Raw genomic sequence first — 144,179 nt, 5'->3', positions numbered from 1 at the left:
ATGCATTGATGACATCATGTTGATGTCAACAAATTACGCCATTAAAATTGATGTCTTGGAGACCGTCGCAGCAAAAAAGATACCATGTGGTAGGCACTGACATGGCAGGGGTGATGTGGCAGGTCCACATGGCAAGGTGTCATGTGGTACCCAGGCCATGTGTCACCCCCGTGCTGGCTGCTGGTGCTGACTGTAAATGCTGATGCAACAGCTGAGTTGGCAGGCAGAGGTTGGGAGGAGGAGGAGTTGTAGATTGGTGGTGACCACCGATGGAGCAGAGTAATGAGGGGGTGCCTCCTGTATGCAGTGGCCCACTGGCGGAGGCCTGGTAGTGGTGTCACCACAGTAGCCTTGATGGGTACACCCGGGCGGGGCTGCGATGGCATGGCGGTGGCAGACTAGCAGCGACACTACTTATTTTTTAAAAAAATTGCAATAAATGCCCAAAAATTGTCTGTACGACCATATGAAATGCCTTGGAATGAAAAAATTTGCCTCCTGAAGCCCTGTCTCCAAAATTGACCAATTTTATATGGATCCTAACTAAAAAGTGCCTTCTGAATCCAATGGCAGCATCTGTTTGGGTCCAAAGTGCTCCAAAAATTTGATGATCCCCTGATTTGAAGAAAAATGCACAAACAAACTAGGGTTTGTGACTTCAAATCATGGCTTCAAAAAACCTTCAACAAAGCAGCAGTAGGGAGGCTCTAATACCATGTTGGAGTTGATGAAATCCAACTTCAAAGATGCCCAAGATCACCTACATGTGAAAACCTTTCAAAGAGAAGCCAAGGAGAGAAGAGCATGGAGCAAGGAAAAAACCCTAAATGAACATGAGAGAGAAAATATGCAAACACAAGAAAATATGTATTTACAATGAGAATGTGATATGAGTTGTGAAATACAATGAGGGAGCCCGAATATAAAGAGCTCCAGGAATCTCCTAGAAGAAGCTAGAAGACACTAGGAGATAAGTGTGAAAAATAAGCATACATCCACATAAGGTGGAAAGTCCTCAAACAAGGTGAGAGGATAAGTATGACTTAGGAGAGAACAAACTCTCATATTGTCAACAACTTATAACTAACTCCTAGACTACAACTAATAAATGAATGCATTTACCTAAGTAAGCTTAAGTAAATAGAATAAATAATTAGTAAATTAATTAATTATTTACTCTAACAAGTTCTTTTACCTTAATTCCTTTCTTGGCCTTTGGCTCCTCGTCACTTTCTTCTAAGCTCTCATCCTCCTTAGAGCTGCTCCCCTCAACTTTTTTTGTCGGTTGCTGCATTTTAGTGACCTAAAAATATGAAACACCACAGTAATTATCAGGATTATGAAACATACAAGAATATATTACATGCAAATTAATCAACTGCACAATGAGATTTTTTAGACTGCACTAAATGTAAGACCACAACTGTAATATACCCAAATTCAAGACTGACAAATCCATGTATGATATTACAAGTTTTAATTAAAGATTTGAAATTTGTATGATCTTCAAGAGGAGCCCAATCTTTATATTCCAATATCCCAAGGAGGTCCTCTTACTCCATGCGATTATTTAAGCCAACAGGTACAAAGACCATATGAAGACATAGAATTCTAACCAAACATTTTCTAAGCAAATGGATAAAGATCATAATGACATGTCAATAGCGAGATATCCTAATCCCTATAAAAGCATTTTTCAAATATAAGGTAACCAATATATCGTATGAATTGGTCAAACACAAAGTGGCGAATTCTAAAAGCCATGTATAAAGATGATATCCCCATCGGATCATTATGGCGACAAAAGCTAATATTATTACTCAAATTCAAGAAGACAATGATGATACCAAGTATTGAGGACCAATGATCTATACACTACTTGATGGTCAACTAGCACATTGATCCCAATAAGTTTTTTAATCAAATATTAATCCCCTTGACCCCTTAATCAATGGATAGAATAATCAAAATTACACAACCAGAAGTTGATAGTGAACAACAAACATAAACCAATTAGACACGATGCTAGGCCATTGACCAACAAGTCCAAATTGGAAGATTGATTGATATCTAAAGAGACATGTCTAGACAATGATTTATTGTCTTTAGTCAACAACAATATACAAGAAGAAATAAATGGTACTTATTATGAACAAACCAATTTGAATCATAAGAGAAGTGATTAGAGATTATTATGAAAGGGTGCAACTGAGAAGAGATATAACTCATGTCATTTACAACATGACTAATCATTTCTAATGCAAGCTATAAAAAGGTAGTTCTATCATTCAACTCAAGATGATTTGAAGAACTTATTATATTTTATATCTCACAATGATTGCTCTGTAAGAGAGCATATTGCCTTTGGCACCCATTCAATGCAGACATATAAAGTCTGCCATCAGAAATGACATCATCTTTGAGTATATTTATATTGTCATATCAGATAGCTTATCACAATATTTAGAGCATAAATATAAAGTTATATCAGAGAAAGCCTGCATATTTGCAAATTCTTACTTGTTTATCAGACACAACGAACAATACAAATATAATACGAACTTAGCAAGCCTTAACATATAAGAACAAATGTTGTTGAAAAATTTTTATTGGCCAATCATCTAATGAGATTTAATTTGATGAACATCAATTTCAAATATCATAGAAAAGAAATTGCAAGATATTTATAGTAATTCTACATACCATTTGTTGCAATCCTATCTGCTCCTACAACTATAGCATCTACACGATCTGACTTCTACAATGTCGCTACTACAGAATCCGCTATAAGGACTGCAAGTATGTGATCATGGACCAATTCATATGTGGTGAGACTTGATCCCTGAAAGAAATGCAACAAATCTTCAAGTCAATATAAATCTTGATATTGAAATCATACGCGATAAATTTTTTCAGATATGGAATTTCAATAAAATGCAGAGTTGGATCAAAATGTTCAGCACTTTTCATGTTTCATCAACTTTGAGGGATAGAATAGGGAAGTTTCTCGAGAAAAATGCTAATCAAAAACTTGTGTTGCTTTCGAAAACCAAAAATAGTAGCACAACCAGGACTAGCTGAAATAAAATATTATGAAAATTTCTACCTAATCTCTTCAATAATCAGTAAGCCTATGAAATTATCAACCATCAATACACTCTCTATGTTTAGAGAGGACCCTTGATCAAATAATAACCAGAACAGTCTCTTGACATCAAACAAACAATTAGTTGGCGAGTGGAAATCACTACATACGCTAAAGTAGATGACTTTTTAAATTGAAATAATCTATGATAACTTTGCGAGTCAAAATTTTTTATGATAATTTTTCAAGTTACATTAATTATTAGAGTCTAGATACAAACTACACTGAACAATTTTCTTGAAGTAATTTGACATGAAGTGAATTCTTATAGACTAAAATATAGAGTTCAATCACAGAAATTAACAAAGAACCATCCACAGTACCTGGTTGAATGGTCTCATCTCTATGAAAAAAGAAATCTCTAATACTCCCTTAGAATGAAGTACACGAATCACACCAAGAGCAGTATCATATCCAATTGTTGCAAGACTGACCAAATACATCACTAAGTTATGTTAGAATCATGCAGAGTTCACAAAGAAATGGATACATCAAACATATTATTGAAGTTCTGTCATACCTTCCAGTGTTACAATGAGTCAAAACATTAAGGTTCTAAGTTCTGTTGGTTTGGCATAGAATAAATTTAGCCCCATGTAAATCGATTGCTTTGTTAGAATTGACATCATCTATCAACATTCCTTCAGCAGCTCCAATATAGGCTTGTAATCAAGAAATTTAAAAATGCCATTAGAAATTTAGAAGTATATATATACAAAATGATTTGACTTGAGTATACATAGATGATTAGACCTCAGCAATACTTCATATCGTTACTAACTCAAAGTGCCTTCTTCATATTCCCCACCAAGTCCTCTGCTGATCTATCACAACCATTAGTCTCTACATTAAAAATAAACCAGTTACTAGTTCCCTCTTTGATCAACAAAGATGGATTTTATACCAATGAATTATTCAGATTCATGTGAGGAAATAACCCCTACCAGCCATCAATGTACAAAATCAGGAAAACAAGACTAACAGATGTAGTATAGGGTACTAGATATAAAACAAAGTGAAACAGAAGATAAAATCTAAATGTCATGTGGGTCCTTTCAGAGTTGGAAAAAGATTCCCCAAAAAAAAATGAAGTTTACAAAGAATGAAAAAGTCACATCAAATTTAACAATCTGGAGAGCTAGAATGTGATTTCAAAATTGCAACACAAAGAAAAAGAATCTCTTTCCTACAATTCACACACACCAAATACTAAGATCACTACCAAGTTGAAAATTAACATCATGTAGGTTAATAAGTTCCTCCTAGAACATATGACCAAAGAAGACGACAAAAACCATGAATTTCCTAACATGAAAGGTGATGCTCAGGAAATAGAAACACAAGGTGTACACCCATTAGAACATCATCTTTACAATAAAATTTTGGTAATTTCACTTGTTAAGAACCAGCTGCTTTAGCGTTGCTATTTATAAAAGTAGTCTTGCAAAACTCTAATGTGAGGGCATCACTCCAAAGCTACAAATTGAAGGGATGTTATCTCCATATTGCACAATATCTCCTGAATGCTACTGTTAGAATACAGCTTCTTCAATTCCTTCTACCAAATTAATTTCTAGTAATGGCAGTTCAATACATGATTGGGGGTAGGAAATAATTGGAAGCCATCATAGTAGAGGGTGTACAGTTAGCTTTGTCTCATTATTATTAGTTAGATGCAACAAATGTAATTGAAGAGCTGCAAAACGAAATAAGGATCTTGCATGCTTATTGTGGAGATGCTAAAATTCTAGTTAGCTTGCATGTTCATCACCATTGAGGACATCTAGAAATTAGATGTGATTACATCATGTCATTTTATCTGGCCCTTCCATCCACAGATCAAGATGCTAGAGGGAGAGATGTTATAGTGTGTGTTTCACATCTTTGACAGGGAATTGAAGGGGAAGGTCAGTCAATGAAATGAGCCTGGAGTCACATTGATGTAGAGAGAAAGAGCATAAAAAATGCAAATTAAAATGATTGTAATGCTAGACAAGGATTTCATTTATAAGATTTTTAGATGCCCAAACATCAATGAGTATTTTTTTATCATCATATAGTTAGCATAAGATTATAATGCAAGCACTCTATGAAATGTAGGAAGAATATAAACATGAGCTGGCTTAGGACATCCAAGCCTGCCATTGCAAGGTGGCCAAAGACTCCCCCATACTGAATTCCAACAAGAGGTCAATGATTTGATAACCCTTCTTAGTAGGGTTAAATGTCTTCCTAAATCTTAATTTTTTCACTAATGAATGTATCAATACATTCACACTGTTAGAATGGAAATCATAAAATCTTTTGGGTAAAGCAGATTGGTGATGCAATTTGTGATTATCTTTCAAAGGTGTCAAATAGCTTGAAGTTCTACATGACCTCCTACTCAGTGTATAATGTCGCATCAATGAGACATTTTGCAGGTGTGAATTTATAGAGTGACACAAGCTAAGTCTTGGTGTATGAGTATTATTCCTAAACTCTATAAAAGTATGAACACTTGAGGACAATTAATGAAGTTTCTTAACTAGTTTGGTTGCACTGTCATCATGCTTTAATTTATTCAAGTAGGGTGGCCACATTTGTGAAGGATTCTTGTTTTGAGCTTTCATTCTCATGGTGGATGACAGTGTTTTAGCTATTGTTTAGTGCATGTGTTCAGTTAAATGTTTCTCTATTTAGTGTTGATATTCCATTGGTTGTTCCAAATGGTTGGAATGGTCCAAAGCTGTAAGAAGGCTCCTAGGAACCATTTCTCTTTGTTCAATCTTAGTCATTTCCTTAAAGAAACTTTTGATGGCTAGTACCTAGCAACTCTAGAAAAAGTAGTGTTGGGAGTGAAGGGAGTGTAGGATATTTGGTGAAAGGAGTAAGCATACAAATAGAGTAGATTTCTTGGCTTAGTTGAGTTTCAAGATATCAAACAAAGCCTTACAAAAAGTGGATTTATTGATGCCAAAAGAGTTTTTTTGATGTCTCGTGTGGTCACCATAAATATGGAGAAGAAGGTTTGTATGCATAAAGCATGATTATAATGCTAGGAGGAAATGAAAGCAGTCCTAAAAAAGAAATATGTGCAAGAAATAGGTACACCACAAACCTCAAAAAGGTTTTCTCTCAAAGTTTGTGAATATTAGGTCAATGAGGTAGGTGACCCTGCATGAGGATAAAGCCCCAATTTCACCTTCTAAATCAAGATGAATAATTAAAATTTACACTCGGGCTTGCATATGACAATAGCCAATCACAAGTGCTGATAAAAAATTGTGAACTCCAATAGATTACATAGTATATATCTGCATCTTCTCTATTTTCTTTGCATATACAGATATTGACTTGCACTTCTAACAATATGTGTATAGATGATAAAAGTGCATATATTCAAGTTTCCATGTGATATGAGTCTACAAGAAGGAAATTGGAAAGTTCAGAAGTTCTATTTGGTAGTTGCTATGTTTCCTCCAGTGCTGAAGAAGTTCTTTAGGATGTCTGCAATTTGTTAAAAGATTGTATTCTACTTGTAGCCTCGCGATCAAACTTAGGATTGAATTGACCAATTCAATAAGTAAAACAATAATCAACTAAAATAGGTTCAGCAAAAATCAACTACAAGTTTTACATTATCCAAAAAACACTCTTCAAAGATCAACTTTCTCACTTTAACTCCAATTTCAAGATGATGATCATCCCCAAGATGCATGGATCACTAATTTGAGTTGATTAAACTATTCTCTATTGCACTTGGTTCATTAAAGATATCATATGGGCTTGTATTCCTTTATTCAAGAGTTAACATAGGAGAGTCATTCATGTCAACTCACAAGTTTTATGGCTCTCTAACCACATCATCTTTGTATAAATAGTTGCTCCTACAAGATAGTCTCAAGCATCGTTGTAGTAAACGCAATCACCATCACCACACAAGAACAACATTAGAGAAGCCAACAAATGTCATGAACATTTTTTCTTAAACTTTTGAATATTACAAGTGGATATCATTGTCCTGGCCCACCTGCCACTTTACTTATGCCTCCTCCAAAGCCTTAGTTTCCATTTAAAGAGTTCAATAGACAATTTGCAGCTCCAAATATTTCTCACTAAAATTGGCCAATACTTGCATCTTCCTATGCTTATGAACCTATTGTAGTCAAATTGTGCACAGTAGTCATTTGTGCTTCCCGCCAATGTATTTTATCTATTCTCTAAGTGCTTATTAGTTCAAAATCGCATTTATAACTATTTATTTAATTTTGAAATGGTATTGAAGGGGCATTTTAAAGAAGGATGAAAGAAAGGCTGCACTGAATTGAGAAATGCTTCTTTGAAAGGTCTGCTAGTCAAGAAGGCAAGATAATAAGAAAAATCAAGTATTAGACTTTAAACATAATAGGTAGATTATGTATTTATCCAAGAAAATATACAGTTTTAGATAATATTCACAAGCATCTCTTCTGGGAAATGCCATTGGTTTTTTTGGGGGATTATAGACATGTAACATTTCATATCCAATCAAAAAATGGCTGAATGGACCCAACCAATACTAACCTAGAATTGTTTCATTTCGAGGAAGATAAGTCAGATGATGATTGATGTTGGATGCTCTATGTCATGTTTGGAGGAAGAAAAAATAAATAATAATCAATGCTAAATGTGCAAGCAACCATGTACAAATTCTTGTGGAAGTTCTAATGATCTAAAATGTCAACTAATACTACATTAAACCATAGCATGATCATTGAAGCTAGATATTTTACTTTAAATTGTATAGACACATAGCTAACACTAATTTACTATCCTACAACATGTGAGAGATTGTTCATTGGTTCCTATGAAAAATCTAGTAGGTAGAACTAGAAAAAAAGGAATTAAATAAAGATTCAAAACCCTAAGAAATGATTTGTTCCATGAAGGGAAATTTTTCACAAAAGTTAACTTCATGCTTCAAAGTGATAAGCAAGCTTTTGGAAGTATCAAATATCTAGAAAAAGCTACTAGCATCTAGATATCATGTCGACCATTGCTTATTTATAACCAAGTTTTTTGCTACTTAAATGATGCAATTGAAATAGTGATCCATCAACAAATGAAATCCTTCATAACTACTTTGAGAAAATTAAAAATATGAGTAGCTATCATAAATGATTAATTTGGGTATTATCAACCATAGAGAAGTGGCTCGTCAATATAAATTTAATCAATTGCATAGCATCCATGTTATTGCACAAGGGCTTGAGATTGTCACTCAATTATCAAGACATGGATGAGACTTGAGAGTATATTACTTAAATGGCCATATTATTACATGACTTATCTGATATACTTCAATAGCATGACCTCTTACACAATTGCTCCTACAAGTAAAATATGTACAACTTGAATTTCCCAACATTGCATTGAAGTGTGCTTATTTGTAGGGGAAGTGAATATTTTTATTTTTCTCTATAAGTATTTTAAAAACATATCAATGCAAACTGCAAAGTCAAACTATTGAATACCAATACAAACAAAGCAATAATCACACTCTACTAGAGAGGCAATATTAACATTCTATTTGGGATAAAGATACTAAGACTTTACCTTGTTTCGTTTTAAAGCACACTGCCTCTTCCAGAAGAGTCCTTGACATTTAGAAAAAATAAGAGTGCATATTATAGCCAATTCTATTTGCTTGTCTCAATATCATACTTGAATCAAAAATTACAATCTCTGTTGATAATTCATATGATCAAATGGCTAAATGCTTGAAATAAATCCACAAATTTAGCTTATCCTAAGTATATCTCAAAATTCAAAAAAGTGTGAGGTTGTGGAACAAAGTATGACATAAGAAACTAAAATACAAAGCAATATATCAAACCTTTGGTAATTGCTTAGCTAATAGGCTGCACTTGCCCCTCATTTCAGTTGGATTATTACATGATTGGACCTTTATCTAGAAAAAAAATTCAAATGATTAATATGTACCATTCATGCATGGTGCATAACAAAATGTTTTAAAAAAAATCTAGGAATGTGTCAATATGGATGTAAAGAGATGTAAAATATGTCTACATCAAGATGAAGAAGCTTTCATCATGTTTCTAAAGAAACATATCAACAATATGTCAAATTGGATAGACATTAAGCATTCACTTGCCATTGGAAGAAGAATCTTTCTTTTTAGATCAACATTGCACTTCAAATATTCAATGGCCTAATTAACCATATCAATTACAAAGACTCCACAACCTAGCAACTTCAAAGTCCACATCACCTCCACCTTTGAACTAGCCATCTCTCCCCACCCTAAAAAATCACCCCTAGGCTGATTGGAGCAAAGATCTGCCTCGTCAAAGAAGTAGGATGGTCTCCTCACAAAGCACTCCAAACAAAACCAAATTGCAATTTCAAATTACCTGTATCAAATAATATAGAAAATATTTGCATGGACAATTTGCTACAATTCATTCTGCTACAAATTGACAAGAAGATTATCAAGGCTTCTTTCCCTACCAAATAGGAAATGGAATTAACTAATAATATAAGCCATGACAAAGGTGAAACTTTCCATGAATGAACGCAAAGTAGTCTTTGACCACTCAAGGAAAATTTCATACCTAGAAATTCATAGGAGGCTTTCCAAGGTCTTTGAAAGTATGGGTGTCATAATACTAGAAATCTTTATTGATTTATAAAAATTCTTGTAGTTGGAAAGAAAGCTTCATGAATATCTTCTCCATCGAAAGGGAAAATGAATTAATTCCTAAAGAGGCCCACGGTTTGTGAAAAAAATAGGTTTATTAATCAAGTATAGATTTCCTGCCTTAAATATAACAGATCTTTTGAGCACAGTTTTAGTGTGAGTCAAGTCACACTTGCTTCCATATGAAGTTATGAACATTAGCAAGAATATACTCAAAAGAAAACATTAAGTAATAAGGAAGTACATGACCGCTGCCTAATCCAATAAAGATCCTCCAGTATTCCTAATTATGCAAGGATCTATGTTAGCATTGCTAGATGTGTCATTGCCCAACCATTGTATCATAGATGTGCAAGGGATTAAATTGGAGTAGTTAATAGGCTATAATAGTATAACATTTTCCCATAGTTTTTCTTGAATAAGGCCATCCAACTAGGATTTGTTCTACTCCACAACCATACAAACATATGAACATAGCTACTAGCCAAAGAAGTTAGTAGCCACATCCTCTCCAAAATTTTAACAAAAATCAGTTACCCTTCCCAAAAAATATGTCAGATTAAAAATGAAAACCCTCACAAATTAAGGACAACTTCCAAAGGGCATATATATGCGAAGGACAACCTCCACAAACCTAGAGAAAATAACTCAAAAAAAAATTTCATACTTTGGCCTCAGAGGGACACAATGAAGTCAAAATCAAATAGATGAAGAAACAAAGGCCACCAGAGATGAACTTGGGATCAAAGAAAACATTTCCATTTTAAACTATTATCTCCCTACACCAAATTCCAACTAAATGCTTCTTACAATGCCTATGCTTCACAAACAATAACAAGATATATAATTTTCAAAGTAAAGACAATGGCTTAATCTAAATTTCAAAAGCCAACATCATGGGTTATGAAAAAATCCTCTTGAGGGAAGCACTAGAATATTTTAAGGGCATTGTGTCAGAAATAAATTATGTATTTTACAATTCTCATCTACAATTCTGCACTCATTTTGGCACTTCACCTAGTCTTATTGTAGAATCAGTTAGAAGATTTTTCAAGCCTAATTACCTACCACAAATAGCATAAATGGAATGAAAATTATTAGAACCCTCCCCTCTAACTATCACTTGAATCTGGAGCTATGTTCTTCTAAGGACACCAATGCCACTGATACTCATGTCTATGTTCAAATTTAAATTTTGGTCCCAACAACTATTTTAACCCTGACTTCTACTACATTTTCTAATAAAAATTCATACAAAATCCACATATAAACCTAATTTTGACTATCATTTGAATCTCTCACACTCTTGATCATCTTTCTTAATGCATGTTTTGATTCATATTAATTTTTTAAAAGGAGATACCATGGTTACAAGATAGTAAGCTTCAACATTACAGATTTTAGGAGTGAAGCTCTCTTTATCATTTGGACTCAATCCATAGCATCTTTAGATGGATTCTTCCTCTCTCCTCATTCCATCTCCATAGCTCTCCACTTCCTTTCCATTTTCCATAGTTTTCTTCCATTATAGATCCTTCATTGATGCCATAGTTTCCAAAATCCTTTCCCATCCTCTTTACAATGTAAAAATGAAGGTTTTTTTGTTCTCTTCAACTACTCCCTGCATATTTTGTGAAATTCTATCTCCCTCTTGATCTTTGTTCAGTCACACACATTGTCCCCATACAAAACTTTTAGAAGTGTCAAACTTAAAGCTAATATCTATTGTTTTCCCAAGTGCAACTCATGATATCCCTTGTGATTCTACAAGGAGGCCACAAGGGTCTTGCAAACATCATGAAGTTCCTTGTGCCCTATAGAAACTATAAAAGAATTGTAGACAATTGATTTTGGTACAAGATTGGCAACTAAGATGGTTTATATTCTAGCCATCCAATGGGATCTCATAGAGTGAAAGAAGAGACAAATCAATTTCCTAGCTAAGGTAGGTAAGAAAAAGCTCTCATGCTTCGAATGTTCTCTCTTGATGTGCATGGTAGTGGGCACCAAGGGCACGGTCAATTAATAGCAGCTGCAAGATGTTTCTGGGGAATGAGAGACGATGTTATAATGGATGGAAATCTCAATGCTACTGTGAGTGATCCATCTGCTACAAAAAGAGAAGCAGGTCCTTCTTCCCCACTAATGACTAGTTCCCTGACTTCATTTTTAGTTTGATCATTCATTAAAAGTGGATCAAACTTGCAAGTAGTTGAAACAAGGCTCGATACAATGAATCTAGATTAATCTAAATCATTTTTCTTCTAATTGAAGAGACAATGAAAACCTACAAACATAGGGAAAATGAACAAAGACTCTCCAATGAATAAAATGATGTTAAACATACCAGAAGGGATATTTCTCACCCTAAACTGCTGGTGTCAATGCTAGAAGAATGAGCTCATAGTTGTAGATAGTGGAGGGGGTTGGAAGCCATAAAATGTTTTAGAGAAGCATTCTCTAGTTTTTATCGCATCATCCAAGCAGAGGTAATAATTTATTTTGATGGCATATGAAACAATTTGTGTGCAATCTACAAGAGAATCTCCAAGAAGTTGAAGAACCTAAAACCATGCCCAGACTTAGCGTATGCAGTCGGATCTACACAAAGCCAAAATGAGAAAATCCCACTTGATGCGCGAATGAATACCAATTTTGTTGCTTCCCACTCATACCTTTATTACTCACAAATGAATGAATTTTTTTCTATTTTACTTGGGAATGAATGAAACATTTTCTTTTTTTGTTATAACATTGAGTTGGTCAAAATTCAATTTGGGAAAATATAGGTTGGTCAAAATTTTGACAAAATCAGGCAAAAAAAATTTATATTTTTGACCAATGCGGGAATGAAAACCAAAAAAAAGAAGGAATCATAGGTTTGGTCAAAAATTTTGGTCGAAAAATAAGTGCAAATGTACTAGTGAGTGAACAAACATTAGGAATTGCTTTCCCAATACTCTATCTCTGAAATGCTCTTTGTAAATTAGGTAAAAAATTTGAACGTCTTTAACTTAGACTCTATGCACTTGACTACATCATTAGGACACTATGTCAAACATATCCATAACTATGCATCACCAAAAAATCAAACCATTATTTGTACCATTAAGATCTATGTCTACTACTCAACCACTCTTTACAGAAACCATGCTATGTTGACATCAATAACAAACACAGTCATGAACGCAACTTGTCAATACTCTCCAATGCTTAGGATACTCCCCCAAAGTAGTATCATCAGAATTCATGCTAATAATCTCCCCCTTTTGCATTGATGGAAACATAGATGAAAAACCATCCAAGTTCCAAGAATACCAAACAATGTTTTGTTATTTTGGTTGACCAGCATCAAATGTCCACACGCTAAAGAGGTCTCAATACAACAAGTGCATATTTTGGCTTCTAAGACATCAATTATTTACTCCAAACTAAACAATTCACAATACATCAGGTGCATATTCTTGCTTCCTTTCATGAATCTTTCTAAATATATCTAAAGAGATATCTCTCCTTCATGCATATTCTCTCCCCCATACTTAGGAGTTTTTCTCTCCCCCATACTTAGGAGATGTTTTTCATGCATATTCTCCCTCATTGGCATCAATTTCAAAGGCCTTGATCTCAATGTTACAACATACCAATTGTTAAATACCAATCGCTAATATGTTGCTCCAAGTCTTCAACCAACTTGAGTGTCCAAAGGCACTATTCAAAACCAAATACCAAGAGTTCTTAATAACTCTTCTCATCATAGATACTCCCCCATATAGGAAGCATCAACATTCAGTCTAGGCTATCAATAGTTCTATGTACCATTGGATCGATACACTCTTTGCATCATCTACTCAAAAATAGGAAGTGGCATAACCCCAAGCATACCTCTCAAGTACTCAAATGTATCTTTAGGAAAAGGCTTCGTAAAGATATTTACTATCTAATTTTTAGTACTCACATAATCCAATATGATCTCTTTTTCTATTTCTTTCTCTTTGAGCACATGATACTTAATAGATATATGCTTAGTCTTAAAATGTAATACAAGATTCTTAGACATACTCATTGTTCTTATGTTATCACAATAAATGATAACAGGTTCTTCAAACTCAATTATGATATCCTTCAGCATCTGCTTCATCCACATAACTTGATTATAGTTATTTTTTGCTGCAACATACTCTACCTTAAATGTACTTTGAGAAATGCAATCTTGCTTTTTTCTTAGCAAAGAAACCAATCTTCCTCCAAGAAAGAATGCTCCACCACTGGTGCTCTTTCTTCCATCCATATTTCCTTCCCAATCCACATCAGTATATGTACATAGAGTGAAATCACTTGATCTATCATACCAAATTCCATAGTCAAATGTTCCTTTCAAATATTTGAATATTCTCTTTACTTTTGCAAAATGATACTCCTTAGGATTAGCTTGAAATATAACTACAATCCCAATGGCATTTTCTATATCTAGTCTAGTGTGAGTTAGATACTGCAAACCTCCAATCATGGATCTGTACTTCTTCTTCTCTACTACAAGTGTCTCATCTTTGCTAGATAACTTGTGACTAGTTATCATAGGTGTACCAATAGATTTACAACTTTCTAGACCAAACATTTTCAACAAGTCATTCAGGTATTTAGTTTGTGAAATAAAAATACCATCACTATTCTATACAATTTTCAATTCTAGGAAAAAATTCATTTCTCCTATCATGCTCATTTCAAACTCATTCTTCATCTCTTCAACAAACTTATCACTTGCTTCATCATTACCTCCAAAAATGATGTCATCAACAAATATTACTATTATAAGCAAATCATTCTCAAGTTCTTTCGAATACAAGTTACTATCTATTGTACCTTTAGCAAATCCAAGATTTTCCAAATAACTATCCATCCTTGCATACCATGTTCTAGGTGCTTGCTTCGGACCACATAAAACTTTCTTTAATCTGCATACTATTAGGATTTGATAGATCTAAAAAAATATATGAATAAATAGTTAAATGTAGAAACAAAAGAAGAAAACCATAAGAACATAGATAACACACAAATTTAATGGGGTTCACCCAAAACTTGGGCTAGATCCACCTACACAGCCATCCAACCTTTCTTATTATCCAATGATTACAGTACAAACCCTTACAACTCAATATCGTTGTAAGAACAACCTATCTCATTATACATCGCATTCAGACAATCCCTAACCCTAAGCTATCTTATATAATATATCTCCACTTTAGGGTTACAATATCTCTATCTTATATAATATATTCCTTCTTTAGGGTTACAATATGCCTATAATATGTTCCCAAAGAATTATGAAGTATGTATAGTACTTCTCTGATTAGTCACCACAAACTAACACATACCATGTCTTTTTCTTCAGATAAAGGAAAACCTTCAAGTGTCTCAATATATACCTCTTATTCAAGTTCTCCATTCAGGAAGGTTGATTTAATACCCATCTAATAAACATTGAACTTCTTATTTGTTGCATAGGCCAAGAACATCCTTACTGCTTCCATTCTAGCTACAGGTTCATATGTTTCCTCATATTCTATGCCTTCTTGTTGTGAATATCCCTTGCATACAAGTCTAGCCTTGTTCCTCACAACTTCACCTTGCCTATTCATCTTGTTTCTAAATACCCATTTGGTTCCTATAACATTATTTTCTTTAGGTCTAGGAACTAGCTCCCATGTATCATTCTTCACAATTTGATCTAATCCTTATTTCATTACTTGAATCCAATGACCATCTTTACATGCGTCATCTATACTCTTAGGTTCAACTTGGATATCAAACATATCTCCTCATTTATTTTGTTTGTTGTCATCCCACCTTTGTCTTTGCTTCCAATTTTCTTCTCAGGAGGGTGATTCTTTGCAAGATTCCTATTAGAGGTAGGAGTTGACATCTCAACTCCTATCTCTTTTCTAGGTTCATATCTATGCTCTCCTTTTTTCTCAACAATTAGCACATCATTCTGCAAATCATTGTCAGTCTCAAAGAAAACTTTAGCATTTTGTCTATCCATTCTAGAATTATCTTCTTCTTCATCTAAAATATAATCTACCATCTTTTCCTTAGTTCTAAAATTTTCATCAGTCCTTACATTTGTGCATTCAACTATTGTCTTAGTTCTATAGTTAAAACATTTATATGCCTTTCTTTTCAATGAATAACCAAGAAGTATACCTTCATCACTTCTTTGATCAAACTTACCAATGTCATCATCTCTCTTAGTATAACATTTTCTCCCAAATATTCTGAAATACTTAACTAATGGTGAATGACCAATCCATAGTTCATAAGGTATCTTGTTCATACCTTTTTTGATCTGTACTCTATTCAAAGTGTATATTGTTGTATTTACTACTTCTCTCCAAAATGTCTTAGGAACATCATTCTCAAACAACACTTCTCTTATTGCTTCTGCTACTAAGTTATTCCTTCTTTCAGATTTTCCATTCTACTCAGGTGTTCTCGGTGAAGATAGTTGTCTTTTGATTCCATTTTCTTCACAAAATATATTAAACTCTCTAGAAGTGAATTCTCCTCCTCCATCAAATCTTAAACACTTTATCTTAACACCATATTCATTTTGAACTCTATTCTCAGATATCTTAAACTTCTCAAAAGCTTTAGATTTCTCTTTGAGAAATGCTACCCACATCATTCTATTGAAATCATCAACAAAAATCATAAAGAACCTTTCACCATAGAATCCTCTTGTTCTAAAAGGACCACTTAGATCTATGTGAATGATCTCCAGCTTCTATGTGGTAGTGAATTTCTTGCTAGGAAATGATACTTTCTTCTATTTAGCCAAAATACATTCTTTACACACAACATTAGTAAGCTTTGTAATATTAAGTCTCTAATTTCAAATGTGCTACTAACCTTCACAATATTATCAAATCTTATGTGATGAAATATTTTATGCCACAACAATCTTTTGTCCACTTTAGCTACCAACATGTCATTTCAGTAGGATTCAACAGAAATATACTACCTCTAGATCTTGTGCCTGTTCCAATTATCTTACCATCTCTGTCTTTGATAATGTGGGTCTTCTCAGTGAATTGCAACTAATAACCCTTGTCCACCAACTGTCGAACACTCAACAAGTTATGATTCAGTCCATCAACAAAATAAACATCATCAGTCTTAGTTTTACCATCAAGAGTAATGGATCCAATTCCTGTTATATGATAGGTTGCATCATTACCAACTCTAACAATACCTCCATCATGATTCTTGAACTTAAAAAACTTATTCATATCACTAGTCATGTGATGTGAACAACCATTATCAATTATCCAATCATATTTCTTTTCCACTTTGGAAATTAGAGCTCTTTCTTCTCTAATTTCTCTATCAAGATCATCTTCCTTGATAGCCACAAATCCTAATTCATCATCACTTTCACTTTGACCTTTCTCATCAGATTCTTCATATTCATTTGCATACAAATAATTTCTATCTCTATCTCTTCTAGGCTTAAACTTTCCCTTCTATTTTTTTCTCTCTTTTAAGACATTTAGATGCATGATGACCAAAATCATAACAACTCCAACATTTAAAGAATCTCTTACCATCTTTTCCTCTTCTCACAAGAAGGGATATTCCTTCCTCAATCTTCTTGTCTTCATTGAATATATTGTTACCAAAAAAATCTCCACGTGTGCTTGTACTCTTTGTCAGATTGGGTCAAATGTTCAAAGCACTGAAAGTTGTTTTGACTCTAGCTAGATCTCCAGACTATCTCATTTCTACTTCTACATATTTTAATCTTCCAAGAAACATTTCCTTTGTGAAATCATTAGTGCAAGGTGTATATGAGAAAATGTTAGTATGCTAATAGAAACCAAATTTAAATAAAGCTTCTACAAACTAAACAAAATTCATAAACTTCAAGATAGACTAAGATGAGCTCTTAATTGAGAATATGAGCCATTAATGGGCTCTCTCAATAAGAAGCTCTCTTGTTGAGTAGCTTTGTCTAAATAGATAGGATGTATGCTCAAGATTTATGCTTCAAAAAGGGCTTCAATGGATGGTTGTGGATTTTTGGTGTGGATAGATGGCTTTAATATGGATTTGGCTCTCAAAATAACATTATAACTTTACTTCATGGATTGTGTTATTTTGCAAAGGGGAAGGATCCAATTTATAGGCAAGAGGCTTGAGGGATTGAGGGCTAAGATGGAAGGATGAGAAAAAGCTTATGGAGGGCTCAGATTGCATGAGAGGAGAGCACATGGATTGTGCTTCCTTATAGCCAATCAAGGAGTGACACATGTCACATGGTGAGAGGATGAAGGAAAGGGGAAGGATGAGTCAACAAAAGAGGCTCAAGGGATAAAATCTTCATAAAGACCCTCATAATGACTTGTAAGAGCAATAAAAGGGCTTGTAAGAGTCATTTATGACCTAGTGGACTTCATAAAGTTTTATGGTTGAGATATTTTGAGGGTGATGAGAGCAAATTCGACTTGGACTTGATTAGGAAGGTTTTAAGCTTGCTTAGGCTTGTGCAAATGATTAGAGGATGGATTAGGATGGTTTAGGATTAGCTTAGGGATAGGCAAGTGGATTGCATTTAATGAGGGTGGGTGAAGGAGTAGATATTTGTTAACTTTGGCTTGGGTTAGGAAGTTTTAACTCATGTTTAGGGAATGTGACAAGGTTAGGAGGGGATTAGGATTAGGTTTAAAGACATCTTCTAGAAGAGTCTTGATTTTAGATGAGGATAAAGACTTTCTAGAATAGTCTAGAATTTCCTAGGATGAGGATGAAGACTTTCTAGAAGAGTCTAGAACTTCTTAGGATGAGGATAAATTAGATTTTTAGGAAATAAATAAAGTTTTATTTATTTCAAGGGTTTGGGTTGAGGAGATATTTATTAAAACTTTTTTAATAAACATGAGGATTAATATTTAATTTTAAATTAAATATTTTGAGTTGGGGTTAGGGGTAGGAAATGATGAGATTAGCCTTTAATCGAAATTAAAGAAGGATTAGAATATTTTGGAAGAGGTTATTGGTCATAAGGAAATTGGCCAAGTTTTGGGCAAAAAATAAATTTTTTATTTATTTTAGGATTTTTGGTCAATTTATTAATTAAATAATTAATAAATAAGGAAATAATGTTTAAATAAGATTTAAACATTTTTGGGAGGGATTCCTTAATTAAATATTTTTAATTAAGATAAAGGGATTTAATGGCATAAAAATAAATTAATTAATTAAATAATTAATTAATTAATAAATGATGATGTCATCGGGACTTTTTCGGAAAATAAAAATATTTTATTTTCTAAAGGATTTTTAGGTGTCTACATTTTGCTCCTCTTTGATGTGATGCCGCAAGTGGCATGGCATCAAAGATAAGAAAAATAAGATGCCCAAGGCTAGAGCAGAAGAGGAGAGAATGGACTGTGAGATGCCCCCTCAAGAAGGCAGCGGGGAGAGAAAGCGAGGCTCGGTGGCTTCTTGAAAAGTACAAGAATCTGAGATGAGCAAGGAGACTCAGATTGGCAAATAGAAGGGGCTGAATTAGCTCAAACTCTCACTATAGGAGAATGATAAAGGAGAATCAGATGCACAAGAGGAAGCAAGCTTAAGACCTTAGGGAAGGTGGAGGATGAAGGAGCAGAGCGCTATAAAAAGGAATCTAGGATAGGGAGATGGATGAGGGGATTATAAAGCTGATGCAACAGGATTTCAAAGAGTTAGATTGGCGGAAGATGGGTTTCGGAGATCCCTAGGACTAGGATTGTGGATCTCGAAAGATGAGGCTTGGTGGGTTGATTTGGATTGGTGGATCCCTAAGACTAGGATTGTGGATCCCTAAAGCTAAGGGTGATAAGTGATTCAAAGAGATATTGATGCATCAGCTGGGGTAGGAGAGACGGATGCTGGATATGGATGGGGGATAATGGAGATGAAGGAAACCCATTGAAGCTTTTTGAGCGGGGGGATACTTCAAAGAGAAGTACCACCATGTAGTTGAGCACTAGATTTGCTATAGGACTATTGGTTAATTACCAAGGTTACCAAGAACATCAAGGCCTTTTCACCAACCATCCAGAGGACTAAAAAACTAACCCAAAAAAAACACACAAGGATTGCCCCAGCATCACACATGAATCCTAGAGGAAGCAGCGTGGAAACGACACTAGAGAACCCACAAGCAGAAAAGAAAAACAAATGAAAGACTTGATCAAGACCTTACGCTCTAATTGCCCCATTCGCAGCATACCATGATATGGAAGATCGTGGCAACCTTGAGGAGGGAACAAGGAGATTGCTTGGAAAAGATACTTCAAGACCCAAAAGGGAAGATCCCAAATCAAAAGAAAGTGAAAATCCAAAAGAGAGCCGTTTGCCAACAAGATGGGTAGGACAAGGTACTAACAGACCAAGATCAGACATGAGGAAAGCTATATCCTACAAGGACCTATCAGAGAGCACCGAAGCTGGTGGATTTGGATGAGTGATGCGTCTGGCAAGCTGAACTAAGAAAGATATCACTTTGGTGATAGGAAATCTAGCTAAAGGATGCATTGGAATAGCTAACCAAGATGTGTGATGGGTGCAAGATGCTGATCAAGGATGAACTGACACGAACGCTGGATAGATACAATGGTACTAAGCTAAAGAGGATGTACAAGATGATGGACCAAGATATGTTACAAATGTACAATTTTGTTCATGTTTTGGTTTTTGTGAGATGGAAATGTTTGTGAAGGATGGAATGTTTATAATAGGTGATAGGTGGATAGGTAGATGGTTTGTGAAAAGCTTAAGTGAAAATGGGGTTTTGTGTGTGCACGTGATAGTATACAAGCTAGGATACAAGATTATTTATAGGCTAGAATATGGTACAAACCTTGGACAAGATTCGGATAGACAAGGTATGGTACAAGATTTACAAAGTATAATACAAGCTTTGGTACAAGATTTACAAGCTGTACAGGAGGTATTTACAAGCTTTATCAGATTTTGGATATTTGGTTGGAACACCAAGGGAACAAGCAAGTGTGTCTTATGGGATGGTGGGTAAATGGATGAGGGATAGGATAGTGATAGATAATGGATTAGTCTTTAGTACACAAGGCGCCTGAATTACCAGGTTTTCACCAAGGTACCTATCCAAGGTGCTTGAATTGCCAAGTTTTCACCATTGGATGCTTATTTCTCTTTACTATTTTCTTTTTTCTTTTGTATTTTTCAAAAGCTTGGTATACCAAGGATCTTCAAGCATAGAACTTCTTGAGATGAATGATGTTAGTAGGATCATTCAAGAGTTCTCCTTCTGGTGTAGATAGCTGATAAGCTCCAGAGCCAAAGGAAGCAGTGACAACATAAGGACCAAGCCATGTAGGTTCAAACTTGCCTTTCTTTTCTCGATCTACTTGGACTTTCATGTTTTCTTTGAGGACCATGTCACCTGGCTGAAAGTGTCGTGGAAGCACCTTCTTGTTGAAATTTCTTTTGAGATGAGTTTGCTAGACTGTGAGATGATCATAGGCTTGTTGCCACTTCTCGTCTAAGAGATCTAGCTGGGTGAGTCGAGCTACTCTATATTCTTCATCTGATATTTGCCCTTGCAAAGATATGCGCAAGGAGGGAAGTTCAACCTCTATAGGTAGTACCGCTTCGGCACCATAGACTAGGGAGTATGGAGTTGTGCCTGTGGATGTACGAAAGGAAGTTCGATAGGCCCATAGGGCTGGATTTATTTGTAGGTTCCAATCACGGCCAGAATCATTGACAATTTTCTTTAGAATTTTGAGAAGGGTTTTGTTAGTTGCCTCGGCCTGGCCGTTACCTTGTGGGAAATATGGGCTAGAAAAGTGGTGATGGATGCGGAGGGAAGTGCATAATTCTTCCATGTTGAAATTTTCAAAGTTACCTCCGTGGTCGGTGAAGATGGTGGATGGGATGCCGAAGCGGCAAACAATGTGGTACAAGATGAACTTGGAGACCTGAACTCCTGTAGCTGAGACTAGGGGGACTGCTTCCACCCATTTAGTGAAATAATCTGTAGCTGTTATTATCCATTTATGTCCATCAGATGAGAGGGGTGTGATAGTTCCAACTAGATCAAGGCCCCAACAAGCGAAAGGCCAAGGTGGTGCAATAGGCTGTAGATCCTGTGCTGGAGCGTGCACAAGATTTGCATGCTGCTGACATGGGAGACACTTTCTAACAAAGTCACAGGAGTCTTCTTCAATGGTAGGCCAATAGTAGCCTGCTCTAAGGATTTGTCATGCTAGGACAATACCACTCGTGTGGGCACCGCAAAGTCCAGAGTGTACTTCCTTTAACACCATCGCGGCCTCATTTTGGTCTAAACATCGAGAGAGAGTATCGTGATAACCCCGACGATATAGGTTATTGGTTATGATAACATAGCAGGATGATTTTTGGATGAGGTTTTGGCGTTGGGTACGTGTGAGGTGAGGGGATATGATACCATCGTTAAGGTAAGCGTGAATCTCATGGTACCAAGGGGATTGGGGACCAACCAAGATACAAACACGGTTTGAATCCTCATTCGCATAGGCGGGTGTGAGGAGCTGCTCCACTAAAAACTCATACTGTGTAGCTGCTTGGGGAATTTCCAAGAGCGAGCCTATAGTAGCCATAGCATCTGCTGCTTTGTTCTGTATTCGAGGCACTTGTGTAAACTGAAGCTTTGTAAAATGTTGGGTTAGCTGATCAACTAGCTCTTTGTAGGGTAATAGCTTTTCATCTTTGGTTTGATATTCATTTAGGGCTTGCTTGATGATGAGCTGAGAATCGCCAAAGATTTGTAGCTCAACAATGTTCCATTCTGCAGTTATCTTTAATCCTGCTATGAGGGCCTCATATTCAGCTATATTGTTGGTGCTAGGGAATTGTAGCTTGAAGGCTTTTGGAATGTAATCTCCTTGAGGTGTGACCAACAATATTCCTGCCCCTGATCCATGAGATGTGTATGAGCCATCAAAATAAAGTTTCCATGGGGGTTGTTCTTCAATTAGATAGATATGCTCATCTGGAAATTCTATGATCAATGGATAAGCATCTATTAGAGGTGCATCAGCTAGGTGATCTGCTATAGCTTGCCCTTTGATTGCCTTTCTATCCACATACTGGATGTCAAATTCACTAAGGAGCATAACCCATTTGGCCAAACGGCCTGTAAGTGCTGTTCTAGAGAGCATATACTTGAGAGGGTCAATCTTGGAGACTAGTTGGATGGTATGACTTAGCATGTAATGGCGAAGCTTTTGAGTTGAGAAAACAACTGCCAAACAAGCTTTTTCCATAGGAGTGTAATTGAGTTCATAACCAACTAGGGTTCTACTGATGTAGTAGATGGCTCTTTCTCTGTTGTAGTCATCAAGCTATGCTAGAAGTACCCCTAGAGCAGTAGGTGTTGCTGATATGTACAAAATTAGGGGACGACCAGGAACTGGTGGAACCAAGATAGGGGGATTGATGAGATACTGCTTGAGATGGTCGAAGCTGCGCTGACATAAAGGATCCCACTTGAAGTTCTCATCCTTCTTCAGTAAATGTGAAAATGGTGTACACTTATCTGCAAGCTGGGAGATGAAGCGCCGAATAGATTGGAGCTTTCCTTGAAGAGAGAAAAGCTGTCGCAGTGTCTGGGGAGGAGGCATGTCTAAGATAGCCTTGACCTTCTTGGGGTCGATCTCTATACCTCGTTTAGAAACTATGAAACCTAGAAGCTTGCCAGATGTGACCCCAAAGACACATTTCTTGGGATTCAACATGAGATGATATTTGGCTAACCTATCAAAGACTTTCTCCAGGTTAGCAAGATGATCCATGAAGGTATGAGACTTGACCAAGATATCATCCACATAATCCTCCAAAATGCTATGGATGAGATCATGAAAAATGGCTGTCATAGCTCTTTGATAGGTAGCCCGAGCATTCTTTAGGCCAAAAGGCATCATGTTGTAGCAAAAGGTTCCCCAAGGGGTAGTGAATGTTGTCTTATGCTGATCCTCTTCTGCAATCTTGATTTGATTATACCCAGAAAATCCATCCATGAGGGACAAAATTTCATGTCCAGCTGTAAGATCTACAATCATATCTATGTTGGGCAAGGGAAAATCATCTTTTGGACAAGCTTTGTTAAGATCTCTAAAATCAGTGCAGATTCTGATGTCACCGGAAGGTTTAGTGACAGGGACCATGTTGGAGATCCACTCTGAGTAGTCGATAGGTCGGATAACCTTAGCAGCTAACATTCTTTCTAATTCAGCTTTGACCAATAATGCCACCTTGGGGTGCATTTTTCTAAGCTTTTGTCTGACGGGCTTGATCTTTGGATCAACTGCAAGATGATGAACTACAAGCTTTGGATCAAGTCCTGGCATGTCCTGATATGACCATGCAAATCGGCCAATGTTCTCTCTTAAGACCTCAAAGAGGAGGTCAGCTTGGTCTTGTGATAGGGATGCAGTAATGTGAACAAGTCTGGGGATCTCTAATGAACCAATGTAGACTTCTCGAGTATCCTCAATTAGAATAGAAGACACCTCTGGTTGATTATCTTGAGGAGACAATGCTAAATCCTCATGTTCTTCTAGATTTTCTTGCTGAGGGGTTCTCTTCATTGCCTTAGCTAGTCTTAGATTCACCTTAGTTCCAGTTTTGGGTGTATCGGAACTAGGTTGGGGATTTTCTCCAAAATACCCCTTGGGATCTAGCTTGTAGATATAGGCAGAATCTGGCTTTGTTTTCTTGTGAGGAGTTTCAGCTCCCATGAATCTTAGAAGTGCCTCCTCTGATGTGAACTCATCGATGTGTATGACACTTGGTTGGTCCCAATCTATGAGTTGTGGATGGGCGAGTGTTAGGTCAATGAGGTGGATGGATAGTTCTTGGAGAACAGAGTCTCCGAGGGAGATTTGGTCTAGGATATCATCGTAGGCTCTCTTTTCAACTTCCTCAGGAATGTCTTTGATTTCGACGAGGTTTTGGTGAATGTTTAAAAAAGTGTGACCATTCTCATTGGTGCCCCCAATTGTGGGTATGCCAAAGCCAAGACCTGACTTCGATTCCCACTTGTGTGCGTCGATGGGGCACTGCATGCCTCTTTCTTCTGGTCCTAGACCACCACCTTGATAGTTCCATTTGTCAGTGATGAGCTTATGTTCTTGGGGATACTTTTGGCTGAAGTGATCAAGGCGTGCTTGATTTCTTTGAGGTGCATCCTTATGTAACCATTTGTTGATATCTGGAGTGAGCTCCTCATGAAGAGGGATTTTTGAGGATACAAAGGTTGTTGGGCCAAACTGTTTGTATCGAGGAGGTGGAACCTCCTTAGCTTTGTGATATGTCGGTCTTCCATGGGCATGTGGATCAAGTGGGAGTGCCCCGACAGCAAATGCATCTGACAGACTATACTCTCCACAACCTTTGTTATTGATCTTCATGTTAGACAGGGTAGAGGCGAGGATGGTTTCTGGGTCATTATAAGTGTGGGATGAGCTGGCGATGGATGTGTTGATATCAATTCCAGGGCAATGGTTTGTATATGAAGCTTCAACTACATTGCAGTAAGCAAAGGGTTCTGGATCGGCATGGAATGGTTACCTCAGTGCCTTGATGCAGAAATTTGATGCACTGATGGTAAGTGGATGGAACGGCTTTCATGGCATGAATCCATGGGCGACCGAGGAGGATGTTAAATGGTAGGTTTAGATCAATAACATGGCAGAGTGTCTCTTGGATGACTGGCCCAACCTTGATTGGCAGCAAAATAGTTCCTTCTGTGGTTCTTTCCAAGTTGTCATAAGCTTTGATGGTGATAACCTCACTGATGATATCTGCCTCAGTATACCCAGCTTGTTTTATGAATTTTAGGGTGCAAATATTCAAGGCTGATCCATTATCTATCATTACTCTTTTTACAGCAAAGTTGGATACCATGATGGCTATGCGAAGCGGAAGGGTGTGATCTAGCTCGACCACGGGTATGTCGGTGGGTTTGAATGATAGGGCACATGAGGATGAGAGGTGTCCAACAAGATTACGAAAATCAGTAGCATTGATATCAGAAGGGACACGAGATTCTATGAGAGCACTGTCAAGGATGTTCTTGTACACAGGACTAGTGCGAAGAAGGTCTAAAATGGAGATTTGGGCTGGCATGTTCCCAAGGTGTTCCAAGATATTGTACTGGCTTTTTGATGGAGCTGATGGTGTTGGTGTAACAGGTGGGCCTACGATGTTAAATCGCGCTCTTCGAGTGGTGACTGCACACTCATTGTTTGGTCCTTAGATATTGATAACATTGACGGAAGGCTCTTTCTCGGATATACAACCTATAAGGCTACCATAGTCTATATAGGATGAAGTGTGGTCATTGTTCTTCCCATGCTGTTGGTTTGGCTGACGGTTGTTGGTGTTGTTGTTGTTGGTTTGGATAGGTGCTTTTCCAGGATTTTGGTTGTGGTGTGGAGGAAAAGCATTTTGATAGATCTGTAAGCCTGCATTGGGAGAGGTTTGGGCACCAATAGTGATTTCCTTCCGATCAATGAGGTCCTGCACATAGTCTTTTAGTTTCATGCATCTGAGGGTAGTGTGACCTTTTACCCTATGAAATTTGCAGTACTCATTATCTTTGTACCATGCAGCTTTGGATTGGCTTGGGTCAATTTTCTGGGTAGGAGGAAATTTGATGAGGTTTTCTTTGACTAATTTCTCAAAAATGACATCCAATGGTTCACCAAGGGGTGTATAGTTTCTAGGTGTAGGTTGGAATCTAGGCTTTTGTCCTGCAGCTACATTGATGGCATTAGCTTGATTGCTAGACCCTTGGAAGTTGGGTCTTGGATTGTGGTTTTGATAGCTTTGGTTATTCTGTTGTTGGTAGTTGATAGCTTGTTGATTTTTTGGTTGATATGGTGGGTTGGACTGGTTGTGAGAAGGACCAACAATATTCACATGTCTGGTGTCAGTGACACCATCTGTTGCAACGTGCTTGTTTTTGTTCCAATACCTAGACTTGTCATTGGAATGTGATTGATTTTGGTTGGCTTCCTTGTAAAGCTTGACCACACCATCTTTAATGAGTCCTTGCTCAAGGATCATTCCTTTCTCTTTGATATCTTTGTAGGTTTGCAAACAGTTCATGGTCATGTGGTGAGCCAAGCTAGGATGGGCATTATCAATAAACATTTTCACCACATGGCATTCTGGCAAGGTGCAGGATATGCGGGTGGTAAGGGTTTTCCATCTTTGCAGGTATTCGGCAAGGCTTTCTCCACCTTTTTGCTTGGTGTGGACAAGATCAACTATTGATAGCTCTGTTTCAACAAGATGGGCATATTGGGCTAAAAATGCCTCAGATAATTCAGCAAAGTTTTTAATTGTGCCATAGGGGATTCTATAAAACCATTCAAGAGCTGGTCCAGCTAAGCTTTTGGGAAAAAGGCGCAAGAGGAAGACATAATTGTATGCTACGTCCTGGCAGTGCATGTAAAATTCTTTGATATGTGTGACAGGGTCTCCTTTTCCTCTGAATTTGTCAAATTTGGGTACCTCAAAGTGTTTGGGAAATGGTGTCATGGTAATGGCTCTATCAAATGGGTAAGGACACACATTCTCAAACTTGAATGTCTTCGGATCATTCCCTTCTTGGATGGCTTTCAGAGCTATCTTCATTTGCTCCCATTCTGAATTGATAGGTGATGGCTGGGGTGCCCCCAATGTAGGAGTGCCTTGTGGTAGGTATGTGTTGGATGGGGCCACTGAATATGGATGGCTATGAGGGATTTGCTGATAGGGATTGTACATTGTTTGGGCAGCTGCATGGTGGATGACAGGTTGCTGAGGGGGAGGTGGCGCATATTGCTGCATATGCTGCGAGGCTTGCTGTTGATATGGGATTTGAGGTTGGGATTGAGGAACATAAGCTGGCTATGGGATAAATGGATTGCTTTGTGGAGGTAAGGTATAAGATGGTTGAGAGGCTTGGGGAAAGGATCGGGGGGCTTGTGGGGTTTGACCAATATATGTGGGTTGTGCCCCCATTTGGGATGGTATCTGCAAATAATTGGTGGTTGGCTGGGGTGGTGGATTACCTCCTAGAAGTGGAATTGAAAAGTAGTTGGTAATTGGAGGTAATGGATTAGTTGGTGGTGGAGGTGGTGGGAATTGAAAGCTTGGGAATGGAACTAATGGGGTTTGATAGCTTTGTGGTTGGATTTGGAAGCTTGGTAGAGTGGTGGCAGGGGCTGGGGTCACTTGGGAGTTTGGTAGAAAATTGGTAGTAGCTTGTGGGATTTGATAGCTTTTTGGAGTGAGGGTAGTAGCTTGTAGATTTGTGGCTAATGGTATTGAGCTCCCAAGACCTAATGGAAATGATGGGATTGTGCTTTGGGCTGCAGTGAACAAGCTGGGGGTGATGAAAGGTTGATTACTTGGCCCCATGGGTGGCATCCCTGTTGTATATTGCTGAGGTTGGCCAAAGATGCTAGCACTGATTTGGGATATGGGTGGATTTGGAAGGTTGGGTTGGGGAGCAGCAGCAGCAATAGTAAAGGGGGTGAACGGTGAGCTGTTTTGGGTAAAGGGGGTTTGGAGCGGAGAGGTATGAACCAAGGATGGAGTGGTGGTGGATGGGTTGGCTTGAGGCATGGATATTTCAACTTGGGTGGATGATGGTATGTTTGGGTCTGTTGGATCATATGGATTGGCTGGAGGCTCTTCTTTTGGCATATATTGAGGATAATTTGGATCATAAGAGCCTATGGGTGGTGGTAGCTGCCCAAAAAATGGGTGAGATGGATCTGATAATGGAGGGGGTCTTCCAAAGTCAAAGGTTCCTACATTTTCCCTTCGAAAATTAGCCATGATTGTCTCTTTGTTCTTGTCTATAATGGCATTTACCATTACTGCATTTCCTGGTTGGTTTATGAAAGCTTCAATGTCAGTACATGATGGCATAGCTTTCTCTGGGCTGAACGATGGCTGAGTGCTCAAGGGGGGTGAGGTTGTTCGATCCAAATGATAGGGCTCCATTGTTTCTTTCTTCTTGGCTAAGCGAGTGACGGGTGGCATGAAAAATGCTCCTAGGGATGAGATGCAATAATGCTGATGGATGCAAAAGGGGGAAGGCTTCTCTATGCAAATTATTTCCTAGGTTAAGGCAAAGCTATATGACAAAACCTAAGGAGGATTGGGTTGGAGATTCTAACTTCAAAGATATGTTGCCAAAGCACGAAAGGTCTGCTTTCCCATGTGCAAGCTTGGTGGTGATTGTGTCAACTTAAGGATAGACTGATGATCCTTTAGGAAGAACACGAGATTGACCACTTGTGGATCCCAACCTTTAGCTCAAGGTGATGAGGGATAACAAGTGAAAAAGCTATATTACCCTAGACAAAGCTCTGTCAAAGGGATAACCTTGGTGAGATTGATGGATTTGGAAGATTTTAGGAGTGGCAAACTTTAGGCAAAAGTGACAACAATTTTGAAGGCTTGGATGTGAGGTTTTGATTGCTGGCTAGATGGTTTGATTCTAAATGAGATGGATGAGCTAATAATGCTTAAGGGGATAACCTAAGATGGCTGGCTTTTCTACAAATATGACTCTAAAGTGAAGCTAATCCAAGAAGATGTGGAGAAACAAAGGTGTCTAATAATAGAAATCATGCCTAGTTGGTAAGGCATAAGCAGGATTAACTCCTGGATGTTGGCTAAATTTGATGGTGCGCTCTAACCAGGCCTCTTGAAGTGCTTCGTTGGTAGCTTTTTCCTCTACTTTGTGGAGTTTGGCAATTCGTGGGCTTGGTGTTATTTCTTTTCTCTTGGCTGAAAGTTCTTGGTATGCTAGAGATGGTTTGAGTTTAACTTTGTGGAACTTTTGTTTGGGTTTGGGTTGCTCTGACATCAATTTCTGAATCTGCTTGGCTTTGAGAGATCTTGGTTGTTTTGCTTCAACTCATTCAACTTCTGGAATAGGCAGTGACTATGCTAAGCATGCCCTAAGCTAGGATTGACCAAGTTTGGCAAACATTCATTCAACAAATAAAAGATCAAGCAATAGATAGAAACAACCAGATAGAAGTTTTTGATTCTCAGAAAGTGATACTTGCGCCAAGGAGTGTGTATGTTCTACAAATGTTTCGATCAGTCACCTCAAACACATTAACATCCTAGATGGTTGTCTACAAGGTTGACAGTTGGTTTAGCTAAGGAGTCCTCGATATACTCAAGGTACGTGAGGCCCAAATCCGTAGATGAGACCAAAAAGATGTCACACAGCTGAGAGGAGCGGTAAGCCACTTCTCCTCTTTCACTTCTCAAGGGTATAAAGTTCCTTGAGGCTTAGCCCGAGTGACAAAATCTTGATCCCAAGAGAGGTGTCTTTCGATTCACCTCCCAATTCTTATACTCTGCCAGAACGCTGGAGTTGAGGTCGTCCAAGGGGTGATAAAATTCCCAAGTAGGCCTCCTAAAAAGAAACAAGGTTTTGGATCCTAATCTTATGCACCCAAGATGGCCTCGAAAGATGACAAGGGGAGAGAAGACTTGGATGACCTTGGGCTAAAAAACACGCTTGTTCTTTTACCAACTGACTCTTATGTGTGCTAATCTAGACTTTGCAAGCACTCATGTTTAAGAGACAATGTTCAATTCTAACTTGAAGTGCCAACAAAAGTAAATCGATCAAAGAATGCAAACAATAAGAAGAGTTAGGGTCAACAAAAGCAAACTCGTGTGCCCAGAGGCCCTCCACGTCAAGTATCGATTAATTTTCTTTAAGGCATTCAAGATTGAGTGTGAGTTTGTTTTAAGCCCAAAACAAAAGTGTGTGAGATTCGATTTTCAAGCGCGCGCCCGGAGGCTCTCCACGTCAGTTGTTGTTCAATTTTAGTGCCCAAACTTGAAGTGTGATCGATTTAATCTAGAGTTTTGATCATTTAAGAATTTTGATAAAGTTAAAGCAAACATTCAAAAACCAAGTGAGTGAGTTAGATTGTGGAACATTTAACACCTTTTTCAAGTAGACCCATCCCTATAAATGGCGCTGAGATTGCAACCAATGGTTAATATTTGATGGGTGATTAGAAAAGAGGTGAGTCCAAGTAACTACTCAAATTGATTTTTGTAAATTTATATTTTAACTTAACAAGGTTTCTTAAATGTCCAAAAATCAAACTTTACCTAGATTGCATGTGGAAAAGAGATTTGTTTTGTTCAATTTTTAGAAGCTCCAAATGAAGTGTTTGATATTGAAATGGTTAATTGATCCTTAGAATTCAAGATTGGATTTGTTGTTTTAATCATGCATTCAAGGAAAATTTGATTTTAATCCATGGCATTCAAGAGTGATTTTAGCAACATGCATTCAAAGAAAAGTGGTTAAACATTCAAGTGTTTTCTTTTGAGCATTCAAGATTGAGATTTTGTGTGTTGTTTTAAGAACTTTGAAGTGCTTTGTTTTAACCTTAGATCATTCAAGATTGTTTTGGACTCAAAAGTGAAAATGACTCTTTGGACTTTGGTTTTCATTCAAGATTTTGTGTTCTAGTTTGCATATTTTAAGCCCAAAAATGATATTCCTAGATTGTTTTGATGCATGAAAATCCTAAGAAACATTCAAGATTTTGCAATAAGACATTTGTTTGGAACAAATAAGAAAGCTTTTAGGACAATTTTTGGCAACCATTTAGGACTCTTAGTTTTCATGAGATTTTTTAAAAGAACTTTAGTGTGCACTTAGTGTTGATTTTGAACCTTTTGAAATGGAAACTTGAAGTTCTTTTTAAATTTCCAAAAATGAAGTGTTCCTAATTTTGCATGAATGCATCTAAAACCTTGATGTTGCAAGGATGGAAATGATTAGATTGGTTTAGTTTCACTTGTTAAAAGATTTTTTCTTTCTTGCAAATTTTTAATTTTTCAATGGATTTAAGTATGATTTGGGGGTTCATTTTAAGCACTAAAAAGAAGTGTGTATGATTTTGCTTCCTTAAAAAAAAATGGCCAAGATCTCCCACAAGAAGAAGAAGAAGAAGTAGATGGAATAAGAAGAATATAGACAAGAAGAGGAAGAAGAATTTCAAGTTCTTTGTCCACCTATAAGCTTGAAAAATCTGCAAACACTATGAGATAGATTATGAGTTCCTTTGTCTTCTTCATGCTCATGTGGACCTACAAAACCAATTTATACAATCCTACCAATCACAAAAACAAGAAAAATTAGCCAAAATCAGCAAATAACATACAAAACTTGACTAAAAAAGCTAATGAAGATGACCCATGCGGGGTCCCACCGGGCGTGCCAAAATGTATATGAGAAAATGTTAGTATGCTAATAGAAACCAAATTTAAATAAAGCTTCTACAAACTAAACAAAATTCATAAACTTCAAGATAGACTAAGATGAGCTCTTAATTGAGAATATGAGCCATTAATGGGCTCTCTCAATAAAAAGCTCTCTTGTTGAGTAGCTTTGTCTAAATAGATAGGATGTATGCTCAAGATTTATGCTTCAAAAAGGGCTTCAATGGATGATTGTGGATTTTTGGTGTGGATAGATGGCTTTAGTATGGATTTGGCTCTCAAAATAACATTATAACTTTACTTCATGGATTGTGTTATTTTGCAAAGGGGAAGGATCCAATTTATAGGCAAGAGGCTTGAGGGATTGAGGGCTAAGATGGAAGGATGAGAAAAAGCTTATGGAGGGCTCAGATTGCATGAGAGGAGAGCACATGGATTGTGCTTCCTTATAGCCAATCAAGGAGTGACACATGTCACATGGTGAGAGGATGAAGGAAAGGGGAAGGATGAGTCAACAAAAGAGGCTCAAGGGATAAAATCTTCATAAAGACCCTCATAATGACTTGTAAGAGCAATAAAAGGGCTTGTAAGTGTCATTTATGACCTAGTGGACTTCATAAAGTTTTATGGTTGAGATATTTTGAGGGTGATGAGAGAAAATTCGACTTGGACTTGATTAGGAAGGTTTTAAGCTTGCTTAGGCTTGTGCAAATGATTAGAGGATGGATTAGGATGGTTTAGGATTAGCTTAGGGATAGGCAAGTGGATGGCATTTAATGAGGGTGGGTGAAGGAGTAGATATTTGTTAACTTTGGCTTGGGTTAGGAAGTTTTAACTCATGTTTAGGGAATGTGACAAGGTTAGGAGGGGATTAGGATTAGGTTTAAAGACATCTTCTAGAAGAGTCTTGATTTTAGATGAGGATAAAGACTTTCTAGAATAGTCTAGAATTTTCTAGGATGAGGATGAAGACTTTCTAGAAGAGTCTAGAACTTCTTAGGATGAGGATAAATTAGATTTTTAGGAAATAAATAAAATTTTATTTATTTCAAGGGTTTGGGTTGAGGAGATATTTATTAAAACTTTTTTAATAAACATGAGGATTAATATTTAATTTTAAATTAAATATTTTGAGTTGGGGTTAGGGGTAGGAAATGATGAGATTAGCCTTTAATCGAAATTAAAGAAGGATTAGAAGATTTTGGAAGAGGTTATTGGTCATAAGGAAATTGGCCAAGTTTTGGGCAAAAAATAAATTTTTTATTTATTTTAGGATTTTTGGTCAATTTATTAATTAAATAATTAATAAATAAGGAAATAATGTTTAAATAAGATTTAAACATTTTTGGGAGGGATTCCTTAATTAAATATTTTTAATTAAGATAAAGGGATTTAATGGCATAAAAATAAATTAATTAATTAAATAATTAATTAATTAATAAATGATGATGTCATCAGGACTTTTTCGGAAAATAAAAATATTTTATTTTCTAAAGGATTTTTAGGTGTCTACACAAGGCATTACTAGTTGAATCATCTAAGCTACTTGCTTAAATGGTGTCATCAAGCTTTTCAAGATCTTCCATATTACTTCATCTTCTTCCTTGGTTCCACCATGAGACCAAATTCTTGTAACAATTTATAATATTCTACCAATATAACTTCTTACAGATTCATCTTCCATCATCTTAGCATCTTGAAATGCACATATCAAATTTTGCAATCTCATTCTCTTTGCATGTGTATCACCTTCAAAAGTAGATTATAATTCTTTTCAAATTTCATAAGATGCTTCAAGTGACTTTACCTGACTATATGCATTCTCTAGAAGAGCCAATAATAGAGCTTCTCTTACTCTCATGTTACACATGAATAAATCTCTCTCATCTTCACTACATCCTTCAAGCTTTTCTTCTTCAACAATTTTCTTCTTACTCTTTGTAAAGATCTAATATCTCAGACCCATGCACAATAGATGAATCTTCATCTTCTCCTTCCAACTATCATAGTTGGCCCTATCAAATCTAGGAGTATCCTTTCTAAAATGATTCACCATTGATCTCTCAAAGTTGTTAAGCTTATCCTTCAAGGACCTGATGCTCTGATACCAATTGTTAGAATATATACTCCACTGATATAACTGAGAGGGGGGGCCATTAGAATGTCACCTGGTTAAAGGATTTACAAATGACTATTAGTTTAACCTTAATTCAAAGGATTTTATCCACACTAGTATAGTTATTAGAAAGTAACAATAGCACTTGATCTTATAAAAACTTACAACTCACTTTTAGATTACAGATCTCTATTCTAGTCCTCCATTCTACTTTTCATTCATACTCTTTAGTTGTGATAGCCTATTTACCCTTCAAACATTCATCCCCTTAAGTCTTCTTGCTTTGTATGCCAATTGTAGTCTCTTCTATTTGTCCACTAGATGAAACAATACCCTAGACTCCTTGTCTTCCTTAGGTTCTCACACATGACAACCTTTTCTTCTAACCAACTATCTCTATAAATAGATCATTTAGATCTTTTTATGCTTAACCATAATCATACATTTTAGGGTTAGGTAGGATTCAATGAATCTATCCAGTTTTCCATTTTTTTTCTCTACAAACTTTCTCTACAATATTCCTTGAATTCACCTCAAAATGATTTACCTTGAATTCTATGCCACCAACTCATCATATTTATCTTCCACATGCTTCACATAATTCAAGGAATCAAATTAGTTGGCTCAAATTCATCAAATCTTTGATTTAACACTATTTGTTATCACTCGACATTTATATTGTTCTATCACTCGACCAACACTAGTTCACTCAGCAAACACTAATGTTTACTGATGCTCGGCACCAACTAAACTTTACTCAAGAATACTAACATTCACTCAGCTTGCACTATTTTTCTTCTTTGCTCGAAACCTATTGGCTTTCACTCGGCTTCTATTGATTTATGCTTGGTTTGCACTAATTTCTTGGTAAGACTTGGCAAACACTTTTCTTACTTGATCTTCTTCCAGTATTAACTTGAGTAATCTTTCATTTCAAACTTTAAGTAGATAAACAATACACTATAGTATCAATGTCTTACTTTTTCTAAGTGCTTCTTTTATATACCAAATAACTCAACCTTTCTCTAGGTTCTTTTGTTATCTCCTCTTTTCAAATCCTCTTCATCAATCAACTAAATGATAGGTTTTAGACCAAAAAAAAATTATCTCACCATCAAGTAGCAGGTTTGACATCATTGACAAAATAATGATTAGTCCATTACAGGTTATTCACTTTAAAATAATCTCTTTTCAACAATATTGTACTACAACACAAGTAGCATGCTTCATATCAAGATAAAATAGATTACCTCTATTATGGTCTCCACTTCCAATTAGTTTTCCTTCAGTGTCATAGATCTTAGCTTTTTTGTTATCAAATTCAACTTTACAACCTAAATTGTTCAATTGTGACACACTTAACACATTATAGTTAAGTCCTTCCACATAGTAAGAATCGTCACACATGATCTTATTTGTCAATATTATTGATTATTTTCCTTTAATTAGATAGGGTGCATCATTACCAAATCTAAAACTATCTCCATTGTAATAGTCAAGGGTAATGAACTTACTTTTGTCTCCAGTTGTTTGATGTGAACATCCACTGTCAATGATCCATCTATCACTTTTTTTTCATATAATATATCAATGCAATTGCCTCATCTTCATCAAAATCATCCTTCATAGCATCATAGACAATTTCATCATTTGATTCTTCTTCAACAACGTAACAAGTCTTCTTTGCCTTTTCCTTGTGGCCTTTATTACTATCATTTTTTCTACCTCTGAATTTATCTTCATTCTTGTTGTTTGACCTATCAGGACATCTTTTTGCAATATGACCAACCTCATGACAATTGAAGCATATGATAGGTAAGTTACCTTTGTATTTTCCTTTGCCTCTTTGAAACTTCCTAGTCAGCAATGCTTCCATTTCTTCTAGATCTTCATCATCTGTATCACTATCACTTGCAGTAGATATGGCATTTTTTATTTTCTTATCTTTAGGCTCTTTTAGTGTCAGCTTAGCTTTAGAGGCAGATTCAACATTTTCAAATTTGAAATTATCAAAATTTTAAAAGTTCAAAAGTAGTGAGTCTATGAACCAGTCCTTCAAGGGTCAAATGGCTACTATGGATACACCTCAGTTCTTGTATAACAGAGTCTCTAATAGCATAGATAGGTAGCAAGGTTCTCAATACTTTGTTGATCATAGTCTCATCTTCAATCTTTACATCAAATCCTTGAATAGCATTAACAATATCCTTACACAATATTGGACTATAGTCTAACCCTCTTGCATTCTCATTTCATCAAATTTTCCTCTAAGGCTTTCATCTTTGGCTCTCAGCACATTCTTGTATCCCCCATAGATCACTTGTAGGGCATCCCACATCTTCTTAGCAGTATCATATTCTTTGATTTCATCAAACTCTGAGTAGCTTAGGGCAAATGCAATCTCTAACACTATCTAATTGTGTTCTTTCTTTTGTTTCAATTTATTAGCAGTTGGGACTTCAACTAGATTAGCATGCTTAGTAGTGATAGTTGACTATGCATAATCTCCAAGACCTCCTAGGTGTAGCTTCATCAAGCTTTGCCATGTAGGAAAGATTTCCTTGTTTAACTTGGGCCCCTCCTTTCTATACATCTTGATCTTTGGCTTTAAGTACCTTCAAACTTTCTCTTCACAAGAACTCGGTGCTCTGTTACCAATTGTTGGAATACTTTAGAATAATAGAGAGGGGGGCAGGGGGTGAATCAGTTATCGAAGGTCCAAATGTACAGATAAAACTTTTTAATACTACAACTTATTCTTATGCATGCATTGACCATTCAATATATTAAACATATGCATATTGTTGTCCTATGTCAAAATAACTTTGCAGAAATGTAAACATGCAAAACCACAAAATCAATCACATATTTTGACACAAGGATTTTATGTGGAAACCTAATTTGGGAAAAACCACCAGTAACATGCTACCGACTTTCACTCTTCTGAAGTAAGCTCTATGAAGAGCCAACCTTGTTAAAGATTACAATAAACACTATTAAATGTGACCTAGTTAAAGAATTTCAATCACCCTATTAGAAGTGAGCCTTGTTAAAGGACTTAAAAACATTCCATTAGGATGTCACCCTATTAAAGGACTTACTAATGACTGTTAGGTCAACCTTAATCCAGAGGATTTATTCAGACTAATACAATGATTAGAAAGTAGCAGTAGGACTTGATCTAATAATAAAACACAACTCACTTACAGATTATAGATCTATGGTTCAATCCTTTATTCTACTTGGCATCCATACCCTTTGTTGGCCCTCAAAATATCATTCTCATTTTAAGTGTCCATTCCAAATTTTGAGTTACTTTGAGCCCCCTATGAATGCTCTTCATGCATATGTAACTAGTTGTCATTTTAAGGCCTATAAGGTGTTTTATGTTTCTAACACCCTGCATTCAGCCTGTGCATGTGTTTTCGTTTTGACCTAGTGTCATATTTCACAATTCTGCCCGTGTGTCAAAAAGTGATAGGAGGGCATGTTTGCATTTGAATGTCTGATACCCAGTTAAGATTCATGACTTGTCACTTTGAGGATGTTTAGTATGAATACCAAAGAACCTATCTTCCAAGTTTCAAGTCGTTTCGACATGTTTTGACTATGTTTTGAATGTCTCAAAGTTGGTCAGTTTCCTCTGTTATAAATCTGCATATTGTTCATATTTTTGGGTAGCCCTATTTGACAAGTTATAACTTTTGACCAATTGACCCAAATAATAAATTTCCTTTTGCATTATTTTCTAGGGGTCAGAGATTTTCTATGCTCCATATTTGACCTTATGATGAATCTATTTGTTCAATTTTCAAACACGATTCCAAATGCAATTTATAACTTTTTACTGGTAATCAAAGATGCAGATTGGTCGGTACTCCTGTTTGGGATGTTATAACTTTGAGTTTGTGATTGGTGGGACCAAATGGATTGTACCACTATGTTCCATACTGAAAATACTATAAGTGTGCCAGTTTGTAAACCTTGAAGAATTTGTTTGCACACTTTTCCATGGCCATTCCATTTGCAAAAAAAACATTTTTTTACTGATGCTTCTTGTCTTGCATTTCTGAGTAGCCATCTTCGCACGCTTGCCAAATGTGTCTCGTGATTCATCATGAGTCCAAATCACATAATTATATTCCCCTCATGGCAATGAACAAATTCCCCAATTTTTGTCTTGTCAAGTAATCGTTAGCCCAGTTTTCAAAGCTAAAACTGAACCCAATTTATTGTTTCTAACATGTTTGATTTGCTAGATAATTTGAAGTAGGCATGTTCGGATGTTGATATTTGTTGACTCCAATGATGTCATGAGCTACAATTTGGTGAACTGGTTAAGTATGTCAGAGAGAATAGAAGTGCATTGTTTCAGAGCCTAGCCAATTGTTTATGTCAATTTTTAAAGCTAGCCAATAGGCCCTGTTAGCACAAAAACATAGTTTGCAAACAAATAAAAAATTAGTTCTAAATAATGGTTTAATGGTTGAATTTGAATCCAGCTAATACCTGATGTACATCAAATCAATTTTGAGGTATCAGGTGTTTTACTTCAAAAAGAAATTAGTCGGACCCACTTTGGGGGGTCCAACTGATTGCTTCAAATTGATGAAACTATGTATGGATTGAGGATGCTCAGGTTGCAATTGGTGAACACAAGGGATTTCCATTTTCATAATTATAAATATGGACATTATTTTCATTGCTTCTCCATCATGTCAGATGTAGTGGTTTTTCCTCAAAATAAATGTCTTTCTTTCTTATTTCAAAATTGGCAATGTGTTGGGGTTCCATTGAATAAAAGGGACTTAGCATAAGCATATTCAATGAAGCAAAATGAAAATTTTATTTTTGGATTGTCATGAGATTATACAAAGGTGTAGACTCAACATGAATATGGACTTCTTTATAAGTAAGTCTGACATATGTTATTAATGTGGAGACTTATGGATTAAGTTCGAAAAAGCCACCATTTTTTGCCTGTACTTGCCTTGTTGTTGCACCAATTTTTGGCTGCCCCATTCAACATGAGAAAGATGTGTATCTTTAGATGGGCGCGGGAGCACTCTGTGGATCCCCAATGTAGCATGAAAGTGTAAAAGGAAACAGGGGTGCTAGAGAAGCAATCATAGGCTCCATTCACATCCAAAGCTTTCCACAACTGAGGCAACATCTACACCTCAAAAAATGGTAGCAGAACAGTGCACAACATGAAGGAAGGTTTGAATTTTTTCTTCTTCATGCATTGCATTTAACAAAGACCACCATAGCACTCCACGTCCAAAGCATGAGAGAAGCCACAGCAAGGAATGGGGGCCCACATTTTGAAATAGCCACAGTATAAAGGGCAGAAGCACCACTGTAGGAAGAAGTGAAGCCACTCACACATTAAGGGGAAAACAGACAAAGCCCAAACCTATAGGAAAAGAGGTAGAACATTCATGGCATCAAGCGGCAGTATGAAAGGAAGCCACTGCATAAATGTAGAGAAAACCCATGTGAAAAGGATTGGCTGGGGCAAAATACAAGACCATTGCATACAGAGGAAATCAAAGCAAAGGGCTTCATGTGTATGGAAAAGGAAGTTTCCCATAGCCGCAGCAAGGGGATGGACATGAAGACTTTTTATCCCATATCCATCCAAGGATGAGTATCTTTTGTGTTTAAAAACAAAAGCACTTAATATGTTATGTGTCTAAAGACACGAGCTCTTATTGAGCCAGCCATAATTGCTTGTATGTGGAGGGGCCCATTCGGCCGATGTCAATACTATTTGGACCATCTAGGAAGAAGGTGGAAGAGTGATTTAGCAGAGACACATGGCAACCCCTCGTGTGGTCAAGAGGTGGATTCCATGGGGCTCCGATGTTACGAATGGCATAGGATCGAAGGAGGGAGAGAAGGGCCCAAGACCTTATGAATTTCATAAGGTTGACAGAAGGTGGAAGAGTGATTTAGCGGAGACACGTGGCAACCCGTCGTGTGGTCAAGAGGTGGATTCCATGGGGCTCCAATGTTATGAATGGCATAGGATCGAAGGAGGGAGAGAAGAGCCCAAGACCTTATGAATTTCATAAGGTCGGGGGTTTAAATCTGGAGGCCCATGATCTTATGAAATTTGTAAGGTCGTGGGAGTAAAAACTTTGAGATACAATGCTATGATGAAGCTCATTTGTCGTGAGATCAGGGAGGGAAAAATTTGAAGGAAAGATGCTACGAGGGAAGTTTAAAAGATGCTATGAGGGAAGTTTAAATGGTTAATAAATTAAAAAGATTAACAAATTAATATAGTTTGGCATGAGATCATGGAAGAAAAATTTCTTTCAAATTTTTCAATTGAAATACAGTTCATAGTTTGGGAGCCAGAATTTTGAACTCACCTTAGGGGCATGATTTATATCTGAAATGTACAGTGTAGCATACTGTTGGAATTAGAAAAGAATGAATTTTCCATTTCTATAGTCCATTTTTGTATAGGTATTAACCAGAAGTAGCTACAGGAAGATTTGTGTTTCTGGGGGCTTCTCAGTGAAAAATGTAGATTTGTTGTTGCGGATGAAATTGTAATTAGATATAGCCAGAATTTCATCAAATTTGATTTCATTGGAAACTTTAAGGGAGATTTGATGGTTTTAAATACAGTTGGTTGCAAATGATGTTTTTGGCAACAATACATTTAAATTTCATGACAAAGGCAGAAGTGACATGCCCGGATCAAATTTCAATCTTCATCACAAATTTGATGTGTATCTGATATTTTCTTCAAGAGGATATTTTGCTAATTGTTTTAATGAGATATACCAAATATTTGTGTTACATCATTTATGGTTTTTGGTTAAAGGAAGATGAAAGAAGTTTAGTTTCAACAACATCAAATTGAAGACATTTTCAGTGGGACACATGTCAATTTTAGTTTCCAAATCTTGAAATATCTTCTCTTCTATATATTCTTCCTCTCTGCTCATTGTAATGGTTCCAATTTTTTGGAGATTTTATGAGGTTTGTGAGACCAGATAGGTTCTAGAGTTGGAGAATTTCCTGATAGTTGTGATACCCTTTTTCTTAGTTTTCTTATGTTATGAATAGCATTAGTGTAGTTTTCTTTTGAAGCATTCATATTATACAGTCATTCATTTTGTATTTAATGAATTTTGACATACAGATGATGTATTTTTTTCAAGGAAATTAATGCAAGAGCTTCATTTCTTTTAGTTTCATTTTGATTCTCATCTCCTGCTTCTATTATTTGCAATCTTTTGTGTTCAAGAACAAAGAGCTTAAACTCAATTTCAATCCCTTAAGGTTGTATGTCTGGATAAATTTTCTAGTGGAACAAAGATCCAGGTAAATGCTTGTTTACATTGATAGGGTTGTAGGTTACACCAAGAGGATATTACCATAAGTATAAGAGTTTTTATGAAGATAAATGTCTATTTGCAAGTCAGATAAATAGATCAGATGTCTGAGTGTATGAGTATATTAAGATGTCCATATGTATGTGAAGATTTAGTTGATGCCTAATGGATAAGAGATTGGTTAGCTTGGAGGTTACATTTTCTCTATTGTTGCATACTCGGGTTATGCTAAGATCCAAATTTTATTTGAATATCAATTTCCCTTTTTATGTATTGAAGAGCTAGAAGTGTTGATCATAGCTTATTTGTTGTTGTTTTCTTTAGTTGTAATTGGCTATTGCAGTTGAGAAGTTTGTTAGCAAATTATAGAAGAATATTGACCATTTCTGTTGTAGGGGATAGTCTTGTAGAGAATAATATCAAGTTAATAAGATAAACCCCTTAGGTTTGCCTGCCTTAGCTTAGCAAAGCCTAAAGTGAAGTGAGCCCTAATGACTCTATTAATGTTGGCCCAAAACTCAGATTTAGCCTTGTTGAATATAGGATTTAGCTCATCCTTAAGCTTGTCCATGTCTTTGTTTCCTGGTATTAGGTTTAAATTCACTTGATATGTTCCTTACAAGAAAGAACTCCAACACCCTTCATCTCCAATTGCTTGTTCACCCTTCAAGCCTTCAATTCCTTAAGCCTTCTTGCTCAATATGCCAATTGCAGATTCTTCTATTTAGCCACCATATGAAGCAACACCCTAGAATTATTTTCTTCCTTAGGTTCTCACATATGAGAACCTATAAATAGAGAATTTAGTTCTTTTTTCGCTTAACCACAATGATGCATTCTAGGTTTAGGTAAAATTCAATGAATCTACCCACTTTCCATTTTAGTCCCTTCTAGAAACTTCTTCTACAATCCTCTTTGAATTTTCCTCAAAACATTTATCTTGAATTATGTGTCACCATCTCATCATAGAAATCTTCCACATTCTTCACACAATTCAAGAAATCAACTTTGTCAGCTCAGATTCATAAAATCTTTTATCTAACACATTTTACTAGCACTTGGCAATAACACTATATTTACTCAAAAAATACTAGGTTTCTTGACATTCACTGGGTCTTTTACTAGTGTTCAATGCATACTAACTGTCTTAACTCGGAACCAACTAGATTTATCTTGCTCGGCTCATACTAACTTTCTTCACTTGACACATATTGAACTTTGTTGCTCAGCTTCAATTGGTTTCTGTTCATCCTAGACTAACTTTGCTCAGCTTGCACTATTTTCTTGGTTAGGCTTGGCAGACACTTTTCTTTACTTAGCCTCCTTCTAGCTTTTTCTTAGTTATACTTTCATTATAGACTTAAGTAGATAAACAATAAACTATATCATCAATGTCTTACTTGGTCTTAATGCTCCTTTTATACACCGAATAACTTAACCTTTCTATAGGTTCTCTTGTTACACTTTCTTTTCAAATCCTCTTCAGCAATCAAACAAATGATAGAATTTAGACCAAAGTAAATAATTATCTCACCAACAAGTAGTAGCTTTGACATCAGCGAAAAAATAATGATTGTTCCATGATAGTTTCATCCATCTTCTTCACTTCAGCAATCCCATTTCAACATAACATTGCTCATTGTATCATAAATGATCAAACTATGTAAATTAGCCACTGTGTCTTCTTGCATTCTATTGTCTTCTTCAATATCCCTTAGTCTTCATTCCTCTAATTTCCCAAATATGTGGTCAGGATTACTTCTTTGGAGTTCTGCAACATTCTTCTTAAACTTTAACAAATATGTTATAATGGAATATTCAATTAGTCAATGTTGGTCCTTATCATATCTCTAATAAAATTTGTGTACTTGATATAAATTACCATCATGCTCATTTCTAGTGGTTACCTCCTTCAAATCAAGTTCCCATTTCTTCCTTTCAACTTATAAATCCATCTCTTTCAAATTAGGTTCTTCTACAGCTTGTTTCTCTGTCTCTGGTTTTGCATCTTCTTTATTTTTCTCTCTTTCCCTTTTCTTATCCTTTGACCCTTTATTCTTAATAGTAATCTTAGGTTACTTAAAACTGGGGCCATGAGCCTTGGCCTTTTGCCTACTAGTCTTCTTTGGTTCTTCTTGAGCCTTCTCCGTTGACTTTCCAGCTTGTCTAGTATACCTTTTAGGTTCTCTCTTAGGTTGATCCTCCTCCTTGACTGCAGGAGAAGATCTTGTAGATCTTTTAGGTGTATTAATCTATGGAATGACTTGTAACTTCATGATCTCAAATTCATCATCAATCTTTAGGTCTTCTTCTACTTCTTGTGTGCTAGTACCTTCTTTCGTAGGTTCCTTAATATGCTCAATACACTTGATGCTTCAATGTTTTCCTTGGCATGAATTTCAATAGCCATTTTCTTTACCTCTTTCCATTCTTCCCTTGTCATACTTTGACCTTTAGCTGTGGTTTCCATAAATTTCTCAACTTCTATTTTCTTTGTTCCACTATACAATTGTTCTCTCACTGCACTAGATTTTTCTTTATAAGTACCCCATCTTTCACAAGTTGGGTCTCTATCTGATTCTAGCAATACTTTTGAATATCCTTCAAGAATTTATTGTGTTACCTCATATCCCATCAGATGAATATAAATCTTCCATGTTCTATTGTCTCCATACATGTGTAACCTATTTCAACCATAAAGAAAATAGTTTTTTCATACTTTTCAAAAACTAATATTGTTGTCCTTATCCTCTATTTCATCTCCATTTGGAATCCTTTCACCATGACAAAGATGTTTTTTGTGATCATTGACTTGTTTTCTCAAGATATAATAATAAGTAATAAATTTCATTATGCATTAGTCAGTTGTCCATGCTAAATGTGACATATTAGGAAACTTGAGGAAAATATGAAAAAACAAGTACATAATTAGTGACCTATATCTGAAAGTTTGATGCTTATCATGCTTAATCCTCTAAATATTTTCAAGTAGTTTTTGCCTTAATATCTCATATATATTGAATTGTTCTCTTTCAATTACCGCTTTGTATGTGGTATGAATAAAGCCTGCTACAACAGAATTGTGCCCAAAAATGTGATTCATTTTGTACCTAATATTTTTGCTTATGAGACTCACATATATCTGTCTAATGTCAGATAGCTAAGCTCATTTCTCTCCTATCCCACTTTTCTCCTGTGAGCTTCTTAACTTCCTTCTTTACAAGCTTGGTTCTAACTAGAATAGTAACAATGTTGCTCAAACTAGTCACATTATGTATCAACTCATTAGTAATCATGGTAGGTTGATCTTCTATCCGAATCATATCATCATGTACCCTACTTAAGACTATCATTTTCCATTCTTTCTCATCAAAGTTCCTCATATTCAATGAGTTATAATATTTTTAGGTTTCCTAAATGTTCAAGCCCTAGTTTGAAAGTCTTTACTATCATGGTAAACTTGATCAAGGTTTATACTAAGGTCTCCATCTCCAGTTGTCTCAAATTTACAATGAATATGTTGCTCTTGTGTCTTCTACGTGCAAAAAAACCTTAGGGGTTTGTAAAAATGCATCGGTAGGGTCATCTCCAATGGAAATAAAGGGATTCCTTTTTAATTGATAACGGTTCTCTCATTGATATTACAAACTTGTGGGTTTTCCATTGTATCTATTCCTTTCAAATTACTCAAATTCAAGACTTAATATAATGTCACAAGATGATAGATAACTTGAATCATTCTTTATTAGGGCATCAACTAATTCATTGTCAAACACTTCAATTTAACTTCAAATCTCTCTACTAGCTCCTTGCTCAATCACTTTGCTCAACTGGATCTAATCTTTACCCTTGAATCCTTTCCAAAATACTTCTCCATTAAATTCATCCAATAAAGTACCAAAAAGATTATAAATACTTACAAAAACCTTAAATTCTTCAGTAGCCATCCAATCCATTAAATTTGATTCTACAAACTAAGATTTAGAGTCTATGATACATGATAATGCTATATATAATCTCACATAATTTACCTCAATCATTCAAGGGTATAGTGATTTACTAGTGAAGTTTTCTCCTTTAGGCTAAAAGTGGTAATTCATGATAAAGTAGAAGATGTTTTGTTGGACACTGCTGCTATTGTGTTCTCTATGTTATCTTCTAACATTTCCTTCCATACTTGAGCATTTGTTGATGATCCTTCCCTCAAAAATGTCTTATCAATTCTTTCTACCTATGTTTTGTTCATATTATCATTTCTTCCTCTATTATTGATATTCTTTCTTATATTAGGTTTCTACATGTTATTATTGAATCTTAAAAATCTTGTTCTATGTCTTAAGTTATTGCAAATGTGACATGAAATAAGTTCATTCCCTTAACTTGGTCCAAACTTATTAATTTTCAATTTGCAATACCTAGCAATATGTGCAAAATTATTGCATTTGTAGCACATAACTCCATTATTGATAATGTTATTCATTCCCAGAGGTCTTCTAGATCCCATCATGTTAGTCCTTTCTTTCATCCTCGTACTTGATCTCTAATTGGAATTTTTGTATTCATGTGATTTATATCCATTTAGAAAGCAATTGTTACAATATCTAGTATAAGGTTTAGCATTCATGTTACCTCTACAATCCTTCTTCATATGTCCAAACATGTTGCATACAAAGCATATTCCTCTTAATGGTATCCTTTGAAGTCTAGGTTGCTCAAATTATTTTGTAGTCTAATTGATCTAATCTAATGGTTGATTAGTTTCTTGTTCAATTCCATATAGAATTGTGATCTTTGATTCCTTGGATGATTCTCCTTCAATGTAACCAATCCTTGTCATATCTCCTTTAGCTTTTTGTGCCATCGGTTGTTCATTAAGTTTTCTCGTTCTTGAATACAATTTCTTAGTTGATTTGCACAAATAATCCTTTCACTATGCTATTGTACTTCTCAAGTTCAAAAAAATTTAATTTACTATCCTTGAGTTCAGATGTTGACTTGGTAAGTTGTGATTTCATATTTGTATTTTTAGTCTTTAGGTCTTCTTTAGTTTTTTTCTTATGTGTCATTAGACTCATCTTTAGTGTTGTGATTTCATGTTCATGCTTTTTTATTTCATGTTCCTTCTTGAACTTGACAATTGAATCTAATTCCTTGATTTGTTCAACTAGCTCCTTCCTTTTCGATCTTGAATTATCAATCTAATATTTCAGCTTTTGAATGAAATCTTGTGCATCTCTAATCTTGATCTTTAACCTATTTCTACCTGATCTAATTCTTCAAGAGCTACCGCAAGGTTCTTTTACAAATATTTTGAATCCATAGTGATCTTCCTCAAATTGTTAGGGTCCTTATAAGTGTTCTCTAATACCAATTGTTATAAATAAGGGAATATTAAGATGGGGTGAATTAGTATTCTACAACGTTTTTCCAAAATATGGATATTAGAAATTAACCTTAAACTTGCACAAATGAACAAATTGAATAGTAACAACAGTGTTAGCATGCATCCTACAAAGAAACTCATAATACCATTTTTTTAAACTAAGGAAACCTTGGCCAAGGTGAAACCCAGGTGGGAATGGTATCCACAAAATGGATCTGCTAATAAAACAACCTCACAAAAGATTTTGACCCTGTTAGGAGTCTATTACATACATATAGTGTATATATCTTTGTTAGATGCCTCAACCCTATTAGGAGTTGTATTACAAAATTGTAAGCCCACTTCTATCTTACAATAATATACAACTTTACAAATAGTATAGAGAAATACCAAAACTTTTATTGTGTTGATATCCCAAATATCTAATCAGTCCTTTGTTATCCTTTGCATCTGACCATGCATATAAATCTATGTTTTTCTTTGGTCATGAATATAGCACCTAACCAACATCAATGAAGTCCACAAAACATAATTTTATCATATCATTATCATTGGCATCTTCGCTAAACCAAAAGTCTTCCTTCTTACACTTTTCTTTGTCCAATTGGTCTTGCATCATATCATACATTAATAAAACCAATTATTAAATTTCCTATAGCTAAGAGTTAATATTTAGTATGTCGTCCCTACCTTATCAAGTTCTTGATTTGACAAGTCAAATTAATTCCATGACCAAACATATCATACTGTACCATATACTTTGTACTTATGATTGAAAACTATTAATAGCATTTTCTTCCAAAACTAAAGCAAATCACACAATTAAGATAAGAAACCTTAGATATAACATGTACGCTACATATATTTACATCTCCCAAAATTATTTACATCTCCCATATTTACAATAGCATTTTCCTCCAATAAAGCTCATTGAGACAAACAATCCATTTGTACACCCTTTTTGAGTGACACTTAGACAATTTTCTCCATAAGCATATACCAAATTTAATGGATGTCTTAAGTGGCCTTACTTTTACATAATGTTGTCATTTAAGAAAATACATATTAACCTACTTCAACCAACTTTCCAACAAGGAGGAGGAGGAGAAAAGATAAAAAGAAGAAGACATAGGATTAAAAGACAAAGTTAATGTAGAAGATGATGTAAATTTTAATGATTTAGGATATACCTTCTATTGACATAATCATTGCACCTCCATTAGGTGCAAGTGCTAGTATTAATAAATTGAGAGGAAACTATCATTATATATTCCATCAGACAATTCAAGTCATAATGGTGAGGGGAGAAATGAAAAAATTAGAGACGACAAGAAAAAATAATCAAATTGACATTTAATACATTTTGCATATATAGGTTTGAAGGAAGGAATAATCTAAGAGAGAAAAATGATAGGTTCCAAACAATGAAAAATAATAAAATGATGTACCAACAACAAGAAAAAACCTTATAATATCCATTGAATATTTTAATAAATTTTATGTTATATAACAACTTATGTATAAATGGAATTTCATTATCTTGAAGTGTACATTCTAGGCGGAAAGTGGTTAAGTGAAGTATGGGTTATTACTTATATAAAAAGAGGTAATTAACTAATATGGGTCCTAGTCCATAATGAGGAAATATATACAACAGATACATGCAAGGTACATATACAATAATAATTTCAAGAACCAATCAACTCAATCAAGGAAAAATAAAAAAAAACTAAGTAAAGTATCGTCCATTGTGGGGCTATATATATATATATATATATATATATATATATATATATATATAGATATAAACTCTTTTCATGAATTTATGTATATAGATAATTTATACATATACATATATGCATATGTATATGTAAAGGTGGATTTCTAAATAAATAATTCACATGATTAATGATTTGATATCGATAGAGTCCCTTTCAGGGGAAAAAAGAGTAATCTTAATAAGAAATTACCTCATTTATGTCAATAAGAGAGGTTAGTCTTCGTCTTCTTGGCATGAGTGAGAATGATACAATCTTAATCGCCAAACAATTCCATTGATGTCAACATATGCAAAGGTAATAAGGGTCCTAGATAGAGGTTACCTTTTTCAAGAAGAACTTTAGAGGGGGCACTCTAGACAAGACACAAAAGTAACATAGGATGGTACTAAAATCGATGATATTTCATTCACGACTTGGAGCTCCTCACGAGGGTTAGTAATCTTGGTCTAGAGACATCTTTAAGATTTGGGGTTAAGATTGAGGGTGCAATAGTATATCTACACTTGTTATTATCTAATTCTGACATTTATTTTATAGGAAATATTTTCCCCAAGATAACCCTAATAGTCAGGACGTAATAGTGGTATCAAAGCACAATCTTGTCATCTGATATGGTCAAAAGATAAAAACGTAAAACCATTATAATAAATCTAAATATATGTGTACTTAAATTATCAATAAGAATAAATTTATAGATTATCATTATACAAACATGGGGTTGGGAAAACTAACTAATCACCATTAGGTAATGGTCTATAGATTATTTCTATAAAGATGAGAATAAATATGTATTAAGTTCAATTAACCATTCTATTAAGCACGAAGAGAATATTTGCTTGAGGAAAAGAAAATTTGGGAGGGGTGTACTATCAAGTCCCCCATAAAAGACCTTAATGATAGTATCACCATCTAATATAAGACTTAACAAGAATTTTTTTTTAAAAAAATTGATACTATTAAATATTATAAATAACTAATACATAATTTACTTATAATATAAATGCAAAGACCTTAATAATAATATTGTCATCCAACATAAGACTTAATAAGAATCAAAAATATAAATTTTGATAATATTAGATATTATAAATAATTAATACATAATTTAATTATAATATAAATGCCTTTTAATTGATTTTGTATACTATTATTTAATCTCATATTACAATTTAAATATCTGAACTAGTAATATAACTATGTTAATATTAATAACTAATAATTAAAATGAATTTGACTACAAATAAATTTAGAGATTGCATTGACCTAATATTCCCTAATTTTAAGAGTTATAGATAGTGATTATATAAGTTTTCAAAGTAGTGAAATTAATAATTCAATAATAGTATCAACTAAATAATGTTTATAGCTATGTTGGATAGTTGACATTCCCAAAAGAGAACTCTATGATAAATCGATATGCTATGAAACATAATTTGTGACAACAAACTATTAAACATATTGTTCAAAATAATGCAAGACACCAACAAAAGAATGATTCATTATATTTCCCAAAGCCAGTGTAATAAACATTAAGATAACTATTTAAATTATTAAGATTTCATCGACCTATTTAATGGTCATCTTGGACAACATAAAAAATAATGACTGATTGTTAATCTTGGCACTACTAGTTGTTCTGAAAGGTGGAAATGATTATTAAAGGGACCCAACCTATTGTTGGTTTACAATATATAAGGATACACTTTATATCATTATGGGGGAAACATTCAAATTACGTTAATATTAATAAGTCGAGAGGGAATGACCATTGTATTTAACATCGAAAAATTATGACTTAAAGTAGTAAGAGGGGGAACAAACAAATTGGAGAGGACAAGTGAAAATAATCAAATCAAAATTTAATATAATTCTCATTTATAAGTTTCAATGAAGGAATAATTTATGAGAAATGAAATATTATAATGTTCATAAAATATTTTAGAAAAATTGATATTACATAACAAATTATACATAAATGGACTCTAATTACCTTGGATTGGATTTTATTCTAGGTAGTAAACCATTTAAGTGAGGTATGGATAATTAATTACAAAAAAGAGGTAGTTAACTATTATGGATTGTAGTACATAAGGAGGAAATATATACAAAAGATGTAAGGAAAGTACAAAGACAATAAGCATTTCAAAAACCAATCAAATCCTTCTTAGCAGAAGTGATACAACACAATGAAGTAATGTATAGTCCATTGCAGGTCTGACTATGGGATTCACCATTTGTATCGAGAAAAGGTCAAGGTAAGGAAGGTAGGAATATTTATTTATTTATGTATATTAACTCTTTCCACGAATCTATGTTTATAGATAATTTACACATATACATATATGCATATGTATATGTGTTTATGTGAAGGTGGATTTCTATGTAAATAATACACATTGATTAATGGTTTAAGATCGAGAGAGTCCCTCTCAAGGGCAGACAGTGATCCTAATATGACATCACCTCCTTACTGTTGGTATGCAAAGTTAGTCTCCATATAATTGACATTAGTGAGCATGATACAACATTCATGGCCAAAATATTATGTTGATGTTAACATATGCATATATGACAAGGGCCCTTGACAAAGGTCATGTCTTCCAAGAATAACTTATGCAAATAAGCATGAACTAGGACAAGGCAAAGTCCAACTTCGTCTTGGTGAGCTTTCAAAGGCTAAAGTCAACCTTCACAATGGATCTAAAAACAAGGTAAATAGGTTATGGATACTTCACAATTCACCAAATATGACAAATCCCCTTGTTCCTACTCCCATACTCACAACTCAACCCAACTCCAATTGACTCCTTAGCTTGCCTTCAGCCTTTACAAGCACCCCTAGGATATTTCAACACCCATGACTACAAGGGATCCAAAGAACATTTTAGTAGAATTAGGAAAATCTTATAAAATGTTTTTAACTATTCCCAAAGTTTCAATCTTGAATTCCAATACCCATAGCATGAATGAGCACTTAGGCCTAAACCGGACCTAAAACAATTAGGCCTCAATATCCAATTTGTGGTTAATATCTCCAAACTTCTCCAAAACAACCCAAAATATAATTTGGTATTCGGGTACCTATTTGGAAGGTCTCTCAAATTCCAAAGATTTATATTCTCAAATTGTTTCTAAGGTACAAAACCATGAATTACCTAAGAAACGAGGGTTTGAAACCTATACAATTAGGGCTTACACAAACTCAATATTTAAATGGTAATCCAATTGAAATAACTTCACAAGTACATAGGGGAAACTTCAACAATCCTCCAAACACCTTCCATACAATTTTACACTTCATCAGACAACTTCTTCTACATGTTGTCATGCTTACTAGGTTAGTCACATGGACATGCCTAACCTTAAAAATATGAGTTTAGCCAAGAAACAATGAGTGAAAAACAAAATGATAGCATGATCCCAATATACACGAGGCTACCTCTCCTTATCATGGAAAATATCCATTTTGCAACAGTGACAACTAGGGGAAATAACACATAGTTGATGAAACCATAGGTTCAGTCTAGAACAAGACCAGTGAGCAATAAAATTTAGTTTTAAACCTTAAGTCCCACTACCACTAACAATAAAAAGAATACAGAGAAAAATTAATAGCATATATCGCGTCCTCAATACATTTGCAAAGATAAATTTCAATAGATACTGGAAATTGCAATCAAAATCAACACTTATTGGTTATTGCAATCATGAAATGTCTCACCAAATCCAAGCAATACTTCATTAAACTTGTCAAAATGTTGTCAATCCATCTTATACTATAATGTAATTTGGCCTTATAGATTCTCCAATGAATTATCATTACCAAAAATCTAAATTACTCTTTAGCTTCTACATAAGATAGATAAGAGAAGATAAATTTATTAATGTCCAATTAAAGACCACAATGTGGGTCTATGGGACTGGAAGCTTACAACAAGGAAAAAGCAGACAAAAGGAGCACCAAACGATGTCCAAAAAAAAAGAACAAGCACAACAAAAGAAGAAGAAAGCAGGAAACATCACGAAAAAGATTAGGTATCTGTCTTCACAAGGAAAAAGTCCAACAGTGACTGATCTGTGTGGCTACCAAAAGCCCTATGATGAAGCTGAGTGCCACAAGAGGAGCGTCGCTAGCAAAAAGGTCCCCTACAGGATCTCACCGATCTGGAACAGCCCGTGTTAGGGAAATTGTACGGTCGCTTCACACCCCGAGCTAGAGTTAAGGGCGAGAAGAAGGTCGTAATAAGTTGTGCCTGGGTTTGACTCCTGGGAAATGAAAGCTATAAAGTATGGTCACGAAGCTGTAAGGACTCGCTAATCGGTGTACCTGAAAAAAATCTAAGAGGGATCTGCAATCTCTAAACAGACAGTAAAATCTCCCTCTAATCTCGTAGTATATGGGGCATCTGAAAAGAAAATGAATCTCAGACTCTGCCTCTGCTAAGATACAAAGTGTACACACTCGATCCTCTCTAGCAATATGGTGATCGACCTGAATCTAGAGTTTGTGCGAGCCCACCCTAAAGGAGCCAAGGGAGATATGCAGGACGTGAGTCTAGTATCTATGTAAGTACTCAGGGCGTACAATAATCCCATCTCAGATAACTAAGAAGTGCTCAGCATAGAAAGCCATCCTTGGACGTAGTCCCCCTGGAGGATCCACCCAGGTCCGTGTGATATACTTCTTGTAAATGTCAAGTCTGACATGCCCATTCAACTCCTACCGAGAAGGGAGTAGATGAGCAGGGGCATCCAATGAGAATTGGTAGGGAGGAAGATGATCAATGTCGATCCCCACTGAACTCAGTAGGATAGTAGCCTAAGCATACCAACCATGGGCTCTAGTGGCAGGATTGACGTCAGCAATAGCAACTAAGGAGCAGTAGGCTAAATAAGGGTATCTGTGTTGGCCTTCCTTCGAGTCAGCAAAGCCATGAAGATGGTGGAGAAACCAGATCAAGTCAAAAATGACTGCAAGTTTGAATGGGTGAGCACCGAACTTGGCCAAAATAATATTGTGGGGGGTAGAACCATGACATCTGATAATCCGACGGAGGAGAATAATCTGGGTATGCTCGATCATGGCCCAATCCAAGTTTAAAAGAGGACCCCAAACCACTGAACCATAGAGCATTGTGGATCTTACTAAGGAATCCAGGAGGGATAGCTTAGACGATGTATCCTGAAAGTGGTGTCTGAAGCACTGTCTCTCAAGCATGGCAAGGGAACCCAACCCTTTATTGATCCGAGGCTGAATAGCTGATCTCAAGCTGAAACGAGATCCAAAAAACTTAACCCCAAGGTATGTGTAAGATGATGTAATCTCAACTTCCCGACCCTGGAAGTGAAAATGGAGATGTGAAGTCTTCAGACCGTTGAAGACCATAACCCGAGTCTTCTCAAGGTTCACAACCAGCTGTCTCATATCACAAAAAGATGCAAGTCTATCTAAAAGCCTCTAAAGACCCTCAGGAGAGGAAGCACGAAGAACCACATCATCAGAAAAGAGAAGGATGGAGATCAATACCTGGTGTAGATGACAACCATCACCTGGAAGCGAGGAGTCACTAAGAAAAGCCTCGAGTTCATCAATGTAGATCCCAAACAAGGTGGGCGAGAGAGGGCAGCCCTGCTTCACCCCAATGGTGCTCTGGATAGGATCAGAGAGGCCCTATGTGGTCCTGAGTCTACCAATCACAATCTCATATAACCTCATAATAGCTTTCAATAAGATCTCAGAAATACCAATATCTCTCAGTCTCTGAAAAAGGGTTGCTCTGGGGATGGAATCAAAAGCCTTACGAAAATCCACAAAACAACTGTAGACTTTCTTCGAGTGATGTTGAGCCTCCTCGATAATAGCTCGTAGTGTAAAGATATGATCTATGGTCTGGTAATCTGTCTTGAATCCTGCTTGACCCTTAGCCCTGCAATTCCTCCTATCAAGCTCACTGGATAAAATAGTATTCAAAGTTGTAGCATAAAGTTTGGCAAATGTATGCCCAATCATGATGGTCCTATAGTTTCTGGGATCAGAGGTCAGCCCAGACTTATGAATCGAGTGAATAATGTGTCTCGACCAAGAGTCCGAAAAACCAAAACAAACCACTCTATTAAAGAGTGTAGAGAGATAAGGGCCCAAGATCGTGGTACCGAGTTTGAAGAGCTACACCTAAAAACCCTCCTCATCAGCTGCCCTGCTGCATCTCATAAGTCTGATGGCCTTGTAAATGCTGGAGGTGGAGAATAAGTGACAATGGGGGAGCGGGGTAGGAAGGGGGGTGAGCTAACCCAGGATGTCATACAACGTGGAGATATGGGAAGCAAGGAGATGAAGGTCGGGGGTGGACTGGGGTTGGCTACGCCTGGGGAACATGATGCACCAAAACAACTTGGGATACTGAATAAGCGTGTCTCGGAGGGATCTGCCCTGTGAAGCAATAAATAATCACTTCTTATGGCGAAGAAAGCGTTTGTAAGAGAGTCATAAATTGGTGAAAGCGGGGGAATGAGTATCAAAATCCAAGCACAAGGAGTGGTGGAAAGTTTTACAGTCATCATCAAACCACTGATTCATGGGACAAGTATTTCGTCGAGCCGATCTGTGAGTGCTGGAAATGGAGCGGTGAGGGATAAAGAGGAGACCCGACTCCCAAATCATGATAGCTAGTGCGTGAAACATGGTGGACACCTGACTGTGATTCGTGAAGCTAGTTGGGCAGAGGAATCTTCTCAAATGGAAAATGAAGAGGTCTTGATCACTATCCTCGAAACAGAAACGAGTGCAGGGGCGGAACCGAGCAGGGTGAGTAGAGATGAGTGATAAAGGGTGGGAAGAAACACGAACCGAAAGGCTAAGAAGGGCATGATCAGCCAAGGGAAGATGGGAGATAGTAAAATTTTGGATGGAGGGGAGGAAGGAAGAACAACAAGGATGTAATCCACCACGCTCGCACCCCCACTATGAGGCCAACACGTAAAAAGCTCAGAACCCGAGAAAAAAGAGAGGCCATTCAGAATCACCAAGTTGGAGGACTCACAGAGCTGGAGAAGGTGGCAACCATAACAAGTTAGAGGTCCACTGTGATCCTTGGATAAACGCTGAAGCCCCATACTAGTAAGATCCCTCTCAGTAGTACAAATCAAATCAGACTCACGGTCATATTGGGGGGTCTAGAGATCTTTAGTCTGTGCATTAAAATCTCCTAAGATGATGATGTCGCCCATAGCCCCAAACTTGGAGATGCTCTCGAATAGGTCTGAAAAAGGGTTCCCATCCTCAATACTATGAATGGCGTAAGGTGAGGTAGTCGGTGGGAAGTAACAAATAGCAATGAAGATATCTTTCTAACGGTGACTGGTACCTCCAACTTGGATCCACATAAATCTGGCATAAGTGTCAGAAAGAACCAATGTGGTAGTACTGAACAGATCATCTCTAATCAAACAGATAACTCCATTGGAACCATGCACACCACCCAAAGCTCGGACCTCCTCTCTGCAAACTGAAAGCCACTAATACCCTACGTAACCTAGAAGCGGCCAAGCAGGACTCTCATGAGTCTCAGTAACAGCTAACAAATCAGCATCCCTAACTACATCATGAAGTAAGCCTGGCAAAGACCATAGGGAACCATTGCCATTCCAACAGTTGACAAGCAAAGAGCCAATGGAGGGCTTAGACTTGCCAAACTGTTGGTGCTCAGATTGTCATTTGGCTTGGGAATGTCTCTCATCCCAACCCTTGGGAGGTGAGTCGCGAATAACTGCCTTTAGATTCCTTATAACTGCCCATTTCTTGTTACTCCTTACTTCTACCACAAGACTCCTAGAGTGCTTTAGTTTAGCTACCTGTGATTTTGTGAGGTCCTCATCAAGAAATATCTTTTTGGGAAGAAGGAAGAGCTTCTTCTTTTCCCTGAGAGCTTGTAGTCGATCAGCTAGTGAGAGAAACCTAAGACAAAGGGTGCCATCGTGTCCAAACCATGGTCTATCTAATGTAATATCTGAAATACCTAGTTGCGTGTTAAGAAATGAGTAGCCTGTGGGGAGAGGATCAATGGAGGACGAAGGAAGACCTCTAACCTGAAGGTTGAGTTCCCTGAAGCACCTAACTCGGTCTTCTGCCAACTTCTCTTGGACAATTTTTTCAACCACTGGCAGAGGCGTACTGCTGGAGTTTTTGCAAGTAGAGGCCCAAGTTTAGAGATGATTGTTTTTTAACAAGCTCGGTCTGCTTATCCTTGAGGTTTCCAATGTCTCTGAAGTCTTCAATAATGGAGTTGATATCTTTTGTAATACCTACCATTTGTGCGATAAAAGTTTTAGAAAGGTACTGGATGCATGAAGAATTAGCTACAACCTGCTGGTTCAAGTCATTTAATGATTGAAATAGGGAGTGAATAGTATCCTGGAGAGTTTGATTCACTAATTCGAACTTCTGGAGTTGCACTAAGAGACCTTGGGAAACTGCTGAGAGAGAAAGAGTTGTGACTTTCAGAGCTACATTATCCTTCTCTAATAATTCCAAGCGGTCAACTATCTGTTGTAATGTTGCTAGATTGGGTGGGGGGTCCATGATTCAAAACAATACTAAACAATATATGAATAAACAATACTAAGTCATATTTGAATAAAACAAAGCAGAAACGGTACCGTACATTCTGTCAAACAAATCATGTACGAACTGTCTTGTGGGTCATAATCTGTCTTGTGGTGTAGGTGCGGACTGATTATGACTTCTCCATACTTTACTTGCACGTTCACTACAGGGGGATGATTACTTCATGAATAACTTCACGGCAGGGCATCTACAGTCAAGAGCCTCAAACGTTAGGGCATCAGCAATCAAACGTTAGGGCCAGGCAGGGATCACAACGTCAGGTCACTGCACAGGATTAGAGGGCACGGGATGGAACCTATCTACAAAAATGCAAAAGTTGAACTTTGCAACATTTCTTGCGAAATTGAAACTTTTTGACATTTTCCAACCAAACCAACTCATGGCTAAGACTAACATGTCCAAATGGCCACAAAACATGCCAATACCATATTTATTACATCACATGCCAAAAATCACCTTTGACTAACCCTTTGACCAATGTTGACTTATGTTGACCAATGAGCAAACAATGCAATATTGATGCAAGAACATGCTCAAATGACTCCAACCTACTTAAAATACTGAAAAGACAACTATCTAATGACCACACACCAAAATTTGAAGGAAGATGGTTAGGATCATTCGTTGTGCTCCTGCACGATACTCCCCATAACTTGAAAGCTCAAATCCCTTGAGTTGCCAACTCATGTAAAGTGGATCCATGCTTGATTATATCAACCTCTAACATCCATGCACTTGCTACCTCTAGAAGACCTTACCATCTAGCCAAGTACTCTTTATAGGTTCCCTTCCAATCTGCCTAACCACCTTGGTGTCAAGTATAAACTCCAACTTCATTGGTCTACTTGGTGGAAAATCCTTGACCCATTCCACATCATTTGTTGTGTCTTCGGTCCTTTTTTATCATTGATAATGTTGTCCCCTTTGTACAAAGTTAGATAGATGCAATATTAAAAATGGACAATATCCCAATGTCAGGTGGAAGCTCTATTTCATATGCATTATCACCATATTTGTGAAGAAACCTACAAGGTCTAATTTTCTTCATCAGGAGCTTACTGTTTTGGCCTTTAAGAAGCCTCTCCTTCCTCAATTATGTCATTAATAAGTCACCAATTTTGAAGTGTATATCCTCCTTTTTTAAATTTTCCTTCTCTTTGTATTTTTCCATTGATTTCTCCAACAAAGATTTCACCTCCCCATGAGAAGACTTGATAGCATCTGCAAAGCTTTCCCCCATAGCACTTTTGCCTGCATGTCATGAATGTCCCTGAGCTCCATTGGACCTCTAGGATGGAATCTATAAACTACCTCAAATGGGATTTTCCTTGTTTACTTGTTTATTGGATCATTGTATGCATACTCTGTCTGGCTCAAAACCTAATCCCAAACTGCTCCACGTTGCTTTGTCAAACACCTTAGAAGGTTGCCAAGTATCCTATTAACTTCTATTTGGCCATTTTTTTGTGGATGGTAGGCTGAAGAGAATGAGATTTGAGTGCCCAATTTCTTCCAAAAGTGACCTACAAACTCGGTATCCTTATTAGTCACTATATATGGATAGTAGAAATCCATGGATCCTAACTATTTCCTTGAAAAACAAGCTTGTAATTTGAGAGGCATCATGGTTGATTGATTCAATTAATATTGTGGTGTGGGAGAGCCCATCCACAAACCTCCTTCTTGAGCAAACAAGTTTCATTGGGTGCACTTGTTGAGCTGCTCCAAGGTTGTGTGACGAAGTTTTATTGTTTGATTTTATTGTTCATTCAAACTTAAGTTTTTGTATAGTGGAATCTTCATTGAATTTTGATATACGTGTTTGTTCAATTAACTTTGTGTTTGAGTTTGATCCCAACAAGTTACTTTTTCACATATACAATACTTTACTAGGATTAACTCGACAATGGTGAATGTTGATAATCTAGGTTTTTGCCATATGTTTATGCAAGTTATTATTATGGTGTTAGCTCTAAACATCTTTTTGTGGCCAACACACAAGTTATGACTTCGTTGTTTTTGGTACTAAGTAGTTGCATGTCTATCTGTTAGTTGTTGTCAATATGCGAACAATGGTTCGTCACTCTTTCTCCACTTTTAGGCATAGTACTTAAGGGTCAACCCCTCGTTTTTGCTTCTTTAATATCAAAAACATTTTAATATTTTACATCAATTGAATCTGACCTTTTCTTCAAACGTCTTTACTTCTGTAAATCATGTCCATCTTTTGTAGGCTCTTTCTAATATAAGACTTAATTAAGATTTATGCGAAAGCTATGACTTGTCCTAATGTGTTATTATAGATTCAAATGAAGTAGCATTCAAGTGACTCGTGTACATGAGTTGTTCAACTCCCAACTCCACAAGGGTAGTCTCCCACTCGAGGGCATCACCACGGGTGTAGTTATTTCGTTTGAGGCCATGAGATGATCACTTTCAGACGACTCCTGCAAGAAGTGATTGTGCTAAGTGACGCTGGTTACAACCTATTAAGCACTCTGCCTCCAGCTAGTCAACAAAACTTTGGCTGGGTCCCATAAATTTATTAAATATTAGATTTTTAATCATGTGATTTCCATCTCAACCTAGACAAATCTAGCAACACCCTTTACAATGAGCAACAATTTGATCATTACTTGCACCAAATGCATAAAAACCATTATGAATGACAATTGAGTACATTATTTTATCAACACAACGTGCACAAGTAGAAAAATCGGAAAGCCTGCTTGCTCAGAACTTTTCATTTGTCCAAAAACTATTATATTTATAACTGCCTTTAAACAAGGCTTTGTGAACCAAAGCGTGTTCGTTTGGATTATTAGATGTGTTATCTATACAATTCCCATTTCAAACGAGACAACCTAGCAATACCTTTTTATAATGAATAACAATTTGATCATTATACGTACTCAATGCATAGAATAAATGGTATGAATTTGAACATTAAAGCATTAGCCTGCCAAGTAGAAAAAAGAAAGAGACTAGTTTGTTGACAACTTTTTCCATTTCACCATGGTGACCATGTCCGCAAAAGCATCTTCCTTTGTATTATTATTTGTGTTTTCTCCGTGTACGATTCCCATCTCAAACAAAACAATACTACATACCTTTTTCTAATGAATAACAATTTGGTCATTATGGGTAGTCAATGCATAAAATAAATGTTGTGAATTTTTAACATTAAAGCATAAGCCGGCCAAGTTGAATAAAGAAAGAGGCTAATTTTTTTAAAACTTTTTCATTTCACCATAATTACCATATATATAACCGACTTAAATAAAACTTCGCAAAACCAAAAGCATTTTTCCTTGAGGTTATTAATTTGGACATGATAGTTGCCAAATAATCCTTGGATGCCTATAAATTTCCATTAGTGTCATTTCATTGAGCACAGAAGCACCATGGTTAGGTATGGTACAAGATGGTACTCCATTTCTGCACCCTCTTGCATTACTTGAATTGTCACATTATTATAACAAATAGCAAAATTGAAATTCTTGTTTAATACTTTATTCTTAGCTGAGAGGAGTCTGAAATGTTGTGGAATGAAAATTGAGATCTGCAATATTGTTGGCACAAGTTCAAGCAGTTTATCCCAAAAAATACCCACAACTTCCAGATTATAAAATGTGCCATATGTTCTAGGGACGAAGTCTAGAAATAGTTAAAACTCATCTTCCCATTAATCTAGAATTGTTAGATATAAGTTTCTCCCTGACTGGGCCAACATGAGAGGAGGAAAGTTCTCCATGCTTCAAGTCTATTGGTTCCAACTGACAAAATTGTTCCTTCATCCATCTCTTAAGATTTAATGTATCCCACATAACCTCCAGAGCTAGATCCATTACAATGAGAATTTCTTCCATGGATGTCGAGAAGTAGAAATCAGGCTATAGATGCCACAACAATTTAGGAGGGAAAAGAATTAGAGATGAATGATAAAAGTCAAGGATGATGGCTTGACATATGAAAATTATAAATGAAAGCGTACAGATAAAAGCAACAGTTTTTTGCCTTGTCCATACATCCAACCATGTGAATTAAAGTAAATGTAGGTGATTTTTACCAACTCCAGAATATCAGGAGAAGTTGAATGAATCGTATATTATAGAGATGATAGAAATACTGTACAAAGAAGATCAATCTCATCAATAGGATTGAAATTACATCAATGATGAAAAATTAAGGTATCTGAATTAATCTGCTATTCCATTGGTCTATCATAATCAATGCCACAGCTTGGTACAAAATCCATTGTTGAATTGTGGCTTCTTACTGGAAATAATTTCCAAGAAAGTGTCAACCAACTGTTCAGCCAAACTAGTTGGATCATCCAGCAAAGTGTTAATAAAAGCATAGATTATCCTCCGCTCCTGAGCTGTAGACCGCAAGCTGAACCATGTAAGTAATTTCTTTCGGAATTCTTCCTTAATATGACCTTCACATTCAAGCCAGCGAATGACTTTTACACTAGATTCAAAATCCTTTTCCAGGCAATCAGGTGGATCTGATGATGGTATTCGACTGCCATTTTGCAAAACCCCATCATAAGCATGCAAATTGTCATAAGCATTCAGACACCTTTTCCTGGAGAAACCAGTTTGTGACTCTATGGCAGGGGCTTCCATGATTGGTTGTACAGCCCAGTTTACTGGTTCACTTCCATTTGAATTTGCATAAGGATTTCTAAACCTTCCTGCTCTTGGATACTCTGTTTTGCATTTGTTATTAGGGAAAACAGGATATGAACAATCCAAAGGTACAAGGTCCATCTCTTGTAGTGCCAATTGCTTATGTTCACTATTTATAGATTTCTGTGAAGTAACCTTAGAAAGGTTTTCACGTTTCCTCTTCGATGATTTGTTTACCAAACATCCATTTTTTAGCTTTTTCAAATCTTTTGTCGATCCTTGGCGATCATGTGACATCTTCACTAAACCTATTCCTGCCATCAACCTTTCATCATCTAAAACAGAAACTGCTTCCTGGTCATCTTCAGGTTCTGCAACTTGAACCAAGTTACAGCCAATTTGGTCATCTCTGGATACCTCCAAAGGTGATGTTGGACTACCATTTCTCTTACTATCGTCAGAGGCAAATTGTTTATCTGAATCACAAGCCTCATCTTTTTCATCAAAACCAAACTGGTCAGCATGAATATTCCTCTCAGATGAATCAAATGCATCATTAGCCTCACATTCCTGGGCCCAAGCTGTACGCCAAATCTTGCCAAGGTCCCTGACCCTGAAACTGGATGCATCTACATTTGACTGGTGTTCACATGCACCTTTAGCACTGATAGAAGTGAAATCCTCTGCCCCCAAATTTCCACATTTCTTAGAGACTCCTTTAATCATACTTGATTCACGATTCCTGCGGAACACCTCCACACTTTTGGTGAAGCATTTAGTCTCGCTTTGGCCTATGTCTCCTTTATCTGTAAAAGCAACAATCCTAAAAGCATATTCTGTACAAGGCTGAAGATCTGAAATTAGAGCACGCATTTGAGTTCTAGGCAAAATACAAGTAAGATCCCTGGGAAAGTTCAATTCTCTACTCTTACGGTGCCACAATTTATATAAAACACCTTCTGATAAATTCAAATCAATTTCCTTCAATGACACTACAAGAGATGTTGGTGTAACATCTTCAAAATGCACTCTGCAAGCTGCAGGTAACGGGACTGCAACCAACAAAAAATAAGATCAGAATTCCATTCCAAGCATCCAGAGTTAATTTAGTCTCCACAGAAGTCCTTAATGGATAACATGCAATACAAAAAATTGTTCCCATAAACAAACTTTTACAGCATAATGTGGCTGAAATAGAAGAAAGTGCAAATGAGAAAGCACACTATCACATAATCAAGCATTTTGGAAAATGACAAATCTTATAGTCTTGGCACTGCATGTCAAACATAAAAAAAATGATCTTACTTCTGGAATCTGATGGAGACATGCTCGAAAGCAAAGATTCAGCTTTCTCAATAGCCTTTGCACAGAGTTTCTGCACTTCAAAGCCTGAGGAAAGCCTGCTAACGATGCCTCGAGCCATCTTTGAAGATACCCCATTTATAGGTCCAACCTCCTCTTCAAGTTTTCCTACTGCTTTCAGCACAATGTCATGGAGCTCTTTAAACTGATCAGTCCCATCGAGAAGCCTTTGGCTCAGAGAGAGACGATAGCAAAGAATATCCACTCTTCGGGCATCTTTTACAATGTTTAACTGCTTTTTCCAGAATCTGCGGAAGAAACAGAATGAATATATTACACTGAATATCATTTTTGAACTTTACAGGATCATCAATGAAAAGTGTATAATATGTCTAATTGAGTCCAACATGGATTATTTCAACACTAAGAAAGGTGTTTTATATATCTTGCAGAAAATGAATATTTGGACAATATTTTATTGTAGTAATGCATAGAAATGAAAGGAAGAACAACACCACTGGGTTTGATGGCATCACGTTTGATGTAGGCATGTCCAAGGTTACCTTAGTGAAACCAAAATCAACACAGAGTTCATTGAATAATCAATAAACTCAGATATTTTTTATAAAAAAACTATAGATAAACATCACTACATTCTCCAATTACAGTATAGGTCAATCTCATCCAAATCAATAAATTGCTTCAATTTTTCTTCCACCTTTCTTGTGTGAAAGAAAAGGTTGCATTCTATGAAAGCTAAATGATTGAGGCAATGTTGAGTCAATTTATTATACTCATTTCTGTGTATGATATCAAAGAAAGCTGTGCTCACAACCAAAAGCACTACAAGCTTGAGACAGGATTAGGGCCATCTTTTGGAGCTTTGGGGTGTTTCGACGCCGATCTCACCAAGAACTTGCAAATAAGTTATTCAAAGGTTTACAAATAAACATCATATTTTTTTAACTTTCAAGATATGAGACTTAGCTTTTTTCTTACCAAGTGTCTAAGTGGAATTTCCTTAGATAGCTAATGGTGAAGAAATGATCTCCTGCGCCCCCCCCCCACACCCTAAAGCTTGTTTATGATTTTTCTATTTAAATAATGGAGAGGTCTCACACGTCAACCTTGGAAGTAACACCCTCCAATAAGCTCTCTTATTAGCATATGTCAAACTATCAATGAAAAACAAATTGGAGCTGAAGAAATACCACCCAGCATGAATAGTTTAGAAGAGTCAATTGATCCCCCTTTGATTGATCTCCCAAAAGGGGGCAAAACTACTTGCATACCCCTTCCAATAATTTTAGATGGCCTCAAAAAAAATTATCCCATTGGCTTTTGCTCCCTTTCTGCGAACACAAATGAGTATACAAATTAGAGTTACAATGAACATAAGTACCTGAAAAGTTCAAATAAAGAATTAAATTAAAGATTGAAGTTATCTTGACAACCACTGTAGCTCTCTTGGCAAATACATCACCAAATATTGTATTTGCAATTCCTCTTCATTAGCCTTATTTGAATATTTTGAGTCGAGACATGCTTGGCACACAAACAATTACTTGAAAGGTGACAATGAACTAGAAATACTTTGCATTGTTAGAATATTAGTTGCAAACCTTGTGACACCCAATCTCGCAAGATATTTTCCCTCGGTGTGATCTCTCATCAATTTGAGCACCCTATTTTTGTTAATGATCCTTGCGGATTTGGCATCCAATCTCGCCACACAAAATTTGCCTATGTCCTGTAAAAGAAGGTCAAGGCAATGGGTGGCACAAGGGATCTAAGATAGAGTGAGATGCCTCTCTCGAAACAATGTTCAAGCCAATTGGGCATTGTTAGTCACAACTTACACAACATTTCATATGCCCGTCTCTAATACAACCTCCATGTCAAGCTCAAAGTCTTTGCATATTAATTGCTCAAGCTGATGAGTTGCACAAGGAATTTAAGATAGTGTGGGATGCCTCTCTTGAGAAATTGTTCACGCCAATTGGGCATCATTAGTCACAACTTGCACAACATTTCATATGCCCACCTCTAATACAAGCTCCAGGTCAAGCTCAAAGTTTTTGCGTTCTTTATTTTGTTGGAGGCATCAATTGATTTGAAGAAAATCAGCTCACCATTTGTAGCCGCCATAAATTTGATGAGGGTGGCTCCTATCCATACACCCATTTGAAAATTGTGCATTCAAGATTTTATTGTTTCCACAATTGTTTTTGCATATGCAATAGCATCTTGGAGCAATCTACCACTCAACTCTTTTGGAGAGGACAACCAAGCCCTTTCCCTACAACTATTAACATTGTCATCAAATACTCTCAATATGTAGTCCTTACCACATTGGGGGCAAGGAGGTAATAATACCAAAAAAATTTGCATGGCATACTTGTTTCTTTGTGAACCTTCTTCCTATTAAGCAAAAAGGTGAAGAAAGCTTGCAATATTAACTTTCTTATGCGATTGCAAATCTAAATAATTGTCAAAACTGAAAATAGGATAAAATAAACATATGACAGCACCATTCAACATAAATACAAAATCAACCATACCATAAGATATGTCATATTGCAAAGAAACTATGATGAAACAATTATGCCTTGGCTCCAACTTGTAGCGAAATGGGGAGCAAGGAAATGATTGTGTTTTTCCCAAATACAAGGGGCCAAAACCACTTGCAAATCCCATGCCTTTGAGAATACGAGCCATGAAATAATGAAACTCTTCAAGAGAATCCTCGGGTGCCAAACCCAAAGCCACTTAGACTTAAGATTATTTAAATCAAATGGATACCTTTTATTTTCCTAAACTTGGGTGCCTAAGGTATGATCCTTCATGTCTCAATATGGATATGGGAAGGAGTGTATTTTTTCCATTTTATCACCTTTTCACATTCATCTCTTGAAAATACAATTACAATTAGCCATGAAACAATATTTAATATCTTTCTCACATGTTCTACGAAACACTTTACAAGAAATATGGAGACATGCGAATGGCTTAGGATTGCAAGGTTAATGTCACCTTATCTTCACAATTCCACCTTATACCTTGCAATGAAGCTTGTGCTCCATTTATATTTTTGGATCGAAAAGCCCTTGGGACTAAGCTCCATTTGAGCTAACAAGATGGATGAGCCACATATACATGGACCGCCACCGAAGTCCACAATGCTTATCATATTTAGATTGAATTTTGAAGACAAATTAGGAGTAATGGGTGTTTTTATGGCTGTCAATGCCCCAAACCCTCTCCAATTTCTTCTCATTCAATAATGCAAGAAATGTCATCATCTCTCATTTCACCTCTTTTGGGACCTCTAAACACACCTTGTAATCATAATTACGAATGCATGCACGATGGTGTTTGGTGCATTTTATGCCTCCACTCAGTTCTTCATGCACCAAGTACAAATCATACTCCTCGCTACTAGTCTCATTATGGAAAGTTTTTAAGCAAGGTCATGGCTTCCAATTAGCTCCAACAAGACAACTTCCATTTACTTTAGCCTTAATCTAATTCAAAGTCGGGTACCATTTTATATTAACTGAAAATATTTATAAAAATCTAGTGTTTAATAAAAAACGTTGATAATTTTAACTTACGACAACATAGAAATTAAATTGAAGGATTTGACAAAAATTGTATTCATACAAATCAAAAATGAAAAAAAATTGTAAAAAATTTGCATGAATTCAATTGCATGCAATAAAATATGAAATGTAACATGCTTAAAAAATAAGAAATGATTTATAAACATTGACATTAAGAAAAAATCCTAATGCAAATCTGAAATTCCCAAAAATGGATCTTCAGAAATCCTTTGAATTTCTTCTAGAATGCTCTAATGTTGTTCTTTATTCAACATGGGAATAGAACTTATGAAGGCAAAATTTTATATTTTGCATACATTTTTTGGCACCTTTTAGGCCAAAAAGATTTGTTTGCAAGTACTTGGTGACTCGCTATATACTAATTTCATCTATGTACTTTCTTTCGCATTAAAAATTTATGATGAAAGAGGAACCTAAGCCTACAACACTGGGTTTGAGGATTGGATAGGGAGAAGAGAGTTTTCAGGGGATAATAGGGGTTTTTGGATTGATAAGGTCTTCAAAGAGGTCAAGCATTTGGATGTGTTCAGAAGTGCCTAAGGAGCAAAGGAACATCCCAACCAAAACTATGAAAGAATATGATTAAAACAATTTAGGCATAGTATACACATCAAGCAATAGTGACCCTCTAACAAATCTAAATGTTAAGTGGTAGATGCTACCAAAGTTTGGAAAGATAGATCTGAAGACCCTCTAAGGCAATGTAGAATGTGCAAATGGGCAAACAAATCAATCATATTATTACATAAGATGTTGTCCAACCACACTATGAGGTGGGGCAATCAAATGGTATACCAAATTTTTGGGTAGGAAAAATTGGCATGAAGAAGAAAATTTTACCATCCAAAAGGCTACATAGCCTATGTGACATTTTTCCTAATCAAACCGAATAACATGATTCCATTCTTTTCATATGGAAGGTGATGATGAGCACCCTCATTTTTCTCAATGGTCCCATTGTTGAATAAATAATACCAAGAGTAAACTTCAAGATATGCACAAATTTGTCCCTTGTGTCCTTGAAGGCATCAAACCCAAAATGAAATGTTGTTATATTTCCACCTTCCCAAAAGTGAAAAAATGCAATCTTTTCTCCAGACCTTCTTGGGCCTTTTCCAACATTTGATTTCACAAAAGAGTTGATGACAACCAATTCTTATTTGGTCAATAGGAATTTTAGCCCTCTACGAAATCTTAGCCCCTGTACATGCATTTTGATGATGTAATAGACTAAAAAGGACAATTGAACTAGGGTTCTTACTTGTAAGAGTCAATAATAAGACTATCATTGAAATTTATAATACTCAACATGATAAGCACGAAAAAGTGCAAGCAAATAACTAGAAGCTCAAGGAATCGCTAAGTAGATTGGAAAAGAAACCAATCGATAGGCAAAAGAAGCAATGGTTCATTGAAGAGCTGACACCTTTACTACAATAGAAGATGAAAATAGTAAGTCCCGCATCATACAAGTATATGTACAATTGGGCCATGGATAGAGAGCAAAATCAAGGCATCCTCTCAATAAAGGAAAAGCTTGAAAGAAGATCAAAATAGTGTCCCTCGTCATACAAGAATATGTACAGCTGGGCCACGGGCATAGAGAGCAAAAACATGGCATTCTCACAATAAAGGAAAGCAAAGATGCTTTTAATTCAAATGAGAATGAATCAAGATCAATGCAAGCTCTTTATAGAGGCATGCTGAGAATGAAGACAAAAAGCTAAAAGACATAATATAAGGTAAAGAACCTTGGTTCACTGGCTCTAAAATACAATTATGCACCAAAACCAGCCAAGAGATCTTTTGTAAAAACTGCTACTTAATAGGTCATTCAATTAAAGATTGCTTATACAATCTAAGTAAGAGTGCCCAAGTACTCCTTGATCAATGAGAGCCAACAACATTCAGCACTTCCTCGTACATGTCTACAAGCATATCACTAGTTAGATACTAGAACCAAAGAGAAAAGAACCTACCAAAATGCTAATGTAACCAAAGAAGAATAGAGAATGATGGCCAAGTCCAAACGATTATATAATGTTGAAGTGCAACAAGTGGGGCCATTTCACTAGCAAGGCCTTTCTAGACTTCTTTGTTGATGGTGCAAACCCAACAATTATGAAGATGGAAATTGTCTACAGTAAACCAATAGCAATGCAATTGACATAAGAAATGATGATGAAGTATTGGTCATTGCAAGATCTCGAACAATAAAGGAGAACTACTAAAACCCACCAATGGAGAAGGAGAGGTTGGGAAGAAAATGAAAAAAAGGGTGATCATGAAAAGACAACCACATGCAAACTCAATTCAATTAAGGCCATTACAAGACGTGTTGCAAACCGTAAGCCCTATTAAGGTGATAGATCTATTGCATAGAATTCCAAAACTAAGGTAGGCTATAACAACAAATGATCAAATTTCAAATTACATGGAAAATATAAACCTCACATCAAATTATGCAATATTAGGTGAGGTAAACCAAATAAAGCACAAGTAATTAATTGTTGAGCCTTTATCAGGAATCAAGCAAGTGATTCCATGTTAGTGAAAATGAAAACCTAGTCTACCAACCAGGGGTAAAAATGGAAATATTGAGGAGTACAATCCCTATTACTAATGTTCATGATAGAATAGGTGTAAATGTGCTTCTAAAGGAAACTTAAGAGGAATGTCAAGAAACACAGCACTAGCCCACCAACCTTGAATTGGTGGGACCAAAACAATATGACATAAATGTCCTTGGCATACTCATGGCCCAAAAAGTAACCATTCGCACCCAACCATTCATTTTGAATTTCATGGTCATCTCTTTAAAGAAAAAACCTTACAACACTATGCCATCAACCTTCCGTGAAGAATGCACAAAAGGAAACAACTAAAGTACCATAGAGCCAAATAATAAAGGGCTTGTACAATTACAATCTTGTTTTAAAAAAGGAAACCAGCTCTCTCAAGTTCTCTCCCAGTGGCAAATTGGTGACCACGAGTTTTTCGAAACACAATAAGAAAAATTAAAAAGAACAAAATGATTCAAGGATATGTTCATCAAAATTATTCTCAAGAATTTGCAGATACAAAGTGGATTGCACCAAGTGAACCGACAATCAAACACATAAATTGAGATTAAGGAGATGAAGAACAAAGAGCTCTTATTGATAAATGACAGTTTGGGATTAAAATGTGATTAAAAAAATGACCAGTGCTTGAAGAAGCCATAAATTTGATCAAATTTGCAAGAAACCTGGAAATGGAAAAAGTAAGCTTAACTGCTAGTAAATAAGGCAAAATTAAAGGTAAAAATATTATTTAAAAAAATAATCTAGAGCCTATTGTTTCTATCGATTGTTCTAAGGGACCCTACCCATATTGCCTAAACCATCAAGTTCCACATGTTAATGAAATCAAAAACAGAAATAGTAGGAGATTACTCATCAAAAGCTGACAATACTAGTTCCAAAAAAAAATTAATGGTAAAAAAATGATTCAAAACAATTAGCTTTATAGATAGACAAGACACAAATGATGATATTTTCTACCATATGGTTATCTCAAATAACCAATTCATTGTGAAGTCAAAAAATTTGGTTGTTCATTCTGAGTCTCCCATGTAATCATTTAAGGGAGATTTTCATCCACAAACCCCTGCACCATACAACCCTAACAGGCTGGGATTATGTTTTCAGACCACAGCATATGGCCCCTTATTGATACATACTCTGATGTGCGTCACTTTTCAACCATCGTACATCAGCCATCTGTTGCAATCACTACAGTGTGGTTTCAAGTCCTTATTACCTTCATACAGTTCGAACAAATTATATGCCATTCATGTATAGTTTCTTGCCCACCATATGGTTCCAAGTATACAATGTTCATGTACAATTTGAAAGCAATATTTGTAAGATTAGTTAACTACTATTAAGACTTAATGGTCTGATCAAGATTAGAAGTTTTACATAGTGCTACAAAGTTTCCTAACGAGGTGGTGGGGAAGCAAGGGCCTACATTTGAGGATGGCAAGCCAACGACTGCAAGGGATTGACACAAATGTGCATATAGTAATAAAATATAGTTATAAAAAGATGTCAAGAATCATGATATTCAATTTTCAAATGAAACTTTGGCAAATCAGTAAAATACTAAATACTAAATACTAAAATACTTTAATTCTTCTATAATTTTAAACTAACTATCAACATTAACAATTTAACACTGAACAATGAAAATGTGAAACTCGATTTATCTTATATTCAGAATTTCATAAAGATGAGTACAATGACATCAAAATAACAAAATGCGGTAAAGCGGAACCTATAATCATCCCCAAACTCCTCATCACAAGATATGCTAGAATCCACACGGTCAAGCTCCACAAAAATAATACCAACCAGCCAACCCTGTGTAACTGTAGAATCCTCAACATTTGTATTGGCTTCCCAAGCTATACAATTACATCCCACCATGCAGATGTAATCTCTTTGCATAAAAGTGTCTTGTGGTCAATGTGGCACAAAATACTATGTATAACTAGAAGCTTCTTTGCTCTCCTAGAGGTACATTTGTTCCTCTTTGGAGAGTGGAAGAAGCTATAAGTAGACCAGTTCCTCTCAAGCGGTAAATAAAGAGAAACAGAAGATAGAAATTAAATGGTTAGAGCAATAGTCAAAGGAATCAATCCATGGAGATCCCATGATAAAATTGGATCCTCCTATGCTATAGTTGCCATATCCATCTTGGCAGACTCAAAATAACCCTAAGAGTGACACATTTTGTCATCTTAATAGATTGAATACAAATAACACTAGCCTCTATAGTATCATGCATCTTTTCAGTTCCCCTAAAGAACCTTCCCTTCAGCTCAACATCATGTATGGGTGTTAACTCTACTAAGCATATGCTTGTACCACTTGGGATACAATGCATAACTAGTCATGTGCAAGGGAGTGTTGAGCTTCTCCCATCTAAAGGAATGATTGGATGAACATGCTCATTGTAAAATAAATGTGTGATGCTTCACTCACACAACAGTCCTCATTTGGTCAAGCATACTATCAATGCACTTGTACACCTCTACAAGGTTGGTTGCGCCTACATCCCCAAATCTAATGACCTGGAAACTCCAATATGATAGAAACCATGTTTTGCATCACCTCAAGAAGCATCAGTGTTCAGTATATCCTTCACCCTCCTCCCATGCTCTTGGACGCAGGCCATCATTGACAACACATGAAACTCGGGTCTCTTGATTCCAAGATGAATGCTTCCTCAACAAATATCAGCATAATTCTGATTTCAATATGAATCATTTGTTTGGCTTTGTAGATGGTCCATTATTTTATCTCCAAAGAATTATCATGCAGTCTATTTGCTACATGCTTATGGTTTAGCATGTTTCTATCACAATGAAAGAAAATTGTATGATAAAATATTTAAAGCATGCATAACACACTGCAAGCCCTTGGGAGAGGCATTGCATAAAACTGCACTATCTGCTATGGCCTCTGCCTGCCTCAAGATAGATCCTCAATGGTTCTAGGAAAGCAAAAGCAGATTTAAATCATTGTCCCGGTATTTTAGTTACAGCTGTTAATGGGATAAAGAGTCAAGAAATTACCTTAGCTCTAGTCATCTTTTTTAAGCTTAGTTTGGATGGTGCCTCTTAAGAGAAACTTCAAAACCTAGCATTACTGCTGAGGCAGGTTGCATGCCTAGGTACCACAATGGCATCTTGAAAGCAGATGTCCTCTTCCATTTCTTGTGGATCAATTAATGAAGCAGATGCACTGGGGGAGCAACATGCAAGCTCCCGACTAGGAACTAAGAAATGCCACTTCCCTACTACAATAAAGAAATATAATGGTATTTAGGCAAGATCCTACAACACAAAGGTAAATTGTGAGCCTCAAGTCTAGGAGATCTTGCATTCAAATCTACTCGAGTTTAATAATTAATGATAATGATAATAATTAATCACAACACATAATAATAATTAATCTTGGCTTTGGCCTCTTATCGATGCAAATATATATATATATATATATATATATATATATAATGGTATCTGCAGAGAAACCTGGGGCCTTGTTGCCAAATTATTAGGTATTAATTGGCAACAATTAAATATATCTTAAGATCTACAGGCAATATCTACTGATGACAAATTGAGATCAGATTACAATGTCTAATCTCTTATTATAGGACATAAAATTTCCGAAACTTGGGAAGATAACATTGTTACAAAAATCCCTGTTACAGAATCATTTGCCCAAGGCCACAGTTCTGAATAACAGGGGGAATACTTGTACCTTGCACTCAGTTCAATAGTTAGGGGGTCTGTGTAATAACCAGTTTTCTCGGGTCTTAAATTAACAACTAACATACTCATAGAAATACAATTATTACTTCAATTTCATAGTAAGACGGTTATATCAGTCATGTTCATGTGAATGAGATTTACCATTAAAATCAGTTAGACAAAATTTCTTAACTAAGAACTTAAAACACCATCAATGAATTTACCATAGAAGTTAAAATCCACATATTGTGAAATTTGAACCAATAAATCATTGTAAGAAGGATTCTGCAATCACCCATATTAGTCCACAAATACCACTATAAAAAAATCATATAATGACTACCATTCAATACTGCTATATCAAAATCAGATGACGATTACTATTAAATATCACTATGTAAAATTAGGGCATCACAACCACCATATCAATTAGGGCATCGATTACCATGGGATCATTTAGGGCTTCAGATACCATTGTATCACTTAGGGCTTCAATTACCACTGGATCATTTAGGGCATCAGATACCACTGTATCAATTAGGGCTTCGAGTACCACGGAATTCAATTAGGACTTCAAAAACCATTGTATCATTTAGGGCTCCAGATACCACTGATTCAATTAGGGCTTCAGATACCACTGTATCGTTCATTTCCTTTCAATTTCTTAACTGTGGCAATAACTTAAGATTAAAAGATATGCTCATATTCAATATTCATATAAATAAAAGACTGAGATAACAATCCATCTGATAAATCTATCTCTCACAACTAATGTGTAAAATAACTGCAATAATGATAGAACTCAATTAATCTTACCTTAGTCTTGCATATACATCATAAAAATAAAATACCTATTTTCAGTAACCAATGGAATGTAATGTGTATAACTTATCTTTGTCTGTTGTATGTCCGACAACTTGGGAAGAGGTGAAACATTGTTAGAGGCTTAACCACCCAACCTCAGACCATAACTTTATCCCCACACAATCTTTAATGAGAAAGGCCCTCCCTACCCGGAATAGACAGGGATCATCTTGTCATCCATTGAGCATCCTGGTATCTAACCACACCCCTCGACTTGACAGAAAGAGATTACAATAACAAGATCATGCATGAGCTATTAAATGTTTCCTTTAAAAAAAATGAATAACACTGTTATATCATAATTGATACTATATCATGTTATTGCAGATTCCTTTCTCTCACTTCATCACCTTTTCCATGGCTATCCAGCCGGTGAATCCTAAGTGTTGAGAACTCAGAGCATTCAGCTTTGTCTGTTGATTCCCAACAAATTCATGAATAACATATATGTCCTAGCTTATCACAATTTGTGATTTGAAAAGGATATTCTTAAAGATTACAGAATTTATTGTTTAATTAATTTAATTTAATCATATCTGGTTTCTCTTCTGCATTCTTGTAGAATTATGATCATTCGTTTTAATTTCACCTCTTCATCATTTCATGGCATCTTTGCCAGTGAATCCTAGGTGTTAGAGAATCTATGAGTATTTGTTTCAGAGATTATGATAGTATGGTTATTGATGTTGGTTCATATAATCATTTAAGTTGCTACAGCTACCATTCGATTTCATAAATGATGTTCAATCACAAAGATATTACTATGAAGTTCTTCTATGAAACTCTATGTAATACAAGGACCAACAGCAAGGTATTGAGCATTAATCTCAGTCCTAACAATGTGCAGCCGACTGCAGTTGAACATTCTACTCAGAAAAGGAAGAAACTATCAATTACGAACGCATATAATGTATTACTTTCAGCCATAGCAATGTGTAGCCGACTATAGTCAGACATATACTCAAAAAAAGAAGAAATTTATGAAATACGATTGGATATATTCATGACCTGAGATTGGGCTTGAAGTTTTGTCTGGACGTGGCTCCTCGTGTCCTTGGCCGGAACTCCTGTTTGACTATTTGTAAGGGAGAACAAAGTAACTTTGGTTGAGTAGCTGGAAAGAATGTTTGGGCTGAGAATGATTATGCTTGGCTTGAAATGGGAACGTAGCAAACAATGGAAAGGAGATGTCATCTCGGCTTCTCTTAAAGGCTAGTCGTAGCTCCTCAACTTCTATCGATTAAAAGATTATTTGCCCATTTACAACGCCAAGTGTTTAACAGGTTAACAAGATTATAAGTCAATTCAAATTACATGTGTTAAACACGATTATAACAAAAAGAGGAAAAGATAAATAAAAGGTTGGAAGAAAGAGTTGGAAATGTTATAATTTAATTATTGTCAATTTATCATGCCAAGAGTTAATCGATTTAAAGCAAAGAATATTAAAATGGAAAGAATAGAGTTGGAAGATTATAGTTCGAATATTATTATAATTCGAATGTTGTTATATCTTTGAATATTATTATTATAATATATACTTGCATACGTTCATGTAACTATATCAATGGGGTGTCATCATTATATTAAGTTATGGTGCCATTTCCTTTTTATATTTATATTCACGTATATAAATATTTATTATAATATTATGATGAAAGATCAATTAAAATCCTTTGAGATATGATTTATAACTCAACTCAATTATTTTAAATTTCTCAAATTATTTATTTAAATAGCTCATGCGAGTGCCACAGATGTATCCTCTTTCAAGTCACTAAGTCCTCAACCCATTTACCCAATGATGGTGATGCTCCTGTGCCTAATTCTTTTCTAACAATGCTTCCACCCCTTCAACGTATTTCTTGCAAGGAAATTCTCCGAAATTAAATTATAACAAGTAATGGCTAACTGCCTTTTCAATTCCATGAATTTGTGATATCAACTAGCATGTTATTTTCACATGAAATTATAACGACTAACCATTTTATCATTTCACAAGATTATAACCAATTTAACTATCAACTGACTTCATGTGAATCTCAACAGCTATATTTCAAATTAGGTCAAAATATGGGATGTAACAGTTTGTTAGCTTCAATATTTACATTTATGGTTTCTATCACTTAGGCAGCCATACAAAGGCACATGCTAAACATTTGAAGAGTTGTTTTTGACAATTGCTTTGATATTTGAAGGGTTTTTTTATTATTACTCAGCAGCAGATCTCTGCCTATTCCAGGTCTGTCAGACCCCATAGCAGTATCTTCCGTCAACGACACTCCTCCAGGAGCTCACATAGACAGATCAGGGCTCATGTCCACCCGCAGTCTTATCCTTCTGTGACTAATTTCCTTTTGCCAACGAGGACTCCTAGTCTTTGCCTTGGCATTTCTCTGCACTTCTCTTATCTTCTTCTTGTTTCTTGTTGTTTGCTTTTCTCAGACACCGTTTGGTGCTCTTGCTTTTGTCTGTTGTCTTGTTGTAAACTCTCAGTCCCATAGACCTTTTGTGGTCTTTTGTTGGACATTAATATTATTATCTTGTCTTATCTTATCTATTATCTATAATCATCTCAATTGGATATCTGTTTCTGCTCTCCTTGTTTGGTTGTACAATTTAAAATGTTGTACAGTGTGTGAAGGTGAGTGCGGAGAAAATTAAAGCCTTTTGCAGAAAATGACTGGAAAAGTGATGAGAGACATGCATAGCAAGGTCTTGAGAGGCATCTGAAAAATAATATTCTGGGTATAAAGTCATGTCTCAGGCTATTGTAAAGTCAGTTCCAGTTGAAAATGGTCTGAGCACATCTGAGAGCCAACGTATCAATTGTTGAGTGTTGATTTGGTGGTCAACACCTCCTTGGAGATTTGTGCCGTAGATCTAGGTAAGTCTCGGCATTTGTATTGGGCATGAACAGTTCGAGCTTTTGGTGCAACGGCAAATGCTACGTAAAATTGGCATCAGAGCGCTTGGTTCACAGGTTCAAGTCTCCTTTTAGTTGGGGCTAAAGGCTTAGTCGGTGTTGAGGGGGAGATTGTTGAGTGTTGAATTGTTGGTCAGCGCCTCCTTGGAGATTTCTGCAGTGGATTGAGGTAATTCTCAGCACTTGTATCGGGCATTAACAGTTCAAGCTTTTGGTGCAACAGCAAATGCTACCTACATTGATTAGGGAAGATTTTGACAAAAGATAGCTGCCATGATAAAGGATGTGTTTGTGTATTACTGGATACTGGATTGAATTTCAAATACAAAGAGTATTCCTCTTGCTACTTCCTGCAATCATACAAGGATAGGAAATAGGAAATTCAGGTTTTACATGACAGATTTGAAGCTTTGAAAATCACAAAATCCTTTAGACATTTCAGAGTGTTGAAGGGTGATGAACTAAGTTTCTCCAGCTCAATATCTATACCAATTCTGTAGCAGTAATGTGTCCATGTAATTTACTCCTCCCAGGAACCAGGAGTAATAATTAGTAATATTGTGAGGACAAGGACACACTGGCAGGCAGAAGAAGAAGCAATAGGCTCATCAACACAAAAGACCTCTAGAGGATCATAGAATGCACAGTGACAGTTGAGGGAAGATAAGACTGCAGCTTTCATCAAGATTAATTTCATCTTTGAGCTCTAGCCCATTTTGAATTCTGTGAGGTCATATCAATCTGCTGAATTTGTTAACTTATGTTTTGAATCTGTTAGCTGTTTAGCCTTATAAATGTCAATAGCACTGTACATAGGTATATTGCTGTACATGCTTCTTCGATTTTCTTGTACAAAGCCATTGCTAATAGTGTTAAAGCAGGACAAACTTGTCATACAATCTTAAATTCTGCATAATGTCAAGCATGTGACTATGCATGCCTTTTACTTGCTCGAAGGGGTAAGGGACCCCTGTTTTATCTTTAAATAAATGCTTTTTAACAAAATAAGAAACTTGTACATACAACACTAACACAAAATGCAAATAATTATTTGAATGATTCCATTGCTACAACTAGAGACTTAAACCTCTTGCATCTTGTCCAATAGCTTCTCATTATGGTTCAAACTTCAAATAAAAAACGCACTACCCCTCATGGAAAAAGGTCCCAAGTGCCACTCTTTTCTTAGGAATCCTTGTGGAAGCACCTGCTGATGGATAATCTCTGCTTCCAGTAACTTTCAGAAATTATGCCTTCGAAAATAAATACCACATTGTGTGTTATAATGGGACTATAGCAGGCTCCCAAAGTTAAACAAGGCATAGATGGAAAAGGAGTCTAGTCATGAAATAAAGTTAGACACGATGTCTCTAACATAATTCGTAACTGTCTCATATCTCATCCAACAGTTTCTAATGATGGCTGATACGCAAACTACACTAGCTCAACTTCACTCAAGATAATCCTTGTGGTAGCAACTGTTGATGAATGATTCCTGACTGACATAATTAATCTGATACATTCCACTACAGAACTTTAAGAAACTTGAATAATCAGCCTTATATAGTAAATTGGTACTCAAATGGCACCATACCATACTTCCAATGTCAAGAAATTTCTATTACCGCTACTACAAAAGAATAAAGGAAAATAAATCTACTCATGGAATGAAGTGAGCAGAAAGTCAGAATATACCTCGAAATATCACATGCATTTCTAATATACAAATAGTAGTAACCTTCAAACTAGTATAAACTCTAATTAAATGCGCAAAAGAATGTGCAAGTAATGCAAGATTTTTATTGAGGGTGCTTTGATGCTAAAAATTACCAGCATTAAATCCAGAAATCACTATTAATTACTATCATGGACTGGGAGTATTCATTCTCTTGAAACAAGCCTTTCTATAACATTAAAAAAAATATTGGAAATAAAAGTGAGGAAACAGCAAGTGCATACCCAATAAGACCACTGACTCTTCCACAAAATGCACAGCAGTAGCTTCCATCTAGCTGTAGGTGCTGCCCAACCTTAACTACCCCAGCATTTCTATGTTTGAGAGCACACTCAATATGACAAGACAAACCACATGAAATGTCTTCATCTAATGGCTCTGAGCAACAAACAAGCCAAAGGCTGGGATCCTTGTTGTCATCAAACTGACAGCAAATGCAACATGAACATCGTTTACAAAATGTATCTTCTGAGCTTAAAATAGCTCTACAAGCTGAGTTTTTGCATACCAAGTTATTGTCAGAACTTTTGCCATCAGTACTAACAGGCAGTGTTGCAGCTGTTGCAAGTCGCAAAGGATGTTCTCTCTTTCTCTGCCTCCGAAAGACACTAGGAGCATTCGATGGGGTTGAGCTTGCAAAGGGACCTACTGCACCCTCATGTTGCAATGACTCTTTTGTTGCTACAATTCTTAAAAGATGTTCTATCATCTTGCACTTTGGCAAGCCCGTATATTTCCTTTCTTTCCCCATCTCTGCACATATTAGATGCAATATATCTTTACGAGTCCAAGTCTGAAGAATTTCAGAGCCATATTCTGAACCCTTAACAATATCATATACCAATTCATGTTTCTGTAGCATTGTCAAGTGGTCTCCTCTTGAGGCATCTAACATGGGACCTGCATATAGTAAAATATGCAAACAATAGATTTAAAAGAAATAAAACTTACAATACATCATTGATAAACATAAAAATTATTCAGATATGCTAGAAAATTTTACCCAGTAAAAAAATCAAATTATCAGATCAAATTGATTTCTAAACTTCTTTTATAGTCTGATACTGTAATTACTAACATTTGTGGAAATTGAGATGAGAACCACTATTACCACACTAAGACTCAAAATATGATCCCCCCACTGATTTTTGACATGGGCTCGGGCTTGGAAAAAAAAATCAGCAGAATCTTGGTATTAAACACCTAATTGATTACAAAAGAAATGATAATTCGAGAATTACTATATCAATTAGTCTCACCAAACTCTTACTTGGCCTAGACTCAGCAGGCCTTGTTTGGACCTGCTCAAACACTAACATCAATCAATCTGCAAATTATAGAAGTGGTAATACTAATGAGAGCACATTTATGAATGGTTACACAACCTCGTAGTTAGACAGAAAGGACTTGTTCCCTCTTGAAATACGCGAAAAATATAAAGGCACTTTAAGAAGACAGGTTGTGATTAAATGAAATTTCTTCATATGCATACCAACAAAAGAAGCCCAGATGATACAATGATGATCATAAGATCACATTTCAGATCTCTGTCACAAGGTTTGTGTTCCATTTCAACTTTGGCCAAGAAAATGTTCTAGACAAATTCATTGTCTTATAAAATATTTGAATAATATAAATTGCAACTTACTTTAACATAATACATAAATGCACATTGTCAAAGTAGACATGACTAAATACATTTAAATTCTATACAAAAAAATGTAAGCGCTCACTATACACTTATAACTAATAAATCAGAATAAAATCTAGTGTAAACGCTTTTTAAAATAATTGTTGAATATGATAAAAACTAAAATAAGAAACCTAAAAGTTATAATTAATTAAAATTCTTTAATAAAAATATTTTATAAAATGTTTTCAATGTTTTAGTGGGGGAAATTTCTTTAAGTTCTAAATAGTTTTCTACCTTTTGCTCTTTTTTTTAATTTTGAATAATAAAATTGAGTCCATCAAGGAATTTTCCTAATATTGTAAGAATTATAAAATAAACCTTTCCATCCACTCAAAGAAGCACCTCTGCATCAAAATTCTGAATTGCACTTATAAAAGGCTCCTCTGTTACTACTGTGCCATAAGAGCTCCTTCTTACTTCACTACCACTCTTCATGCGCAGATCTCAAATGCCACTCTTTAGTTTGCTTTACATTCTGCCCTAACAGTTCATTAAAAAGGCCTTTTAGAACTACAAATTGCCTGCAGTTTCCATCAAATGTCCCTTTCAAACTGCAATCGTATATGTCAGATGCTTCTGATACTTAATTTCGCTTTGTACCATAGATGTACTACTGGCCGCGCAAAAACTGGAAGAGTTTTTTGGCCTGGAGAGTTTTTAAGACTTTTACTGGCACCAAAAACTATCTGAATTGTTGGTAAAAACTGGCCAGTACTCGCCGAGTTTTTGCCCGAAAAGTTTTTGTTAAAAACTCGATCATAGTTTTATAACAGCGCTTTGAGGCAAAAAGTGGTTCAAATTAATTTTATTTCTCATTCCTTCATGTGTATTTGGCTTAGAGGGGTCCAAATCAATGTACTCCAAACACTTGAAAACTGATTTCTATCAATTTTAGGAAGACTTGAGCTGGATTCGTGGTTGTTTTTGAAGAAGCTGACACCAATGATTTAAGAGGCCAGCTATGGAGAAGAGTGGTGGATTTAGTTTCACATTGGATAACATTAAGTTGAATTAGTAGTCATACTCATTGCTTGTGCTAGGAGAAGTTAGAGGCAGGGTTACATCCAGGATGGAGGACAAGCCACAACCTGAGTTAGAAATACTAAGCAAGGACAAAAAGTCATGCCCATTACAGACTTCTACCTGTCCCTTAGTTTTTACTAGAGCTGGGAAGAGGATTTATACAAATATAACATTTAAGTATAAGTTACATTTGTATAAATATAGTCAAGATGTTTGAAATAGGTTTCAGCTTCACAGGAGTTAAAATACAGTTTCTGGATTTAAGGTATTCAAAAAACTCCAAGCTTAGCAAAATTTCAAGATTCAGCATGCCTTCAACAGTGTTATCTCCCACAACTTGTCCTGGCTATTTGAGGTCAACTTGAAGCTGAAACAAGGACTTTCTAATGATTCTAACTCATTTCTCAGAAATCACTTGCTTTCAGTTCCATATCAGACTTAGTTCAACCACTTGCTCACACCAAAGACAGGCATTACTTTCCAGCAGGCCAAAATTGCTCAACCTCACTATTGGACTATTTTGCTATGATGTATTTACTTCTAGTTTTGTAGAAACTATTTACTACTCTGCTTCTCGCCATCTGCATTCTGCATGAGAATGTGATTTTGTACCCTTTACATTTATATATGTCTAAACTTTACTTGTTTCTTGTGTCCTCATTAATTAACTCATTGGGTGCATCTTCTCATTGAATTTTGCTAAAAAAAAGTTTTTTTTATCAAACTTAAGCTGTATTTTAGGTTTCCGAGTTTTTAAAAAATTGACCGAATTTGTCTCAGGCTTGGCAAGTTTTTGCTGAGTGAGAGTTTTCCATCTATGCTTTGTACTGATGATTTTTATTGTTAAGTAGATTTTTCTAACTTGCGAACGTATAGATTTTCAGACAGTTTAACCATTCCATAATCCAGAAATTTATGTGCTGATTATATTTAGCAGATTACCTATCTCAAGTTAGATTTACCAATTGCACAAATTATTCATGCACTTGACACATTTTTACATGGTAGGAGAGCCTCGTAAATGGCATCTGGGAAATGGTGGATACAATTTTCAAATACATGCAAAGCTTGTGAGAGCCACTATTAGGAATTAAATTATCTCACAAGGAAAGCGTCAAATAATTTTTTTTAAAAATAAAGCTCACAAGATTGTTTAGAGTTTATGTTCAAGTTCAGCAAAGAAAATTTTTGGTTTGATTCATAACAATAAAATTCCCAAAAAATGTAATGATTAAATTCAAATAATTAATTATTTTTTAATAAGTGATGATGATATTAATTTTTTTTTTAAAGTTTGATACATATTGCGGGAAAAAAGACAACCTCGCCATTTAACTACTAACTACCGATACCTTACTCATACTACAAATCAAAACCCTTAGGGCCCGTTCAATTGCTAGAATATGATGGGAATGGTCATTGAGAATTAGAATATATTTTTGAATTCTTTGTTTGGTGTGCGGAATGCGAATGGTGAGTAGGAATACGTATTCCCATTTTAGCCCAAAATGAGCATTTGTCCATTCTAAAAAATACATGTTATTAGAATTGCTATTCCTATTCTCATTTTAGCTTTCTCAAATTTGATTAAATTTTCAAATCCGCTTTACTCTGGGGTGAGCGCTGGAACTCTGTTGAGGGACTAGAAAACACAGTCAAATTTGGATAGGGACACAACCTGTGTGCAGAAGCGTGCCCATGATAGGAGAGGCCCCGGCGGATACATCTGTAAACTCTCTTTCACCACTGCACATAGGCTATTGCCTCTGCTGTTTCAATGGCAATCTGCTGCCTTGCTTCCCATGTCAACTCCTTGTCTCACGAGTGCAGATGCTGAAAAACTGTCCCATTTGGCACAAATTCGTATACCAGCAACGGAAATTGACTCTTCGTACAGCAACCCAGCAATTTCACTACATTCCTGTAGCTAATATGAGATAGAATTATGATTTCGTTGATGAACTCATCTGAAATCGATTTGGGCTTTTTAATTGCAACATGCATGCCGTCCACAAGAACTCCTTTGTACACAGTCGCAAAGCCACCTCTTCCCAGTGCCGTGAAAGAATATCTCCCCCAAATGTCAGTTTTATTGAGGCGTGATTTATCGATCTAAAGAGATAAATAAATTATCCAAAGCAAAACGATTTAGGGCCTGCAAGGGAACAAAGCGCATCAACGAACCTGAATCAGCTGTGTCTATCAAATTCTAAATTCTATCTTGCTGAACCAAACAAAGACAACAAATTTCTATTCTAGAACAGCAATTCTAGAATAGAAATTCGAGAATAGCAATTCTCATTTTGCAATTCCTATCCCCGCAACCAAACAGGCCCTTACTGCCATTACATTCTGAAAAGCCCACTTTACTAAAGAATTACAGTAATTTTGAAATTAATTATTAAAATCTAAGTTAGCACGGCATTCGAAAGTCGATTCGCTTGACATTCAAACTAGATTCAATTTTGAATCATAATCGTTACTTTATTGGCGAAATCACTGTAAAAGCGCCATGCAAGATCCTGCTCGAATGAGCAGCGACTTTGAACGACTTTAGACATATTTGGGCGAGTTGGAGACGAATTTGTCTACTTTTCGGTAAATTCAGATGTTTGACCGACTTTCATCTGACGTAGGGTTTTACTTATTTTATTAAGTTTTAATTTTTTTTTGTCTTTCCTAAACCTAAAGTCACCCACATATCCACCACATTTTGTAGTACCCGACATTTTGTAGTACCTGCATGCAAGGAAAAAGGATGTCAATAGTAAAAAAATGAGCTCAGTAGAAAAACACAGGCATACACAACATAGGTAGACAAAAACAAGACATACAAGGGCATATACAAGCACATGCAAGCAAAAACGAGGGCCACAAAAACACAAGCATCCAAGAAGTCAATAAGCAAAAAATTAAAAAACGTGGGCATCCAAAGCAGCAATTGTGAGGTCTTATGGGTAGCTACAACTACCTTGTTTTTTTTTTTATTGTTTGTTAATAGATCATAACAGTTTTTTCAATAATTTTTACAAAATAATATGATCAAAGATGCATTTTGATCTGTTGTTTGTGACAGAGCTTTTTTCTGCATTTTATACAAAATAAAATGATTTCCTTAGTTTTCTTTTCTTTTTTCATTGTTGTTTTGTTGCTTTGTTTGTTTGTAGATTCTACTTTCAAGGAATGGCAGCGAGTGATTCTGGCACCAGGAACCCCCCCTTCAAAATCGACAAATGCTCCCCATTATGGAAATATGTGGAAATGGTTCGACCAATATCAGGTGGAGGAGGTTATGTGTGGATTTGCAGCCATTGCAATGAGGAATCTAGTACTCTTAGAGTATAGTGATAGCACATTATGCTTCATTCCTCAAAAAGGCAATACATTTTGTATAGGGAAGCCAAGAGTAAACAAAGTGCTATCTACAACCCTCCTTCTAAGCCACATTGTGAACAAATAAATTCAAGAAGAAAAGCAAGCAGACGAAGCTACTAGGAGGGAAAATTTTTCTCATCCATTGCAAAGTGGTAAGCCTTCAAAAAAGGAAACACATCACCTATGTCTTCAACTACCACTCCCAATGAACCACCCGGAAAGGGTTGTCGATTCTTGTGTTCTTCTCAACAACCGGTTGTAAGTAAAAGAGTAATGGGGCCCTTGAAAACATCATTTCAAAATGAAGGTAGAGACATTGCCGATCAAGCCATAATAGGATGCATCTATGCAAATGGGTTGCCATTTAATGTTGTTCGCTTACCGTATTGGCAACAAATGGTGAGAGCAATTAATGAGGCTCCACAAGTTCTCAAGAACCCTCGTTATGAGAAGGTAAGCACCACTTTATTGGATAGAGAGGTGTCCAGTATAGAGGCTTCCATGCAGCCCATCAACGATTCATGGATTGAAGCAAGTGTAACAATAGTATCTAATGGATGGAAAGATGCGAGAAATCATCCTTTAATGAATGTTATTGCAGTGTCCACAAGAGGTGCAATGATTCTGAAAGTTGTGGATTGTGAAGGAGAGGTGAAGGACGGTCCTTTCATTGCAAACATTCTCATCCAAGCCATTAAGTAAGTTTCCCTCAAAATGTTGTTCAGGTAGTAGCCAACAATGCCAATAATCATACGGTTGTCGGCTTAGTGGTTGAGGAGCGGTTCAAACACATTTTTTGGACACCTTGTGCCATGCACTCACTCAACCTAATGCTGCAAAAAATTGGCACTAAGGTTGAGTGGAATAAAAAAAGTATGAAGAGGCATAGGCGAACCAAACATTTGTCACGAACCACCATATGACACAAACCATATTTAGACAATTCTCAAAATTGGAGCTCTTGAAGGTAAGTTCAATTGTTTAAAATTTAAACATGTTTTAAAAATCTAGTCACTATAGTTTACTAAACTATCTATGTTTTTTATTTTTTTATTTTTATTTTAACGTTGATCTTAAATTTGTAAGTTATTGTCATTTTGATCTTAAAATAGGTTGTCAAGACCCACTTTGCCTCCAACATTATTGTTTTGAAATGCCTTGTCAAGGTTAACGAGGCATTGTCTAAAATGGTAATCAATAGCTAATTGGTGCATATGTAGGCAATCTGAAATTGCCAAGGCAGTTGTCGTTAAAGCATTGATACTAGATGACTCTTGGTGGGATCATGCTAAGCACCTTCTAAAAATCACCGAGCCTATATTGAGCATAATCTAATACACTGACATGGGTAGGCCTTGCTTGGGTGAGGTACATGACAGCATTGACCCCATGATCAAGGATATTAGACATATCATAAATGAGAGAGGAAGAACCGAATGAAAAGTTCTTCAAGGAGATACAAGTAATTATGGCAGAGAGATGGAACAAAATGACTACCCCTTTTGCATCTACTTGCCTTTGCATTGAGCCACAAGTTCTATAGCCAATTGGTCCTAAGGGGAAGTACCACTAGAGTTGCCCCATATAGAGACCATAATTTCTCGAGTACCTATGACCTGAAGTGAGCTCTGACTTTATGAGTTTGGCAAGCACCAATGATTGTGGTCTTGAAGCTCTTGAAGACAATAACAATGTTGACGCTCATAAATGGTGGTACTTCCATGGACAAATGTACCAGCACCTACAACCCATTGCCATTAAAATTTTATCACAGGTAAGTTCTTTGATCTTAAGATTCTAATTTCTAAATTCCTATTGATGAATATACAAAACTCTTCAGTCTATAATTTCAGAATTGTAAATCTTGATAAGTTGCTAGTTCATCATCATCTAAGCGGAACTAGAGCACATACTCCATCCACTTAATAAAGCGTAATTGATTAAACACCAAGAAGGTAGATAACTTGGTCTTTGTGCATTTGAACTTGAGGTTCACAACTTACAAAGAGAATACTTGCAAGAGAGGGAAGGAAAAACATCGGGATATTGAACAAGAGTCTATGAAGTTGGAAGCCCACTTTGATGCACTTGCAATTGATTATGGTGACCGTGAGATAATTAGTGATGTTGAAGTTGATCCTAAGGCTGAACCTAAGAGCCCTGATGCTAGTGGCACTATTTGTGCTTCTAATCTGCAACTGCATAATTATGATGATTTTTTATGATAATTGATCACATGTGACTGATGAGTAATGTTGATATTATTGTTTTTGAACTGAAGCACTGATATGGTGGTGTATTTTGACATTTTGTTATGTCATTCAAACTAAATTGTTAATATATGTGGTGATGTATTTTGCTAAGTTGCTTTAATATTAGTCTAGTGGTGTATGAACTTATTTGTTGCAGCATATTTTTACATATATAAATTTTATTTAACAAAAAAAAAAATGTTCTACACATGACCCTGAACCCAGCCCAAAAAAAAATGAGTGTATTTCGAACCGGAATCTGAACCAGCAACTTAGATTAAAATATTAGATTTTGAATAAATTAATTTTAAAAATTATTTTTTCAAACCAACAATTCTAAGTGATAAATTTAAAATATCAAAATATTAAGTTTTAAATTTAAAAAACTAACCTATATATTAAAACTTTAAATATTTAAAATAGTTGACAAAACAATAAATATCAATTATCCTTTAAAGATAAACACAGAGTAGCCAGATATGCCTCTGCCTCTCCTTGGGCATGCATATCCCATGCGGTGTAGATACACATTGGATACCATACACACACATGCCCAAACACCTTGGTTTTCCAACCATGACAAATACTCTGTAAATTGACTTTTTTTTTAATTCACGTACATCTTCCTAAACTTAACTTTAAAAAGCTTCAATCATGAAACCTTTTTATTTTTTTGGTAAAAACAAAACCTACACCAAATTAGGAAGACAAATGAAATATTTATCTGTTTCAGGCTTTCAGCAACCCATTTTTAGGTTATCTTCCATTGCAGCTTTACTATTTTGGCACATTGTAAATTGTTAATTCAACTTATTATTACCTATGTGACAATTATGTGTTTATATAGATTTTGAAGTGATGAAAATCTCCTCTAATAACTTAGAAAGTCATGTTAATATATGTTTGTGTTTTTTATGAAGGTCATATCCAGCCATATCCATATTGAGGGGTCTTTATAAATGGCCATATCCATATCCGTATCAGTATCCATGTCCATGCAACTTTGGCTAAACAAGATTCTCATATATATAAATGTTTATAAACAAAAATCAAAAATCAAATTGGAGCTTGACATGACAATATTAGCTTCTGTACAAACAGACCTGCAGCACCATTTTCCTTACAGCCATAGCTCAACTCTTTGTCAGCACTTTGCAATAGTAAGCCACCATACGAACTAAAATAAGAACCTGCCACAATTGTGTGTGTGCCTAGAGAAAACTCTGCATGCACCTTCATACTTTGTGGCCTTCAAGCAGCAAATGACAGGCAACAAAAACCCTCCCAGACCCTTTATGAACTGCAAAAAAACCTTCACTGCAAACACAGGACTTCAAACTCACACTGCCCTCTGCAAACACCACACATTCCACAGTGAAACATGCTCCAAACCAGTTATGCTGCACAGCATTTTCCTGTCATGCTGTCATGAACCATATGATCACATATGATGAATCTAATGGTGATTCTAAACGAATTTTGCGAGTTTTTTTTACGTTCACCAGAATTTCAAGTTTCTATTATGAAATCTCCCAAAGTCTTATGACAGCCTGAAGCATAGAAGATTTAATAGACACTGAATGCAAACAAAACAAATAACTGCATCCAAAGATCCATAATTTCCAAAAAAAATGAATTCGTCTTTAACCATATATGACTTCTGCAGACATATTTCAAACCCTAGGCAAAATGAAAAGGAAAATAGTAGAAAAATTGGTGACAGGTTTCACAATGTGCTCTGGATGGGCATAAGATAAAATAAGAATGTTTGACAATGGCAGACAAAACAAAGACATTAAAAATGATTCAACATGTACTTCAGCTGCGGATGTTTAGTAGAAAACAAATGTTCCTAGCACAATTCTATAATTGCAAGAAAGAGTTTAATCCATGTAAAAAGGGGTTGTGGACAAGTGGAAGGGCCACTTGCTTCTTATTTTAGAGACCAAGGTTACATCTCTGCAAAGTGACATCTGAGCACCTGTGCACATGCTGAAGCGGTCGTCTCCAATTGCTAGGTAATTGGTAATCCTGCAAGTGATGCTAGTGGAATATGCTGGAGGAATGCAGAAGCAAGATGGAAAAGCAAATGCCCTACAAAATGAAATAGGAGGTAAGAAGAAGGTGAAGCATTCAAGCTAGAGGAGCATCCTGGATGAATGTAGGTGAGAGAAGCTGATCCACTGAAGCTGGAAGAATTTAGGTGGGAGAAGAAGGCGATTGGTTCAAGCTGGAGGAACATATAAGGGAGATGGTGGAGAGAATATTGTGGTGGAACGAATGCCCTGCAGGAGCAGATCAGAGCGGGAAGAAGGATAATCATTCAAGCCAGAGGAGTTCAATTGTAAAATGTGGAATCCCCACTGATAGAATTGTAAGGCAAGTGGTATCCCTGTTGATGTGCTGGTAATAATCTAAAGAAAATGTAGAACAAACCAAAGAGAGCTTGCAGAATGAATTGAAACTTTAACTGAAAGTAGAATTGATACTTGGAAAGTGTTCTGAAGAATAGCCATTGTCAGGCAATAGTCAGAAATTCTGGCAAATACAGAGGTAGGGGAAGGGCACCAGCAGCTGAGCATGTTCCAATAGCCATGAAATACTTTTCGCAAATTAAAAGTCCATTAGAAATCATCTATGAACCAATAGCTGCCCATGTTTTTGAAAATTTAGTAATTAGATTAATTGCGCAAGTTTATTGGTACCAATAGTGCACAATTTTGGGGCGTCTGTGCAAAAGATGCACAATTATTGGGTCGTTTGTGTATAAGTACTGTAACAATTGTGCAAACATTTTGGTTCTATCTGCAGAGGTTGCAAGTTATCTTTCATCAACTTTAGATGATGATTTTGACAGATATGTTGAAAACAACAACTCCTTAAATGCAACTTCCTGTGCTTGTAAGAATTTTGATCTTTAGGATCAAAGCTTTCACCAGCTTTCTCAAGCACTTGATCTATTTTGAATTTATGAGTCATATAATCAGAAATTGCTAATTTAAATATATTTGGAGCCTTTCGTTTCTTCTGTTGGAAATCTCCAACCACATTTATTTCATCGTTCTTTGTCACAAATCTATTCATCTCTTGTTCCTCAAACAGTAGTCCCCTCCTTAGGCATCTACAAAGGCATCCATATTTCTTGGATTAACTCTTCCAAAACCTCACTGTAAATCTGTATTGAAGATTAAGACATATTTAACATTTCAACTAAATTTGAAGATGCCACATTATCCTAGATAATGACAACCATATCATCTTTGTTGTTAGAAAAAGTGATTGAAATGATAAAATATAATAAAATAAAATAGCATGAAATAATAGATTTAATCCAAGAGAGCAAGAAGAGTTTTACCATACAAATGGTACAAGATCAATGGAGCAATACCTAAGATAAGCAACACAAGAGACAAGGATTTGATAAGGGGAAAGCAAAGAAAACCCCTTGTGAGTATTATGAATGAGGCAAAAGTCTAAGAATGAGAAAGAGAGAGAGAAGAAATGCAGCAAAATAGCTCATTTACAATAGCATCAAAAACTTGATGTGAATAATGGAGATTAGATGAAAATGAGAGAGAGAAGCATCTCTTTTAAAGAGATGAGAAAGGAGTTGCATGTCTTTGCATGTGTAACTCCCATTTCTATGAATGCCACATTCATAAAAGGTGTGTGCAAAGTGTCAAGTTCCTCTTAAGGAGGAATATCTATTTTCCTTATTAAAAGAAATACAAAAAAGAGTTGTCCTCACAAGTGGACAATAGGACAAGAATGACATGTCCTTTACATGTGGACTAGAGGACAAATAAATAATACATAAGGGATACTTTGGTTTATCCCAATAAATAAATAAATACAACCAAGGAAAGATTATTAATTCTAACATTTGTCTATGTTATTTCCAGTGGCTGTAAGTTAATATTTCATAGACTTTAGATGATGCTTTTGATGGATTTGTTGTAAACAACAGTCCTTAAATGCAACTTCCTGTGCTTGTCAGAATTTTGATCCTTCGGAACTTTCTCAAGCACTGGATCTATTTTCAATTTGGGAGTCATATAATCAGAACTTGTTAATTTAAATATATACGGAGCCTTTTGTTTCTTTTGTTGAAAACTCCCAGTCACATTTCTTTTATCATTCTTGATCACAAATCCATCCATCTTTTGTTGTTCATATCAAACAGTAGTCTCCTTCTTAGACATCTACAAAGGCATCCATAATTCTTGGGTTAACTCCTCCAGGATCTCACTGTACAGAGTTACAAAAATATCAATATGAATTGAAGATTTAGATATATTTAACATTTCAACTAAATTTGAAGATGCCACATTATTATAGATAATGACAACTATATCATCTTTGTCTATGTTATTTCCAGTGGATGTAAGTTGTTAATCTTTCATGGACTTAAGATGATGCTTTTGACAGATATGTTGAAAACTACGGTCCTTAAATGCACCTTCCTGTGCTTGTCAGAATATTAATCCTTGGGGTTGGATATTTCACCAACTTTCTCAAGCACTGGATCTTTCTTGGCCACAAATCTATCCATCTCTTGTTGTTCAAACAGTAATTCCCTCCTTATGACTCTACACATCATGATTTCTCATAGTCATTTTATGAGCATGTAACATATTGTGTCTCAGTCAAAACACATATGACATAAACCAAGCAACAGATTAATAATTCTGGCTGTGTATTTATAATAATATGAAATAAGTCAAGTTCTACATAATTCTCTCCATCTATTTTTTGTTTTGCGTTATGGTTGGTATTCACACAAAAAATTAATTGAATGTGTCCATATAAATTAATCTGTATTTACAATATCTGTTGCTTGGTTTATCTGTTTTGACTGAGACGCAAAATCAGAAAGCCTTTTCCTGTTACATGCTCATAAAATAAGTAAGAGAAATCATGATGTGTAGTCATACAGAGGGGACTACTGTTTGAACAAGAAATGGATAGATTTGTGACCAAAATAAATGGAAGAAATGTGACTGGTGATTGTTAACAAAAGAAACAAAAGGTTCCAAATATAATGAAATTAACAATTTCTGATTATATGACTCCCAAATTCAAAATAGATCCAATGCTTGAGAAAGTTGGTTAAAGTTTTAACCCAAGGATCAAAATTGTGCCAAGCACAGAGAGTTGCATTTAAGGAGCTGTTGTTTACAACATATCTAATAAAAATATCATCTGAAGTGTATGAAAGGTTAACTTGCAGCCACTGGAAATAATGTAGACAAAGATGATATGGTTGTCATTATCAAATTTAGGTGAAAATTAAAATATGTGTTGTGAGGTTTTCACATCATTGCCCCAAAATTTTGGGGACCCCTATTTTCGACCTCTACCTTGACAATTTTTCACGTGATGTTGATTTTTTTTTGTCGCCTTGACAATTCTAGCCTTGCCCAAATTTGGTTGAATGGCAATTCGCCATTAGGCCCCTCAAGCATTTTCGTTTTGTTTTCACCCAGTGTCAACTTAATTTCGATTTTCATGGACTGGCAATTTCTTCCATAGGCCAAATGAATTCCAAACAGCAAATTTTTTTTTAATGATATTTTAGCAGGATGAAATTGTAAATTTTGGGACTTCACGGATTTTGGAAATTTGGTAAAATTGAAAAACTTAAAACGTTTTCAAAATCAAATTTGGATATCACTATTTTGAAAATCTTGAAAATTTTGGTGAAAACGATTTTTTTTGGATGAAATGGATTTCGATTTTAATTTTTTAATTGCCTAGATGAATTTATTTTTGCGAAATTTGGATTGAAATTGTAGTAGTTGATGACATCCAACTATGCAGTCACCAAGATCACCTACAGTGCAAATAGCTTGCCGAAGAGAAACCTCAGGAGCAAGAGCTTGAAGGAAACAAAACAAGAGAAAATATTTCACAATAGGAAAAATGAAATTGCTATGCGAATGGATGAATTTAGAATGAGAGAGAGACCGCTTATAAAGGCCTTAAGGAAGCTTGTCGAACAAGCTGGAAGGAGGTAAAAGATAAGGTTGACAACTAAGCATTCTTCCACAAAAAGGTGGAACATGCTAAAAGGAAACAAACTCCCGTGTTGTTAACAACTAACCACTACAACTATTAAATACTAAATATTAAATAAATGCATTAACCTAAGTAAGCTTAAGTAAATAGAATAAATAATTAATAACTAATTATTTACTCTAATACCCCCCCTTAAGTGCAATTTAGGGGAATGCCTTAAACTCACAAAACTAAGATGAAATGCAAAATGGGTCTCGGCAACGAGGCCATGTTAGGTACCCATGTACAATGTAAAAAAAATGCAACCTCTGTAAACAGGGAAAGAGAGAAAACTACGTGGGAAAAACCCTCCCCCAAAAAGAGGTAAAAATAACATGCAGAAAAAAACATGAAGTGAAGGAAGGAAGGCCTCAACCAATCCCCCCAAGGACAACTTCCGCCGGAAAAGAGTCAAGAGACCCACTCAAAACCATAAGTACAACCAGCCCCCCTATGAGAGATACTAAAGCTATGTTACCCGGAAACGCGTTTCCACCTCTAAGACACAGGTTTCGGAAACGGGGACAGTTTCAGGGACGGGGGGATGGTAGGAAACGTTTCCAAGCCGTCCCCACCTAGACAGGAAAATCGGAAACGCGTCCCTGAAACACAGGAAACGGTCAACGAGTTTCGAAAACTTGTTGACTGTCCCAGGGACTGTATTTTCGTTTCCTAGAGGTTTGCGGGACTCCTAAAAAAGTTTTCGATTTTTACCACAAAAATTAAATAAGCCACCTGCGGACCCCACAACTTCAAATATATTTAAAAATAAAACTTTTAATGTTTTTTATATAAACTTAGGTTTGTTAATATAATAATAACTCAATGTTTTCATTTCCTATCTTAATGTTTTATTATATATAATCATAACCTTGCGTCCATTATTATATGTAATCATAACCTTGCGTCCATTAATAATAATAATAACTGTATACTTATGCTATTACATGACCCATTATCCCCACGGATATCATACAGATCTCTTTATCTTTTATGGTTTAATTTATATTACCGATCTAGTTTAATTTAAAAGTTTAATTGTTTAAGTCTTAACTTTTCAATGTTTTCATTTTGTTGAAAGTTGATGTTTTTCATTGTCTCATTTGATTCATTTCATGACTTACTATTGGTATTGTAAGTACTTAGATGATGATTGACAGTGATTATTTGAATTTCTATGACGACACAATTAGATGCTGATTGCTATGCCCTATGATCATTGAGGAATCAATATTTGATGAATGGAATTGATAATTTTTAACTGTTGCTATGATGAATGTAGAATTGATGAATATTTTTGAAAATTCGTACATATATATATCTAGCCGTCCCCTGCCGTCCCCTATTCCTGCAAAAAAAAAAAAACCGTCACGAAAACCCGTTTCCCCGTCCCCTCGTCCCGGAAACTTGGGGTAACATAGTACTAAAGCCTCCCCAGAATAAAGGAGCCCCTAAAGGGGGGATCAAACCAATGCAACTCCAATGTGGAAGAAACAAGGGTACATAACAAGGGAATCCCTGAATGAGAGGCAAAACTGGAAAGCTTAGTTGATGCCCAGAGGAGAATGTATGAGGAACTGAAAAGGGATTCCTCAAGGCAGGTGTGATGACACTGTCATGAATGTCCACTGTAGTATCTGCAACAAGTGCTCCTGGAGTCTCAATGAATGAAGTTGGAGGATCAGGTAGAGCGAAAGAACAATCCTATAGAGGAGAAAAGCCCTCAACTAGATGTGGTGTGGCAGTCAAAATAGGGATCTCAGGAACAATACAAAGGTTCAAGTATCCTGACTGCACCACATGATGCTCCTGCGCAAGAGAAGAGTCATGCTCCAACAATGGAGATGGTGGACCAAAGTGCGAGAAGGTGTAGAGATGAGTGGAAGGATCAACAGTCCCTATAGCAATAAGACCTCCTGTTACACGATCCCAAATGAAGATTGAATCAACAGCGAACTCAACTGTCTTCCCTGATCCACTGTGTGTAATCTGAGAAATCGAGAGAAGGTTGGCAGACAAAGATGGAACATAAAATACATCATTGAATATACCATCTGGATGTGAACTGAACCATTCCCGCAGACTGGTAGTGCAGTGTTATTCCCCATGAGAATATGAGGAATAGGAGAAGCCTCAAGAGTAGAGAAGACACCTTGAAAAGATGACATATGGTGAGAAGCACCTGAATCCAGTATCCAAGGAACCTATGAAGGAGATGTAATGGTAGCCTGTAATGCATGACCCTTTCCAAGATTCGATGTAGATGGCGAAGATGTGGAAGAAGACTGAAAGGCAGACCCTTGTGAGGTAGAAGCGAATGGAGAAGAAATAATGTTATTTTGAAGAAGAGCTTGCAAATCTGCAATTTGTTTCTCATAGCCATCAAATATCTTCTAAAAACAATGTGCCTCATCATGAGATCGTTTCCCACAATAGGAACAGGTAGGAGTCTCAGTCTTCTTTTTCTCCTTCTTCTTAGAAGATGATGAACCAATAGAAGAGGGATTTGATATCTACTTCGACTTCTGCTCCTATGTATCATTGACAAGCAATGCCTGCAACTATGAACATGAAAGTGAATCCATCTAATTGATCTTGGACTGTTCACGAGTTAACCGATCACAAAATATCTCAAATGAAGGCATCCTATGTCTGTCACCCAAAGCATCCATAGTGGAGTAGAAAGTAGAAGAGAAGATCTGATACTGTCCCCTCAACTTTGAGAGTATCAAAAAGATACACTCATCATCCGTCTTGGTTTTCCCACATCCCTGCAAAAGTGTTCGCAAAGATTTGAATTTCATCAAGAAGTCCTCAATGGTGGGAAAGCTATCAGGTGTCAAAGAAGTCAATTCTGCATCAAGCTACAATGCTCGAAATTCATTCACTATGCCAAACAATGTCTGAAATTTGAGCCAATAAGCCCGAGGAGTGGTCAAACCATCCAAGTGAAATAGTAGGCTATCTGAAATATTCAGTGCAATCAATCCCAGGTCTCATCCATTTGGTTCCTGTGCTGAAGAACCTCAAAAGGGCGTGTGAGAACAGGTTGATTCTCATCTAGACATGACCATAAGCTTCTTGACATGAGAAGCCTTATCATTTGTGCCTTCCAGGTGTGATAGTTGTGAGGCATGAGACAGGTCACAGATGGATCCGTCATTGAGAGAGAAGAAGACGGAAGTAGAAGGGTCTTATTTTGAATTAAATTATAGAAAAGAAAATGCTCCCCCCCACAATGTATAAATTGGGCACTCTTTACTTAGTGCAATTACAATAGTCAATTTAGAGCCTATTTTTAAAAGTAGTATTTCTGTCTATAAAACTTCTAATCTAATTGTAGATCTAGAAAGTAGACAAAAAAAAATACACTTCCAAAAAAAAGCAGAACCTGATTACATGTTCAGATGAGCCCGTACTAAGCATTTAAAGTGGCAAAAATTGGAATTTGCGAGTTGCAGAAAAATTCAAAAACAAAGATGTCAAACCATCTGCACTAATGTGTAGATCACGAAATTCTACCCCAAAACAAAAAAAATTGCTTGAAAAAACAAGTCTGTATGAGGGAGATATCATTGTTTGAAAATCACCTCTGTAGTTATTTTTTTTGAATCTCCGCCGTCGCACCTCCAAAAAAATTTTTAAAAAGCCCAAAATATCAGATCTGTTATGCCAACCCTTTTTCTCTTTTTTCTCCAAATACTGAAAAAAAATGCTCTTCCTCCCAATTGAAGAAAAAATCACAAACAAACTAGGGTTTGTGTCTCCAAATTGTGGCTTCAAAAAAATCCTTCGAACAAGAAGCAGCAGGGAGGCTCTGATACCATGTAGGAGTTTATGAAATCCAATTCCGCAGTCGCCAAGATCACCTGCAGTGCAAATAGCTTGCCGAAGAGAAACCTAAGGAGCAAGCGCTTGAAGGAAACAAAGCAAGAGAAAATATTTCACAATAGAAAAAATGAAATTGCTATGTGAATGGATGAATTTACAATGAGAGAGAGACCGCTTATAAAGGCCTCAAGGAAGCTTGTAGAACAAGCTCGAAGGACGTAGAAGATAAGGTTGACAACTAAGCACTCTTCCACAAAAAGGTGGAACATGCTAAAAGGGAACAAACTCCCGTGTTGTCAACAACTAACCACTACAACTATTAAATACTAAATATTAAATAAATGCATTAACCTAAGTAAGCTTAAGTAAATAGAATAAATAATTAATTATTAATTATTTACTCTAACAGAAATTGCACGTAAAAAAAATTGGATTTGATGGAAAAAATTCGTTTGGAATGATTTAAAATTGTCTAATATGACTGGCAAATTTTTTAGGGGGCAATTGAGTTGAAATTGAAATGTGGTTTTAGGCTTCTAAATTTCGTTTCAAAGGGATTTTAATTGCAAAATTCATCAAGGGGAGAATTTCGATTCTTAATGGCTAATTATTTCAATTTCCCTTTGCAATTTACAATTTTAGGCAATTTAATTTCCGTTTCTTTCAATAAGTTAATCCACTAATGAAACAATTAATTACAATTTAGGCTTTAATGGTCCATTTAAGGAGTGTTTAACCCCCATTTAATATCAGGGAGGCCGGCTCTTTGGTGAGAGGCAAAAAATTCCTATAACGGAGACCCCCTCCCTCTCTCTCCTCTCATAATTGCACTCCAAAGTTGGCGAACTCCTCCAAGGCAGCACTTAGGATTTTTGGCAGCACTTCTACATTGGCAATTTTGCATGCAAACTAGGGTTTCAAGACAACTTTCTTGGCATCCATACTTATGACTTTTTTATCAGCCTTCCATGGTGGTGATTTTTCATGCAAATTAGGGTTTGTGGCAGCATTTGAAAGGGCATATCAGATCTGTTCATGGGCAGTGGGCTAGGGTTTTGAGGCATGTGTTAGCATCCATTTTTGGCGATAGAGAGGACAATTTTGGCACTTCTTCAGCACTCCATTTTGGCGATTTTGGGCAAGCATCTAGGGTTTTGGCACCTCCATTGTGGACTGTTCTGTGCAGCATTTGATTCATTTTCAGATCTGATCCTTTGGTGTCAATTCCAGTCTTCATAAGGCAGCAAAATCCATCACATTTGAGCACCTTCACTTTGGGCAATTTGCATGTGCATGTTAGGGTTTTATTGGCGGCAACTTCTAGGGCATTTTGGACAGAATTTGGATAGTGTTTTGGAGGTCTGATTTATATCATTTATGACAAATTTGAGGGCCTGATTTGACAAGTTTTATTGCAGCACTTCATGCCCTAGCTGGGTCATAACTAAACTCTAGAAATTTTCATTGACTACTATTGGCAACTTTTTTGAAGGATATTGAAGGCAGATTTGAGGACATTGTTTTGTGCCCTAGATCAAGTATTTCAATGACAATTTCCAGAATTTGATCAAGTCTGATTTGGACAACATAAGGGCAGATTTTCACACATTTTGGTGCCCTAGACAAGGAGTTTTAATAAGCATTTTCAGTATTTGCATAAAGTGGACAGAATTCCAAGGTCTTATTTCACTTGCCATGACTTCACATTCTTGCTTGGAGGACTAATTTTTCACATGCCGGACAAATTTCCAAAGGTGTTCTTTGTTGGTAGAAGGACGAACTTCATTCCGTGTTTGGAGGCCACTCTAAGGGCAAGGTTGTCTCTCTCTTGTTCTTGCTCAGTTTCATTCCTCTTCTCTTGCTTGTACTTTTCATATACCACTTCATCATCCCATTGATAGGTTGGAGTTAGGAGATATAAGTGTAGTTTTCATGATAGGACATTTGGCGAGGCAAAAATACGCTAGACCACCCTAGGAATGAAGTTGGGAGATATAAGTGTAGTCCATCCTAAGATAATGAAGAGGCAGAAATAAGTGGTAGTCCCACCTTTAGGTTGAAAATTGGAGATTGATAAGTGTAGTGATAGGACTTGGCGAGGCAAAAATAAGTTAAAATCCATCAATAAAAAGAAAGTTGGAGATCGATAAGGGTAGTCCATATCACTTAGAACGAAGGGGCAGAAATAAGTGTTTAGGATGGTAGGTGTTAGTGCAAGCAAGAACCGAAGAGGAACGTATACCAAAAAAGACAAGGAAGACATGATGTGAAAGACCACCTTTTTCTCAAAATTGAAGCAAGTCTGTGACACCAACAGTGGCACTATAAACATGATACAATTGAGAGACAAACAATAAATCAAGCTGCCAAGTTCCACTAGGATAATCAAGATGCCTACTTCACTCTCCTAAAACAGAATTGGGTACATGAAGGCAAGAAGGGAGTCACCAAGGCGTCAAGGTTCACCCGATCAGACTTCAAATCAAAGTATGGCGACCTCGTTGTGCTGCTCCACTGAGTCATGGGCGTCTCACAAGGTATGCAATTCGAGAATTGGATGTATTACTTTATTGATAAAATTGTAAATGGAAAGGACAAATTTGATTGGGCTAGAATTATAGGTGAAAATCTAGAATTACAACTTAGGGCAGTGCAAAACTAGAAGCAATTCCACATGGGGTCCTAGCCCTTCTATTTGATTGCAAGTCGACAAAGGTTGAAGTGTGAGCTTTGGTGAAGAATGAAATTGGGTGAAGGGCGAATTTGATTGAAGATTGAGATTCAAGAAGCCCCGCAATTTCAAAAAAAGGCGGATTAGTAGAAGAGATTTGAAAATATTTGAGGCTAGGCAAGGCTTGGCTATTCGTGCAAGCTAGCTTGGTTGGATTCGAATAGGAAGGTTGGAAGATCAGGAAGGCTAAGGAAGACAAGGATAATGGGGGAGGTTAAGTTTGATTTCAAGGTAGTGGCCAAGAGCAAGGCCCTCAAGTTGCAAAGAAGTTCACATCCAGGGAAGCCATCGAGGCCAAGGCAAGATTACCCCAAGTGCATTTAGACCTCATCCTTTTAGGGTCAGGACATCAAGTACAAGCAAGTTCGAGTGGTGATGAGAAAATTTCTTAGGACAAGCTCAAGCATCCAAGGCTTCACCTTATCTCAAGGATTGAATAAATTTATAAGATAAGTTGATGAGGTGGCACTTTCATGTGCATGCAATCAAAACATGCCAAGTGTCCTATGTTCTCATTGGTTGACAAATTATTGTAATTTTCTCATTCGCCCACAAAGTTGGTGCCCTCATGTAATTGGTTGAATAATGGTAACCCTAATTAGGGTTTGTAAGATATAATCTTGGTCCTTGATTTTGCCTCTTAATCTCGGCCATTCATTGTAATTTGGAGCCTCTATATAAGGCCATTTTGCTCTAATTTGTAGGAGTTATGTTGGAGAATTGTTGCCAAAATACTATCAAAATTGTTCTCTATTCATTGTTGTGGCTTGCATGGTGGATATACATGATCATTTTGGTGTATTGCATGGTTCTTCTCATCTCTCAAATTAAAGTAGGATTTCATTTCATGTTGTTAGAGTAGAAGTAGATGGCTAATTATATGGTGATGTTAGTAAATGTTTGATAGGCACCTATATACTAGGCCACTAGCATCCTAGCGGCTTGGTAGGAAGCCTTGTGTGGTAATCTAGTCCAATCGCTCCTAAGTTCTACTTGCATATCATCTTTCCGCTTGTACTTCAAGTCGAGTTGGAAGATAGGTGTCAGTGTGAAAATCTTAAGAGTTTCCCTTAGAATCATTGCACCAATAGAGGTAGCGCCGCTGGCAAGTTTTCATTTGGTTAGATCCCCATCCATTTCCTAATTTCTCCATCCATAGGAGTAGTAGTAGAGCAATAAGCATTTAGTGGTAGGAGTAGTTGAAAGTGAAAGTGATCAAGGAGAAAAGAACAAGTCAAGCAAGCGAAGTACCACCAAGTTATCTTCGAATGAATAACGTAAGTCCACCTATGTGATTACTAGCAACTCACATCGATATACTGAGTTAGTATCCACAGGTGTAAAGAACATTGGAGTTTTGCTTATGTCTTCATAAGTATTAACTTTTCATGAGAGGAATTGAAGATTTGATATTCTATATCAAGTGTATGATTGCTATATGTTATGTAGTGGTACAAAACTGACATCAACAATGTCTCAATCTTCCGCACTGACTATTGCAGCTCTGTACAGTGAGCTTCTGGAGCTAATCCAAGAATTATGGATGCATTTGCAGAGAAGTTTTTAAAAAGTGCAACAAAGAGGTTCTCATTTTTTATCTTGTAAAAAACAGCCAATACCAATTTAGGCAACCAAGGAGGGAAATCTACTGCAAGTTGCAACAATTGTCTCTGAGTTTTGTTCAAAAAGAAACATTATATATTCCATTTGAACAAACATTATATATTCCAGAGGTGTGTGGCTAAAAGGATGAGTTAAACAAAATAGTTGTGCAAAGAAATCTCTCAAAATTCATATGCCACACCAACAGGCAATTCTAGTTTAACATGATCGTCTAACAAGCTGGAAGGGCATAACAGGATGCCATTGGATTCAAGCCCATGAAACAATTGAAAAACACAGATCTCCATCTGCAAATTACAGCAGCAGTTAAGTCACAGGTGTGATTAAAAAATGTTTACAAGAGGCCTTTATAGAAGAATATCAATCAACTTCCCTACAAGAAGCTTCATATGCAACTATGGCATTAAAACAATTATATCGCACGAATACAACAAACTTCCCCCGGTCCAAAGGGGAAACAATCAAATGATCTAAACCACCTGCAAATCTGGTCAACCCCACCACCTTGTCAATCATGTACATCCAATGGCCGAGACAGTTTAAAGATTCGCTGCCTCCTGAGGCTACCTGACATGATCATGCCCAAGTTCATCACAGCATATGCCTATGACTATTTACACCAGCTAAAGTCTCAGCAAGGTTAATCAGTACCCAGCTACAAAGGCCATTGTAATTATTCTTTTATACTTTTAGCAACATGCAATCTACTTGAAACCATCGCATTTGTTGGGACTACACATAGCAGTCACAGACACACAACTGACTGACCACAACATCAACAGAACACAAGCATTGAAATTACAATAAGGAACCAGTACAAGACTGTTCATGAAAATAGGTTGGTTACCACACTGCAAACTTAAACAGAACACCATGCTTTATTGCTGAAAATTAAAAATGAAACAAATGAAACACCATCTAAAGCAAAAATAAAACATCTACTGTACTAGCAAACAAAAATTACAAAACTAACCAGTTAAAATGCAGTTAGTGCTACAAAACATGTTACACAAGCAATTTGCCCAATCTTCAAGCAAATAGCTCAGAAATATTCCTCATTCTCCCAAAGGGATCTCCAACCTCTTCTTTGAAACCTTCAAGATTCTATCTATCAATTGAAGTGCTTTTCAAGAACACAAGCATCATCTATTTTGACTAAGCGTGTTCAAAGGGTAAAAATGAAATGACAGGTGTTATTGTAGGTCTACGTCTAGTGGCATAATTACTTTTCCTATTTATCTAAGTTTTTCCTAAACTTTTCTAAAGCTTGTTTAGGTTAAAAAAATGAGTATAATTAGTGGATCGGTTGTTGAGGTGTTACATTCACTATTTTTAGGTGCTTGATGGTTTCTCCCTGTTGGTTGGACTTGCCAAGTGCACCCTCTCCCCCAGTCTATAAAAACTCGCTACCTAACTTGCATTTTCACTCAGTTATTTTTTGCCGCTTATCTTTGTGAGCTCCTAGTATAATTCGTCATCTTGACATTTGCATATTCTCTAGTCTGTAACTATAATTTTCAGTTACAGTTGTAAAAACAAAATCATTTAAGTTTGTGGTTATGAACCTGTTTCGGATTTCTAACATCATATTGGAACCAAGTTTTCGAGAGTTTTGAATTCTAGAGTTCCGGATATAGAGATGGAATTTTTTGTATGATCTTGCAAATTCCTATAAAGCTCTTCTATTGTTTTTAGACAGTCTAGAAACTCAGAAAAGAATTAAGAATATGATAATGTCTGTTGATCTCTTAATTTGCATGTGTTCTTTGGTGAAATCTTGTGATTGCATCTAGCAGGCTATATTGGTACCACTTTTACTGTTTCATTGCATTCAAGAGGCTCAACTCAGTAAACATTGGGTTTTGTTTCACTTGATTAGAACCCCATATGCCACAAGGGCAAAGGGGAATTTAAAGCATAGATCTAGTCAATAGCATATGAGGCATTTCCTAGCAAAAGGACCTCACCATTGTTTGCATTCTACATAATTAAGCAACAATCTTTTTTATCTTATCTTTCACTACCACAATTCATCAACAAACTTCAATTTACATCACTTATCAGATAGCAAGCATACATCTTTATACCTTAATAGATCAAACCCACAAATCAGGCTTAGGGTGTTCAGAAATCTGTTGCCCAAGCTTATTTACCAAATATTGTGAAATCAAGTTACTTTGTAAACATGAACAAAGCATCAGCCTTAACACCATTCGCATATATCATAATATTGAACAATTTTGCACTATCCATCAAATCAACCTTCTTCGTAGCACAATAAATCTTAAGAATCAACTTCCTAAGTGCATTAAATCTCCTTACTGTTTTAGCCACTATATCATTTACATGCATGGAGGGCATGGCGCTATTCTTACCCTTCTTACAACGCTTGTGAGGGGTCTTTCCCACATGCAACTTCCAACAAGAAGATTCTTCATTACCATCCTTGTCATAATAGTCATAACAAAGTGCAGGCTTATTCTTAGTCCTTGGCTTTGGCTTCCTTACACTTCCAAGAGGATAGAAGATTATCTACTCCTAACTAGTGAGCATAAGCACATGCCTCATCTATGTCCACAGTTTTGGAAAGCAAAACAGGTTTATAAAGATCGATGCATAGAGCTCCTATATATTTCATCAAAATTACTGTCTTGTACATTATTTTCCATTTTGATGGCTCTTCTATAGAATTCAATTCTAAGCATCTCGCCATTCCAATTTTCCTATATATGACAATGATGACAAAATTGTTTACTGATTAGCTTTTTAAATCATTCCCAAGAACCAAGAGAAGTTTGTTTCTTTGATGCTACTTCAAACAAGAGACTGTTGAGCCAAGTCAAAGCACGCTTTGGCATTCCAAATCTAGTGAAGCCCTCTTATCTTCTAAGGGAAGAGAATACTACACATCGGATTATGCCAACTAAGGATCAAACTTGTTTAATTCCACTTCACCTTCAAATGGCAGAATATCAATCTTAATGATGAAGGCACAACTCGAGCACAAATGAACACAACAGAAAAGGGAATTTTGCTATTATCTGAAACAAGAAGTTATTACATGTATTATATTGTAAATAAATCCCACTATATGCCCAACAACTTAATAAATGGCGTGAAAAGAAATACAAGAAGTTTAAGACTGAAGATTCTTGCCACAATCCAATACACAAAAGGAAATAAAGTCAGAACAAAGGCCCTAAAATAATTCTAACACCTATAACTTATCAACCTATTCTAGAAACTATAAGAACTTTCATAGAAAATATACAAAGGCTTCAAAAAATTACAAAACAAATGAAAAATAAAACCAAGTGCTATCCAGGCTAAGATAGTTCCAATAGAATCACATCATCAATTTGACAACTCTAAACAAAAATCCCGCCAATTTAGGAGAAACGTTTAATACCGGAAAACATATTAACCTATTTACTTTTCTTAACAAATCATGAAAAAGTTATATGAGCCCTTCTTACAATACCTTCTCCTATTGCTCCCAAAAACCTGCCTTTTCACTACAAGGATGGGCCTTAAATAGCCTATTTTAGGGTTAGGGCCAAGAATGAAATTTACATTATGAAATTTAGTGATTGGACGCCAAAATAGAAGATCTAGAACCCAATATAGGAAGTGCGAAAATAGAAGGTTCTAGAAAAGGTGATCAAACTTCCAGGAAGCATAACTTTTGATCTAGGACTCCAATTGATGAACCATTTACACCATTGGAAAGCTCTTTGAGTGCTCTACAACATTGCAAACCGCCTATGGTTGTCCCCTGTTTTCCAAGGCCGTACGAGATCTATTAGTGCCTTAAATTTGACTTCAAAGGGTTTTCAAAAGGTCTTCAAACAACTTTAAAATGTAATAACTTTCAAACAGTGAAACATTTTGACTTGATTCTTTTTTCAAAGTGCTTAAGTTTCAATTACCACCTTCCCCTGAACTCACACCCTCCAATTCTTTATAATTATAGCCCTCTTCTAAATAGCTCATTTTCCCACCTCTTCACATGTGCCACAAATGTTGACCCAAAAAAGTAGCAGTGGTGATTTGCGAGTTGTCATCTCTAATTTTCCCAAATGGGTATCCAAAAATGCAAAAACATCAAACAGAAACTATCACTAGCCATATTTTTGGGTGATATACGATTGCTCTAACACTATTAGATGCTGATACACTGTTAGATGCTACTGCAGACACCTAGGATAATTTGAGAAGTGACCCTGTCACATATCTCAACTAGTTGAGGAAAACCCAAACAATCAACCCCCACTTTGGATAAGGAGATTGAGTCTTCCACGAGTCGTCCTTTCTACTTCACTAGGCACTCATATTGCATGTTTCTAGTACTCTTTCCCACGCGGCTATCCAAAATTTCTTCAATCTCCTCCTTCTCAGAGGTAGGAATTGGACATTACTCCAATATTGATTCCTCCTCTATACCACCTTCTTGATACTCTATTAAATTTGAAATGTTGAAAACAAGGGAAATGTGGATTCCATCTAGCAACTCTACCTCATGTGCATTCCCTAAATCATGTTTCTTCAAAATCTTGCAAGGACCAAATTTCTTCAACTTTATCTTGTTGTAGATGCCCATTTGAATCTGTTCTTTTCTCAGGTACACCATAATCTCATCCCCAACTTGGAACTCCTTATGCCTCCTCTTATGATCTACCTTAGCCATATACAGCATGTTTATTCTAGTGATATGCTTGAACACTTCCTTATGTATGTTGTTGACATCTTTAGCAAAGTCTTGTTCCTTAGCACTAGTCCTGCCTCCTTGATCCATCTTTCTCAATTCTAGTGCAATCCTTGGACCACTCCCATACACAATCTGGAATCACATCTTTTGACAATTGAGGCCAAAAATAATGTTCACTGACAATGGCAATGGTCTTATCTCGACCAAAGTGTCTTGTCATTCCTTCATTGTTTTTCTTTCGTCAAATTCTCCCTCATGGAACTCCTCAGAATACATAGTTGGCTTCCTTTCAATAGCATACCATCTTAGAGCATGCAGTCTAGCCACCATGTCCTCTCTAGAGTAACAAGTTCCTTGCAAGCCTTCCAAGCCTCTACAAAATCAAGATCCTCAGGGTACAAAGTGTTGAGTTCATTAAATCCAACCACTTCAATCTGCATTTTTGTCAATAATATTCGCCTCCTACTTAAGGCATCTGCAACCCTATTAGATCGTCCACTTTTGTGCTTCATAACAAATGTATAGCTCTACAAAAACTCTACCAATTTTGACTGCCTGTAATTCAATTTACCCTCACTGTTTAGGTATTGCAATGCTTGATGTTCAATATACAAAACAAATTCTTTTGGCAACAGATATGCCTCCATTTCTTTAATGCCTAAACTATTGCATAGAACTCCTAGTCATAAACAAAATACTTTTTTGCATCATTTTATTTCTCACTAAAAATATGCAATATGCTTACCTTCTTGGCTTAATACGGCTCAACGGCACTACCACTAGCATCACAATCCACCTGAACACCTTGTTGAAATCAGGAAGTGCTAACATGGGTTGCTCTGCCATCTTCTTCTTCAGCGATTCAAAACTCCTTGTAGCTCCTGCAGTCCATTTGAACTATTTTCTATACCCCCTTATTGTCTTAGTAAGGGGTGCACAAATACTACTAAAGTTTCTAATGAGCATCCTATTAAAATTAGCCAAACCATGGAAAGACTTTAGCTAAGTGGTAGATCTTAGGGTAGGCTATTCTAGGATGACCTTTACCTTCTCTAGGTCCATTTTGAGACCATCAAGTGAGACAACAAACCCTAAGTAGACTAATTCTATCTTTATAAAACTACACTTCCTCAGATTTATCAAAAGTTTCTCTTCCTTTGGCTTCTCAAAGACTCTACGAATATTCATTAAATGCTCATCCAATGTCTTACTGGAAAATCAAAATATCATCTAAATAGACAATAACAAATTTTCCCAAAAACTTCTTTAGCATCTCATGAAGGTCCTCGGAACATGAAGGTGCTTGGCACATTGGTGGGCGTGACTAACCACTCATACAGTCCTCCTTAGTCTTGAATACAGTCTTCCATTCATCACCCTCTATGATTTGAATCTAGTGATACCCCCTATTGATGTTTGTCTTTGTGAAGTACTGAACTCCACTCAAACAGTCCATAAGATCATCCATTCTTGATAGGGGAAATCTATATTTCATGGATTCCCTGTTTATGGCCCTAGAGTCTATACACATCCTCCACTCCCCATCCTTTTTCGAGTTAGAGTTGCAGGTACTACACATGGACTCAAGCTCTACCAAATAAGACCTTTCCCTAGCAATTCCTGAACTTGTTTGTTCAACTCCTGAGTCTCTAAAGGAATCATCCTATGAGGCTCCTAGAACCAAGTCTATTCAATGACTGATTTTCCTTAGTGGCGGTAACCCCTCAAGGACATTATCAAAAATGATGTCTTGAAACCTCTACTAGAACTTCTCTACTACCTTCTTTATCCACCCTAGGAATTAAAGCATAACACTTGATGTTTCATGTCATCCAAAAAAAATCTCCCATTAACAAGACATACCCTAGCACTACTACATACCTTTGCTTCTTCCTTCATTACGGGTTTCAACTTGTGACAAACTCCATCCTTTGTCAAAGATTAGGTGTTTGCACAACCATCATATATAGCATGCATGTCATAATGCCACGGCCTTCCCAGCAACATATGACATGCATTTATAGTATAATGTCACATAGTACCTAACCACGATAGCTTCCAATCTTGAACTTCACCAAGCACTATACATTGACTATGACCTTGTGGTCATCCTACAACCAAGCAATCCGGTGCTCTTCCTCTGATCTAACTCCTCTTCATTTATCAGGGTTCTCCTAAAAAAAAGGGTTTCTCCTCTCTTTGCATCATTTGAATGCTCAAACTTGGCTTCTTCACCTGCATGTGTCATTCTCACCTTGCCTTCAACTCTCCTGTCTGTCCTCCTTGGTGTTGATGACATTCATAGTCTCGATGCCCTTCTTCACCACAAAGGAAACAAGTTCCTCTAAAACCACCTTCTTCTGGTCATTGTCTAGGCCTTCCTCTTCCTCTTTGGTCTCCATGATTTCGATCACGGGAGCAATTTAAACCCTCATTCCTCTGATTTCGACTAGTACCCACATCTTCACTTTTCCTCCAATCCTCATTTCAACTTCCAAAGGACCTACTACTGCCCCTTCCTCCTTCGGCTCACCCTCTTTGCTTTCCTTCAAGCTTCTTGTTTAGCTTCTCCTAAACTCTCATGGCAAATTGATACGCCTCTTTAATGTTGGTCATTCTAAACCAAAGCTAGCTCCTCTTGAATGATTAACCTTAACCCATAAAAGTAATGGGCAACCTTCTCCTTATTAGCTTTTGCATGACCTCTCCTAATGAGGACTCAGTAGAATTCCTCTGTATATTTTTGGAAGGATTTTTCCACTTGTTTCAACTTTTGCATATTCTGAACAGATCAAGCTCATAGTTAACGGAAATGAATAGTTTATTCAATTTGTCCATCATTTGATGCCATCTTGTTATCTTCTCCTTGTCTCTTTGATTCCTCTCCAATTGAACCTTCTACCACCAAATTTTGGCACGACCCTTTAATTTGGCCTTCGCGAACTTGACCCTCTTGGGATCTTCTACATCTTCATACTCAAAATACTCCTCCATATCATCGATCCAATCGATTAACTCTCTTAGATTAAGATTTCCAAAAAATGTAGAAACTTCAATTTTGGGTCTTTTTCCAATTCTAAAAATAACCCTCAGAAGCCTATCAGCCTCTAGATCCATATTTGCTTTTGAAACTCTTCAACTTGCCCCTCTTCTTCATATCCTTCCTCACTTTCGACTCTTGCCCCAATATCAATCCCTCTTCGCAATTGTTCTAGCAAGGCTTCCACTTGCTTTTGGAGGGCTCCAAAACCCTCTTTTGTAACACCTTCAACTCTTCCACCACGGTTCCTTCATGGAGGCATTTTCACACTTATCTCAAAACCCACAACCACAATCCTAGTGCAAACTCCCTCACAGTCAATGATCTATCTACACACGCATGAACTCTTGCTCTGATAATACTTAATGAAGGCACAACTTGAGACACAAATGAACACAACAAAAAAGGGAATTGCTATTATCCAAAATAAGAAATTATATATGCATTACAGTTTAAACAAACCCTACTATATGCCCTGTGGGCTACAATTTTAACAGATTCTGGAGAAAAATCCTTCTCACAATGCCTTCTCTCATTACCCAAAAAATTGTCTTTTCACTACAAGGATGGGCCTTAAATAGCCTATTTTAAGGTTAGGGCCAAGAATGAAATTTATATTATGAAATTTTGCATTGAGCACCAAAATAGAAGATCTAGAATTCAAATTAGAAGTAGGTGCAAAAATAGAAGGTTCTAGAAAAGGTGATCCAACTTCCGAGAAGCATAACTTTTGATCTAGGAGTTCGATTGACAAACCATTTACACCGTAGGAAAGCTTTATGAGTGCTCTACACCATTATGGACCACCTACAATTGTCCCTCCTTTTTTGGTTTAAAAACCCCTGTCGGTTATGGCTCAACTAACTCCAATTAAAAAACAAAACTGGGTTTGACATTTTGCCCAACACTCGGTAAACAATCTCTAATGATAAGTCTTCCATGTAATCAAATTTATTACTTTGCAATTTTAGAACTATAGATTGAATTTTCAAAATATTGGAGCTAATTTACCAATGATAAACTTTGCAAATCAACCCAACTCTCAGAATTTCCAGAATTTTATTTGCCAAAGGAAAATAGCTAGAATGATATTTGCATTAAACTTATTCAATTGCCAAATCAATAGAACCTGATTATGATTCATATGTCCTTTGCACTGCCCACTGTAGAAAGATAGAACCTCAAACAATATAATGGCTAGTATGCAAGGTGAACCGCAGACTTGGGAGTTAATGGTTACCCCTTCTTTACTAACACAGGTTCCCTGTATGCACCGCAGTCCTTGGAAAGTAAAATGCAGGCTACATATATGTAACATTGGCCTCCCACTGTGAATGGTGGATCAAAACAAGAAATCACAAGTCTGAGACCTCCCACGCAGCACTTGCAAATTGCACCTAAGATGATTAAATAGCTGCCACTAGGTATGAATCGGCAATCTACAAGCTCAAATCATGGCCTCCAGTAACCCAGGCGTAGGCTGGCAATAACAAATCCTTATTTAGATTCCAACCAATGCTTCCAGCAGATTCTATCTCCTTGCAATATAAACACAGTAAATAAGATCATTGCTGCTATAATATGAGATGACAACCTCCAATCAAATCACTGACTTCCTTCAATAGCAGATCACAAATTATCATTGCCTCCACAGAGCCAAACAATTTCACATAATTATTCTTCTCCTAGATACAGAAAGAACATTAGGAGAATAGAGCAAATCTTTTTGAAATGCAATTCTTATAACCACCTTCAAAATTCAATCTTACAACAAGACAATAACTCCCAGCCACAGGAGACACAATTTGGGAGATATAATTAATATTTAGAATACCACAAATCACTATATCTCAGTAATGAATTGCCCACTCAACTTCAGACCCTTATACCACAACAAGGGTGAAAAAATCAAAACCTCAGAAAAAAGCCACAAAGGCAACAAAAGCAAATAAATATCCAAGCGTGCTTTTTCCAATGAAATGAGCTCCTATTTATAATCCTTTGTTGGCCAAAGTTTCCTAAAGAACTCCACTTCATAAATTGTGGAAGTTTCCCAAAAGAACTCAACACTAGAAACTTTCCAACACACTTTTTAGAAATATCTCTTAATGTCATTATTATAATAACATAAATATTATTATAGTAATGCAACTTAATAATTAATGAAAAATTAAGAGTTCATGCAATTAGTAACCTTATTTACTGCAAGTGACGACCACCTGCCAAAGCCACCCACTGTACTGCCAAAAATAGACTTACTAAAAATAGTAATTCCACAACTAGGACCCCCAAAACACCCTGTCAGCTCACGAGGGTCACTATGATGAGCTAACTCCATCAACTGCATAGACTTGCCAAAAACGGGAACATTACATTTGGGGCCATATGAAGCCATTTAGTGCCTCAAATCTGAGTCTAAAGGGCTTTCAGGAGGTCTTTAGACATCTTAAAAATGCAACAACTTTTATTTTGTGAAACATTTCAACCTGATTCTTTTTCCAAAGTGCTTACGGTTTCAACTACCACCTTCCCCTGCACCCACACCCTCCAATTGTTTATAATTACTGCCCTCCTACAAAATCACTCATTTTCCTACGTTTCACTTATGCCTAAAATTTTTGCATGTGCCTGAAATGTTGACCTAGAAAAGTAGCAGAGGAAATTTGTGAGTTGGAATCTCTAACTTGCCCAAATGGGTATCCAAAAATGCAAATATATAAAGCAGAAACTATTACTAGACATATTTTTGGGTGATACACGATTGCCCTAAAACCATTGGATGTCCATGTATTGCTTAAGCTCCACTTTGAACAAAGGCTTTTTTAGAAGACTCTTTTTCATTTTTTGAAGACTTCATTTTAATTAGAACTAGCTATACCTTTGCCCAACATCACAAGGTTTGCCAAATTTTCGGGTTCAAGTTTCGAATTAAGTGAATTTCAAAAATAGAATGAAAAATCACCTTCAAATTTGTATGGTAAATGAGCAAAGATATTTTATTTACAATTTAACTTTAGAATGCATATGTATATTGTGATATTATATTTTTTCTACGAAATAAACCCAACTCCTTCAAATCTGTGATGGTTGTGAGCTCTGATCTAAACAAGAAGAGTGGAACATTTGTTTATCACACAAGAGAAGAACAAAATGGAATCAATGTGACTATAACAGTCGCCTCATTTGTATAAGGTGGGTGTGGTCAGGCAATTGCGTGGTGTTACTAGAAGAGCAAGATCTAACCACTTGCACTTGTAACCAAGTGTAAATAACACTGTAAAATGATCCCACAATCAGATTGAGGATAGTTGTGTAGGGTTTTAAGAGTGAGTTGTGAACTCCACAGGTTGAAATCTTTGGAACCTTCTAGTCAACCTCGTCTCCATCTACGTTTATTGTGGTAGTTCAATCCATGTAGGATTTATATATTTAAATTTGACTTCTATTTTAACTTTTTTGGTATTACCATTTAATAAATTAAAATTCTATTTTTGGAATATGTTTTGCTCTATATCTATTGCTTGATCCTGAAGATGGATCGTGTAGTATGATCCTAAGTGTTGATGATGAAAAATCACACACAATTTAATCCAAAAAGGCAATTATCTAAGTTAATGACCTGTGGAAATTACATGAGTCTTATAGACCTTAATTATTAATTTGTGAAATTTTACAAATTTATATTAAAATTTAAATTGAATTAAACAAATATAGTATTACTTATTTTGAGAGTATATTACTTATTTTAGAAAAAACAAATTTATATAAAATTAATGTAGTGCCTACCCCTAGTTTACTTTTCAGTTATTATTGTCCAACTCTTTTAGGCTAGCTTATGTTATGTTTGATGGTTAGTGGTGTTTGATTTTCAAATTATTGGATATTTTTTCATACTCAGTTGACTATATGATGAGATTACTTTGGTACTAGTTATTTCATGTATGCATAATTATACTTTGATGATGATTGTTTACAGTGATTCCAGTTATTTCATAATGATAGTTAGATGGATTATTTATATGTGTTTTCTATGGATACTAACGCTATACTTGCATGTGTATGGTGTACGTGTATGATTTCTTTATGTTTGACGTATCTAATGTGGTTGAGGAAGGGAGTCGTAGTCACTTGCTAGTCAAGATCTACACGATGCACCACTTCCTACCATTGCTTGTTTAGTTTAGCATATATGTGTTTGTACATGCGTGGATTTTATGCAGATTGCAGGTACCAGGTATCGACTACCTTGAATTGCCAAGATGAGCATACCTTATCGCAATATCTCAATGGTAAGAGAGGGGAGAAAACTCTTGAGTCTAAATCCTATCCTTAAACCATTTGTCCTAAAAAGTAGGGCAAGTATCTAAGATGTTTACCTTTTTAAATTCGTCATATGACGTAAATTCATGATTATAACCCTTGAGTTTGATCTAGTATGTTGTATTGTATGATGGGTTTTCTTAGTTCGTCTTGCAAGTCTAGTGATTTTTTTGTTAATTAAATCAAATTAAAAGAATATTTAATAATTTAATTTAATGGAAAATTATTAAGATAATTTCAATATTTAATTATATTTAATTAATTGAGAAATTAATTAAATAAAGGGATTAAATTTATAGATAAAGTTATAGTTCTAATTTTAGAGCATAATAATATTTATTTAATTTAATAATAATATATTTAGGAGATCATTTTTAAATAAATGCTAAATATTATTATTACTTAAGTTAATAAATATTTCTATCAAAAGCGCTTCAAAAATTAATTAAAAAGAGAGAGAAATTAATTTAATAAAGATATTTTAAATTGCAAAAAATGTGCATAAATATTTAAATAGTAATAAAATATTACAAAGAATTTGATCAAACGAGTTCCCTCTCATGATTACACAATCAGAGCCCCAAATTTAGGGGAGAACTCTTTAACAGAGATCTAGAGCTCATTTCGCAAGGACCGAGATTTTGGAGAAGGGATTTTCAGAGAAGAAGTTTTTCAAAAGGAAAGGATTTTCTCACGTGCTTCGTGCATTTGCATGTTTACGTATTTGCGTATTAGTATCAAATTCAAGTAGAATCTTGTGATTAAATTACGCAAAAGATTTCCATTTTTCAATCTTTTGCCTGCTTTGTGTCTGGATAAATCTGTTTTGGAAAATTTGTAGATTTGTTTGATATCATTGATAAATTCCTATTGTGAATCTTGGTTTAATTTTGTTTCGAAAATATCTGTGTTTGAGGAATAAATTCTTTTGAAACCCTCGTTCTTTTAAATTTTATTCAAATGGGCTTTGGTTTAAAAATCAAATTCTAGAATGTAAATTCAAATGCTTTTTCTAGTTTTCCCTATCAAAGTAATGTTTTTTTTTTATAAAAAATATATATATATAAAGAAAATATGTTAAATGGGGGGGGGGCGTACTGGGTTTTTTTTTTTAAGTAAATAATATATTAAAAATATATATGTTTTGGTGGGCACGGCCACCAACCGCCACCCATCCCTTTTTCCCCCTACCCCGCCATGGCAGCGAGAGTGTTGTCGGCAGCCATTAACGGTGGCTACACACAACAGACCCTGCTGTCGTGACAGCAAAGGTACTGTCGTAGGCAGTACTCTACTGTCGCGACAACCGAGCTGCCACGATAGAGATCTTGCCTACAGGCTTTAAAAACTTTTATGGTAAAGTTTTCTTTAGTTTTTTTTTTTTTTTTCATTTAAATTTATTAAATTAAAGTAATATTATAATATTTGTTTTAAATGTTAGATTTAAAGTTAAAAAATGTTTATAGTTATTAAATGTTATAATATAATATTATTATTATTTTCTTTTCATTATAATTATTATTATTGTTAGATCAATAATTACTTATTAAAAATTTAATATATATGTTTTTTATTAATAAATTAGTGATTATTATTATCTTTAATAATCTAATGATTATTGAATTAAATATTAATAATATTTAATTAAAATTGGAATTAATGGATTATGATATATTGTATGTGAAAAGTAAATTCTGAAATTGTAAACTTCAGCAAACTGAAAACTGGCAACAAAATAAAAACTTAAACCTTACTATAAACTCAAAACTGTGTGTTTTCAAAATCAAACAAAACTATGAAACTACACCGTTAATTGTATGCTTTCTTATGTTTTCGGTTTGGGGTTGAACTAGAAGTGTTGACTAGTTTAGGATGTCTACTAGAGGCCGGGAATTATTGTTTTGATGATTATGTATGATGTCATGATTTGGTTTATGTATACTTTCTTGGATCAGTCCTGTTAGGATGATCATATTAGTGATGCTTGTATTTTTGACCAGTGAATTTGGTACTTGTCAGTTGCTTGCTTAAAGAACTGATGTATGGTAGGTGGTCTTTTGAAATCTTTTTGCTTTACTAAGCTTAAGGTAGGTTATCTCTATGTAATGTTGGGAAGTGGCTTGCAATGACGGCCAGAGCCCAAAGAGGCGGCCTGAGTAACCCATTGTAGGTTGTTTAAATAAGTGATAACAATACATTAAATGAAAGTAAAATGAATTAACAAGAGTCATTGTTTTTCCTCACCCATGTTTTGGGTGCTAGTACATACTAGGATGAGAGTAGAGAGGATGCTTGGTTGCAACCTTGCTTCGTTAGTATGCCTTGTCAGTACAAAAGGATACTAGTGCCGCATAGAGTCACTAGGGGGCCGAAGTCCAATCAGGCTGCCAGGGTAACCTTAGAGTTGACTCATGCGATGACACTTGCCCACTTACATAGTAGATATCTTACAAGCAATTGTTGCCTCTGGGTTTAGATGTCACTTGTGTCTTGGTACCTTGAGTTAGATTGCTTTCAGGTTTTCCCTTGACCTAGATATTACTTTTGACTTTTAGGATTGTTATCCTATTTAAGACTTGAGACTATCTCCTCAACACGATGGGAGTGGGCCTTTTTGGGTTCTATGAGGTCGGGTGCTAGTGCTCTTTACTTTTACCATTGAGATCTGTCTGTTGATGCCATGGCTGGAGTTTCTTGTTCTGCATTTCCTTTCATTCTATCTTTGTGTACTATGATGGACGGTTATACCTATTTTATGTATTTTAATTTCATGGATTGTAAAGAGATGATGTAATCTATTTTATGATGTATATTCTTTCAACCTTTCATACCCTGTGACATGTACAGTGGATGATTGTGCATTCTGATTATTGCCAAGTGGCATTCCAAACAATTGTATATTATTTAGACGGTTTTGAACTTGTAGTTAATCTTTAATGTGGATGTGTTATATATTGGATTTAGTATTAACTAAATTTAAATGTGATTCAACGTCATGGGATCCTTAAGGAATGTAATTTGTTGATGTGTTGCTTATGTATGAATGTATGTTATTGCTTCCGTTGTTTTATAATTATTCTTATATGTTATCTTTGAAATAAAAAAATGTTTGGAAAACTTAGTGAAACTTCAGGTTAGTTCTTTTGGATCCCTTGGCGGAGCGTTACAGTTAATAACAACTCTTTTATCTTTGTTGAATTTCATTGTTGCCAAACAAACTTTGTGACAGTTTTTGCTCTTATCCAAACTCAGCATAAGTGCCTCAGTCAAGCTCTTCATGGCCATCATGGCTTAAGATAGAGTTGCAATGTCATGCTCATCTTGAGGACTCTTGCATCAGCATCAAATTCTTCTTCTTTTGCCATGCACGAGATCTTGTGGGCATGACCTGACAATATGCTAAAAACACATTTTTCAAACAAATAAGTTTTTGTTGATACAACTTGATCTGTAAACTGGCAAGGATAGTCCTTGCTTAGCTCTTCAGCTATGGATTACAATTCTTAATCTAAAAGAATTACAAGACTGAAATCAAATAGCATTAGTTTGTGCACAGAGAGGAAACAAGAGAACAGGAACTATGAAGAAGACAGGTTTAGCCTGCAGACTCATATATGAGCAAGTTCACACTCAGTACTTTGAAGTGACAATACAATAAAGTAGCAGCCCAATGGCTTGAAAACAGAATTTTGACACACTATGAACAACTCCTAAAACCTCACTAACTCTCCAAACTACACCTCCCATATCTCTGTTGCTGTAATTGTCCCTAAACTCGAGTTCTCCTATCAAATACCTCTAACTACAGCTCTTCCAATGCTCGCAGAACACCATGAATTACTTGCAAAGGTGCCACATGTACTAAAAGCAGTTTCAATATCCATTTGGGAGCTCAAAAGACCATCATCACCAGATGTGGACAATTGAATGAAACAAGTTTTCCACTTCCAACAGAGTGGAAAGAATGGCCTATTGCATTCATCGTGACCATGGCAAACTCCCTGCAATAGATGGGGACTGTTTACAGTTTTGATGCCTGCTGGAACTGGTGATTTCGCCAAATTAGGCCAAATATTCAATGTCCAATGCTCCCTCAGTTACCAGAATCTGCTATTTGATGTCTCATTACATTTGATACATTTTATAGCAATCAAGAGATTGTCTTTTTTCCAAAAAAGTATCGTGATGTACAAAATAAGATCCTCCTTGGATCAATGGTATAATAGGAGAATGAATTGAGGCATGTGGCAGAATTCCCATGCAACGAATCTAAGTGTGAAAATTGTGCCCTACATTTCTGGAAAAGCTCTACAATAAGCTGCACAAGCATGAAGATCAGATGGGTTTCTCAATACATGGAAATTCCTTTATTTACTGCAGGCGCCTGTGAGCAAAACAAAATTATTTAAATCATCATATAGCAAGCGTGTAATGAATCATCACATGTTGCTGAAGCACAAGTGTTTGCAGTACTCTTCTGGTCAGGACTATTGAAAAACGAATATACCACTGGATGCTGCTGGCAACATCCATGCCATTCACATGAATGAGGTGCTAGATGTGTAGTTTGTTTTTAATTGAGCAGTGTTTATGCTGTCAATTATGATGGATTTTGCTGCAGAAGGATAAGAGAAATCAGTAAAGAAATACGTGGACCCTCATAACGATGATGATGATGTGGATAAGAAGCAAATAGTGGCCAGAAGTTTGAACGTATGATGGAAAAATTTTGACAAAAAAATGCACTGAAAAGAATTATGCTCAACAATTTGCCAAGTCTGTCAAGTCTAGCCCGAAAAACTCACTGCTGTCAGCTCGGTTTGTGACTGTTCAGGTCCGACAGAAACTCATAGGGTCTGAAAACTGGATGTGCACAATTGAATGTGAAAATTTGCTACATCCAACAAAGACACATTTTGCATTCACCACACATTTATGTTTTGCCATCAGCTGCAACTAGCAATTTCTTTAGGCAAAATACTCAGACAAAATCTACATTTTGATGTCCCAGACAATCTAATACAATTTCCAACAATCGAGAGACAGTCATTGTTCCAAAAAATATGCCATTAAGTACAAAATCCAGATCCTTTTAGGATCAATAACACAATGGGAGAATGGATGTAAGGCATGCAGTTGGATAGGAAAAGAAACCCTTACAATGAGTCTCAACATGACAATTATGCCATGCATTTCTGGAAAAGCTCTCCAATATGCTGCACAAAATGAAGATCAAAAGGATTTCTCAAGCAGAAAAGATTCCTTTACTACTGTACGCACAAAGAACAATATAAAGATGTGAAATCATCCTGTAGTGAACTTGGAAGGAGACATACCATGATACTGAGGCAGAAATGTAATTGCAGTACTGTTCTGGTCAGGAATGGTGTTAAAAGACACGAACAATGGGTTCTGCCAGCAAAACTGGTGCCATTCACATGCATTAACTACTCTGTCATCACATGCGTTAGGTGTTGTAATGTGTGGTTTGCTTTGATTTCATTTCCCTTCCTCCTACTGATGATGGATCACCAAATGTGATCCAAAATGCTGACGTAAAAAGCATTTGCAAGTTATGCTTTATTCCAGAAGCATCCTATATTACTAACCATCTTCATGGACTAGAAAAAACATGTCTATTGTTTATGCCATAAAAGATTATGAGTTTTGCTGAAGAAGAGTCGGGGACTTCGGCAGAGAAAATAACAAACTATTACATATCATGATGAATATGTCGATTAAATGCAACTGGCCACAAACTTGGATTTATGATGGGAATAGTATGATTAATAAATTAAATATGTACAATTTGTCATGTTTGTCAAGTCAAGCTGGAAAAACTTGCTGCTTCCAGCTCAGCTTGTAAGTCTGATAGAAAGTAGTAGAGTCCGACTATTATGTTCAGATGCACTAAAATAAAAAACAATTAGTTTCAACATTCATTACAAAAGCTTTGAAACTACCCAATTAACTAATGGGTAGATGATTGGCAGTAAGCCTAATCTACGTCGCATATTCTTTTATGTCCCGCTGGTCAAGGATGTTATGAATTCCTTCCACCTACATAGCTGGATCTTAACAACTTCCGCAAGAAAACAAGTGCAGGAACGCAGAATTATGGGATTGGACGACCATGAAAACTCTGTTTGGTTTGCTGGTCACTCCGGTTATTCTATACGGATGTGAAGTGTGGGGCGGTAGTATGTCCAAACAGAAATGGCGGCAAGTAGAAAGAATTCAAAAACACTTTATCACATGCAATCTTAAAGTCAAGACCACAGTTCCGTATGAAATCCTTTTGGCGGAGGTGGGTTCCTTTCCATTAGAAGCCGTCGCATTGACCCGAATGCTAAGCTATTTAAAGAAAACTCAAGGTCTAGAAACACATCGTTGGCCCAAGTTGGTAATAGAGGAAAAACTTGTGAGGCGGAAAAGCACATGGATGAAACAAAATGACAAATGGATGCAAAAATGGGATATCAACATCCAAGCTTGCCCGGATAACATTAAAGAAATAAAAAAGTTTGTCAATGAAAAATTTCGCAATATTCTGTGGACAAGACACATAGGGAGGAAAAAATCTTATTACATTAAAGAATTTAATCCCACTTCTAGTCATGATGAAAAGGCCTATATAAGGGCACCTATTAACTGGAAAGCAAAAATGTTGATGGCACAAATTAGAACTAGTTCACATCAGCTGCGATGTGAAACTGGTAGATGGCAAGTTCCAAAGGAAGAGTGGGCAGACAGAACATGTTTATTTTGCAATATGGGAACAGTGGAGACAGAGCAACACTTTGTCATGGAATGCTTGGCTTACAACGACATCAGATCTGATTATACAAAAATTCTGCAGAACAAGGACTTCAACTATTTATTTGAGGAAGATCAAGTGAAGAGAACAGCGGAGTTGATTATCAAAATTCAGAGAAGAAGAAACAAGTTAACCAAAACTTTGCAACTGACTAGTTTGGCTCCTGACTCGGGAGGGCGATTGCATGGGTCCCATAGACTACTTTAGTCTCGTGGACGTCATTAAAATCTATCATATCATATCATATCAATGGAATCGAATCTCCGGGGAAAATGGAATCACAACCTTGCGCAAGAAATTCCCACATTATTGATAACATAGATGGAGAATGGAATAACAGACACTTAAAATAGGCCATAGCAAAGATAAAAACCAATAAATGTGTTCATAAACTCTAAAAACAATCACAATCAAAGTTTCAAAGCTGTGGTGTTGAATGGCATGGGCTTAGGTGGTGAATCCTCCACCTTACAGGTTCAAATAACGCATGTTACGTGACGAAGTTGGGACATCCACATCTCGGTGGAGCATACCCACCAGCCGAGTAAGACATAGGCCTTCGTTATTTCATAATCATGTACAAAGCTTCAGATATTATATGAATAGCGAATTTACAGATTAATAAATGGGTATGCATATCGGACAATAAGTAATCATGCCCGATGCTTCAGAAATGGATGAAAGTCGAATTTACCTATTAAAAAAAATCATATGGGTGTCCACAGTTAACAAAATAGCCATACCCAAAGCTTCAAATTAATGTGAATGGAGAATTTACCAATAAAGAGTAAATACAAAGGGGTCCAGTGAGTCACAGAATAACCAGACCCAAAGCTTCAAATTTGATCAATAGAAAAGATTTAAGAATGTGGGCACTTACCAGTTAACGAAAAGTTGACACTCGCCGATTTGAACCCGGGCCTGGACATTCTCACCGAGCTACGAATCAGCAAATCCCAACAACAATGGCATCCAGACTCTCCACCACAGGCCTCGAAGTCACGCTATACGATATTCACTGTAATTGGTATGCTTCATTAAGAAAGGAATCTACTGTGTACGGATCTACAATACCCATTGGAGAACCAGATTCCCTTCACTTTGCCAAAGGAAGGCGAGGTCAACTCTTTCATTGGCTTCCTGAGAATGGGGGTTGAAGGAAAATTGTACAGAGCGTAAGAGAATAATAAATGGAAAAGAAACAGGGTGAAATAGAAGCTGTAGCAATCAAAAGGTGGGAGGAGACTCTCCTCACCAGGTAAAAAACGCAAAAAGAAAAAGTATATATCAGATACCAGAACTCCAATTAGAAAGCATAGACAGCGCCCATGCCTTCTCTCACCAAATAACCTTGGCCAATAAAAGAATAAAATGTCCTCCACTCGTATTCGGCATATAATTGCCTTTTTTCCAGATGAAAATGGGATTAAAAAAATTTTCCTTTTCCCAGAAGACAATAGGATTAAAGAGTGGCGATACTAGTGCCAGCTGAGGCATAAAGGGTTATTGTGCAGAAGTCCCTCCGTTGTGAATTTAGCTAGGAGATGAAAAAATTGGATGTGATCTGTACCTTGGAACCGAAAGCTTATTTTCTCACTTTCGATGATGTGGGTAGGTATTGTTGCCTCGCTTTATACGATGTATAGCACTGATTGGTTGGTAATCATATCAATGGAGTGAAGGGACATTTAGTAAATGTTCTACGGCGTCTTCGTCTCCAGTTGTAAGGAATCTGTGGGTTTGTGCGTGATGGTGGCGATTGGTCAAAGTTTGCCTCTTGTGTTGATAACGTTATTTCTTAAAAGGCATTACATTGAGAAAGAAAAAGTGCAGCCTTTCATGAGGTGGCGACACCTCCCAAAAACAAAAAAAACATTAGCCTAAGGCTTGTTTATCTTTGAACTATACCCAAAAATTAGTTAAAAGTTAGTTTTCATTGATGCTATTATACTTTCACCTTCTCTTTTAACATTGACAAGACATTCAACTTTCCAATAATTTCTATCCCCTCTCTTTATGTATTTTTTTCAGTTAATAATTAATAATAATAATAATAGGATTTGCTAGAAGTTAGTGTAGGAAATTAAATGCAAGGCATTCACTTCTTTAATTTGTAAATAATAAGAAAGTTAAAAATTTGATGTAAGGGAAGAGTATATATTAGTAATTGTATCTTGGTGTGCAATGGGTATGTTGAAGATATGTGAAAAAGGAGCATAAAATATAGAATTTGAAAGAAATTTAAAGAAAACATCACACACTAAAGGCTAACTCTTAAGCTAAAAGTGTTAAATAGTAACTTTGACTAAAAAAATAAAGCTTATTTATTCCTCAATGTGTGATGTTTAAGAACTTCCCTTAGTTACTTGTAAAAAAATTCTCACAACAATCACCAAGTTGTAACAAAATTTAAAGTTCATTCTAATATTTTGATATCTATAGAAGTGTGTTACATTAGGGAGTAATTTCAAGAAGGCTTCATTCATTTCATTAGCCTAAGAGTTTGTATTTGTATTCATTATTTATAGTTATTGTATTGTTTCTTCATTGAATCCATTAAAGTTGATCTTTTCTATAGATGTTTTCTGTCTTTTTCTAGATTGCAATTTAAATTATGTTTCTTTCATTTGGGTTTTAACATTATATACAATGATTTCAAAGCCACAAAAATACTATTCAACAAATTTATCTTGTTTCTTTTTTTCAATCTTCTTTATGAATTAAAAGTTGTTCGACAATTTTCTTAATATTAATTTTCTTCATCTTCTTTATGACTTAATTGTTGTTCAGCAAGTTTTCCTTGCTATTTTTTTTTCCAATTTTCTTTATGACATTGTGTAGCTACTAAATTGATGTCTTTTATTTCATTGAAATATAATTCTTTAATAGCATACATTGTATTTTTCTCCAATTCTTATGTATTTTTATATAGTAATTTTCATTATGTGCAACTGCAATTATGTCCTAAGATATAATTGTAAATGAAAAGAAGATGTGAATCATCAAACACAAACACATAGTACATGGGTGTTTATCAATCTGTCTATCTATAGCATGTACACCTTTATTTATGCGAATGCATTCATTCATTAATTGAAGAGTTTATAAAGTGAATGGGCAAGTGACCATTGGGCTTCACGTACACAATAATCTCCCACTTGAAGTCCAACTAGTATGACCATGAATAGTCCCTATACTTCATTTTTTATTGTTACATCAAAATTACTCCCATAAAAGATGTTAATTTCACCAAACATTGTTCACATACATTTCAAATAAACCTTCTCAAAAGTCTATTAGATTGAATACATTCTAACATACAAACATCTTCCCTAACTATTTTTGTAGGGCAAATTCATCAATAAACCTATGATCAAGAATACAACTTTTAGTCGATTTAAAATACATTTCTTTATGCACGTGAACTCCTATTGTATGTCTCTTCTTTGTACTACTCAACAAAGTACGTAGAAGGTCACCATTATCTAATTTAAAATCCACACATAAAATTGTTGGTATAAAAACTTGAACACTTCTTCCTCCATAGAAGTTACAATACACAGTGATTGCTTCTTGAACCACCTTAAAAACAAATTCAATTGATTCTTTGAATCATGCCCCAAAGAAACATCATTGAACAAGATAAATAAAAAATTTGTTTTTGAGTTACCCATGGAAGTATGAATAGGATTCTATTTATTGCCCTTGAGGACGGTTCAATTACAAAAGATCATGTGCTCATTAATTAGGAGGTTGTTGCATTTTATAGTAGGTTATGGAGTTTAGAGACTTTGGACAAAAGGTGTGAACATGAGAAGATCCTAGAAGTTATACCAAACTTGGTTATGGAAGATTACAATTAAATGTTGATGGAACTTGTTACATTAAAGGAGATGAATACTACAATCTTTGGGCTTGGAGGAGACAAGGCACTAGGTCCTAACGGGTTTTAGGCCCTTTTTAACCAAAAAATTTAGAATATGTTGAATTAGGAGCTTCTTGGAGTGGTGGAGGAATCACAAAAAAATTAGATTCATTCTCAAAGACTTTAACAACACCTTTGTGGCCCTCATACCAAAGTGGGAGAAACCCTCTTCCTTTGATGAATTTTTCCCTATTTTGCTTTGTAACATGATTTCTAAGATCACTTCAAAGGTAGCATCATAGACTAGAGCTCATCCTTAATAAGATAATCTCACCAAAGCAAAGCAGATTCACACCTAACAGAAACATTGTGGATGGAATTATTGTAGCTGATAAAGTAATCCATTGTGATCAATCCAACAAAAAATAGGTACATGATGATTAAATTGGACATCAGGAAGGTGTGTGACAAGGTTAATAGGGGATTCCTGATACAAGTCACAAGGAAATTTAGATTTGATGAAGGCTAGATCAAATGGGTTAGTGACATGATTTTGGGTTACAGGGCTTCAGTTTTGGTAAATGGAAATTTGCAAGGTTTTTTAATACATATAGGGGTATTCAGAAGGGGGGTCCAATATCTACTTTCCTGTTTACCCTTTTGGTAGAAGTATTAGGAAGATCCATTACCAAAAAGAGAGTTAATGTGTGGTGGGAAGGTTTTTGCATTGCAAGGAATTCAAAGGCCACTACATATTGTTAGTTCATGGATGACACTTGCTTCTTTGGTTGGGCCACCATAGTAGAGGCTCGAGTAATGAAAAATGTATGGATGCATATAGTAGGGCATCTAGACAATATGTGAATTAGGGCAAGTCAAAGACTTTCTTTTTCAATACAAAAGTTTGCTCTCAACCATCCATAGGTAGAATTTTTGGGGTTTGAATTGGCAAATTTCCATACAATTTCTTTGGCACCTCTCTTTGAAGGAATATGTAGATGTGAGCATTGGAAAGAATTGATTGATGGTTGTTTTTCTCAAATGGATGGTTGGAAGGGTCAATGGCTCATGCTTGTCAATCATTTTTTATTGCTCAAAACTATGGTTTCAGCAATACAATATTTTCAATGTCCTTTAAGATTCTAAGGAAGGTTATTAAGGTAATTCAATAAAGAATATGCAATTTATATGAATGGCAACTAGAGTGAAGACAAAATTCCCCTCATGGCATGGGAGATAGTTTGTCAACCAAAAGGTGGAAGTAGTCCAAGTTTGAGAGATTAGAAGTTACTCAACACAACAATGGGTGCAAAGTTGATTTGGTAGATGTACTCACAAATGGAGCAGAGGTGGGTCAAAGTTTTGAGAGTGAAATATTTGGATAGCATGGAACATGAAAGGATCCTCACTATTGCCAATGCACCAAGAGGATCTATCCTTTGGAACTTTCTAATTAGTTGTACGAGTCTTGTTACCAGCCACATCACATGGCAAATTGGAGATGGCTCACGAGCTAATTTAGGGAGTGATTCAAGGGATGGTCATTAGATTTTGGAAAGCATGGATGTCTTTGAGAGGATCATAGCAAAAACTACTAGAGCATGGGGTCTGAAAGTAGGCAATTTTATGGATCAAGAATCTTTTTTATTGGGAAAATGGTGAAGTGGAAAGATACATTAGCATTGAATCTCTTTGAGGAAAATCAAACAATTTTAAAGAGGATCCTGAATTTAAAAAAAGTGTGGTTGGCACCAAGGATCAAGATATTATTAAGTGGTGTCATTTAAAGAGTGGTAACTATTCTATAAAGATTGGTTACTTACTTATGGAGAACAACCACAAGTCAGTCAAATGAGAGTGTGATCTATGATGGCATGGGACCTACTTGCTAAAGGAAAGGGCATTCACTTGGTTGGATGGGAACTCACAAGTTATTACTAGGGATCACTTGATGAGATCAGGGTTTTCACGTCTATTTAGATGCATCCTTTGCAATGGGGTTGAAAAAATAGGGGATCCTCTCTTTTTTAAATTGTGGGTTCACCCAAAAGGTTTGGCAATTCATCCAACAAAGATTACATTGGTCAACACCTCTGCTAAACAATTTGATGGACTGGTTGGTAGCATGGCTTGCTTAGCAACAATCATCTACCTTCACATCTATCTAGCATATCATTCCTTCCATGATTTTGTGGGAGATCTAGAAGGAACAAAATAGATGGATTTTCCAAGATGAGGTAGAAGATATTTTAAGGTTCCTAACAAGTGTGGAGAGAGTGGTATATGAATTAGAATCTTTGACAAACTTATAGGTTAACCCAGGTAAGACATCTTTCAATCAAAAGGATATTCGGATCTAGAGGAAGTGGCCCATGGTGAAATTCAGGGTCATTAATTGGTTGTTGAGGGATCATCCTCTTCATGTCAGGTCAAAGAAAGTTAATTGGGTCCCACCAGATTTGACACAGATAAAGATCAATTTCAATGGGGTGTCAAAAGGGAATTTGGGTCCCTCTAGAATTGCAACAATTTCTAGAAGTGAAAATTGCAGCATTATTACATTGGTGGCCAAGCGAGTTAAGGATGGAACCAACAATCAAGCAAAATATTTGGTTGTAGTTGAAGCATCTCTACTTGGGCTCAAATTCGGGGGTTGCACGATACACCTTGAAGGGGATTGCAACTACTAGTAAATTGGATAGATAAGGGAGTGATGGACATGTGGTATTTGGACAAGTACATCAGACAAATCCAAAATTTATTAGATAACATAGAGGAGTTAAGAATCACTCACATACATATCAAGGCTAATGCTCTAGTAGACACCATGTCAAATGTGGTGGTAAAAGGATCACTGAGCAAAAAATTTGAGATTTTTGAAGACTATAGGGATAACTCCCCATCCAATTTTTGATCTATCAAATCACTGGTAGATCATGAGGTGGTGACTCATAACAAAATAGAGGTAGCCTTAAATTGCATTTAGTGCTAATATGAAAATTTAACATGTGTAAGTCCATGGGTGAAGTTCACGTAATGATGGTGTATACTTCAGAGTGGTTTCATTATGGAGACTTCAATTTTTTGGTTTTAAAGGGCTTGCAGATTCCATTTTTATGCATTATAAGTGTTTGCATCTGTTGGTTTGAGCTATGAGTTGTTTTGAGAGCATGGAGGAAAACTTTTCACTAAAGACAACAAGGAAAATCCCCTCCATTAATGGGTTAAAAATTATGAAATGACTATGAATGTCTTTAAATTGGATGATGAGACATTGTGGGAGGCACTTAAGATGATCTTTGGATAGGAGTATTTGGAGAAGGTTGTAGGTCGCAGTCAAATTTTGACATCTCATCCTTGTTCTTGGCTCTAGCTTTAATGGTGGCAAATTCAAAACCCAAAGTCTTGAGTATGGAAAGGAAATATTTAGAGCCAAAGTGGACTATTGTTATAGAGGATGTCACAAGCAGGGTTCAGCTTGCGGTTGGGTTGCATATGGGGAATCACCTTTGGAGGCTCATTGGGAGAGGTTTGGATGAGTTGCAAGCCCTGCTTGTTTGGTTGTATATAGATCTAAGGGAATTGCATTTACCTATGGCACATATGATATGATGGAAGCTTCTTTTTTACCTATATTCATGTGATCAGGTGGAGGCTCTAGGGTTTAGAGGTCATCATAGAAAATGATAAGTCACAAAAGAGAAGTCCTCGACGCTTGTGAATTGTAACGCCCCGCCAAGGGTTCCAAAAGAATTAACCTAAAGTTTCACTAAGTTTGCTAAACATTTTTTTATTTTTTTAAAGTAAGAAAGTATGACATACACATCAAACACACAGTAGCGGAAGCAATAACATGTAATCATCGACAAACATACATTGTAAGTTACATTTCTTAAAGATCCCAAGACGTTGAGTCACGTTTAAATTTAATTAATTCTAAGTCTAACAACTATCACATACATATGAAAAATTAATCAGAAACTCCAATGTCCATAATATACATTTGTTCTGAATGCTCCTTGACAAATTAATTCAGAATGCTCAATCATCCACTGTACATGTCACAGGGTATGAAAGGCTTAAAAGAATATACATATGTAAAGATAAAGATACAACATCCTCAAATCCATGATACAAAGTACAATAAAAATATATGAAACTATTCCAATACATGATACATCCATACATCCATAATGATAAAACATCTATAATAAAATCTAACCATCCATCATAATAATCCAAGAACATAGTGAAGGTAAATGCTAATCACGAAAACTCCAGCCATGGTGACCACGGAACGGATCTCAATGGTAAGAGTAAAAGCACTACCACCCGACCGTGTGGAACCTAAATGGTCCACTCCCACCGCGCTGAGGAGATAGTCTCAAGTCCCAAATAGGATAACAAAACCTATAATCATAAATACTCTCTAAGTCCAGGAAATCCTATAAGTATGCTAACTCAAGGGTTCCTAAAAAGATCGACATCTAAATCCCAGAGGTACCACAAGACAGGTAGGAAACCTAATATGCAAGCGGGAAAGTGTCATCGCAAAAGTCATGTAGAAGTTACCCGAGCAATCCCTTAGGAATCCCGGGTCCCCACTGATCCTACGGCCACTAGTATCCTCTCATACTGACGAGGCCTACTATGGAATGCAAGGTCGTAACCAAGCGTTCTCTCTACCCCATCCTAGTCTGTACTAGCACTCAAGGCATGGGAGAGAACATACAATTATCTTGTTAGGTTCATTTTCTCTCATTTAGTGTAAATGTTTTCACTTATTAAAAACGACTTACAATGGGTTTCTCAAGGCAACCTCTTAGGGCTCCGACCCCCATTGCAAGCCACTTCCCGACTCTACACATAGATAACCTACCCTAAGCTCATGAACTCATAAATCAAAGAATCATAATAAAACCACCTCAGTCCTATACAAGCAACTGAAAAACATCATAAAAGATAATCCACAAAATTACATCAGTTCTTCATGAGCAACAGATAATATCAAATAGTAATCATATGATCACGACAGTTCTCTATCCGCAACTGAAGGCATCAATGATAAGTCACAAAATCCAATGGTTCTCCAATGAGCAACCAGAAAGTAATACAAGTATAACTGATCGAGACTTAGAAATGGTTGTCAAATATAACTGATCGAGACTCAAAAATGGTTAAGTTAGGTATCTCAAATACAAACATCTCAGTTTCACACAAGGAAACTGGAAACCAATAACAAACAGTAACACAATCATGTCATAGAGCACTTCATCACATTACCATGGTTGGGTTAAGAAAGATCGAGACCAAATCATCATGACATCACATTCACAACCCCGAGCCTCTGGTAACAACCTAAACTGGTCAACGCTAAACCACCCCATAATACTCAAAGCACAAAGAAAACATCAAAGTCTTAGAGATAGGATTTGAAAGTATATTATTGAGTTAAAGTAGGGTTTATGTTTCAGTTTAATGTCGAATTTCAAGTAACAAAGTTTTCATATCAACCCCTTTACGATTAACCCATTTCTATAATAACTTCCATTAAGTCAATCTTCCAAATCTACTATTTAATCAGATAATATTCATTATTAATTAACTTTAATTAAACTAATTTTAATTAAATTAATCAATAATCATTTGATCTAATTACTTATTTTAATCTAACCATTAATTGTTAATTTATTAATATTTAACCAAAATTATTAATAAATTAACATTTACAAACAATGTTAAATGCATTATTATTTAATTATTAAATATTAATAAAAATTAAAATCTTTATTAATTAAAAATATATATATTAAAAATTTATTAATTAAAAATTTTATATAATAATAAAATTTGTTTTTTATAAATTATAAAAATTATATAAAAAAAATCAAAAAAAAAAAAAAAAACATATTTAAAAATACGTTTATAGCCCATCGGCTGAGGAGACCACTGCGGTCTGCCGCAGGGCTTGCGGCGGCAGGTACTCTGTACCTACCGTCGCAGTACCTGCGACGCAGGTACTGTCAGGCCGCCAACAGTGGGGGGCGGGTACGGGGTGATTCCCTCCCCCCCCACTAAATACATTATATATATTATTATATTTTTTTAAATTTTTTTTTTTTTTTTTTTAATATATATAAAATAAATTAAGTTTTATTTTAAAAATTAGTTTTGTTTAATTTCAATAAAACAATTTCTTCCAAAGGATATATATATATATATATATATATATATATATATATAATATTTATTTATTTATTTATTTATTATCTAGAACTTTCAATTTCAAAATCAAAACCCTTACTAAATTAAATCTTAATTTCTAAATCAAGAAAACAAGGGTTCTAATAATTCATCCAGTCTCCATGGATACAGAAATTATTGAAGAGCAATTAATAAATTCACAATATTGAACAGTTAAAACTTTCATCACAGAGAATTCAGATCTACAAACCCCAGACACGAAGAAGACAGGAAGGGATAATTGCATATTTAATGGATAATCAAAAACACAAGACCCTACCTGATCCTGATGCTATTATGCAATCTCCAGGAACTGTATGAGAATTCGCTCCTCTCAATAACCTTCTTCTGGAAAACTTTCTTGGTATCAGCCTTCTGAAATTTGCTTCCAAAAATTCCCGTCCAAATTCGTCTCCCTCAAAAATGAACCCCCAAAGTTGTGATAAGCAATTTCTCCTCAAATCGGGGCACTAATTGTGCGTTTACCCGAGAAGACTCTTTGCACAACTCAGTTAACTCTAAATTAACCTTTATTATCTTTTCTTATTCTTTTGCATTCAACTTTCATGCACATTAAGTTGAATTATTAAATAACTTTATTTAATATTCCACTTGACTTCTATTTTAAATTAATTTATTACTTTAATCTTATGTGCACTTTTAAGAAATTAAAATAACATTATTAATTTCTATAATTTAATCTTTTAATTTAATTCTCATATTTAAACTCATGCTTAGATCATGCGATCTAGAATTCTTAATAATTTAATATCTTTCAACTTTTAATTTATTTTAGAACTTAATTGATAACATATTTAATTAATTTAAATAACAATAATATTTAGCATTTATTTAAAAATGAACTCCAAATATATTATTATTAAATTAAATAAATATTACTCTGTTCTAAATTCATTTTTGAACTTTAATCTCCAAATTTAATTCTTTTATTTAATTAATTAATTTATTAAATATAAAGATATCATAATAATTCTCTATTAAATTAAATCATTAATTAATCTTTTTTAATTAGACTTAATTAATAGAAAATACACCAAGGACTCATAAAGCAACATACGAAAACCCATCATAGAAAGATACATACCAAATCAAACAAAAAGGGTTATAATCACGAAATTACATCATTTGATGCATTCAGAGGGTACTTAACTCAGATATTTGTCCTAATTATCAATTAGGACAATTGGCTAAAGGGTTTAGGATTTGGACTTAAGAGTTTATCTCCCCTCTCTTACCATTGAGACAATGCGATAGGGTACGCTCATCCTGACAATTCAAGGAAGTCGATACTCGGTACCTGCAACCTGCATAAAATCCACGCATGTACAAACACAATATTCTAAGCTAAACAGACAATGGCAAGAAGTGGTGCATCGTGTAGATCCCGACTAGCAGGTGACTACGACTCCCTTCCTTAACCATATCAGAAACACCATACATAAATAAAACAACACGCACACCATACACATGCAGTATGGGGTAAGTATCCATAAGAAGCACATGGAATAATAAACCATCTAACTAATCATCATCGATAACTGAAACCATTGAATAATCATCATACATGCATGAAATATAGAGTACCAAGTAATCTTATCATATAATAAACTGAGTGTAAACATCATCTGATAATCTCTAAAATAATAATACTAATCATCAAACATAAATTGGCCTAAAAGAGTTTGGCAATGATATCAGAAATGTAGTTCGAAAATGTAAACTAGGGCATGCACTACATGAATAATGAGGGTGTCCCACTTGTCTGTTGACAACTCTCAATAAAATGTTAGAAGGAGGTTGTGGGTGTAGATCATGTTGTTGGTGTGGAGTTGGGTGGTGTTGTATCGGGGGTGGATGTATCTATCTTGGCTAATTGTGGTGGTGCCTCTAAGAACTCAATTGTTCTAGGAACTCGACTATCTATGTTAGATGTCAGAATTTTGCTCTTCTCTTATTTGTTCAAAGTTTCTTTTTATGCAAAGAAGAAGAAAGAGTTTTTAATTTTATCTGGGTTTGTGTTAATCTTGTGGTCACTGCATAATCCTTTTGAAAATTATCTTTGTCTACCATTTTAAAAGTTTTTTTCCCTAGTGAGTGGCGACTCAGTCAAAGGTTTTGTTAGCTAGTGTTGAACCTAGAAATCCCATTATATACAAAATTACCAAAAGTTAGTAGGAAAAATTGGCCTAAGAAAAAAGGGGAGTCTAGCCATACATGGAAGCCTACAGATAATCCCCAATACCAACCTATAGTGGAAAAGGAAATCTTGTTCCATAGTTTCAAGTCTGAGAGTACCAGGCTTTTGGTTGGGCTTTTTGCAACACCTTTTCAAGAGGAACAAGTTTACCAAGATAAAATGGTGTCATCCATGGGAGATACTGCCTTAAAATTAGGTGATTTAGGAGGAATGAACCAACATGTGAGATCTAGGAGTGTTCAGTCAAGTAGATCTCACACTAGGCATGTTCATTTTATTGAGAGAAATCTCATTGACCTAAGTGGTCCCACTGAATCAAAATAGCCATTGCAGACCATGATGATCTACTGACATGAGTAGAAGCCCTTAGGAAGAGAGTTGTTGAAGAAGATTCCAAATGCATACATTTGGAAAAGGAGAAAGAGCAAATTACTATGAATGCTCTAATTAAGACAGAAAACCTGCTTAGAAGAATGGTTGCATTATCAGAATATAACAAGAAGCTAGAAAATAAGTCTACTTCTTTAAACTCATATCTGTTTGGAGATGTTGGAGAAATAAGATCCAAAGTTCAAGAGTATGAGCAGATTGTACAAGAGAATGGGGGTCTTGTGGTTGTACATATCCATCCATACAAACCCACTGGGGACAAAGCTGAAACTAATATAATATATCTTACCACCATAGTCATTGATAAGGGTAAGTAGAAAGCAAATGGTGTTAAGATAAATGAACCAATTGTGGCATCCAAAAAATATCCTTACCATGTCCAAAATAGATTTAGAATTGGAAAAGGCTAAGAAGGAGTGAGAAGATTTAGCTAAAGAGCTTGAGAAGGTGGAGAATGAAGCTTAATCAGCAGAAATGAGGAACAAAATTCAATTTTTGAAGTCTACCTATGGTGTGAATACAGGTCAGGGTCAACCTTCATTAGGAATGTCTTCTAGTACTGATTGTGGTCCAACAATGAGTAATATCACTGCTTCTCAATTTGGCCCATCTTCTTCTTCTACCATAGTAAAACAACAAGGGGGCCAACTAGGAAAAATGAATGTTCAGAGTCAAGTTGTTAGACCTAGTTCTACCAGTGATGTAGGTTTCACAAAGAGACCTATGTATATGGAAAGATATATAAAAAATGTTTTTCCTATGGATCCCTGGTCATTCAAATCCTCTCCCAAATGATCTAAGAGATAAGGCTGCTAAATTTTTAGGAAATAATGCTATCAGTGGTGAGGAGTACGTCAAAAAATTTAAACACATGTCGAATGATTATGAAGTTGAGCATGAAGATGTGGTCATGAAGTTGTTTGTACATTCTCTCGTAGAAGATGCCTGGGACTAGTATAGGAGATTACCTAATGACAATATTAGTTCTTGGGATGATTTTGAGAAATGTTTCAAGGAGAAATATGGGGATAATACTAATGCTAGATTTATATTGAATGAGTTCAATAATATAAAGAAAAATCAAAATGAATCTACATTTGATTTTAATGTCAGGTTTCAAAAGGGAATGTACAAGTTGTTCCAAGTGACAAGATTGGAGGAAAATGTTTGTCTTACAACATACTCCAATGCTTTTGATAGTAAAATGACTTACATTTTGAGGGATAAAGATCCTAGAACATTAAGAGATGCTTTCAGAATAGTTGTAAATATTGAAAAGAATAGGAGAGCTTCTAGAAAGTTAGGAAGAAGGGATGATCCAAAACTTTTCAACCCTCATAGCAACAAAAAGGAAAGTGATAAGCCTACTGTAAATAAGAAGCCTAAAGAGGATAAGATGGATCAAATGTTGAACTTGTTGAAGAATATGAATTCTCCAATTGGAAATGCTAACACAATAAATACTGGTGATAAATCACAGTTAAACAATTTCAACAGACAAAATAGGATGCAAAATTATCTCTACAATACCCAATGAAAGGATGGAAAGCCTATTATTACTTATGCAAAGAATACTAGTGAGAAGAATACCCCTGATCCCCTCCAAAAGGCCTCTATTAACATAACAGATGATTCTCCATGGTGTTTAGTATGTCAATTGCCTCATTCATCAATATATTGTGTTGTTGCAATGTCTTTCTCCACATGTCTAAATGAAGATGAAGAGAAACCTAATTATGAAGAGAATCTCAATGATGTGGGGTGTAACATTGTTGAGTATTATTATGATGATGTGTCTAACTATGATGATACTAACAATGATGTGTATGAAAAAAAATAGACGCACAATATTATGCATCAACAGATTTTCTTAGATTAAGATGAAACAAATGATGCTACTTGTAACATGATTTCCTCGAAGGATGAGGTAGTCTTGAGAAGTCCCACTAGAGAAGAGATTGACCAAGTTACTGCTAACATGGTGGCACAAGTGCAAACTTGTGGTATGATATCTAAGGGTGATGTTGGTAGGGCAACTGGTATCTTTGTTAAGAAAGCAAATCCTAAAGGAGAAAATGTTAATAAGATCAAGGAGGGTTGTAACATCAAGATGAAGAGTGTGAGCAAAAAGTGGGAACTTAAGAAGGTAGAAGCCTCAAAGATCCCTAAATCCCAGAATAATGATAAGCAAAAGGGAGAGGAAAAAGCATCCCTTGTAACTGTTGGAAGTAATGAACAAAAAATTCATGATGCTGGTGGTACCATTGAAAAGAAAAAGAAAATGAAAGGTATGCATGTTAAAATTTATCCTGAGTCTCATATTGATATGTTATCCATGTTGTCACAAATCACTATGAAAGTTCCATCCTTTGAATTATTGAGAATCCTAGAGCATAAGGATAAAACTATGTCATGGGTTGGGAGTGTTAAGGGAGGTGTTGATCTTATTTATAATTCAAATAAAACCTCTACTGAAAATAGTGAACCAGTAGAGATGGAAGGGGTAGTATCTCAAATCCCATCCATGTACTTAGATGATCCAGTCAATCAGTGTCTAGGAAATATTGACCCCTTTTTCTTAAGTATCATGGTAAATGGGAAAACCTAAAAAAATTATATGATAGATTATGGTGCATCAAACACAGTGATGTCCTTTGAAGTCGTGAAAGAATTTGGGTTGAAAGTAGATACTGTTCAAGGTAGGTATTGTGTCATGGATCAAAAAGATGTTGTTGTCATAAGCACCATAAATGCATTATCTTATAGGTTATCTACCTATCCTAGTAAAGAGTTGACAATGAGTGTTTTGGTAGTTGACATTCCACCCCAGTATGGTATGCTATTACCAAGAAAATGGAGTGCAACAATGGGTGGAAACATGCAATGTGATCTATCTTATGCACTTTTCAAATTGAAAATGAGCTGGTCAAAATCAACAGAGAACCCAAGAGTATTTATGATGAGGCTAATTATTGCCTCTATTTGATGATAGTTTTAAACACTTTGTTCATACTCTATTTCATTTTCATCAAAACATTTGTGAACTTATGTTTACCTAAACCAATGATTTACCAGGTAGATAGTATGTCATCTTTTGCTCATATCATATATATGATGTAGTATTTCATATAATTATTAGAATGTGTGTTCTTATATTTGAATTTAATTTCATAATGCTTATTTGCAAATATCTCTGCATTATAACTAACCTATTAGCAATGAAGCCGAAGATGATTGGAAGAATTCAAAGAAGAATGTTGAAGATGGCCAATAGCATTCAAGGAGAAGGATGTCAAGGTTTAGCCATAGTGGAAAAGCCATAACAATACCGAAGGACATGGCTGCGAGTATGGAGGAGCCATGAAGACTTGCTATATTCTCTGCATTTATTGCTATGTCCAGACTTTATTATTCCCACCTTAAGTTGTTACCTTTTATTCCCACCTTGAGCTGTTATTTTCCTTCTTTCTCTCCTGTGGATTTATAGCTAGGTTGTTTACTTTTTTGTTTCAGAATAAATGTCGATCTTCTATTTATAGGGATCAGACCACTGTTAACTTTTGTCGTGAGTCATTTTTATAGTTCTATGTATTGTTCCCATGTAATGAATTTTTGAAACGTAATGAAATAGTTTTGTTTGGCTTCTATTATGTGTTAATAGATTAGTAGAAGCCAACCAAGGGGGCCCACTTGGGAGGTGGATTAGATTAGAGTAATAAAGATTTATTTTCGAGCATTTATAGTATTGCAAGTAGAAGTTGTAAGTTCCTTCCTGTAGCATCATACTTTGTGAATGTTCCTGCAACATCTGTGAGAACAGTTATAGTAGATGAACTAAGTTGGAATAGATGTTAACATTTCATTACATTTCCAGTATTTGTTCCAGTTAAGTGTGTTAGTTTCCTGCAGTGATAGTGTAGATTCTTTTCGTTGCATTTTACTTTCCTGCAACATAAGCATAATGACTCATTAAGAGACCTAGTGCACATACTATGCTGACCATTTCAAGTATACGTCCCTGGGTTGACAAGATTAAATGCACCTCATAGTGGAAAAAATAATCCTTAGATTGAATACACTATTCCTAAGCATGGCCTAGAGCATGATTATTATACACCTATTGTGAGGTGGAACGTTTTTGGCACCGTTGTCGGGGATGGTGTCAAGCTAGGAGAATTCTTGAGTCATAGTTCTTAGATCAAGTTTTTAGAAATTTCAAGTTTTAAAGCTTTCTTCACCAGTGTGAAGAATTCAATTGCATGCATCAAAGAGGAAGATGACGAGATGAATATGGCAGATTTCTTCATAGGAATCTGTTAATTTGAACCAAGAAATTGAAGAAGAAGAAGTTAAGTTGCCTTTTGAAGATGCAAGCCTTTTTTTCCTACAAAATCATCCTCAAGAGTAGAACCTATAGATACAAATGGTCTTCAACCTTTTGCTAAAATTTTGGCTAGTTTCCTTGATAACACTACTTTAAATCCACTAGTTGTTAATAACCCAGTATCAAATGTTCCTTTTCAGTAGCAACCTCAAAATCTAATACCTCCAGTAATGACACAACCTACTTTTCCATTCCCTCTTCCAAGTCTTGTAACCAATGCTAATCTCAAAAACATACCTCCAATTGCTCTCCCAAAGTTCTATGGCCTTGCAATTGAAGACCCTGATACTTTCTTGTTTGAGTTTGATATACTCTGTCATAGTTTTGACTACAACACCGATGCCCATAAGCTCAAATTATTTCCAACAACATTAAAAGAGTCAGCTTTATGATGGTTCATGGGCTTAGGAGTTAATGCAGTAGGAACTTGGGATGAAATGCAAACTCTATTTTTGGATAAATATAAGGAGTATTGCAAAGCATCTAGTTCAAGAGGAGATGATGTCTTGAAGATATTACAGAAGGAGGAAGAAACATTGGAAGACTATGTTTCACGTTTCTTGTATACACTACAGAAGAACCCTAAACATGTGTTGCCTGAGGATTTACAAAAGCTAATCTTTTTGAGAGATGTGAATGATAATTGTCTAGAAGCATTGGACCTAATGGCTGGTGGTGATGTATATCAAGCTTCCTGGGATGACCTCAAGAAGATCTGTCAAAACTATTCAAGGTTAACTATGAAGAAAGGCCAAGGACCTCATTCCACAGTAACTAAAAGAATCAGTCAAGGTATTTCAAAGCTTGAGATATCTAATCTATTGTCAGATGTCAAGTAAGACATCATAAATGATATCACTACACATCTTGACACAATGAATGCAAAGAAGAAGCATGCAGAAGCTAAATTACAACTAGCTGAATACTGCCTCATTTTCGAAAGGAAAAGAAGGATTGCCAATGCAAACTGGTTGCAAGCATGGAGAACCAGCATCTTCCAACTGAGTACCTCAAGATAGATGGAGATGATGAGCAAGTATTTTTTGTTGCTCAACGCTGGCCATGGGCCCAATGTCAAGGTATGCCTCAGGACCCTTTGCAAAATTCAAATTCATATGGTAATCAATAGTGTAACCGTAATTCTCAAGGTCCTCCACAATATCAACCTAATTGGAATAATGCTGGGCAAAACAATCCACAACAACCCCAATGGCCTCAGAATTCCCAACCATCCTGGCCTAATCGACAGAACTACTGGCAAAACCAGTAGAACCAATGGCAACCACCCTAAGAAAATTGGCAGTCTACGAACCAATGGAGGGAATCTCAACAGTGGCCTAACCAAAATACCAGTACTCCACAATTACCACCTCCAGTTCAACAACCTACTCTAATGCCACCACCTACAAATCTCGAACCTTAAAAATAGACACAGTTACCTGAACAACCTCAGCCAAATCCAAATAGCTGATAGCCACAGCAACCAATGTATAGTGTTGATGCTCAACAATATCCTACTTACGCTCTGAGTGTTGCAGATATACATTTGAGATCTGGTACAACTTTACCAGTGCCTAAATCGCCTCTTATAACTGAAATACCAGATACTCTTGCAGCATTAGAACCCTTAGTCGCTAACGAGGTTGACCCAACCAATGTCACTATTTCAACCCAAGCTCAATTGATGGTGGAACCTCCTTTTCCAGAAAAGCTTATACGAAATAAAGCAGTACAAATAGAGGAACAACATTTTGATATTGTTGATCAGTTGAAGAACATGCATGCCCAACTACCTCTATTCCAAGCCATTAAAGATGTTCTAATATATGGAAAAAGCCATTAGAGATGCTTACTTGAAGAAGCCTGGAAGGAAGAAAAAGGACCCTGCCACAGTCCATGTTGTGGGACAATTGGCTAACATTATGTTAAGAAAATTGATCACAACAAAATATTCTGATCCAGGTAGTCCAGTTGTGGATGTTAGTATAAATGGTCAGTTTGTTAAAAATGCTTTAATAGATCTTGGAGCTACTATAAATGTCATGACCAAAGACACTATGAAGAAGTTGAAAATAAAAGGATTAAGGGCTACTCCAACAATTCTGCAACTTGCAGATAGTTCTACTGTCACCCCTGATGGGATGATAGAAAACATAGTTGTAACCTTAGACTCTCTAGAGTATCCTGCAAAATTCATGATTCTATCCCCCAAAGTTAATCTATCTAGTTATCCTATCATCTTAGGTCAACCATGGTTAGCTACAAAAGATGCAAATATAAGTTGTAGATTAGGGAATATGACCATATCCAATGGCCAAGCAAAAAATTAACTTGATCTATATCCTCTAGCACAACCATTACTAGATTTGAGCACATCTGTTTGGCCAAATTTAGGGGATGAAGAAGAAGAATTAAATTCTATATTACAACTCATGATGTTACATAGACAATCCTTTCTAAAGTTGCAGGAGGAAGATTCGATACTTCAAAGTATTCTTACTAATAGTTGTATGGTAGAAAAAGATGTATCTGAAAGTTCTGCGTTGGAATTAATCACATATGAGGAATTTGGTGAGAATTGTACTCTGCTCAAAGAACCTGATATTCTTCATCAACTCTTACCATGTGAATTAGAAGCAAGTTCAATCTCTGAAGCTGCTATGATAGATTCTACCACTATTGTTGAACTATCTAAAGGTCATAATCTCCATGTTAATCCCAAATTAACACCCACACAAATGGAACAATTAACAAAGTTGCTTCAAAGGCATGAAAAGGCCTTTGCATGGGACTATGGTGATATGAAAGGGTTGAGTCCTACATTGTGCACTCATAGGATATGCATTCAATGAAGGGTGTCTACCACTTCGTCAACCCCAGAGAAGGATAAATCCAAGCGTCAGAGAAATAGTTAAAACTGAATTGCAAAAATTGCTTAATGCTAGTTTTATTTATCCTATATCTGATAGTAGATGGGTGTCACCCCTAGTCATAGTGCCCAAAAAGGGAGGAAAATGAAGAATTTGTGTAGATTACAGAGAACTGAACAAGGCCACCAAAAAGGATCACTTTCCTTTACCATTTATAGATAAAGTTCTAGACACTCTAGTTGGCAAGAAGTATTTCTCTTTTCTAGATGGGTATAGTGGTTATAATCAAATCAACACTGCTCCTGAAGACCAAAACAAAAACCACATTCACATGCCCATGGGGTACTTTTGCATATTTTGTTTTGCCATTTGGTCTATGTAATGCTCCTACAACATTCCAACGAGTCGTTATTAACATCTTTGCTGATATATCACATGATTGTATGGAAATATATATGGATGATTTCACAACATTTGGAGTCACATTTGAGGAAGCAATGATAAATCTTGAAAAAGTTTTGGTAAGGTGTCAAGAACATAATTTGGCACTTAATAGTGAAAAATGTTTCATGCTCATGCAGGAAGGTGTGGTACTTGGTCATTTCATATTAGCTACAGGAATACGAGTGGATCCATCTAAGATAGAGGTAATTCAAACATTGTCCATACCTACAAAGTTGAAAGATGTAAGATATTTTCTAGGTCATGCTCGATATTATAAATGGTTCATAAGAGATTTCAGCAAAATAACTAGTCCCTTGTATAAATTACTCAAAAAGGAAGTTGAATTCAGTTGGACATCTGAATGTAAAGAAGCCTTCATGTAGCTTAAGAAACTTCTCACTACAACCCTAGTTTTACAAGGCCCTGATTGGAATTTACCTTTACATATATATACTGATGCTTCTGACTATGCCATAGGTGTAATTCTAGGGCAACAATCTCAAAATCTTGAAAATGTAATATATTATATTAGCAAGAGCCTTCATGGACTAGAATTAAACTACACAGTGACTGAAAAAGAATTGTTAGTAGTAGTTTATGCCTTGAACAAATTTTGTCATTACATAACTAGCTATCCCATATTTGTTCATACTAATCATGCAAAAATTAAATATCTCATGAAAAAACCTGCTATAACAGGAAGGTTAGCAAGATGGTTACTATTGTTGCAAGAATTTGATATAACTATCATTGATGATCCTAGAAGAGCCAATGTTGTAGCTGATTATTTATCAAGAATTCATCATGATGATAATGACACTACTCTGGTAGATGACGTATTTCCAGATGAGCATTTATTTCATTTTTCTGTTCAAACTCCATGCTATGCAGACATTGCTAACTACATTGCAGCTAATAAAATACCAGAACATTTTTCTTACAAGGAAAAGAAGTTGCTTGTAGAGAAAAGTTTTCATTTCTCTTGAATAGATAATCTCTTATTTTACACTGGACCTAATCAAGTTATGAGAAGGTGTGTGAGAGAGGATGAGACATATGACATTCTACACACATGTCATAATGAACCATGTGGTGAGCACTTTGCAACAAAAAGAGTAGCCTTGAAAATCTTGACAACTAGTTATTATTGGCCTACACTTCACAAAGATGTAGCCAACTATACACAAAAGTGATAAGTGTCAAAGGATGGGCTGACCAACAAGAACATATGAAATGCCTCTTAACCCACAGATGACATTAACACCATTTGACAAATGGGCCATTTCATTGGTCCGATGGATCCTCCATCCAATGGGAAATCATATATCCTCATGTCCACTGATTACTCGACAAAACGGGTTGAAGTCAAAGCCATGAAGTATGCTCGTGAGCACAAAGTTGCAGAATTTTTGTATGAAGAAATTTTTACTCACTATGGTGTACCCAAAGAGCTAGTCACTAACCAAGGTGCGCAATTTACCTCTAACCTGATCTTAGAACTGATGAAACAATATAACATTAGGAACTAGAAATCTATTCCTTATCACCCTCAAGCTAATGGGCAAGCAGAAGTCACAAATCATGAGCTAGAGAACATCCTAACAAAAATAGTTCATTTGCGCCGTAGGGATTGGACCAACAGATTACAAGAAGTTGTTTGGGCCTACAAAACAACATGGAAGACTACTACAAGATGCACACCATTTGAGCTACTATATGGTAAAGTAGTAATGCTCCCCATTGAATTTGAACATAAAACTTTAAGAACTGCACTAGAGTTAGACATTGAACTTCTTGTAGCACAAAGAGAATGTCTTCTACATCTTAACTCTTTGGATGAAATGCGCAAAGCTACTTTGGAAGGTACTAAAATCATACAGAAACAAAGAAAACAATGGCATCACTCCCACATTATCAATAAACAATTTTAAGTTGGTGACTGGGCACTACTATATGATTCCAGATTTAAAGATATGCTAGGCAATTTGCAGACAAGATGGCTGGGTCCATATGAAATTAATCATGTCTTTGACAATGGAGCTGTTCAATTAACTACCATTGATCTAGTGCCTTTTAAATTATTAGTCAATGGTCACAAATTCAAGTTATATAAACAACCCCAAACAAAAGAGGACTTCCTACAGCAGTTCCAGTGGCCAAATTCAAATACACACCAGGTAACTCTTCCTATAGCTGAAGGTGTTAACCTTCCGTCTACCACTCTTCAACGCTAATTTCTTTGTGCATGCTCATAATAAAAACTTTATGCCCACATAAAGTTCCAAAATTATCCATTCAGTTTCTCATCTCATCTCATTTCTTTACATTCCACCCATTCATCTCATCTCATTTCTTTACCTTCCACCTACTCACCTTCCACGTCATCATTTTCTAACGCTTTCAATAAACACCACAAGTTTGATTATGGATGTTGTCACTGCTAATGTAACTTCTACCACCTTTTGGTATGTGCAACAATCAATTAACAGGTATAAGATTTTCAAATTATTACTTATTTATAGTACGCAGATTTTGTTGATTATATTTAACACTGCATTCTTTATATTATGGCAGTGTTATGCCAGTTCCATACCCTGTACTAAGTCTGACAAGTGTGGACACTTGTCCATATTTTGTAGGGGGCAGGGAGGTTACTAAACATTCCTATTTATTCGTAAAGATTTTTCCAAATATTCATACTTTCTTTGTTGATGGAATTCAGTTGTCATAAGAACACAAGTGTCTAGGTGTCATACCCCTTTTTTTTTAATGATTTTATTGTCAGGTTGTGATGTGACTTATATTTAAATTTTAAGTGATCTAAATTTTATTTTTGGATGATTTTCACACACATCCATGATTTACTCTCATTAAAGCCATATTATTTCTCATAACAAATTGTTATGCCATTAATCACTTGTCAAATAAAATGTGAAAATGGGTCTGTAAAACAACAAACGAAGCCTAAATTCATAAGGGGGAAATAGTGCAAGCAGTGTAGACAGTGAAAGTGTTAAGAAAAAATGGGCGGACAATTACAGTGATGAGAATTAGTGGAGCATACCATTTTGCTCTCAGATGTATAGGCAGTAAGGAGATCTAATGTGTGTGGTTGGTTAGGGTATTTCTTAAGTTTGATTGCATTTGATGAAGAAGCATCCACATAATTCACAAGGACATTTGATAAAGGAGAAGCTTTTGTATGGGGTTTAATAGTGATTTCTATAGAAGAGCATATAGTAGAAGTAACTAGGTTACCGACAATAGGAGAAAATTATCCCAATATGCATGATGCAAGATCAGCCAGAGCTTAGTTTGTCATACCAACTAATCCTTAGATGGATATTACTAAGCAAGGTTGCAAAAGAAAGTCTCTTCTGCTGCCATATAATGAGCTGGCCAAGCACATTATCAAGTACCTCATATGTGAAGGAATATTTTCATATTTACATGCACACCATTTTAAATTTCTCAGTTGTATAAGGCACAA

At 35.8% G+C, this 144,179-nt stretch overlaps 1 protein-coding gene across 6 annotated transcripts; it reads right to left on the bottom strand.

The window, feature by feature from the left end:
• Window positions 1-61,502: 61,502 nt before the first annotated feature.
• Window positions 61,503-121,917, bottom strand: LOC149564267 (VIN3-like protein 1). 6 transcript variants are annotated; one of them, XM_089827306.1, is made up of 6 exons: window positions 121,531-121,917; window positions 121,156-121,415; window positions 83,200-84,260; window positions 79,030-79,705; window positions 63,360-63,664; window positions 61,503-63,106 (listed from the first exon to the last, which is right to left on the bottom strand). In XM_089827306.1, exons 3-6 carry the CDS (start codon window positions 83,273-83,275, stop codon window positions 61,650-61,652), a joined length of 2,514 nt encoding a protein of 837 aa, XP_089683432.1. In that variant the 5' UTR covers window positions 83,276-84,260; window positions 121,156-121,415; window positions 121,531-121,917; the 3' UTR covers window positions 61,503-61,649. The 6 variants fall into 6 exon arrangements, with proteins under 6 accessions (XP_089683432.1, XP_089683437.1, XP_089683434.1 ...); XM_089827311.1 differs by lacking the exon at window positions 83,200-84,260 and adding exons at window positions 118,619-118,674; window positions 118,795-119,008 and having other exon boundaries at window positions 121,156-121,915; XM_089827308.1 differs by lacking the exon at window positions 83,200-84,260 and having other exon boundaries at window positions 121,531-121,916.
• Between the last annotated feature and the right edge of the window lie 22,262 nt (window positions 121,918-144,179).

The sequence above is a fragment of the Cupressus sempervirens genome, chromosome 4, assembly GCF_028749045.1.
Source record: "Cupressus sempervirens isolate cs-2001-9-10 chromosome 4, ASM2874904v1, whole genome shotgun sequence".
In the NCBI taxonomy this organism is placed as follows: Eukaryota; Viridiplantae; Streptophyta; class Pinopsida; order Cupressales; family Cupressaceae; genus Cupressus; species Cupressus sempervirens.
Note: the sequence above shows the minus strand (reverse complement) of the source record. Positions and strands in the feature narration are given on the sequence as shown.

Coding starts and splice junctions, on each gene's coding strand:
- LOC149564267 (XM_089827306.1), bottom strand. CDS start 83,275: ATGTGCAGTGGTGAAAGAGAGTTTACAGATGTATCCGCCGGGGCCTCT. Junction 79,706..83,199: donor GGGCACGCTTCTGCACACAG/GTTGTGTCCCTA, acceptor TACTATATGCAG/GTCCCATGTTAGATGCCTCA. Junction 63,665..79,029: donor AGAGTCAGTGGTCTTATTGG/GTATGCACTTGC, acceptor TTTCTTCCGCAG/ATTCTGGAAAAAGCAGTTAA.